At 46.1% G+C, this 144,179-nt stretch overlaps 1 protein-coding gene across 1 annotated transcript; it reads right to left on the reverse strand.

The window, feature by feature from the left end:
• Positions 1-8,619: 8,619 nt before the first annotated feature.
• On the reverse strand, positions 8,620-112,641 carry LOC146207947 (uncharacterized). Its single transcript, XM_084577848.1, has 22 exons — positions 112,577-112,641; positions 107,592-107,722; positions 103,698-103,745; positions 97,023-97,151; positions 94,588-94,662; positions 91,292-91,482; positions 87,180-87,332; positions 84,484-84,564; positions 83,361-83,500; positions 72,911-73,139; positions 53,871-53,981; positions 50,211-50,291; positions 47,026-47,147; positions 45,091-45,173; positions 36,751-36,840; positions 27,400-27,451; positions 22,040-22,107; positions 19,709-19,815; positions 16,233-16,292; positions 13,954-14,061; positions 13,170-13,201; positions 8,620-8,746 (listed from the first exon to the last, which is right to left on the reverse strand). The coding sequence occupies exons 1-22, from the start codon at positions 112,639-112,641 to the stop codon at positions 8,620-8,622; spliced, it is 2,283 nt and encodes a 760-aa protein (XP_084433974.1).
• Between the last annotated feature and the right edge of the window lie 31,538 nt (positions 112,642-144,179).

The raw sequence follows: 144,179 nt of genomic DNA on the forward strand, positions 1-144,179 counted from the left end.
CCCTCGCCAGTTTTTGCGCAGCATCGTGCTGGCGACCTAGTGGTGCTATCCATTTCACTCTCTTTCCTGGTTTCCGTACTTGCGCAATGAATCGTGCGCAGCGGCGTTATGTTTATGATGTGTTAAAAAAAGCCCTGTATATTTCTTGGCCATTTCTGTAAGCGGTATAATATAAATTATTCTTTATCTAATCTAATTCTTCCTGCGATATAATAGCGGTGGCAGTGGAGTGGTCTTTTCTCTTACCTCCAGTTTACTATCTGCTTAATATATTTGATGTTTCATTTGTTGAGCGCCAACCTACCACGTCATGGTATGTCGGTAGAGAATTGCAGTGATTCGCTTGACTACTAACACTGCATGAGTGAACCCCTAAAGTATAACCCTGTTAATCCATATTTCAGCCGCTGCAACTGATTCTGTGATTCTGCTTAAAATCATTAACAAAGGCGAATTCGTTAGCCATTTTAATTGGTCCCGTTAAAGCTCTGGTTCTTCAAAGAAGCAGGCGTCGGCGCTGTGAAATCATGGGCATTCCTATGAAACGTGGTAGATGGTATACGGCATAGGTGGGTAATAATCGGTGGGTGAATTATGTGTGACGTCAAGAGATACTCTGATATTGAAATGCGTGTCGCTACAAACTCGTGCAGCTGATGTGAGATGGGAGGATGAAATGAGAATCGAACTTTGCATCTGCGGATCCCGGGATAGGCGCTACCCCAAGCACCAGCGATGTTACGGGGCATTATGTTTATATCAAGTAGCTTTGCGTACAATGGGATGGCAGATTAGTGAGTATGTGTGACTGGGAAGGTACTGTGTACGACGATCCGCCCCAAGTGCCGCATGCGGAGGCCAATAACATTGCTCCGTAAAAGCTTTATTAGTGGAGAATAATTTTTTACTTATTCTTGATCTGTTTCATCCTCGAACGAAATTACTTCCTGCTGGCTATATCACATTTCTCTCGTCTACCCTGCCCGTCTGGTATTAAAAGGGTCCTTCGCCAGTTAATAACACTGAAATAAAAATTTTGCGTTAGCCAAAAAACTGTCTGCTGAAATGATGAGTCAGTTATGCATGGGAAAAAGAAATATGCTCCATCAGAGCCCGTAATGCAAAACCTTGATAACCTATGGTCATTAGGAGAACGTACTAGATTTCAAGAACAAGCGAACCTAACAGCGGTTGGCAGAAATCAAGATGGATAGGCCGCAAGAGATTAGGAAGTTGGCGGGGAGGTCGCATGAGTGGGAGAATTAGATATGAGGCAGTTCTTCGTCCACTAGTCAGCCTTGTCTGGCGGATGATGATTATGCACAGTCCAGTTAGCACTGAAGCGTACAAACTCTCCAGCTGGCGAATATCTTCGCTCACTCAAGGTCCCCGCCAAGAACGACGATTCTTGACGGTTCCGAATCCTCACTCGTTGATTTCTATCCACAACCGAAACTGCATGACTTCCCCTTGGAGACTTGTTCCGTTTTAATGAGAGATTATTAGCCTCATTACGAAAAAAAAAGCCTTTGTTGTATACGAACTTGGTCCACAAAATCACGAGTTATGCCCGTGGCAAGCGATATTCTGCCGCTGACAAGGATTTCACACTCGGAAATGAAATGTCTATGTGTCTGCATAGTCCTTCACCCAAGCGTGTCTTTGGCATGGCGTAGTTCGCAGGTAGAGTGGTATGACACTGGCTGGTCGGCTGTATGTGTGCGGCCGAAGGCCGCATGTCATGGCCAAATCAGCAATAGCTGTCATCTTAGGCTACGCATTTAAAATGTTAATTGAAGCAACCGGGACCCTTTGATCTCGAATCAGACACGCTGCTGCTAGGTCATTAAGCCACATCCGTTTGGCTTCACTAAATTCTCCAGTCCACAACGAAGGAAGAAGACACGCCCGAGTGAATTATCTTAAGCATGCAGTGGAACGCAGTCTGAGAACTGTCTATGTGGATGCCGCTCTATACGAGCATACATCGAACGCAGCAGCAGCCGTGATGGTAGGCTCATCATACACAGAAGTATACAGCATGTCCATCTCGCACTGTACTATCACAGAAGCGGAAGTGGCGGCGATCGTGCTGGCCATTACCAACGGAGACGCGACCAATCGAGAGCTTCACGTTATCACCAACTCACAAGCGGCGTGTCGGCTCCTTCTTGCAGGCAGAATACCTACAAAATTAGCTCGCTTCACAACTAACCCATTGGCTACAAACTCGCAGCTCAATCATCAGATCACTTGGGTTCGGGGGAACTCTGGATTGGAAGGTAATGAGGTCGCGGATAGGCTAGCTCGAGGTCACACAAACCGAGCGGCCACCAATCCCGATCTCACAACCAGCATTCCTGTCCCAGCGACTTACGGCGCGCGACTTAAGTACCTACGAGAACAACGTAGGCTTTATCCCCCTCCACACAAGGGTCTAAATGCACAAGAAATGCGGGAATGGAGACAGCTCCACACCAACACGTACCCCAACCTACATCAATACAACATAATGTTCCCAGAACACTACACAGACGTATGCCCTTGGTGCAACGACCAGCCCACCGCCTACCACGTTACACGGGGGTGCACAGGCCCCAAACCTCCACACATAAACATGCACCATTCGGAGGCGCAGTGGGAGGCCACTCTGCAATGCTCTGATCTAGAGACCCAGCGTAGGCTGGTAACTCAGGCAAGAGCGGCAGCCGAGGCCACTGTGGTCTTGAAATGAAGACTCCACTAACTGCCCCCCCCCCCTTTTTTTTTCTTTTTGCCTTTCTTTCCTTTTCTTTTCTTTTTGAAATAAAGTTTTCTCTCTCTCTCTCACTAAAGCAAGCTCTGTATCTATCTTGCTCCTGCCAACTTAACTGGACAGTACCTAGCTTCGTCGTCCTAAAGAGCATACGTACGGAAGGTGGCAGTTGCAAGATTATATGGACGGCCTGTTAATGGTACCCGGCAGCACTGACGTTCATGGCACGGAATTCGAAATACGTCAGCAGGCCGATGTATGGCTTCAGATCTTATGCAATAAAACAGGTGTATAATGCCTGTATTGTCATGAAAATGAAACGCAACCTTCTATATATTAGTCACTCATAAACAATGCGTAATTAAGCATTAGTGATCGCTGTGTTAGTAACGTACTGTAAGCGGTAGAGAATGCAAAAACCTTACACATAATCCTTGATCACAGTCCTCATATTGATTTACCATTTTCGAACGTAGCCTGCCTAAAGAATCTGTGCCGATGTTTTTGCAGCCGGTGGTTAAAGGTATGGCCCGCTACTAAAAAGCATCTCTTGAAAGAGCCCTAACCCCGGCCTTTCAAACAACCACACCTGTATACAGCCCAGGGGCCTCAAAGGGGCAAGCAACCAGACTGAGCCGTGCGGCAAGGTTTTTGTTAGAGGACTTACGGGTGTCGCGAGATCGCTGCTGCTTCCAGGTACGGATCGTGGAATGTAGACGGGTGGAGATGAGCTGGATCTTTTCAGAGCACTTCGAAGTTCGCCACTGGTTGTTGCAACCGTTAATTCCTCAGCTACTGGTGAGCTCATGATTCTTCTTCCTTCTTCGCTCGCGCACAGCGTCGAGCATAAAAAACATCCGCGGCTGGCCCTCGAGAATTATCATCGTAGTTATAATTTGCTGGGCTGTCGTATATTTTGACTACATCATGCAAGGAGTAAACACAAACACTTAGAAAGTTGTTCTCTAATGTATAGCTCGAAAAACGAGTTCATAAAGGAATATAGACCTAATTTTTGAGTTCGCGTTTTATTCTTCGTCATCATCATCATCATCATCAGCCTGATTATACCCACTGCAGGGCGAAGGCCTCTCCCATATTTCTCCACTTAACCCGGTTCTGTGCTAGCTGCATCCACTTGACCCCTGCGAACCTCTTAATCTCATCCGCCCACCTAACTTTCTGCCGGCCCCTGCTACGCTTTCCTTCCCTTGGAATCCAGTTTGTTACCCTCAGCGACCATCGGTTATCCTCTCTTCGCACTACATGTCCTCACCATGTCCATTTCTTCTTCTGAATTTCCACTAGAATGTCGGTAACTTGAGTTATTTCTCTGGCCCACTCTGCACGCTTTCTATCTCTTAATGTTACCCCTACCATTTTTCGTTCCATAGCCCTCTGGGTTGTCCTCAACTTATTCTTCGTAATGATGTCTGAGACATTATTGTACATCAATCACCCCGTCATATTCGCCTACGACAGTTGAATAATTTATCATCGAATTTCTTTTGTGACCTATTTCGGTTTTAACAGCCAAGTGATGGCTGTGACGTCATAGTCAATTCTAGGTCACGCAAAGGATGAAAATACAGTGATAGAATCATTGCTGTGTCGTTTGAATTCACTACAATGTTAAAGCCAGCCTGTCTCAAGCACAGGAATAACTACAGGGAAAGAATCAGAGATTACATTTGATTACTCATGCCGCGCATCAAGACTTGATTGTAACGTCACAGCCATCTCTCGACTGCTGAAACCGAAAGATTATTCAGTGGTCGTACAGGCAAAACTGCGTGCGAATGGATATACAGGAATAATTTACGCATCAATAACAAGAAGAAAGCAACAGCGCTAAATTTAAATGTGTATAGTCCTTTAAGGTGTCCTCAACCCTCGGCCCCTACTGGCCAACCGCCTAATTAGGCTCAGGGTCTGCATCGCATCATTCTCCAGCCTCTTGATGGTCTCGCCATTATGTCCGTGTGAGTGGAGAATCAAGCCCAAGGTTCTGATTTGCTCGACTATTGGTACCTCGATACCCGCCACTTTAATTTTGATCTCCGATGGTGCCTTGCACCTTAAGTGCTTCGGATTGTATATAAATAATCCTGACTTCTGCGGCGAGCACGCTAGGCCTCTCTCTGCCGCGTAATCGACTGTGATGTCGGTGGCGGCTTGGAGCAGGTTTTCGACGCACGAATCACTTCCCCCGTTGGCCCAAAGGGTGATATCATCCGCATATATACTAAATTTTAATCCTTCGAGCTTTGCCAATTGCTCGGGGAGTTCCCTCATAGCCACGTTGAAGAGTAGGGGAGACATCACTGATCCCTTGGGCGTGCCCTTACTCCCTAGCTCCATTGCGGAGGATTCCAGCGTTTGGAACTTCATGCAGGCCGTTCTACCCGTCAGAAAGTCCCTGATGTACCGATATGTCCTGGTACTTTCATTAATCTTGTTCATCCCTTCCGGGACCACCTCATGTTTTATGTTGTCGAAACGTTTTCAGGCTATTAGGCATTTCATAGTAGCGGGGGGGGGGGGGGGGGGGAGAGAGAAATCCTCGGTCCACAACGCTCGTTAAAAAAAATATTGTGGCCATTGAACACGATCAAGACACGAGAGAGACCGAGAACATGTTTGTTTTTAGAAGTTTTAACCGGAAAACAGAAAGACCCTAGTCTATTCATTCTAAATTTATACAGCTCACCCAGGTAAAGGAAGGTGAGGTTAGAACTCTACTTCGCAAGGCCCTCAAAATTTCAAACAACCAGCCACTGTTTATAGTGGGGGACTTTAATGCACATCACCAGGAAGGGGGGTACCCGCACCAGCGCCCAAAAGGCAGACAGCTGTGGGAGGATACACATGACCTATGGCTCACTCTGCACACGGACCCCGAAAGTTCAACGAGGGTGGGCAATAGCGTCAGTAAGGATACATCTCCAGACCTGACATTCCCGAAAAACGTAAAATGTCTAGAATGCCATACTTCGGATCAAAATTTTGGCAGCGACCACTACGTAATTGTCTCCACACTGAAAGAAGGCCTTTAAACACGCCGGGCTCGCACGCCGGCCGTCGTTGTGTGGAATGAATTTAGAGATATCAGGAGGGCTCAGGAACTAGAGCCCATCAGAAGCATCGAGGAATGGTCGAAGACGCTCAAATCGGACGTTAGAGAGGAAGGGGATAGCGCCCCAGAGATTGCGGACAGCCGTCTTCTGCATATGTGGGAAGCTAAGCAGGGCATGGAGCGTCGTCTCAAAAAACAGAAATGGAACCGGAATCTCAGAAGAAGGATTGCGCGACCTAATAAGGACGTCGAAGATTATACTTTCAAATTATGCAAACCAAATTTGGACAAGTGTGACGAAATGGAGGAGAGCATGAACCTCTCCAAGACGTGGCGCTTCCTCCGGCACTTGTTGGACCCAGACAACTCGAAGACGCAATCTGGTATAAGAAGCGAGGCACGTGTTCAAAGGGAACGATGGTGATTTCAGGACCAAATTAATTGAGACGTATTTGGGGGAAACTTCACGAACCCCACTTCCTGACTATGGTGGAGCGCCTAAAAATGCGCTGGACGCCCTCATCACAGAAGCGGAAGTGAGGGCGAAGACTGTAAGACTTAAGACGAAGTCGGCTCCAGGCCCTGACGGGGTAACGAACAAAATATTCAGGAACCTAGACGATGACTCCATTAGGTATCTAACAGAGTATATGCAGGAATATTAGGAAAAAGGCTAGCTCCCACAACAGTGGAAGACGGCAAGTATTATTTTAATACCGAAACCAGGAAGCCTCCTCAACTGGCAAGTTTACGACCAATTTCCTTAACTTCGTGCGTGGGGAAACTGATGGAGCACGTCATCCAGACCAGACTGATGAGTTTCATGGAGTAGGGTGACCTGTGGCCACATGAGATGGTCGGATTCAGACCTCACTTGTGTACGCAGGACTTCATGCTCCGAATCAAACATGACATAATACACTCAAAGTCTAAAGATGCGAAAGCAATCTTGGGGCTCGATCTCAGAAAGCATGAGATGAATTCTTCAGGTTTTGCTTCAAGTTCAGAATCTAAGTTCAGGCTCGGAGTTACATAGAATAGGAGCTAAAAGCATATGAACATTGATAGAATATTCTTAGTATTATCACAGACGGCAAAATCTACAGAACGATAAATTTCCGCCTTTGGTTCGGGAATATTTGAGGCGATTGTAAACAGGCTCAAAGCAACGTTGAACCGAGGATTTGTAGTTAAGATTGAAAACATATGAGGCGAAGACAAGTTATTCTGACCAAACGTTAGCTGACAGAAGGGATGTAAATTCGGATAATTTGAACGCTCAAAAAGAACACTTTTTATATATATACAATCGAGGTGAATGGTTGCATTGAAATATTGAAATAGCAAAAAAGGCTCTTTTCTTAGGTTTTATCTCCTCGCGCACATGCTGCGCTACATTTACTTGAATATAAAAGGACCAGGGATGCGCTAATATTAGAAATTGCGTATACGAATCAACTATGTTCTTTACGCAATTTGGAATCATATTTAAAAAAAACTAATATTTGTAATTTGCGAATACTCGAAAATTACCGAACACACTGAAAATTTTCCAATTCATCACACTGGTGTTCAGATCGAATTAATGTGATGCAAATGGTATTGGCAGTTTTGCAAGCCCATCCGATAATTCGAGCTTTCACTTAACTGGGACATTTTTCTGGTATCTTGAAGGCTTAATTCAAGAGCTTTCACTGTATTCAGTAGCGATATAGCACCTCCACGCAGCTACACGCAGGTACTTCCGGTACAAATAACTTTTATTTCAAATCCCGAATACCTTTTTAGTATAGTATACATTTCTTAGACATTCTGATTTAACTTTATTTGCAAATACCATGTGAATTCCTAAATTAACGAGGGAAAGAGTGTATGCCATTTCTTTAGCTTTTCAGTTTCCTTCACTGATCACACATTCGATATTCTAAGAATTTGTTTTGCCATATTCGCATTCTATACGTATTTCAATTTCGATATTCGCATGTGCAAAACTTTAATGGCTCTAACTATTAACGTTTGTTGGTTTAGCAATCGTGTTTGCCATCAGCAAAACGGAACAGTTGAGAAAAATTTACCACAGATCTCTCCATACATCGCGAGTAGCTCAAAATGCACTGTAATGAGAAGGGAAAAACAAGAATGCAACATTGTGGCAAGCCGAATGGTTTCAGTGTAGTAAGCATTTATTATAAAGCTTCAAAACAAAACGAAATTGTTGAATGCAAACTAAGGAACAGCAAATAAAATATAGCGTTCTGCAGTCTTTTCAGTGTTTTATTCCTGTTTACAAGCAGCCATTTATCAATTGTATTGATTAGAACAAAATTTCCAGTTTTTGAAGGGCACCATACGGCAAGATATTTTTTTTTTCCCTGTGCCTCGAGGAAAAAAAAAAAACAGAAAAGTTTTTTTTTTCCCCCGAAGCCTTCCTGTATCTAGTTAGCGGCCGTAGGCTCCCTTTTGTACGCCTGATCATTTGTTTATAGTGCGTGTGAGATTCGCAGAGTCGTTTTTTGTCTTATTTATTCTGGGATTGCCCATGAGTAGGACAGAAACCCAAGCCTTAATTGTCGCTATACGCTATATCGTGTACGGCAGTGTACAAAACTTGTAGATAAATGAAGTTGTTTTTTTTTTTCCTTTCACTGTGTTGCAGTAGGTATTGCAAGATTCTGATTGAGCGCAGGTGCAGGCCTTATTTCAAAGACAATGGTTCAGGATGAGGAAACAAAAACAAAGAAACAAGGTTTATTCTTCCTCAAGTTGGTCATGACTTCAAGCGGTGGGTTCAGTACTCTCGTCGGGTGGTTTCCCACAGGTCGCATGACGGCTTTTGTTTGTTGTATTCCGTCAACTCCGCTTCGCATTCAAAGCTCTCGAGGAAATACCGGTTGTTCTTTGTTGCCAAGTCAATCCTGTGTAAAGAACAAAAAATACGGAGTAATGTTTGTGAATTTACACACTAGTCCACCTGAGTGAATGTAGACCAGGCTGATATTAATGCAGCGGCCGTGGCAAGCATCTATTATAGTACGGCCACTAAATTCTACAAATCCTGCTGAACAGTCGGCCTGAATGGCATGAGAGCAGTTTCACAGACGCCCTGACCTATTCTAAGACCTGGAAAATCACTAACTGCTTTCATAAATTGGGCATACACGTTTGCTCTCACTCTGTCAGGGACATCCAACTCGCTTTCCGAATTACTCGTTCCCAGTGCTCCCGAGGTGTTGACAGAGGACGAATGGTGCGGTCAGTGAACTCAAATACCGTCTTCACCAGGCCAGGCTTAATTAAAAGTGGCGCAAACAGGCTAAATTAAGCGCCCTTCTGCGGGTGCTAGTATTTCTATCGTTGTATTTGCCAGTATTCTACTGTATACGGAGGGCGAGCCTGAAACCTAACTATGCAATAGTTACTTGCTGTGTACAATTTAATGTCTGTATTTTAAGTAATTATTAAACATTTGAAGAAACAAACGAGAGCACACGTAAACAACATTAATAAGGCAAAATAAACATCCTACTAATGTAAAGGTCCACAATGCTGCGATACCTTCGCTGAAACATTTTCTGTAGTGCATTGCAATGGAAACGAAAGATGAGTTTTAAATACCACAAAATTGCCGCTGTACACACTCAAGCACCTTATCTGACTTGAGCTTCGAGAGAATGTTAATGAAATGATTATTCAAAAAATGTTTTCTACGAAAATTCACACGATCTAATAGGTTTTCTGCAAAACATTCAGACTACTCACGTCAACGAAATTCAAGGGGACAGAGTAGACCTTATTCCTCTCTTTCATTTTAGCCTATGTTTGCAACCGTTTCTCTCGTGTTCTGCCGGAGTTCGAACATTTATCTTTGTACCCCTAATCAGGAATCTGAGCTAGTGATATTGAGCCAGGAGTACTGTTTTCTGAATATCGGACCCCGCCGGGGTGGCGCAGTGCTTACGGCGCTCGACTACTGTTCCCAAAGACGCGGGATCGAATCCCGGCCTCGGCGGCCGCTTTTCAGTGGAGGTGAAAAGCGAGGCGCCCGTGTGCTGTGCGATGTCAGTGCACGTTAAATAACCCCAGGTGGTCGAAATATTCAGAGCCCTCCACTACGGCGTCTCTCTCATAGCCTGAGACGCTTTGGGACGTTAAACCCCACACACCAAACCTGAATAATTGATTTTTATTCACTTTCTTCTACTAGGCCTACCAAATATTTAAGGCAAAACCTGAAGTACATATTTTTTAAATTGAAATTCTCCGCATTAATGTTCAAAATTCTAGTTCAGTAGACTCTCACTAGTGTCCATTCATTAGTGCTAAACTTTTATCCTCCTGCCTCCTGTAGTTCCTGAATAAAAGGTCAAATGCAGCAACATTTTGCGTTTTGTGTGGAAGAAAGAGCTTTGTTATAATACTTCACACAACTACTATATTGTAAACCGTCCTGCAGAAACTCCGAATGACCCCGACTATCAGCTCGAGCGATGTAGGTCGATGTTCTCAGTTTGGATGTCTGGAACCAGTGCGCTAAGAAACCCTCTACGCACTGCAGGGAGAAATGGCAAGCAACCACATGTCGTTCACCAGCGTCAGTTCCCCACCGCACGCTTTACACTCACAACTCTCGGCGACGGCACACGAGAGAAGTCAATGAGTCCCTAGCAACGGTCCCTAACACTTGCGCTTATGGTCTCCAAGCGTTCCGCTTAGCCTGAAAGCTTTGATGCAGACGGACACGGTGGCTGCAGCATCCGCCGCTGGATTGTGCTCCGGAGATTAGGCGCCATCGCTGGTCCAATTACGTCCGTGCCCATGGAAGCGTCATTTTTTAAACCACTTCATTGTCTTCGTCATTGGATGAGCGCTGAACTCCAGCGCAAAAATAAAAACTATATTGATTTCAGGCGTAAAAACGCCGAAGCACGATCAACCTACCGCGCGACGCGAGTATGCGGCTGCGTCTGAAGAGTTGTTTCACTAAATAAATGCGCTATCCAGCCTTTCTCGGTTGTCACAGCCATTCCGCTAAAAGTGGACAAAATAGGCGATAAAAAAAAAAAAGAAACAGGGTTTTCTCTTTTTTTTTTTTTTTAGATTAGGAAAGGCGCAGATCCCGAGTAGATGTCAACTTGGGAGCGTGGCTGGATGCCGCATAGGTTCCGAAAAAAGTCGATATCGGGGTAAATATTTCCCTTGCACTGTGTTAAGGATAGAACAGGGATTTTAAATTAGAGAAAAACAAAAGATCGATTTTGTTTTTCTGAACTTCTGCCTATCCTCTTCCCTTAACACCCTACATGCATTAAATACGCAAAGGTTTTAAACTTTTAATGTGGGATAGAATTTTTATGACGGTGAGCTCAGATGAACTTGGTATATCTTTCCTCCCTGTTCCAAACCCAAAGGCGCTCTTCGATTCAAAGGAAATTAAACACGTAACAAAGAAAAGCACAGCCTTTGTAAGGCGCTTTCAGCAGGCTAGGATGCTCACAAGGGATGACGACGCTCTACGCATCTCTCTCTTATTCGAAATTAGGGTGTCATCGCAGAAGTAACAAATCAGGTTGCCTAGTGTACCGCACAATCTCGGTAATAGACCACACAAGATCGATGTGCGAAAACCTTGTAACGATAAAATTTCGAAAAAGGGCGGCGACACATTTATTTTCTCGTTAAACAAAGGGTAGCAGACTAGATCGAAGAACCAGGAAAAGTTGCCGTTTTTAAAACCTCTATAAATTTGGAGAATAATACCGGATGTTGCAAGTGTCAGTTATCTAGCTATAGAAAGTCGAAAACTACTTTAAGTTTAAAGAAATAATATAGCTTAAAAGCATTTTTTTTTTTCAAGGCGCAGGAGGGTGATATGGGCTGCAGACATTTCCGCAGAAAATGCCTGCAGAAAATTTTCGCAGGAATTGTTCACATGAACCTACCGTTATGAAAAACGCTGTCTCCAATGGGAATCATTTCGATCCTCAGTCGAGTGCGCAAACTGTATAATCTTTTAATAAATTTGGTTTTCGGCCACGCCGGGCTCTTGAGAAACCGATCATCTAATTTGTTAGTATAATAGTCGCAATGACAACAAAGATGAAGTCAGTGCATGATAGTGATGGTGGTAGCGATGATTACGACAGTACATTCAGTTTATGATGATGATAGTAGTGATAGTAATGATAATGATAATGGTGATGATAGTATAGATGACAGTGACGATGCAGTTATCGAAATGAGTCATGTAAAGCAGTTTTCGCCATTTCCGCTCTGCAACAGACATCAACGCAGTCCTGTAATTTTTAACTGTATTTAACTAGGATGTAATTGCAATTGAAAGGTGTATTATGAATAGCGTTGAATCATCGGCTACTTGCTCTTGCTTAATCAGTAACAACAGGAGCCATGTCATGCGGAACGTGCTACCGAACAGCGCTTGCAATCCGTTAAGTCAGAGCCGTGCCTTTTTTCGCGACCTTGATGGCTTTCGGAGCCTTACAGAAAAGGATTCATTTTTTTTTTTAGGTAAAAGTTGCAAATGCATTCCGGGGAACTTACGTCCGAGAGCATAATGTGTCATTAATTCAAAATCGAAGAACACACGATGTGCCCGAACTGCAGTGAATATCACTGAGGCGTGCTAAGGCGTCACTTAATGGCAGTTCATCGCTATCTAGTGAAGGTTCAGGTCTCTGGGTACAGCTTTAAAGGTCTTCACGTAGACCGCTGCGCATGCTGAAAGGTAAGGTTAATGATGCGGCTGGCGCATGTTATTAGGCCGTTCACCGTAAATCCAAAGGCACAAGGAAATTCATTAACGCGTACAACGCAGTTGCCCTATCGGAACGGACACTTATCCTAGATTTTCGGCTTTTATAAAGTGTAGAAAGGAATGCCGAGCAAAGATAACCTAGTAATTATTGATCTTTTGCTATTTTGAAGCTCGCCGACATGAGAGACACCTTGAGACCTCCTGGCAGCGGCCTCCTTCTGCGCTTACCTGAAGCAGTATATATATATATATATATAAAAAAAAGGAAACTTTCGGCACTTATGCACTGTATTGCGTCGTTAAAAAAAAAAAAAAAACAATCTGGAAATAAGTTGCTACACGAATGCGGAATCAGTGCCATCTTCATTGAATTATAGTGTCCGAATGTTGCCACCTGATACGGTCGAGTTTCGAAAGAGTGGCAGACGGAACAGACTCCGATTTTCTTGCAAAGATTTCTGTCACATGTTTGCATAAAATTTCAAATTGCACTAACTCTGTATTTTCTTTCATATTATTCCACCCCATCCGTACCCAACAAATTTAACAAATGCAACTTTACTTACAGGTTTCTGCCTTGGGTTGTTCCGCAGTATAGCTGCAAAAAAGCGATTGCCGGGAAGAGCGGTTACATTCTCGCAGTAGTAAAATGCATAGGAAGAGAAGCAAGGTAAATTAAGAAAGGTGGGAGAGTCGTCCTGAATCTACCATCTATCCAATTGGCCTTCGCGCCTCCCAGTAATTATTACCGTTTCGTGATTATTGTGAAAGAGGAACTGTTTAAACGAGATCGGACTTTTCCTCTATTAAACGGGCCATGTAGGTTTGCTGATAATGACTCTGCGTTGATCAAACACTCTCAACCTAGTAACTGTAAATTAAGAGGATTTAAGTCCGCGTTGCAATTCCAGCACTAAAGAAATACCGCAAGATAGCTAGTAGCATGCGAGATTGCAGAAATAATCCACCCCCGCTCGCACTTTTTTCTTACATATTACATAGCCTTTCATTCTATAAATAGCACAGGTGGGTCTGCACAGAGCCGTACGATTTACCTTACGATCCTGTACGGTACGGTACCTGTACCAAGACGCGGTCGGGACGTAGTGAACATCATCTAACCTAATCTTGTCTCGAAGCGCTGGCTTGCCTCTCAAGCCGAGGCAAGGTTAGCTAACATGTTTCTCTTTATTATAACTGAAATGCACTCCAGCTCCTTCTTGCTCCTTCTATGAAATCTGCAAGTATTTTGCGGTCACGAATATGCCTTCTCTTTTGCCTGCGATGTTGGCCCACTAGGTGTCGTTAAGCTCCTGTAGTATTTTTTGCCAAGGAAGATCAAGGCCTCACCATGGACCAGGAGTAGAAGAAGATCTGAGTCGAGCTCAGGTCGCTGACCCAGTCGATTCGGAACTCAGGTCTCGGGTAGGCTTTCTCGAATATCTTCCGTCGGTAGTACTTGCGGAGAGAAGTGAGAAAAGAAAGGAATGCACAGAGGTAAATCATAGACTTAGGAAAGCCGGCGCGGCTTTGTAGTGTCCGGCGTCATTTTTCCTTGGGTTGGTCACCATCTACTCACGACTGATAAAGTCATATGCAACTCAAGTACACCCAACTCAACTCAAGAAAAACGTAGCCACCACTACTCGGAGAAAGCTTTTTCGTTTTTTATTTAGCAACAATTTCCGCTTTATATATTGAGTTGGGCCTACTGTACACTATGTCTGATTCGTATTTGGTTCACAGCTTACGTTTTGCATTGCTTTAAGCCCCTTTTTGTTAGTGGCACCTGACGATTCTTCCAAGAATTGCATCCTCCACACAACAAAAGAGTACGGTCGTGGTCACGGTGTAAGAATAACTTATTCTTACACCGTGGTCTCGGTAAACAAGCGAGTCCACTCATGGATGCTTAATTGCCGCATTTTGCACAGAAACATGCCTCTCGCTTCGCTCCGTCCGCAATATCTAATCATGAGGCAGACACGAGTGCATACCGTGGCACCACACTTTACCACCGCCCGCGAGATGCTAGAAGCGGGATCATGTCTCTCGACCTCCACCTTAGCAATGCCACTGTAGTTTCTAGCACTGGTTATTATAACGTTAAGCTCACCTTCATTGCTTTCGCGTTTATTGCCCTAAAATATTAAAGATGTTTCGGCAATAAAGCGTCTCCCTTGCAAGCATACTGGTGGTCAAAAAGTAACAGCGGGAGCGTTATTCGATGCTAAAAGGGTCCAGTGACCAAACGTCTTCTGCCGTGAATCCGGGAATTATTTTCCGCCATTTCGGAAAAAAATTTATTGCGCAGTGCGAATAGTTAGAAGCAGGCGGCCCCAGTTCAATATACCCTAGTAAAATATTATCTGCGAGGCTAGACAGTCAATGACGCAGAATGACTAGTCATATCAACGTATTACAAAATCTAATGCAGGTCAGTAGATTTCGACCGGTGGCGTTGGCTGCGCCTCCGGTTTGGAGTAGGATGGCAGGGCAGTCAAAAGCATTAAGTCTTTGGTGACGCTGAGAAATCTTTTAGTGCCTAATAAACTCTGCCAATGCGTTTCGTCCAGCCATTTCAGTTAGGCTGCAGGTTTATTATAATGTGTTCATATTACACGAAGCAATCTATTCACGATAGTGTGTCTTATTATTTTGCCTATCATTTACGTGATTCTCGAGGCGGCCCTTTTTCGTATTGGAATCCTAGCTTGCGTCAATCTGGGTAGCGTATGTCTGGATAACATGCCTATATGACAAAAGGATAAATAGCTTGCCGTTGCTACCACGGTGACAAATAATCAAATTGCAAAACTCACTGGGAAAATTATTGAGAACACTTATACAACGGCATCGCCGCGGTGGTGCAGCGGGTAGAGTGCTCGACCACTGTGGCTAAGGATGCGGGATCGAATCCCGGTCGCTGAGGGATGTCAGTGCACGTTAACGAATGCCAGGTGGTTGAAATATCCACGGTTCTCCACTAAGGCGTCTCTCTTATAGTTTGAGTCGCCTTGGGACGTTAACCGCCAATTCCGAAACAAACGTATACAATGCCAATAAAGGTATGACGTAAAAGCGTTAATGGCCCTCGTTTGCAGCTTCAAATGAGAATTTTTGTGCCTATAAACGCATTTTAGTGCTCGGTTAACCATACATTTCTTAATATGTGTCTCTAATTTCGCATAAATTCATTACCGCGCGCTGATAAACTACCACATTATGCGCGAGACAACGCCACTTAGCTATAAGAGCTAACCTTTAACTATGTCCTGCGATCGTGGTTGCATGGCTTAAGGATAGACATACTGCACTATAGAACCAAGGGTGCCAGTAAATTCGGTTCCTATCTCATCTGCCCATCCAAAAATAGCTACCTGCGTTCGCAGCTCCTGACAGCATGATGGCATGCGGTATCATGAATTAACGCAACCAGCTGACCAATCTGTCACCTACCTGCTAACTACCTGTTAACTACCACCTTTCAGAGAAGTGCTCGTATTTTCGGTCAACGCCAATGTAGAGAGCGGGGTCTTGACGGTACAGCGTTTGAAAAAGGAATTTTGTGTTTTTTTTGTGTGTGTGTTTTTTTAAGAGACAGAAATAGGGCGTCGTTCGTAACTCACCCTGAGAGCTGGCGTGACTGCTCCGATCATGTATGGGTACATGAAAATGTCCAAGGAGCTCTGAAAAAGAGCGTATTTGTAGAAAGCGAGCCTCGTTTTGGGCTAACCATGGCCACGTTCAGCGTGCTATGAACCAGTGACCTCGAAAATGCACCCTTCTGCTGCGACGCATTATTGATGTCACTGCATACACTCCTCGCACGAGCCGAACACGGATATGCCAGTCATGCACACAGAATTTCGTTTTTGAAAAATTAGCTCCACATACCACACCCCTACGTTTGCACATGCTATTGATATCATTCTCAGGCCATTTGAAATGGGGCGCTGGTAAACGCTCTCTTGCCGAGTCAAGCTTAATAATGAGTGCCTAATTTATTTTAGTTTTTAATATTTTGGTATTATTCTGGTTCTTTGTCATTATTAGCTGTTTTTATCCCATATTCCATGCACTAATGTTTGCATTTCTGGATACTTTGCGCTATATTTGAAGCGTTAACTTGGGAACACCCATTATCGCGAAGAGCATCCGCACTGGCGCATGAAGCGACGACATAAGAGGAGGCAATGTGAAGAGCAGGAAATCTTCCTCTTAACCATGCAGGGAGATGAATGAGAGAAGTTCCCGACCGAAGACAGTGAGAGCCACAGGGTTATCTGTGCACTCAATACCGTTGCATCGGATAGTCCCAACGCTTAAGCAGCAGCGCCTGATCCTTGCAAGGGGGAATAGTAATGCTAACGCATATTGTGCCAATCGCAGCGATCAGCTTTTGATTTTTTTTCCTCGATCTTACACCACCGGCACTGTAGCCCCGCCTCTTGCTTGTCTTCACTGATCTCGCGAACACTGGCACACCTTATGGGGCGGCAATGTTGCAGCAGCTTAGGGAAATTGTTCATATTGCGAAATAAAAGGTTCTGGCAGTGCAAGGGATATTTAAGAACCGAACTTCCCTCTTCTCCCGAATTCACACAGATTTCATGCTTTTCGATTTGGAACAGAGGATACTTCTGTTCAACCCGCAAAAATTTCGATAACGGTACGCAGGTTTAGGGACTTAGAGGTCAACACGTGCTACCGCATGTTAAGGGCCAAGTACCGAAAAGGAAAAATAACAGGGGCTATTCATGCTTTATCCGCCATGTGGAAGAAGCCGTTTTCCTTATATTGCAGAGCAATTGCTTCCGTTCTGAGTTGACATGTTCTGAAGTAAAACGAAGTTTCCTCGGCCTTTGTGCTCTTTGTTTGGCAAACATGGGCAAATACGTACAACACAATATACTCCTCACAAACACCATGCCATTAATGTCGCAGGGCTACCCGTTACTGAAGCATGTATTGCAGAAGTGATGCGGTTATTACGTATGTCCTGCCGAATTGTAGCGCGACAAAGAAGACAGGCAGAAGTAATGGGCGACACGGGCGCTGTAGGCAGCCAACTTGCCCAATACGAAGCATTGTTGAATCAGTAAATTTCTTGGGCTTCATATTTTGTCGCGAAAAACTTAGTATTCCGCGTGCCTGTGTCCCAGGGAGGAGAATCTGGGTAACTTCGGTGCAAACGGTCACGTCAGACGCAATTACTAGATAAGATTACCTCGTAAAAAAATAGAGCAGTCATGATATTACTGCTCAACAGAAAAGATACTTATTTTATTTTGGTAATAAACAGACAATATTCTACGTGAACTGTATATCCTGGGTGAAACTTGCCTGCTGACATTTGGCCTTTTATTGTTATGATTATTCCTGCTGTCGTTATTATTTTACAGTTTAAGCCTGTGTCTAAAATAACATCGCTAGCGACATCTCTTGTGAATGCCTGGACAGAAAAAAAATTTGTCTAAGAATAAAATTCCAACCAAAAAAATTCAGCGGTATCGATTGTGTGCGTGCGAAAATTAGGGACATACTTAAGCTCCACCTTAAGCGTAAGACGCAAACCCTACCGTCGATCCCTTTTTATTACACACGCAAAGAAAGCAATGGCCCAAGTTGGTCAAAAGTCCTTTAACAACGTCATAGTTAAAACCTTGAAGCTGTTGATACCTGCACACCCACATGGCAGCACAATCAGTTGAAAGGATGTCTCTCATGTCGTGATTATTGTTTTTTAAAAGACCTAGATGTATTTTACAAGTAAAAAAAATAAGAATAGAGCGTTTTTCAGAGGCTTATTATGAACATAGCAGGTAGCATTCACTGGCCTCTTCTAAACGGCGACACAGTCAATAAGCACACGAAAGGGACAGACTCATAGTCACTATTTGAGGTGGAGTTTCCCAACTGGTACGACACCAGAGAGCTCATTTGAGGTAACACGAGGCTGCCGTAGTTTTTAGGTTCCGCACTGGAATTCCAGAGCATACTCATGAGCTCGAATCCGCCCCATGCAGTTTTTAATCTGGGATTTCTTTTTCGTCTTTTTAATGCATGCGCCTAAAAAACTCATCTTTGGAATCACCCATCGCAGACTGTGATGATCGTGCATAGAATACAGTATATTACCACCGTCCATGTACTTTATTTTTCTCCTCGGTACCCTCGCTTATACCGGGCCCTCCTGTCCCGTGATAAACATGGCGAACTCATGCGCACGCAACTAAATTGAACTAATTATGCGGGCATGAAAGCATGTGCAAAGGAAGAAACTATCCTAGATGTCATTGACATGGCATGTTTTTTCAACTGCGCTTGCGTCCTCTAGATTTGTCACTTATATAGACTTGAACTGATATGCAGGCGTGAACAAAAGTAGCTCGAGATATAAAAATGCCGAGCACTGTGGAATCTACAGTGCAGAAATGCGAAAGCCGGAGCGTTGCTGGTGCATACGGTGCATCACGTTTGCTCTCATTATAATTATCAATTTAATGAACCGTCATTATCATTGCTAACGCTATCATTGTCTTTATCACTAATTGCAGCGTCATTATCATCGCTAATAGCATTCTCACGGTAGACAAGGAGAATATATAGGACGTGCGTTTCACGATCCCGGGCGTGGCACAGTCGATTAAAGCGCTCGGCTTGGGATCCGAGGGATGGAGCTTCGATTCCCAATAGAGAAAGGATATTTATTTTTTTGATGACGTTAGTCTCGGTTTTGGGTGATGACGTCATTTGATTGACGGCTATAGTGTAACCTGACAAACGAACGACGGCAGTTATGACCCATTAAAGGCTTTCGCCTTAGTACTCTAGACAAATTATTTATAAAAAAGTGTTACCACCTTCCTTTGCACATGCCTTCAACAACAATGCACTTCGCGAAAGAAACAAATAGTATCTGGTAAGCAGAAACAATAATAGAAATTCCCACTGATTATTGAATAGAGTGAAACACTAAAATGTTGATTTTCCTTTCTCTTTGGTTTGTTATCGGAGTGATACAACGCGGGTAGCTGCTGCAACCTGCTTTTTTTTTTTTTTTTTTAGGCTCTATACTAATATACTGAAAAGTGGAGCTCACGTTGTCAGCACCCTTAGCGAGGCATTCGGTGTACCTCTCCATCTTCCTCGTCCATGAGTAGCCGATCCAGTTCTCGGGCGACAGCTGACCGTTGACGACCACCGCACCTGCGAGCCAAGAGCGTTGTTCGCGATTCGCTGACGCATATGAAAACCTCGCGCCGATGGCGCCAAGTAGCCGCCTTGTAGCAAGCCGCTCAAAGGAGCCCGGCGCTCAAAGGCTCAGTTACGATGAAGGTTACAGCACTGATGATGACTGCTGAGTAATAGGTCTGGTTCGGTTAAACGTTGAGGTCACAAAAAACGTCAATAAAAGACCGGCGCCACTTCTTCCCTCTATACTCCACCAGTTTCACAAAGAGCTCGAGGGAATCATACAGTGAACAAGAAATCAAGCTTATTCTTCTGTCGCTATTGGATACTTCTTAACAAACCGCAACAGTGCAGTCGTGCCATGGCCAACTGCATATCTTGTAGCAAAACAACATATTACGATAAGTTATAAGCGGCGTTAGTCCGGGCCCGCTCTTGCCTCCTGGCCATGTATGACATAGAAGTGAGTGACGACCAACTCGGCGGCTTAGTGGCTACGGCATAAGGTGGTAAGCCTAAGGCTGTGGGTTTGGCTTTCGGCGGCGACTGGCGACTTTTGATGGAGGCGAGATACGAGCGCCCGTGTGCGCACAGCGCAACGTTAAGACCTCGCAAAGAACTCCATCTAGGCGAAATTACCCCGGAGGCCTCACCTGCGCCACCTATCATGAGCCACCTGCAGAATTAAGACTTTATGCCGCCTACATATCAATATATAAGGAGCGCGATGCGGATTTCCGCTCATGTATTTTGACATCAATGTTCATTAGCTTCAGCTTTATTGTAGTGCATTTTATGTTGCCAAAAGATCATCTCCCAAAGTGCTTAATGTTCGCCGCTCCTCCAGCCTTGGCTTTGCGCCCTTTGCAGGCACGAAGAATAAGCTTTATGGGACACTTTTTAAAACAAGGGTCCACACTCGTGGACACGACGCTGGTGGCACGCTGCAGACAGCCTCTTATTGGTTGTCGCATAAGTTGGTTTGGCATGTTTAATTTTGGATCGTCAGTAAGCATTCCTCAAACAGATGTGGGTAAGTTGTTTGCAACAAAAAGTAAAGCGCAAAGAATCCTATAGAAGAATAGATAGAAGAAGAAAACTAAAGAAGGTATTCACGTGCGTAATGAACTTCATCACGCTAGCACGCAAAAGCTAAGGTACAGCGCTCTGTGCCTCTGGCTTGGTTTTGACCATATGCAGATAAAGCCGTAAGCGCGTTAACGTGAGAATGACATTTTTCAGGTTGACAATATTCGAGAAGTGGTGACATTACACTTCTTCAACAGGACCACTGAGAGCAGCAATGACAGCTTACTCTCAATGAATAAAAAAATGACGGACTGTTAGTGTTACCTGGCTCGGCTCAGTTGCAACCACCCCCTCTCCCTCCCCCCACCCCACAAAAAAATACTTATTAGACAACTGTTACAAGTGCTACCTGCGCCAATCCGGCGAAGTATTTAGCGGCGCAGAGATGAAAGCGCCTTCAATTTTCCATGAGACGCATCCTTGATTGGTACCAGTGGCCGGTGTGATGAGCACACTGGTGGACATCTAGTGGCCAAACGCCTCAACGGAACGGTGAACACGGCTGCTGTAGCTTGTGGGATTCGAGCTTGCTGCGGCTGCCCTTTGCGCGGCAGCCTCCCGCTTCCCTGTTTTTCTCCTCTTTCCCTTTCTCCAGCCTGAGGCGATAAGCTGATAAGCTGCTTTTCTTAAACGCCATCTCTTGATACTGCACGTTTCTGGCCTTCAGGCTAGCTGTCCCGTATGTCATATTTCGCCTTCCTTGCGAATTCAGTGCAAAAACACATACTAGCGGTGGCTGGCTGCACACAACACTGCTTGCATGCACCATCGGATGATCAATTTAGCCACCTCTCTTGACGCAAAGAACACCGACTTCTACAATACTCCTCAGTCTGCATAGAGACCTGGTGTAGAATAATTACCTTTGGGACTGGTTTAACCGGATTAAACTTAGCTATCCAGTTCTTTCTTGAGACTGAAGCTTGACGATTGTTGAAAATAATTTAACTCCAGTGTCGTTAGTGTCGTTGCAGCATGAAGTTAATTTCTTGTCTAGCTCCCGCAGAGAAATTAGATTCCACTTGACTTTGAGGACAGCATTTGCGTCTGGCCTGTCGTCATTCTAAATGAACTCCTGCCAAGGTACCTGCCTTGGCTAAAAATGGCGAAACGGACACACAAGCCACTGCTGACGCAAGAGAGCACTTACCGGTGAATGTAAGGGCCCGCATCACTCCAGTCATCACTAGGTAGCCGGACGTGCCAGCGAATATGCGGCTGTAGGAAACGGAAGACGGTAGGTTTACACAACACTTTTGGCTCTCAAGCGCCGGTTTATTCGCTACTGGCATTTTAAAGCAGCATTACATGTTCTTTTTTTTTTATGAAAAAAAATCAGGGCACTTCTAAACGTTTTCTTCGTTGATGAACATAGCAGGACGCACAAATGTTGATCACGCGCATGGTACACGAACATGTTCAGTTCAGTTCAGTCGTTCAGTCGTGTCCGACTCTTCGTGACCCTATGGACCATGCCACGCCACGCTTTCTGGTCTCTCACTGTCTTTCTAACATCACATAACTTCATCTGCAGCAGTGCCCCAAGGATGCCATCTAACCATCGCGTTCGCTGCCTACCTCTTCTCCGGCGACCCTCAACCTTTCCCAACATCAAATCTTTCTCCAGCGACTCCTCTCTTCTCATCAGATGACCAAAGTAGCTGAGCTTTAACTTTAGAATTTGACCCTCCAATGAGCAGTCAGGGTTTATGGTCGACAATATCGACTGATTTGACCTTCGGGCAGTCCAAAGAACTCTCAAGAGTCTTCGCCAGCACCACAATTCAAACGTGTCAATTCTTCGGCGGTCAGCCTTTTTCACAGTCCAACTCTCGCATCCATACATCACAACATGTTAGCAGACGAAAAAACGAATTCACCTAATGATCTATTGTACTATATGTAGAGCTTCATTGATACGTTCCCGGTTCATACGATTTCCCTTTTCATGCGTTTAAAATCGCGGGCAGTAAAACTTCTCCCATAGCTTTCCACTATTTTTCTCCTGGGTAATAGGTTCCCAGACAACACTATTTCCCGGTTACTGCGTCCAAAATGTCGATAAGCTGTGGCTGTATAATGCGTTTTACGATCAACCGGACACATGCTAAACAGCGCTCGCGACGGAGTAAACTGATCAACGGTGCTCGCCCGCCACTGTTGCTTTCCTGCGATACCTAGGGGCAACGGGGCGAAACCTAAAATAACCCAACGAACCTACCATACGAAGTACCCGTTCCCACGGAAACATGACTTCATGAGGAGAAACGCGGTGGCTTTTCTTGCGGTGCCTTAGTGGCATGAAGATGACTCATTTGATAACCACAACTACAATGACAGCGTATTAATTCGAAATGGTGCCATGATCGGCGCGGCTGCCGGCGGCGCTTGAGGGCAAGGGTTTAGCGGGCGCGGCGGCGGTTGCCTGCTCTAATCTTCCACTCAACCTCCGAGACTTACAACTAATTACTCGTTAACTTGACCTACGTTAATTCAAGAATACAGACAACTATTTGTCGGTGTGGTCCCAGCCAACACCTATGAAAGTTTATGACGTCGGGCGGGCGCTACGGGATTTAAAAACAAAAAAACAAAAAAACAGATAATTACGGGGAAAATCTTTTTACCTTTTTGGAACAATCGTCCATCCTTCCACTGATATTTCTTCAATGAATGCACACGGTCAGTCGTGATTACGACACCGGCTTTTTGCACTGTTCCCTCCAAAAGGCGTTTGCACTATCACGCTTTCCAATGTTTGTGTGGCGGCGGACGCCAGCTCGGAACGCGACACGATAAAGTGAAAAAAAAAGCCTGCACAACGAGAAGAGCGCTGGCAGCCGTGAATTATAAGTTTAGTTGCAAGTGCAAAATACATGTCTACAATACAATACGATCTAAATAACAACTACGGGTTGTTGCTGTGTGCACTTGTCCAGAAAACGGCATCTGCATGCACAAAACCTTCCAAGGGGCATTTGCGCCTCCTTACGTGTGTCAATGTGAAAGCATTTCTCTGCCGTTGCTGGTCTGGATGTGCGCCTCTGTCCACACTTCTAATGCGTTGTGTTGTACACACATTCCGGTTCTCAAAGCCTGGCATATTCAGACACGTATGCGCATGCATGCCGCCATCTACAGTGAGCTGTTATGACTGCAGACACTAACCATGAGTAACTGTGACAATGACTAATAATCACTGGAGCTGGCTATGCCTGCGACTAATCATAAATAACTATAAATACTGACTATGACTAGTCATGACTACTTATGACTATGACTAATAAAATAATAACTATCACGAATTATCAGTAACTGATTTCATTATCGGTCTCGGGATTACTGACAGGTGCGAAGGACGTTTTCTGGCCGCACTTTCTAGTCACACGAAGCATTGGCAAGAAACCCTTTCTCCTTAATACTAACGAAAGCATGCATAAACCACAGTTCAGTTAAATACGTTATGACGATCACTAAGGGAAAAAGGTTTAAAATTATCACAAATAATACATTATTAACACAAGCTTAGCACAAGAAAGTGCACTGCCATAAACCCCGAAATAAGGTCGCTGAAATGCTTTCACTGTGTATTCGTCCCGCGTTCTTATACGCCAGGATGAGGACCCTCTTAGGATAACGAAATCGACGTGAACACACTCCTGCGCTTCAAGTATCACGTGAACGATGAGTTGCCTCCAGCTGTTTGTAAGTTGTTTACGAAAGGAATGATATTGAAACAAGTGTCAATCTTAGGTGTTCCCATAGCACAGCCCCAACCTATCAACAAATTGTTGAAAAAGAATCACATTTGCCAGACTGCGCATGAGGTATTTCCAATGTTGGGAGGAAGTGGTCGAATGTAGTAGTCCTGACACGCCTCGTCGGGTCGCTACCACTGTCAACTTTCTTGTGGGACACTGAATAAACGAAATATGGCGCCTTCCCAATTAACCGCCTGAACGACCAGAGCGCGCGGCAGTGCTCCCACTATACAATGGTGTTGACAGATAACAACCTTCCTGAAGCTCAGTAGGGCAGCCTAACCGCACTCATCACTGACAAATTGCTTTGAGAGGAACCTGAGCTCCATACATCGAAGATGTAAATTTGCGCAGATGGTAGGGGCTGTTTAACCTACAGTACGCCAGTGAGGCAGGAGTATAAATTGAAATCGCATACCGGGGGGTAGCGTTAATAAACTGCCCCTTATGATGTCCTTCAACTCGCGTAAATCTGAATACTACAATATTACGCATTTACCCACCAATTTTCTTCAAATAATGACTGCCATGTAGCAGTTCAAGGTTAGTGAAATAGTACATCCGTAACTGAAAATCAGTGTTGAGGCTAAAATAGTCAGGAAAGAAACATGCAGTGAATTGAATTGAGAACGACAAATTGCGTCTCAAATGGAGAATGCAATAATTACCGCAAGGTATAAGCTTTTATAACGACAGTACATACTAGGCAAAACCATTACGGCATATTTGGAGCATTAAAAGCAAAACTATTGTCACGGGCCCCGCAAAGAGTGATTTAGAAGAATAGAAGGTGATTGGGTTCAGAGAAGGTGAGGCTGAGAAACAGCGAATTACGTTCGTCTCGCTACTTACTCCATGTCTAGTTAATCCAGTACTTATCTCTTAATAACCTCGTCTCGCCCGTAAACTTGCCAATTGTTGGAAATGTTGGAGAACGCCCTTGGCCTACTGGCCGTTGGCCGCAGCCGACGCTTAGCTTAATTCTTTCCCACAGGACGATATCGACGGATCTGACTCTGATCTCAGAAATCGGTTACGCTGCAGCTGCCAAGTTCCCGGGGCTACCGACGCAAGTCCGCCAGCGTCTCCTTTGGGTCCTCTCTGCTCCTGGTTCCACGTGGCTTTTCGCAGAGAAATTCTGAACGCTGCATCGCCGGCACAACGCAGCTCACCCCACCACGTCTGACCTGGCTACAAGACATCTCTGCCTTTTTCTTAACTTTCCTTATCCGGTGAATGCTTAAAAATGTAGAGTTGTGCGAGTTTTATGTGTGTGTTTTGCTTTGTCATTTCGTATTGGCGTCCTATATATAAATTATAAAAACGTCTTCGTTGTGTTTTTTTTTTTTTTTTTCATTTGTTTGTGATCTTGTTCGAACCTGCTCGAGACACCGCTCTCCGTTTGCATTTGGGGACGCGTTCAATAATTTCGCAACATATTTAACGGGCACCGACATCACAGAACCCACAGGCGCATAGCATTTCGTCCCTATCGACAAGCGGCAGCCGCGGCCAGGATTCTATCCTTGCACAGCATCCTTGCATCCTTAGACACATGAGTCCTGCGCCGTAACCACCGCAACGCAACGGCACGTCAATCTGCTCAATCAAAATACTGAGCAAAGCCTTGCACAAAGAGCACGTCCCGCAGGTAACACCTATATTAAGCACATCGAGGAAGCGCTCAGACTCTTCCGGCTTGTCAGCAGAAATGTGTTTGATGATGGTAAGGTGGGCGACGTCTTCAAATGAATTGCCAAAGCCGTTTACTGCTTTTCCGTCACCAATGACAGCCTTGCCTCAGCGGCAGACGTGACTCAGCATCATCGTGCCTACCGGACCTTAGCGGGCGCAATGTTTCGATGCACAAGGCTTATAATACTTTCACAGAGGAAATAAATATGATGCATTTTTATATGACCATTACGAAAGCGAGGTCAGACACATGCTCTGCTGTAATTGCATTTGACAGGCTTCTTGTCACATACGGGCCGCCTCCTCCTATGCGACCTTTCTTGTCAGTGTCTTGTAGTTGTTGCATCTTGCCTTACGTTTCGCAACTGTGCACTGACTATTAGTACTCGGAAAGTCCCGAAAATAGACTGCGCAGAAACCTTTCCATCGACCGAGAGAGATGTGGAAACGTGTCCTGTCCGGACTGCTCCAAACCGGTTCTGTAGTGACTTCCCCTATGCTACCGCACACTGCACAAAGCAGTCCAGGAAACAATATGGCGACGCCCACGGGTTGTCAATAAGTTGTCACTGCAGTAACAACTTATTGGAAAAGCATATATATGTTTTCACGAGTTCAAAGACCACAACTGTCTGCTCTTGTTTCCGTTTTTTGCGAGGTTAAAACTGAAAAACACTGCCCTTCGCCTTTCTGATGCCGTCTCCGCGTTGAAAATTCAATTTATTTGGCAGTGACGACATTATAATACACGCCACCATCATCTGGTAAAAATTAATTTTTTTTCTTGCCAATTCGTTCATTACTATCTGACAAGGAGGTATTTTTCCATTTCATTATACAGGCTTCGTGCAGCTAATATGGAGATATTGCGCTTTTTTAAATATTTTTGTTTACCAGTGCACACACTTTAGAAAGGTGTAAAGGCGATAGAAACCAACAAAGATATATAGAGCGAACCATGCGCGGATGCAGCAATGGCGGCCAGCAAATCCTGTGTTAGCGACCATTTTTCGTTATCAACATCCAGCAGGGAAGCATCGTGCAGAGTACTCACTTTTTCTGGCTGTTCCGGTAGATGGGTGGTGTGAAAACGCCCATTGGCACGTCTGAAAAACAAACAATCAGGATAACTCGCTGATGACACGTGGCCACTGCCCATCTCATCTTCTCGTCTTATAGTAATGTTGCACTTAGGGCCGAGCATGTGCTTTTACCTAGGAGCGCACATACTAGCTCGTTTTGCTATCTATATCGTTCTCCGCAGAGTAAGACAGGGCGGAAAAATCCCCGAATAATTACCAAGTTCTATAAATATGCGTTGCTGCCTGATTTGCTACTTGGATTAGTCTAGCTGAGGCTGACTTCTGCCATATATATAAATATTTTATCAGTTTATTCAGTCATGTCATTCCTTACCACTTTCCCCAAACTACCATTTTCCTTCAGCTTGAAAGCTGAAAGAAAGGCTCACCTCACAAGTAGTTTTAATACTGAAAAGGATATTTCGGGCAAAATGACTTATGAGGATCTTTACCTAAAGGGATATTGAAGTGTTGTTTTCAGATCGGCACGAGATACAACGATAGTATCATCAGTGACGTTGATCTTGAGAAAAAACTGACACGTTTTTGCAAGCAGGTTATTCAACTAGTACAAATTCGAGTTACATATCAGTGCTAAGCTCCTAAAAAAAAGCATACTAACGCGCCTAAAATTGTACACATTAGTTTTTAGTTTTTTATTCAAAATTACTGTTTTAGTCTCAGCAAGAGTGCTAGCTATTTTCGACTCACTAAGCATGGCCAGGATTCTGGCCTAAACTCCAGTAGTTCACAAAACTAGCACCATGTGTCCCACGACGTTGAGCTCTTCCTTCTCTCACAACCCACCTCCCTGGTTGGGGAGAGAGACGCCAACAATCTTCGTGCTTTGTGCGTTCTCGCCACACGCCCAGCCTTTCGAGGCTCGTTTTCTATTTTCTGATTTTTTTTTTGTTTCCTTTTTCACTCATAGTGTCCCAGGCACGCCTATTGTGCGGCTCCTCTACTCACTTCCTTTTTGCTGGGGTACAAGGAAAGGAAAGAAGCTGGACCCGCGGCGTACACGCGTTCTCGCCGGACGTTACGGTGGCCTAGACATTTTTACGAATCTTTATGCTGCTCAATGAAAGGCTGAACAATCCAAAAGCCGTACAGCACAAATCCACGGCCGCTCGATGGAAGCGCACTTCCATCGAGTGGCCGTGACACAACCTTATTGCTATGATAGCCAGACAATAGAGCCCTTAAATTCTGGTAGTTGTCATTATTAATAATCGATTCTTTCCTTAAAATATGAAGAATGTCGTAAATAAAAATGCCCATAAGCAAGAGTAGAGAAGCTGCATCATGAACAATCAAGAGCCTGTACAGCTGTTAAGCTGAGAACGAATCGAAAGAAAAATGGAGCTTACGGGGATCCTGCAACATAATGTGACTGCATTGTTTTGCCTGTTTGTTGAAATTGTTCGGTTACGGTGATGCTGGTACCACCAGTCGAAACACAAATACTTCGGTATTTAATATTTTAATTTGCCCGAGAACCAACATTATGGTAGCGATTGTGCGGAACACAGTGGTGGTTCTTTGCGGATGATGTGACGCCAACTGGCTAGCGTTGGACGATTGAATAACAACAAATGCGCTGAAAATTGTGTCCATTAGAAACAATATGTTGTGTCGGATTGTCGCATTTTATATTATCCAATGTTTGCTTACCACAAAGGCACTGCAAAGCAAGTGGCCCAAAAAGCACTAACAGAGGCGCTGGTTGTTACTTTGCATCAATGATTTTCACGACTTATACACCTATGGCAATGAGCCAAAGTTAGGCAAGAGAATTGAACGACCTCTCCAGTCACCCCTCGCCATGTAGGATTCCTTTGGATAGGGTTTCTAGAAAGGGCCGGTCAAGGAGACAGCTCACGAGAAAAGCGCAATAGGTGAGGGTGCATGGTGACGAAGGAATGTTTCTTCCCCTCCCGGCTCCCGGTCTCTTTGTTCCTCATTCCATTTCTGAGAAGCACCCGCGCGGTCTTAGCCACAGAAGAGAGAGGTAGTCAACTTTAGCAAAAGCGTGTCACAGCGACAACCACGAGAAGCCATCTTCCGCGACGTTGTGGTAACGTGTTCATGTAGGCTGTTTCGATTGGTCCTGCATCCCGTCGTTAATGGGCGAGTGAAATGAGAAAGCGAAAGAGGAGAAAATTGAGTTGGCAGCAATTTCTGTTTTCTTGTATCTTGAAAATTCCTTCCGTAATAATTTTTGTTCTAGCACACCGATTCCTGTAATCTTGTTAAATTCGGTACCTGCGTGGCCTTAAAGAGATTGTCCAAAATGCAGCGGACAAGCATTGCGTGGCCCCTTTAAGAAGTTTGACATACACGCCAAATACATCATTATTTTCAGTCTTAGGACACCGATATAGCCGAACTGCCCATTAAAATTAAGGGTATTGTAAAGAAGACAAGGAACGGAAAACGCTGCGGCATCGCCATCACCATCGCTTGGCTCCGGCGCCCATCTCTCGTGCTTGAAGCTGTGCCCTGCGGCTGACAATTTGACCCTGCTGTGCCCGAATTACTGGCAGCGCTAGACGTTCAAACGTACTATTAAATCCACATTTCACTTGGTGGAGGTGCGGGGTATCGATCCCAGTACCTCTCGCACTTTGTACGTTTAGTACACGTTCTGCAGAGTAGGTAAGATTTTTTTTTTATTCCAAAAGGTATTCACGCCACCAAATTAGTTCAATCGGCAACTAACTTCTGCAAATCAGACAGTTTTCTAAGCAGCTGGGTCACTGTCGCTAATCAAAAACATGTGTCATAAATGTAAAGCCTGGTGACGGCATGAACACCGTAAGATAATGAGAAGAGACTGGCTATCTAGCAAAATAGATACACCAACATGTTATACCCATCATGCAGTGGATGGCATAACTACCGGCCTTATAAACATAATGTGAACCTAACATACCAGACTTGTTTACACTTTCTTCTTTCTCTCTTTGCTCAAAGAGACTCAGTGATATGTGTCCATGTAGCACTGGCTGCTGCCGTATAGGGAACTCTTTTCTTTTTTTTTCTTTCGTTCAAGCGGTTTCACAGGCCAGATAACCGCTCAGGAGCACTGAAAACAACCTCGACGCCTACCGTTTTTTACCAATTTCTTCTAAGTTATGGGCAATTTTATGCTTAAAGGCATAGCAAACGTTTATTTCTACTTTTTTTTTTTTTTACTTTCATTTCCCGGTCCAATTTAAACGTTTTACTGTATAGTATCTCGGCGCATGAGTCCAGTAGGAAGGCAAGATAAAATTCCTAAACTACAGAGCATCAAGCTAAATCTAAAACCATTTATGCCGCAGATTGTTTGCACAGATAATTTGTTCAAGAACTGTTTTCTGTGCTGCGTGATGGTATCGACGACATTATATCTCTTCCTTAAACAGTGGGACATAAAATAACGTTTTACAATCATCCTGAGTTCGTCACTATCAAGCCTTTTTCGTTCATCGCTGCCTAACAATGAGTAGACACTCGTTAAATCTGTCAGTGAGTGTATACTCTATGGTTGGCCCCATTTTAGCAGCCAGTTCAAATTCAGCCCTGCGCTACTGGCTTTTCTTGTCTCTCGGATGACGCGCGCAGTCTATGCCAATATTTACAATTCAAATAATCTGAGCAGGTCAGCTTGAGCACCTCGTGAAATCCACTCTCCCATTCTCCTACCAATTTCTCAAAAACATGGAAGAGTGCTTCGTGTCATCGTTCTATTTGAACTCATATCTAAAGCCATATTATTACGTGCCTACGGAACCGTATTCTTTCCAAAGGTCGCTCTGAAAAACCTTTTTTCTCAGTATACGTTGAATTGACGAATGAGCCCAACTAAATCAAAAAGGGGATCTAGGTCATGCCACAAAGTTCCCACCGCCATGGTTTAGGCTCGACACTATATAGCGAAACACTATAAAAGAACAAAACTGCTATTATTTTTCCACGCGATAATATCCTTATGCTATCAACAAAATTCCTAATTTTCATTCGCCACGTTACCACACCAGTCGTTCATTTCAGGGAAATGCCTTCGTGAATGTCTGCGACATAGAGCCAGAATTTTCTCAGTTCGAGCGAATAGTGTTTTTTTTTTTTGGACAACTTTGTCGATCTGGACGATTAAAGCACCAAACCACAGTATTTCTTACACCGTGCACCAAACCTTTTCTCATTTGTTATCCCTCCAAACTTGCAAAGCCACCAACGGCGTTGTTCTGATGCGGCCGCTGAGGATTACTATTTGGATAGTCGTTGTGACTACGGCCAGCTCACTGCTTAAAAAAATGCGCAGTGACCTATGCACACGCAAATCATCTCATTTAAAAGTGAAAACAAGTTAATAACAATTTAGAAGCGAACGATAATGAGCTCATTGCTAACAGCCAATGAAAAGAACAAATATCAAAGAAAAATCATAGAAACGAGGCAACTACGTTCATACCAACTCCTGGCTAATGAAACGGGCTATTTGGCACTAATATACACTCAGAAGTAGCATATTGTTAGTTTACCTGCATACTATTCAATTCTACACCAATATGATAGTATATATTTTTGCTCAACAATATAATTTTAATTTGACACCACCACGCTACATAGTCGTTATTCTGTGTGCCATTATTTTACATGTTCCCTGCCCTGTGCGTGTTTTCCATGAAGATGGTGGAAGTACTGCGGACCGAGAGCGTCAGAGAATGTATACTGATCCTATCCGAAAGCTCTTATGTAATTTTTTGGAGATGTTGGTCCTCGTGTGCATTGAATTAGTTATACAAGAGCACTACAATTATACTTTCGCCAGGACTGACACAAGAGCGGTTGTAGCAGTAACGGTTATTTATTTGATATCAAAAGCGGAAGGAAAAGATGTTTGCCAACACCAGTATCTGCTTTCTAATATCTGAAGCGCCTTAACTGGGGCAACGTAAATAAAGAGATAGTAAGGAAGCGGTAGAGGAGATCAAAAGGGTAAGCGGCAAGTGGAACGAACGGATAGGCTAAAATTGTATGAGATCCTGTCTACAAGGACGTTCACACAGAGCTCTCCCGACAAGTTTGGGAAAGGCACCAACTTCATGGTTCTCCTGCGCCGGAAGTTGGGTTCTTTTCTATTCCGGACAGTGAAAAAAGGGGGAGATAACTTTTTAGCAGGTTCATGGGATGCACACTGAGGGCGCTCGTCCGTCGCCAAGCTCCGTGCTTGTCGCTGGCAAACGTCATGCCACCGATGACGCATGATTGCGGTCAGGGCAGCTGAGCCCGAATCCAGCAGGACACCGAAAAAGCAACCACTGTCTGTTTTACTTCTCAAAAAGAAAAAGGGGCAACGAAGAAAGGCAGCAGGCAAATTTACACGCAGAAAACTCCATCGAAACCTTGCCCAGTATTCTCGGAAAGGAAGGGATGCGCACTAAACAGAAGTCAGCCATCATTTTCGAACGCTACTACCAAGCCAAAGAGCCGTCATTCTGAAGAAAGAGTGCAAGTTCGAACTCCAAGAACACGCGTCAAGTGCTGCTGTGCCGACGTCGTCCCGCGCGCACGCTCGTCAGCCAAAGCCGGTCAGCGCATGCGCATGGCGCCTCACATGAGCACCGCAAACGCTGATGCTTCAGTCTGTTCCTGCCAGATATTTGACGCTTGAGCGTATCTGCTACACGCGTCGGAAACTAGCGACTGGTTTACAACAATAGGAGGGAACAGTCTACTCCTTCTGCTCTTGAAGTCTGTTAAGCACCCCTTGCTCCTTTACTTCACAGCTTGCATGTCCTTTCAAATTTCCCCTGATCTTCCTTCACAGTTTGTAGTTTTCCCAATTGGGGCGCGAGAGGGTGAGTGAGCCAGTACCAGGAACATGGCATTCCCCTTTTCGACGCCTGAATCGAACTGGCGTTGGCGTCTTCGGCGCGTGGAAAGTGCTTTGAAGTCTGGGCTTTAGGAAGTGTCCATTGAGCGGGGTTTTTAAGACGAGACCAGAGAAGGAAGCGCCGTGGCCGAGCAGTTATAGGTGTGTGAGACTTCAGCGAGACCATTATGCTGAAGACAGCTTCAAGCCTACGTAGGAATTTCCTGTTGGAGTCATGGCACATATATCGAACAGAGGCAGAAGAATGACAATCGTTCCTTGGGAACCGCTCTCTCTTCTTGCACCCCCAGCCTGCATTTCGTGATCTGGCGATTAACTCTATATGCTGTTTTAAAAACCCTCTTCGCTGCAACGTTCTTTTTTTTTTTTGCCAATGAATCGCAAGTGCGCCACACGTACAAATAGCCAAGGTGGAGCACTCAGCCTCAAACTTGAAGTAATTGAGCAATATTCTTTGTGCGGTGCTATCGAACAAGAACGTATTTCTTGGTGATCATTTCTGTCTTAAACTGAGAACATAACTGGCGCCATTTAACTGTATTTCATTCTGTATTCCTAATACAACTGTGGGTAAAGTCCTAGCTTCTTGCCTACCATCTTTCTTTCCTCTTTTGATATTATATTTAATGGTTCTTATTGTAATTGTTGCTAATTGCATCGTGTTTTTTTACAATTGTATCCCCCCCCCCCCCTATGTAATACCCTCCTTTGGATGGCCTTTAGGGGTAACCTGAATAAATAAATAAAATACGGCGAACTTGTTAGAACAATTCACAACATGCCGTCCAGTGAAGTCTTCTTTATCGCTTCATATTCTATACATCTTTGACGTGAGTGCCGAAATTATTTGTGATTGCGGCAAAGGCCTTGTCGGGACTATTATTTCATCGGAGGCACTCTAACGGTTTAGAAGAAACACAGTGAATTACGAATTTTTACATTGCAGAAATTACCTATTGCACCCAATGAACTAGTGGACCAAGCAAAAAAGAAGGGAGCACCATGTTTGAATTGTAATCCTGTAAAAGTGTTCGCGCTGCATTTTCACAACATCATCGATATTGTTTGCACATTGAGGCTAATAACATCGGCGTTAAAATGCAGTTATTATCTGCAATACACTGTGCAAGAACCATAAGAATGGGTGCGGGATGAGCATCCGGGAATATGCATGTACTGCATGGGATCCACCCACAAATGTTGATGAGCTACAATTAGAAAGATTTCAGAACTTAGCTGTCCGCTATGTTTCAGAAAAGTATAGTAAACAAACTAGCATGACCAGCGTAAAACAAATTACGATGGGAACCACTTGTAGTGAGAAGGAGAAAACTGAGGCTAAATTTATTGCCCAATATATGTCGCCAAAAGACTGCAATTCCTAGCGACAAGTACGTTTTTGTCCACACTATAGAACCGAGATAATTGACACGATTATAAAGTGCGTGAATTCAGAGCGAGAACCGACTTGTTTAAATCGTCGTTTTCTCCACACACTGTTCGAGAGTGGAACGCCCTGCCCTGTCTTTATCCTGCGTTCATAGATCTGACAATCAAGTGTTTGCATCGTCTTTGTAACTGTACTCTTCTTATGCTTTGTAGAACTGTACACCCCACTGCAATGCCAAATTTGGCGCTGTGGGTAAAAGAATAAATAAATAAATGTGCAGTGCACGCTATCTCACTATCATTCATACCCTTGCGCTTACTACGTGTCAGCACTTGCAGTAATAAACGTCCTTGTCAAGAAAAACGTGCCTTCATATAGCACTGCGCGGTTGTACCCACGCTCTGATGGGGGCGCTTTTGATAAAAAGCGCATTCATACGGCCGACTCAATCTCTCCAAATGAACAAACCAAAGCGCTGACGTGCGCATGGTCAAACAGGTTGAAAGAGGGCCCCACACGGTTCTTGCGGATGCGGAGAGTGCATGTTCAAAAGCCAAATGTGAAATACACTCAAATGTAAAATACTTTATATTTTATTAAAGCTACAACATTACGCTACCTAAAAATTCTGAAAGCTTGCCGATATAATGTAAATTAGAGGAGCGATGAGTTATAAACCAAGGTCAAGCGGGCTATTTTTCATGACTTATTCACAGGCTTCATCATAGCATATTTTGCTGCACAGGGTAAGCAGAATATTTAAGCCACACTTATGAAACTGCTCAAAACTAAGTTTAAAAGGGGTTTTAACCTGTGTACCGGAAAACTTGTCTAGCTGTTATGCGTGACGAGATATTAGTGTTTGTTTTTTCATCGCCATTCAATTACGCGTCGTTGCGCCTCCGGCCGTCGCGGATGGCGCACCGGTTGTTCCGAAGCGTATGGTCGGGAATCCTGGGGACGGTCGACATTGAAACCAAGCTGCCGGAAAGCGCAATGCAGACACCAGACGTCGCACGCGTCACCCATTTTCCTCAAGCTCACGCCTTCAACTATGGTGAAGTAAATGGTTTGGTTATAGATTTTAACATCACAATGCGACTCCAGCTACCACAAAGGCCATGTGTGGGGCGGCGGAAATTTCGACCACTTGGTTTTATCACTGCCATCACTGCCATCGCACTGCCCATGGGGGCCTGGCTTTTTACTTCCGTGCTGCCGCGGCCCGCATTTAATCCCGCATTCTTGGGCACAGTAGTCGAGCGCTCTTAAGTCTGCACCACCGGTATAGTGCGGTAAAAGGAACAAATGACAGCCGCGCCGCTATGCAACAATGTGTGCGCCAGGAAGGGCGCATTTATTTTTTGTTCAGTTACATAATAAACGCTCAGTGTGACTTTCAATTGTGATGTCATTGCGCTTGCGCAGTTGTGGCGGTTCTAGGGTCATTTTTTTATGCTACACAACCTGCACCAGTGCAGCAATAATTCATTGTAGTATAGGAGATTTTCTACACTGGTGTAGCTGGTATAGGTTAAACAAATGGCCCTACTAGGAGTCGGTTAAGATTTGTGCACGCGGACACTGCGCGTGCACAGTCTATGCGTTTAAGATGTCTCAAACCTTACTAGTTAACTAATTATCACTAACTAATAATTATGAATAACTACTTATCACTGACTAACTAATTATCGTTAACTAGTGTTCATACAGCTGCTACTACATCACTGATTAACAATCAGTACTTTTTTTTTTCTTTATGTATCACTTCGCGCCGATATCTCCTGCCAACATTTCCTGCGGACGCTTCCGTCTACACAGCCCATGAGCCGAGAAAGGCTTTGACTTTTGAACTAAATCGATGATCAGCCATTAAAACCAATAATTTCTATAAAGCACTTTCCAGGAGATCGGTGTCAAGCAATGAAACTGGTTTTCACTACATTGCGCAACGAACCGGAAAACCGGATAAGCACAAATTCTGTGCAATTAGAAGATTATTTATGGCGAACTCTTCCCGTCTCAATTCACCCGGATAAAAGCACTTACACAGGTGGTTCTCCGTTGGTGTGTAGGTAGCGTGTAGAGAGTGGTACGGGTTCCTGGACAAGACAGTCAACAAGTTCATTACATAGTGTTCTACAAGAAATAAAGCACAATATACCTAGTGATAAATCTTTGCATCGCTCGCAGGGATCAATTTTATCTGGCATTTTGCAATCGAAGTAAACTTCCTTAGTTGAAGCAAAACGGACAAAAATTCGAAGAAATCTTCTGCTGTCAATGTTGTTAAAGGCAGTGCTGCATGTACATACATATACATGGTATCAGTCAATCTGCAGGCTTAAACAGCCGCAGTTTTTACTAAATACAGAAACGTAGAAGCGCTCTTGATGAGTTTCAGAATCAAAGGGGGGGGGGGGGGGGGAATCATGAGTCGGTTTTTTTTCCACGTTTTATCTTCCTAATGCAAGACAAGAGACACTGAGGGGTGGACGGGTAGCAATCCATTACTGCTTTGCGAGTCGAACTCGGCTTCAATTGAACTGTTTAATAACAAAAAAAAGCTTGTCAATTCCGGTTCTCGCGGTGTTTTTTTTTTTTTTTTCAGCAGAAATCTTATTCCAAGTATCTTTTTGACGCCATACCTAAAATGTTGCATTTAACTTATTTCATATCTTACCTATATACAAATTCCATAGCCCGAGGGTACCCGCGCATTCTAACTTCAGGAGCAACAAGGCGTGGTTACCGTGGAACAGGAGGAACGTGAAGCGATCAGATGAGCGGCAAAGGCAGAGTGGCATGCGTACGCAGGATCCCGCTCTACATTTAAGGTTTGGTTTGGTTTGCTTTGGTTTGTTTTGTACGGTTTAACGTCCCAAATTTACTCAGGCTGTTGAAAGACACCCTAGTGGAGGACTTAGGAAATTTCGACCTTCTTGATTTCTCTGAATTTCCTCGCCAAGCTTTAGCAGTGCTGTGCGGCTTTTAAGAATGTGTCTCATGTGACGCAGAATTTTCAACGAGTAGAACACAAAACGCCGAAGACATGCGGGGAGCACGGCCAACTAGTATCGCAACGCCTTCAAACAGCGCGTCAGCAACGGATGGCTGATCCTGCTCTAAGAAGAATAAGAAGTTGGAGCATGCATGGGCCGTAAAGGTGAAGAAGACGAAGTAAACGCATCAGCAACGGATGGCTGACCCTGCTCTAAGAAAAATAAGAAGTTGGTGCATGCATGGGACTTAAAGGTGAAGAAGACGAAGTAAACGCGTCAGCAACGGATGGCTGACCCTGCTCTAAGAAGAATAAGAAGTTGGAGCATGCATGGGATTTAAAGGTGAAGAAGACGAAGTAAACGCGTCAGCAACGGATGGCTGACCCTGCTCTAAGAAGAATAAGAAGTTGGTGCATGCATGGGACTTAAAGGTGAAGAAGACGAAGTAAACGCGTCAGCAACGGATGGCTGACCCTGCTCTAAGAAGAATAAGAAGTTGGAGCATGCATGGGATTTAAAGGTGAAGAAGACGAAGTAAACGCGTCAGCAACGGATGGCTGACCCTGCTCTAAGAAGAATAAGAAGTTGGAGCATGCGTGGGATGTAAAGGTGAAGAAGACGAAGTAAACGCATCAGCAACGGATGGCTGACCCTTCTCCAAGAAGAATAAGAAGTTGGAGCATGCATGGGATGTAAAGGTGAAGAAGACGAAGTAAACGCGTCAGCAACGGATGGCTGACCCTTCTCTAAGAAGAATAAGAAGTTGGAGCATACATAGGATGTAAAGGTGAAGAAGACGAAGTAAACGCGTCAGCAACGGATGGCTGACCCTGCTCTAAAAAGAATAAGAAGTTGGAGCATGCATGGGATGTAAAGGTGAAGAAGACGAAGTAAACGCGTCAGCAACGGATGGCTGGCCCTGCTCTAAGAAGAATAAGAAGTTGGAGCATGCGTGGGATGTAAAGGTGAAGAAGACGAAGTAAACGCGTCAGCAACGGATGGCTGACCCTGCTCTAAGAAGAATAAGAAGTTGGAGCATGCATGGGATGTAAAGGTGAAGAAGACGAAGTAAACGCGTCAGCAACGGATGGCTGACCCTTCTCTAAGAATAAGAAGTTGGAGCATGCGTGGGATGTAAAGGTGAAGAAGACGACGTAAACGCATCAGCAACGGATGGCTGACCCTGCTCTAAGAAGAATAAGAAGTTGGAGCATGCATGGGATGTAAAGGTGAAGAAGACGAAGTAAACGCGTCAGCAACGGATGGCTGACCCTGCTCTAAGAAGAATAAGAAGTTGGAGCATGCATGGGATGTAAAGGTGAAGAAGACGAAGTAAACGCGTCAGCAACGATGGTTGACCCTGCTCTAAGAAGAATAAGAAGTTGGAGCATGCATGGGATGTAAATGTGAAGAAGACGAAGTAAACGCGTCAGCAACGGATGGCTGACCCTGCTCTAAGAAGAATAAGAAGTTGGAGCATGCATGGGACGTAAAGGTGAAGAAGACGAAGTAAACGTGTCAGCAACGGATGGCTGACCCTGCTCTAAGAAGAATAAGAAGTTGGAGCATGCATGGGACGCAAAGGTGAAGAAGACGAAGTAAACGCATCAGCAACGGATGGCTGACCCTGCTCTAAGAAGAATAAGAAGTTGGTGCATGCATGGGACGTAAAGGTGAAGAAGACGAAGTAAACGCATCAGCAACGGATGGCTGACCCTGCTCTAAGAATAAGAAGTTGGAGCATGCGTGGGATGTAAAGGTGAAGAAGACGAAGTAAACGCGTCAGCAACGGATGGCTGACCCTGCTCTAAGATGAATAAGAAGTTGGAGCATGCATGGGATCTAAAGGTGAAGAAGACGAAGTAAACGCGTCAGCAACGGATGGTTGACCCTGCTCAAAGAAGAATAAGAAGTTGGAGCATGCATGGGACGTAAAGGTGAAGAAGACGAAGTAAACGCATCAGCAACGGATGGCTGACCCTGCTCTAAGAAGAATAAGAAATTGGTGCATGCATGGGACGTAAAGGTGAAGAAGACGAAGTAAACGCATCAGCAACGGATGGTTGACCCTGCTCTAAGAAGAATAAGAAGTTGGAGCATGCATGGGACGCAAAGGTGAAAAAGACGAAGTAAACGCATCAGCAACGGATGGCTGACCCTGCTCTAAGAAGAATAAGAAGTTGGTGCATGCATGGGACGTAAAGGTGAAGAAGACGAAGTAAACGCATCAGCAACGGATGGCTGACCCTGCTCTAAGAAGAATAAGAAGTTGGAGCATGCATGGGACGTAAAGGTGAAGAAGACGAAGTAAACGCATCAGCAACGAATGGCTGACCCTGCTCTAAGAAGAATAAGAAGTTGCAGCATGCATGGGCCGTAAAGGTGAAGAAGACTAAGTAAACGCGTCAGCAACGGATGGCTGACCCTGCTCTAAGAAGAATAAGAAGTTGGAGCATGCATGGGCCGTAAAGATGAAGAAGACGAAGTAAACGCGTCAGCAACGGATGGCTGACCCTGCTCTAAGAAGAATAAGAAGTTGGAGCATGCATGGGACGTAAATGTGAAGAAGACGAAGTAAACGCGAACGTAAATAAACATGTACGATATGTTAAATCATAGTGCGGGGAACAAAGGAGAGGTGCTACATATTTCTGTACAGACTACCGATTGATAACCTGTCGATTTCTTTTGTCCTTAAAGCACAAGAAACAAAGAGTTCATTAGTAGACCGCGTGCTTACAAGGAGAATATTAGTGTGTTTAATTTCGTTCCGCTCACTATTACTGGCATGTGCGAGAAGCATTCGCCTGTGCTATTAACCTACTAGACATTGCACACTACCCCAACATTTATTTGATACTTGCGGAGCGATTATTTTAGACCGGTCACAACATCAGAGCATGACGATTTTAGCATAGGTAATGTTTTGTTTTGCAACTGAATTTCATTACAGCAAGTGAAATGTGATGAACTAATGCCAATTTCATCTCCAGTGGATACCGTCGTCATCACTTCTCACAAAAAGTCATTTTGAACTTGTTTCAGCGGCCACTGAGAGCACCGCTCTATGTAGACTGTGCAATAAGGCACCAGTTTGTTTTTTTTATATTTGTGCGCTGAATGTCCTGGTAGAAATCAAGTTTGAGCGGACTTTGAATCGGGCGGGTAGAACCGGATAAAATCTGATTTCGCCCCAAACCAAGACGCTCTCTATATTTATAGGCGCTGCGCAGGACTAAGGCTGCTGGTTAGAAGACAAGAGCAAGGTGTTTACTGGTTGAATGCACAAACAGCCGAAAACTGTTTAAACACGTTCATACCCAAAGGCCGAGCGATAAGCAGCTAGCAATGCGATAAGTTAACGATCGTGTTATAGCTCCGTTTGCATGGACCATACAGGGGTGGCTTGGGTTCATGTAAGCGCTGTCGGACTGAGTCGACATATCGAAGGATGGAGTTCAGTCAGCTCCGCCGCAATTGATGTTCACTCACTCGACCCCGCTGACGGAAGCATGTAAACGTTTGGTTGCTCCTTAACTGCAATAAACTAAGCGAGGTGGGGTTGTATTTGCATTGTGGTGACATAGAGAACCGCTATAGACCTTTTCCTTTTTGCACCTCTACACCTCTTACACATTTTTTTTATTTTATACCCTTTTTACGCAATAAGGCAATTTGTTATATTTCGAACTATAGAAAGGTTGCTTCCACCCCTCATTTTGAAGTAAAGACAAAACTCGATTTAACGAAACCCGATTTAACGAAAGTCCCAATTTAACTAAGATATCGTAATTACCCCTCAGACGCCCATAGGATCGAATGCTTTGACTAACTCGAAATAGCGAAATTAATTCCATTATCTGATCCAACTTAACGAACCTTTTTCTTTTTCGAAAAATTAAGGCAGAAAGGGACTTTTTACGGTCTATTTTGTAGAGAGCATCCTAAATTTTATTTATTTATTTATTTATTTATTTATTTATTTATTTATTTATTTATTTATTTATTTATTTATTTATTGAACCTTACAGGCCCTGATGGGCATTGTGTAAGGGGGGTTACAATAAGAAAAGACTAACTAATTATGGGCGAAACAACAAGCAATACATGATGGAAAACCATAACACACATCCAAGAAATTGCTGCATAAAAGCATGGTTACAGAGAACAAAATACATGAAATGCATACAGAATATAACAACAAAGCTACAGATATTCCGAGGGGGGTATCTAACAATACAAGTCACAATAACAATACAATACAATTGATTACGAACCCACAGTAACAGCGCAGGGTACTTCGTCCCTGCGCTCGTGATTACGCTATATTGATCGTGATTACACTATAAACTGCTTACGGAGAGCAGTTCCACTCTACCCGATAGGTGACGCCACAAGACTGCCGTCATTTCTGGCCTTCGCAACGCATCGGTGCAGTGCGTAATGCTGCTGCGCAACTTGTGTAAAATGCCGACCGGCTTTTAAACACCGCTGCTTTGGTGCGGGTGTCAGCTGTCTTGTCGAAGCAGTCTGCGTGAAAATATGGAGCTAATTATCCTGGGGTTTACATGTGGGAAAATAGACGACGCTTTCTAAATCTAGTGATCATCATGGTCTAGGTCGCCGTTATTTTTGAGGTGTATCACGGAGTTCATATATCTACTCGGGAGAGGAGAGCGTCTGTTAGATACAGGGAAATGACTATTATAAACCGCATTAGCCAGCACATTTCAGCACCGGCAGTAGCTCCGGAAATGCGAGAACGACTCTAATGCATTCACAGGAGTCATTTTATCACGTCCTTGTGCTGCTGCCGCGTTATTTTCGTAGGGTATTATCTTGGGGTGGCTATTATGGCTACGTATTCATAATGAATTCATTTTGTGGACAGGGAATGTCAGTACGGGCCTGTCTGTGAACCTATTAGCTTTTGACAAACATTAAAGCAAAACGGAATTTCTGCTTTTCTCAGACTAGTGCATGGATCAGTGGTGAAAGTTACCATAAAAAGATTATTTTTATATTTCTGCTTGTTCGGTCTGGCTACATCTGCGAGCGCTGAACTCGATCCCGTCCAATTTCCACTCCCCGACGCCGCAATGCATGTGAACGCCGCCGAGCGCCTGGCACAGCATTTGAGCAGCGCAATAGTATTTTGAGGGTGGGGCGTTTCCGGGAACAAAACACTACCTGGCCAATTGTCGAAGGATTACCTGTGCATCCATATTATTTAAGTAAATATTGTGCACAATGCTGAATGGTGAACGTTCATAATACGTATCAGCCAGCATGGACTGAAATATCGCGATTTCATCCTGTAGCGAAAATACTGAAAATAAACTCTTGAGGCGATACTCACTTCGAAATGTATTCAGTTTGATATTAAACCATGTTCATGTTTTACATAAAGAGCGTTGGAAAGAGAATTTATATTTCAATAAATAACGCGCCAACTGCTGACGGGTTTAACGACCCGTTCTAGCCAATGCAGGGAGTCAGAAGGACACAGTAAATGATCTAGGTGGTTAAACTAAACATTTTGTGGCACCTGCACATACTACGTGCCACCACATGAAGTATCTACTACCTAGCAGCCGGTTGTACCCTACGTTTGAGGGTACGCAGCCAGCGGACCGTTACCCGTCGAAACCAGAAGGACTGAAGGCCGGCGATGGCGGAATGGTCGGAATGGCAGTGCCCATACTATCGCGCTGTAAAACATCTTACCACGTCTAGGGTTTTCCATGGTAGACTATCAGACTAAGTGATGATGCAGAGCGCAGCACAAACTATGCTGTTCAAAGTACTGTACCTTGGCCCACATCCCTAAAACGCTGCAGACTGCTCTTATAAATCTTGGTCGCTTACGCCAATCGGCGCCACCACATATTTAATGTATAATAAATAAAACTCTATGGGGACGTCGTTCCTGCCAGACCTCTCTACCTCTGACTCAATATCGCCGCAATCTTACTGGCGCCGCCATGTGGTCGAGCTCGGGAGACTAGCACGCGCTCGTCTTCTTCGCTCACGGAGCTCGCTCGCTAGTCGGTTAGCCAGCCGTGCGTTATTTTGCCGGTGCTTGCGTGTTGGTGCAAGTAAACCTGCCTACTTAGTTTTACCGGCTTTTATGACATTTTTGTGGAGCTTGCGGGTACATCCCATGCACGAAGAGCCTCTGGGTACCTCCAACGCCCAGCTACATACCGTGGACGTGACACCTGTGCACAAGGCGAGCTGCCGCCTGAGATGCTTAGCTCCCGAGTGTGGTCGCCTTGTTCCCCCACCGCAAACGATGATAACTACAGTGGCAAGCCATACCAATCAGCTTCCCCTGAGTGCCCGGCCGCTACTCTTCCGTGTTCCGCGTATGCCCATGCCGTTCCATGGCGACAAGTTTGGGGACGTAGAGGTCTGGTTGACTAGCTACAATCGGGTCGCTGTGTTTAATGCGTGGAACAAGGTGCGGAAGCTGCGGAATGTTTATTTCGCACTTGAAGGCACTGCCAAGATGTGGTTCGCCATCAACACTTGGCAAGATTTCTGGCGGCAGCTGCTCGGATCATTTGGCAACGATGCAAGAAAAGAGATGACTGAACTGGCTCTACAGTCCCGAGGACAGTGGCCTAATGAGAGCGTCGCGATGTTCTTAGAAGACATGACTCGTCTTTTAAACTGCACAGATCCGTCCATGTCGGAGGCAAATAAGGTGTGCCACCTTATGCGAGGCGTCAAGGAGCAGCTGTTCGTCGGCCTTGTACGTGACCCTCCACTACTGTGTCTGATTTTACGAAGGAAGCGACAAGCATTGAGGGTGCCCTACATCAGCGATTTGTGCATTTTGATAGCCCTGAGAATATCGCTGCTGTGGACTTTCGTTTGCCGATGGCCCGAGATGAGGGTGAAGCCCTGCGTGAACTTATCCGAAGTATCGTGCGCGAAGAGCTGAAAAGTTGATTTCTCTTGAGCAACGCCCGCGGGTTGGGGGCATCTCGGATGTCGTGCGCGAAGAGCTCCGCCAAGCAGTGCCATCAATTCCATCCCCCAGCCACCTGCGCCGTATGTCATGACGTACAGCAACGCATTGCCTACCCCTGCGCCAGAACCCCCGGCATCCTATACAACCCCGCGCCTCCCACTCGTCCTGCACCCCGATATCCAGTTTCTACTGGTGTGCCTGACGCAAGACCGCCCATTCGCAAAGCACACGCGTAGCGCATGCCGAACAATGTACCTTTGTGCTTTCACTGCGGCGAAGGCGGTCACGTACTGCGCCACTGCTCATACCGTCAGATGGGCTTGCGTAGATTTGCACCACATGCCCCTCGGCCGCGCTATGGTGAACGAGCTCGGGACATCGACCAATACCTGAGCGACAACGTCCCACCTGCGCCCCTCCAGCAACGCCAGTCCAGGTAACCGTCACCGCGACAGTTTTCCTTCAGCCACCGTTCTTCCTTCAGGCAGTCCCTAAGTCCGCACAGAGAAAACTGAGGACGGCGACCCTCAGGGGTAAGGCCGCCGTCGATGAGCACTACGACCAACATCCTCCGCTCGCCGATTCGATCACACAGGCCCTCTGATCCGACCAACAGCCCGACCACCTTCCGACGATTGCCGAAGCTTTCCTTCGAAGCCCCCAATCGACGTACCGCACGACCAACGAGTCCGACGACCTCCCGACGATCACAGACGCTCACCTTCGACGCCACAATTCGACGCAATGAGCTACCCGTCAGCCTGAAGATCCCTGATACGCCGCACGTTGTCGACGGTAAGCTCATTTCTTCGAGATACCGATCGTAGTCGATAGCCACCACACGACTGCCCTTGTTGATACCGGCGCTGATTGCTTTTGCTCGTGGCCTTGCCTACGAAAAATCCTGACTCCTTGGCATGGAGCGCCGATAAGGACAGTCGGAGGGCCTGCGGTGACGGTGGCCTTGCGATCGCTGTAACTGACAGAGGCACGGCATTTACTTCAGCTCTAACCTAGATGCGGCTCAGTGGCTGTTGTCATCGCTGAACAACAAATTACTATCCTCACACGAATGGACTAACTGAGCAACTCAATAAGAACATCGCCGATATGCTTTGTATGTACGTCGACGAAGGCCATAAGAAGTGTCGACCAGCTACTACCTTATGCAACGTTCGCTTATAACACCGCAGTCCAGGAAACGACCCACTTCACACCGTTTCGTTTGGTGTACGGTCGCGAAACCGTCACTATGCTGGATGCAACGCTACTGCAAGATGTTGCCAACCATCGATTGCCGGCGCTGACCAATTCGTGCAGCATGGTGAGGCCGCTCGCCAGCTGGCCAGACTGAGAGTCCGGACACAACAAGCTAAAGATGCCCAGCGTTATAAGCTTCGTCACAGGGAGGTAATTTACAACCCTGGCGATCAAGTTTGGGTGTGGACTCTTGTTCGCCAGCGGGGTCGCTCCGAGAAGCTTCTGCGCCGCTACTTCGGCGCGTATGAAGTTACGCGCAAACTCAACGACATAATCTACGAAGTGATCCCTCAAGGAACTGTGCGTTCCTCCTGACCGCAAGCACAATCAGAAGTCGTACACGTCGCCATGATGAAGCCCTTCCACTCTCGCTAGATCAAGCCACATGTGTGTTTTTTTCTCTTCCTATGTTATGACTGCTTCTGACTTCTTTATGTGAACGCAACCTTCGCACCGCCTACGTTTTGCTCGATCTCGCCACTCGGCATAGGAACGATGCCTTTTCCATCGGGAGGGGAAATGACGCAATGTTACTTACTGGCGCCGCAATGTGGTCGAGCTCGGGAGACTGCCACGCGCTCGTCTTCTTCGCTCACGGAGCTTGCTCGCAAGTCAGTTAGCCAGCCGTGTCTTCTTTTGCTGGTGCTTGTGCGTTGGTGCAGGTAAACCTGCCTGCTTAGTTCTACCAGCTTCTGTGACAATGTTTCCTCTTTAATTAACCAGCGAAGCTTGCAATATATTTTACATGCTGCCTACAGCTGGTGAATCCTTTCTTCAAACGAATAGTAATCCGCAACAAAATTTAGGGCGCATCACCATGAGGGAATGCATAATCTTTTTACTATAGGTAATGAAAATAACAGTCGGGAATGCGGCCAGGTAAATACTGACGCTTTATTTAAAGCATCTACGAGAACGGAAGCACCGCAACGCGAATTTGTGAAACTACGCTAGCTATCGATGCTAGTACAACTTTTATAGTATAATGCTTAGGCCACTGCAGCGTGGTATGCAGCGCCAACGTAGCCTTCCATAAACAGGTAAGCACAAAATTATTTGTAACCTTCAAATTCACTCACTCACCTGAACTTGAAATATGCCGTGTGCATGTCCTTGAGGCTACCCCAGTAGAGCTTCTTGTATTCGTCCAATACAATCCCAGTAAATTGAACGAAATCTACGGCTCCGTCGGAAACAGCAGCTGTCTGCGTGCAAAAATTAGCCATGGAAGACAACCATTTTAGTCAAAGAATTTGGCGCAACAGTTTTGCGTAAGAAATAATTCTGTATTATCTACTATTAGTGATTGCGACCATGTTTTCGTTAGCAAGAAAACCAAGGGAGACGAACGACTGGAGTGATTCTGATCCATGCTGCCATGAGAGAGGGCGTCGATACCTTGATCGATAGGACTATTAGCTTAGAGTGCCGTGACATCAATCGCGACAATTATACAGTCATCTGAAAGGTAGGGAGTGATGTTATTAAGCTCAAATATTCGAAGAAAGTGAGGTGTGTTCTGCACAAATGAAGGAAGCTGGATCAGGAGGTCTACTATACGTTGCGATTTCTGAGGGCATATTATCGTTAGAAACAATTAGACTTCCCGGCATGTCTGTGGTAAACAATGCTTCTGCGGAAAGCTTGCGAATCTTGAGCAGTACATAAAATCAACTTGCTTGTTTATTGGAGGCATCATATCACTTTCTTTAGCTATTTAAGCCACTCCAAGACTGGCGCCTGATCCTAATCACGATTTACGAACATGCATGGCCGCGACATTCGAAAATGAAAAGCAACAAATATTTCTACTCAAGAAACATGATGCAATAATATGATTTCATTTCTCGCGCTGTAGATGCAACCGAGACGATTTAATCACCAAAATTGACGATGCTAAATACCACCAGAATCGTTTTCTTGTATTGTTCTATTATACACCGCACTATTTCAAAGCTACCCATAGACCTACACCGCCATTACCGATACAGAAAAGTTAGAAATTTAAGTCAAATACAGCAATGCAGCGTGATGTAACTGCGAGCTGCACTTTTTATTTATTTGTGTTGCCTGGAACCGAAATTAATAGTGCCTTTGGTCGGCGTTTGCTACAGAAGATTCTTTGTGCATGTCTACTCGCCCCGAAAAGTGGCCACTGAGGAATAAAGATATAGCGAATGCCACTTTCTAGACTATTTAAACTCAGTTCCCAATAGTGAGTACCTAAGTGATTTTTTTTTCTGTGCACCACAAACATTCCTGTTTGACGAAAGTTGCATTATGATGCTTGACAGAAAAGCATTTAGTCAGAACGCTCCACAGTCGTATAGCTCTCGATATACGTCCGGTGCGTCACACGCGCTTAAACATCGAGTCGTTTCATATCCTCTGAATATTGTTATGCTCTGGATGCTGTGCTGGAATATATGTTTACTTCAAGAGCATGACATGGTCACCCAGTTTTAGTACATGGCACGAATGTGCCTTGCAGCCTTTCAGCAGCCCGGACAGAAGTGACGGCGGGAATCTTTAGTCTAGAGCATCTGCAAACCTGTCCCTATTTGACAGTACCGCATTCTGGAGCAGAGGATGCCCCTAGAATAAACTCTGGCGACTTCAGGTCCTTTTTGTCGGTAACGTACCTATAGACTGCCTTTAAAAACAAGTTACACGTGAAACGTGAAATTGATTTTGTTTGTAAACTACATGACGCCTGAGAATAAAATATGTTTCAATTTCATCTTGTCTATTTTCTTTCCTGTGCAGACAATATATATACTGTCTGAGGGGCAAACTCAAGGGCCATTTGTTTAACCTACAGCAGCTACACCAGTGGTGTAGTTGGTGAGATAAAAAAATGGCCCTTTTGTATAAAAATGGCGGTTCGCGTGGGCACAATATATATACTGCCTGAGGGGCAAACTCAAGGGCCATTTGTTTAACCTACAGCAGCTACACCAGTGGTGTAGCTGGTGCAGATAAAAAAATGGCCCTTTTGTATAAAAATGGCGGTTCGCGTGGGCACTCAACGTTAAGGGCGTACAACTGTTGATCAATAGGCGTGAGTGCACTCTTGCCGAGGCTGTCGCTTTCTCAGTTTAGCAACAATTTTTAAAGCGATAGCTTCACTACACGAGATAAACCCAAGGTCACCGTGTGCTTCTGATGACCTTCAAACAGCTTCGAGGTCAAGTTGGAACCTATGCCGCATCTACTTTGGGTTGCGGCTTACATTGCGGCTGCCATAGAATTCCATTCTAGGTCCGCTTTTGATTCTGTTATACTATAAAAATGATATTCCAGGTATCGTTGAATCGCTTGACAAAATGAAAGCTTTTCCCGATGATTATTCAACTTATTCTCATGTAGCTTGCTTGGCAGAACATAATAAATAAATAGCTGTCTTCAGTAGGTAAACGCATGGTGACTGAAATGGGGCATAGAAAAAAAACTACCAGAATCCTCTTACATGCATGTAACAAGAGAGCAGAATGTTATGCCGCTTCAATATAGTATGGCTGAAAATTCCACAGAGAAGACAAGTATTTCAGATACTTAGGAGTGACAATAACACATATATCTTGATTGGAACTCCCATATTAAAATATCATTAAAAGCCTATCGTAAGCTTTGTTTCTGCGGAGAAAGTTGTCGAATGCGATTAGAGAAATTTTATTGAATGTCTAAAGGACATTTGTTTGGCTAAATATAGAATATGCAAATGCAGTGCGGAGTTGAAATCAAAAGGTATTTGAAAAGTAACCTGGAAAGACTACAAAGTATTTAGAGCGTGTTTTAATATACATCGCCGCCCGATTCGGTCAGATAAATGCTAAAATAGTGTGAATTATAATTACTAGAATTAGGAAGAAAGCAGAAACTTAACCTTTTCTGATAGTGAATCACAAATTAAAATCGATGGACAGTGTCACACTACATCCTTTCCGAAACGTTGCCAACGAAAAAGTCAGAGTAAACTATTGCAACCTATCATCACATGTACGTGTTTATGGCTACTCATTTTTTTAGCGATGCAGTAGAAGTCTGGAATCAACTGCCAAGCGATGTTGTAGACCAAATAGGTGAACAAAAATTTGGAATAGGTTTACACGTTCTCGAAGGATTGCTATACAAATTTTAATTTTGTTTTATGGAGCTCATTTTATAGATGAGAAATGCTTTTATTTATATATATGTTCGACTCTGTAATGACCGTCACTTGATGGTTAACAGTATGAATGAATAACAATTAACAATGATCTACTTACCTCGCTCAAAGCTGCAATCTCTGCGCTGTTGAGCCCATCGGTGTTGTTGAAGAACCCTGGCGACACCGTCATGTTGTTTGTCTACAATAAGAGAGCAGCTGTGTGTAAATATTGGCCCAGATATTAACCTTGTCGCAGTGTTTTCAAACGCCTGTCAACCGGACGGAGCTCATTCTTGGACTGCTACTTACAGGCAGCATGCAAAAATTCTAGAGGGCACTTTCAGCTACTAAAGTGCGATGAGGCGAAAACCTTTGAAGCACCGCTGAGCCCGGCTTTACGGTCCCTGCTTCTGTATGCTGTGTGTTGCGGCGTTCGAGGAAGCGCCAAATTAAAGGCGCAGCACAGGCGTCTGGATCGGATGCCCGGTGAGGTCATTGCCTGTTGACGTCATAGGCCATGACTGAATGTGATGTCATGATGACGTCAGTTCCGGTTACTAGACGACCCTATATAACACCATGATGACGTTACATTGGTTAATGACGTCACGTCCCGTCGTCGCCGCTGACGTCACAATCTTGTGGTATCCATCGAAGTGTGACACTTCTCGCGGACGCCCGCACGCACGGACAGACACTAATGAGCCTTTAAAGGCTTTCGCCTTAGAAGAAGCAGAATTCTACGTTGCCTTCTGAGCAGTTGAATCTGTATTGATGTGGGCGCACTGGTGTTTTCTGAGGGCGCCAGGCATCGCCCAGTTCAAATTAACTCTTACAACATATATGTCGAGTCAAGGCCACACATGGCGTGAGCCAGGGTTTCAGGATATCTACAGCGGATACAGATACAGCCGTGAGAAAAGGTGGTATGCAGCAAGCACGCGGTGCGGAGCTCGCGAAATCACATTTAAACGCCATCTAGCGACAGCGAGAGCGACACATGCATGCCGAAAAAATGGGCCGCCGCCACTATTGTCTCAGTCCCAGATAGTTGTTGCTAGATGGCTTTGCAGTGCAGTTTTTCTGAGTTCCGCCCCTCAGCTGCGTGTTGTATGCCACTTTTTCTCACAACTGTAGTACATCATACTAAGATAGCACCTGTCTTTCATTAACTGGGATTCTTCGCATCAAAACTGCTATTTTCTATGGCATGTGGGATGCGCGCAAGTGGTCATGGGATGTGACACTTCAAACCGGAATTTTACTACGAGGCTATAACTGTGATGTCGAAAACAAATGTTCGCTTCGCGTAATGTGCCCGCATCGCGGAATAGCGACAGCTCATATCAGGAGGCAAGGAAATGAGCGTCCACGGACATGTACAGCCGCCCAAATCTTTAACTGGCGTGCGCGATGGCCGCCTGTCCTGTGCTCCTGCGTCTGAGGACCAGTAAAACTTGCTGGAAGGACAAGAGTAAGCAAGCGTGTGGTAAACCCTTGCTTATGCTTGGTCTTTTTGCAGGTTAGCTCCTCTGCAAAGCTCAGAATCACAGAAATAGCAGCCGTCACGAACGCCATTAAAAATTTGGGCGGCTATCTCAGCCACCGATAAAAAGCGCTCTTACCAGCGAACACATATCCTCCAACAAGCAATCCTTACCTCACTGCTTTTTCTATCATAGTCGTCATCAACTAGGTACCGCAGTAATAGAACCCAGCCAAGCGGGTTGAAGCTCTCGGGCGGTGCACAATAGGAAAACGGTAAGACGCCCTACCACATACGAAGAACTCCCACATCAAGATGCCATGAGACCGTCTCGATCACATCCCGATCACTAGGTGGTACACAAAAGATAAACTATCGCTATCCGCCATTCCACCTATTTTTGTTTTTTGCTCAGTCGAAGCATATTTTTTAATTCTGACAAAAACCTCAGCAACTACTGGCATGTGCTTCTGCATGCCCTAGAGCGTGCGTCACCACTGTAAATTTATTTGTATAGATTATCATATTACACTCACATAAGAATCCACGTGGGGCGACAATTGCTTTTTTTACAACACATAGGAGCAAATGTCATTCATATAAGGCGCACTACCAGCCGACATGGAGCACACGTGCCCCATTTGCACATATGATATGGAGAACATGTAGCATATGGACCAAACGCACATACGCTCCATATATCCATATCGTCCAGATAGCATGAGCATGGGTGGAATATCTGCCCAGTATGGTAATAGCCTAGATTAGGTTAACCTAACTTTGACACCCATAGGTCAACTCTCTAATGATAGAAGCCTATATCCCCTATAAAAACTTATATGTCAAGTAAACTGTTAACCGTGACGCATCCACCAACCGCAGATTCGTTCAAAGATGTTATGCCTCCAAATTGTTAGTTGCAAGTATATGATCAGCATCGCAGCTCTGCGGCCTTCATACGTGAAACTAAATGCGCATCATAGAAGGCATTCAACCAGGTAGCTCCGCGTGTCACTAAAATTTCGTGCTTATTCAATCACAAACGAGACGAACCTAGGCGACGACTACGGGTAGAACGAAATAAAATTTTGCGCATTTATGGACAGTCACTTAGCTGGGACCGAACAGTTCCCACTTGGAAAAAATATACAAAGTGCTGAAGTGCATGATAGCGATATTTATTGCACAAAATTATATATATATATATATATATATATATATATATATATATATATATATATATATATATATATATATATATATATATATATATATATATATATATATGTGTGTGTGTGTGTGTGTGTGTGTGTGTGTGTGTGTGTGTGTGTGTGTGTGTGTGTGTGTGTGTGTGTGTGTGTGTGTGTGTGTGTGTGTGTGTGTGTGTGTGTGTGTGTGTGTGTGTGTGTGTGTGTGTGTGTGTGTGTGTGTGTGTGTGTGTGTGTGTGTGTGTGTGTGTGTGTGTGTGTGTGTGTGTGTGTGTGTGTGTGTGTGTGTGTGTGTGTGCGTGCATGTGTGCGTGTGTACGTGTGTGTGCGCATGCGTGTGCGTGTGTGTGTGTGTTCTCGCTGATGAAGAGCATTATAGTATGTTTTTGTTCGAATAATTTGTACTATTTCGCAACATTTTCTGGCTCTTGTGAACTAAGTCATAAGTTTCTATTCCTTTGCGCCCACACCGAATACAGTGGATCAAACATGACCGCTATTTCCCAACGTTGCCATTGCAAGAAGAATTAGCTTCTCTGACTGACTCGCTTCGGTTTCTCATTAAATGCAAAAGCAGCACCTAAATTATGCTGCAAAAGTCATTTTTAATCTCTAAACGTCTAAACTGGACAGCCGCGAAGCGACTTTGTCAACTGCGCAGTTCTTAATCTTACTTAGCGTAGAGTACGACACGGAACTATTGCGGAAGCAGCCATCCCTCTAACAGGAACATGGGTGTAGATAGAAGGCATACGAGACTAGAATATTAACTGTCCCGTCCTGTGTGATATTGGTGCACGATAAAGAACCCCAGGTGGTCCCAATTATCCGAGGTTCTCGCTACAGCACTCCTCAAAGCTGACGTCGCGTTGGGACGTTAAGTCAAATTTACAACGTACATGCAACCAACCGCATAAACACAGTTTCCTGGCCCGTTCTTCATCTAGAACTGTCCGAGGGCTAGATTTCTCCCCTAGGGCTCGGGCCGTTCTGCTACCTATAGTCTACTTATTGCGATAATCATGGCATTCTAAATTGATGTCTCCTATAGGAAGGTACCGCATTACACCGAGTTGCAACTTACCCTGCGGTAGAAGGCGACCCTGTTCTCTTCGGTTGCACTGGTGGACAGTGAGTACGAGAAGGCCATCGAATCGAGCATCTCGCGCACTTCCTTATCGAGGAAGGTCACCATCTGGGAACCAGTAGAACGCCAAAGTCAGAAATCGCTGCACTGGGCGAGCCTATGGCTGCGGATGAAGTGCTTCTTAACAGGACGCCTGCAGGCTATGGTGTTCAATACACGCTCCTTTAGCGATGCTCTGTGTGGGAAATCTCATACGTATTTTTTCCCCTCAGCGTCGTTTTGTCCTTAGCTGGACTGAGCGAAAACTTGCCTTCCTACTAATACTATGAGGAAATATGGTACTACAGTGGCATAGGCTATGTTCCACCTAATACACAGCTCCTATGAGATGTTTCCAAGACAAGGTACATTTTGGACACAGTCAGGAGAAGGAACGCATGTAATCTAAGGGTGCCATTTTTAGTATCCAGTTAGATGCTGCTTTCACGGCTAATCCCACAGGGAGCTTATAAAGCTTATAAAGCCCAACCCATTGGCTATCGCCGCCTGCGTCGTACACTACACACCGGAGCTTCCTCGCGCTTGTTCAGAACGTAGACAATTTTAAGATGAATTCACCTTCTTTCAGGCCTCGCGACTGCTTTTTCGGCCCATAAGCATGCCGTCTCGCAAGGTCGGCTTTATGAGCACGAAATGAGGCCGCACTATACGTGACCTGGATTCTATGGAACGGGCAAAGAATCCTGGAAACCGATTCTTGAAGCGGCGGCTAGGCTCTTTGAATGCTGCGCGAATCTCGTAAAAGTCCTAGAACGAACATTACGCACGAACGAAGTTACATAGATACAGCCTCACTCGCTAAGGCATCGGCAGCTTCCTTTCCAGGACCCCACAAGCATACATGGAAAAGTTTATATTGAAAATAAATGTATTTGAGTACTCAACACATTGCTGAAAATTGAAGAAAGGCATTTGAATTACATTCCTATCTGCTCCCAAATGATAAAGACATTGCATTACAATATCTTCTGCAGAATAATGAAGTTGCTTTGTAATTGACGTCTATACTAAGGCTAGTAAACAAAACAACCTACCATCATACATGAAGGCCGTGTTATTTCGTTTCCCCTCCAATTTCCTCCATGGACTATTTTTTCCTACTCCTTTCTTACAGCACGCTCTATTACAATGATGACAAAACTCCAGCAAACAACAATAACAGACGCATGGTTGAACGCTCGTCGTTTTCATTGCACTTACGAAAAACTACCGCCAAAGACCGCACCTACTTGGGCTCCGACTGCTTCAACCGTTTGACGCCTCTGAAAAAGGTTATTATTGCTTATGCCACCAGAATTGGCCATGGCACCTTGAGCTCACTAATTTTCACGCCATGGACGTTTCAGGCCCCCTAACCCATCCTGCCCCTCTGTCGCAGTGTGGCTTAGAGTGCAACCACGCTGTGCCCTAACTGACAGAAAAGGAGTGCCACTATGCTCTCCCAACTAGTCGAACTCCGGCTGTCTTGAGCCATCTGTCCCTTCGGCTGCCCCTTGACGTCTTATGTCATTTTACCTGAGGAACAGTTGCAACTACCCGTAGGACACACGCAGTACGTGATCCGGTGACACAGGAGACAGCAGGTCTCAGGCGCACAGGTTTAATCCATTCTGGCCATTTGGCACTTTTATCAAATGCTAGTAATTGCTGATAGCAGCTGCTACTGATGAGAATTTGTGGCAGGTAAAAGTTGTGCTTTACCTTGCTATTATGGCAGCCATGCCTATGCGACCTCTTTTTCATGGTATATCAACAGCAGGAAGTACTCTTCGCCTTTTATGGTATGTGAATGATTAATTGCCTATTTTCGTGTCAGCCTTTGGCCCGTATGACGTTTATTGACTCACAATATCGCTGTTATCATAGAACTCGAGACATTTCCAAAATAATAGAACGCCGCAAGGAATCGCATGACTATTAGCAAGCACAACCCCTAGCATTAAAATGTTTCCAAAAACAGCGCAAACATTCTACAACACATCATTCAGTCCCGATTGTAAAATCTTCAAAATACTCACATTAGTTGTGCAAATCTTCAATAACAGTAATTTATGGCAATAGTATGCGTATGCAATGCGTATGCAATAGTATGTAGACACCCTGGCGTGGTCGGACCCGATTACGGCCAACGCAGGCCCAACAGAGCCATTGAATCGGCAGCCCCATTTGGACAACGCTGTAGTTTCGTGGAAAGATCCGGTATTTCGGTTGCGTGAGCCCTCATAACAATTCTGACGTATGCAGTTAACATGTGCATGCTAGAAGGTCCATCTCAGCCAAGGCTGATATGGAACCTGAAACTTTTTGTGGTAGCCACGACTAATCCGGGTGTTTTTGAACCTAAAGGCCACCTTACTGTAGCACGCAAATTCCCTGCAAGGGTCCAATTTCGGCATCGTGCCAGCATCCCCATCTTGCTGTCCCGTTACGGCTGATGAGTGACCGAAAGCGCATTGGCGTAGGCGGCCTTATTTGGGCTTCACGGGGCTTGCCCATATCGAGCTCTCTCTCGAGGTGAATCCCTCATTCCGCTTGCCCTCAACTAACATATAAGTGAGTGACTAGGGCAGCTACTGACCTCCCTAGATGGGCCCACTTGGGTCCACCATCCCGTGCTACCTGGGTCACCTTTCTACTTTTAATTCCAGAGTCAATCATTATTCCGTGAAATTCGTCTCGTGAGTTACTCAGCAAGGCAAGACTTTTAAGGTATATTGATAAATAAATAAGTAGCAATTGTACACTACTGAGATATTCTTTACCAGCCCTTATCTCTAACTGCTGCCATTCCAGGTCTCCGACTACTTCATTATCGATAATGGCTATTATTCAAGGTATCTGAATACTTCTTTTAAGCAATTGGTGGTGTATTTTCTTGCCCAAGCCTTTTCACATATCGTTCATTTACATTCTGATTTCTCAGTGAGTAGCTTTTGACTGATTTCCATTCTTTGCCGTGATCAATGAACACTATACATATAGACTAGTGTATTCCAATCATTTGTCCATCATCTTGTTCATAGCGTGAATATCATGAATGGCAGAGTACCGTTTCCGAAAACCCACTTGGCAATTTGCTTGGTTAAAGCCTCAGGTTAACCCAATTATATTAGCGATTACCTTAGTAAATAACCTTGGGCGTAAGAGATAGTAAGCTGATAAGTCTGCAATCTTTCAAGTCGTTATCGTTCAGTTTCTTAGGGATCAAGGTAATGTTAGCGTCCTCCAATATTCCGGTAGCGCCGATGGCGGTCCGGTGATTACAGGTGCCCAAATAATAATTCGGAGCGCCGCAAGGCGGCCACTCATCAGCGACGTGCACCGGAGGACGCATAAAGGCAGTCTGTGAATGTGCGGCATCCCTAATAAGCGAGGTGCATCCCTGATGCCGTCCTGAATCAACACTTGCGCTGCGCTGTCTCCGTTTTGCAACTCCAGTGACCATAAGGGCGCTGCGCAGTGATGTTAAGGGTGGCCACGGCCGGTCTCGAGGGAGAGCACGCGCTCTTTCTTACGGTCTTCTCAATTGCCGCGGAAGCAATGGGAACGTTTCTCCTTGAGTAACGATCTCCACCGCCGCCAGGGGCGCGACCTGCCCACTGTTCGCTCCGAGTCTGCTTCAGCGGTAGCGGGCGGCTTTTGCCTGGTTTCGCGCTGTCGCTCGGGGGTTCCGTGGTGAGTACAGTCCCGAAATTAATTAAAACAGAAAATAGATGCTGCAGCGGCATGTCGTCAACGTACCACACATGTGAACGAAGTCTTTCTACAAAGAATATTGTCGCTCAGCAAAAGTTAGACAAGCATATGACATGCATTGCGGCATGGTAGCTACTTTTGTCCATTTTAATACGAATTTTTCCCAAGCCTTTACAAGAATAGAAATAAAAAAACTGAATGAGCAGTGATCACATCGAAGCTTATTCAAGAATAACATGACATCTCGTCTGTAACAGCAAAACCCTCTTTCAGCGCTAGATGCGAAACCATACATGTAGCACCGATGAAAATAATTTCATAAAAATAATGTAAATTGCGAAATGCTTGCATGATATAAAGTATTAGTATAAAAGTCGAGGTAAACGTTGTAGGGTTGAGTTTTAAATGTTATTATAATTCATATATTAGCAAGTGTGTTGTATTATAAGCATTACTTTTATTTTGCAAATAAACGTCATAATGAAATTTTTACATGATATTAAGCTTATTATGAAAACAATCAAAAATGGTTTGATATTTATGACACCACTTGTGCTGAAGTGGTAAAATGAGGCCAATAAATGACGCAGGTGATACTCGATGCAGTGTCTTACAAATGAGTTCACCTGCTATATCGAAAGTATCTAAGAAACTTCTAAATTGCTAAAGAAGGACACTCACACTGACGACACATTTTAAGCCATATAGCGACCCCATTGAGGCTCTCTAATTAAGGCTAATGGGCGGAAGGGAACGACATGCTCTATGCGAGGGCCGTAATAGCTAGTGGCACTTTACTACATAGTCAAGACGGACGTTTCATCTGACCGCAAAATCAAGGCACCTTGCATCGATGCCAAAAAAAAATAAAAAATAATTTCTGCTGTGCCGCAATCGGTAACCGAGGAACTGAAGGAAGTGATGGCATCTCCTTCCATCCCATTTCCCACTGTCACATATTCCGGTTTACCTTACGTCGCTGGATATATCGTTTAGTTAATCAACTTCAAGTGTGACGCTTGCGCTATTCTTCTTAAAATTAGCGAAAGAAGCAGTCCCATGTACACTATTCTACGTGGACAATATTCTAGTCGACTGCATAATCCGAAACCAGAGCTTGTTGCCCTATTGGACAAGTTTTATTTATTTTTTTTTAAAGATGCCGTGCACCTACTACACACAAATGTGCTCGAAGTACTTAAGATCCTGATTCAATCATCACTTGAGAATTCGCCACTGAGTTGCCCGGAAGCAATTGATAACAGCCATGTTATAAAGTCCGCTTCTTTGATATTTGAAAAATTTCTCAGAATCCTTCTTGTCAATTAATTATGGCAAGAAAGTGAGAGACAGGAACGAGAGGCCAACTCCTTATGTGCACAAGCCGTGCAGGAAGATTTTGAGACTGAATTTTCTAGCCGCAGGTCGCACTTTGATGAATCGATGAATGTGCAGTACAATGTGTAACTTTGAAGGACCATTTTGTTTAGTGTTTGCCGCTCTTTTCAATTATGCATAACTGTTTATGCCCATTTCCTTGATTAAATGTTCTATTTTATCTATGTATTAAACAGACTACGTCTGGCATACATATACATCTTCGGTCTTTCAACCGACTGATATGTTTTGAACGAAGTTAAAACAGCCCACTAGTACTCCACTAGTCAACTGAAATATTTTAACTATATGAGCAAATTTTTGTTCCTTACTTTGAATTTGAGACGAGCCATGAATTTTCGCCGGTCCTCCTTTGCTCTGAACGAAAACGACAGCGGTTTACGAAATCTCCACCCATCAGTTTGCCATGCACTCGCGTCAGGTCGCCCTACACCTACTTACAGCTTTCAAAGGCTCACTGCATTGCCTGGTACATTTATTTTGGTACAAAATTTAGGGGCAAGAAGTGTTGAGGTAAGTGTACCCGGAGCTTCATTCGACCGTGCGCGGCCGCCCTGACGAAGGCGCGCGCGCGAGGATTATTGACTATTTTATTCCTCGTACAAGATAAATCTTAGACGCTGAATACAGCATCTTTGTATAAACCATAAGGGGTGAAATGTCAGGACCTGCGGGTTCCAGCTGATGTGGGCGGAGCGAAGAGCGAGCGCACGTTTCCCTTGCGCGTGAGCGGCGGTAGCCGAGGCGACCCCACCGAGGTGCGGCGGGAGGTGGAAACAGACCCCATTGGAGAGGCCGCAAGAGAAGAGTAGCGCGTTCTCCCTCGAGACCGGCCGTGGGAGAGCAGGGCATGTATTGTAAATACCGCATGGTGGTCTTTTGTGCTATTCATGCTTTGGCGCGTGAAGGGAATTGGCAAATTTGGCGCATTATCCTACTTTGTAGGGCGCAAAAAGCAATACCCAAATACACTGTGCACGTTCTACTGTCCTGGTAAAAATCACGCTCGCCGTCCCAGTTTTTTTTTTTTTTGCGGCGAAATGAAATACGCAGCGGTGCCTTCAACAAAAAGCAAAATGTCTAATAGCCTACGATTATTACATTGCAATCCAATAAGAAGGATCAAGGATTTGAATCATACACACATTTTCAAACAGCTCTTCACTTTCGTAGAGTAAGAAGAGTTATTATTATTATTATTATTATTATTATTATTATTATTATTATTATTATTATTATTATTATTATTATTATTATTATTATTATTATTATTATTATTATTATTATTATTATCTTTACCTTGCGCTGATATAGCATAGCACAGATATAATTGCGTTTCGCCTCTATCGCAACGCGGCCAATGCAGCAGCCTTAATGTCGACGCTAATCACAGTGGTTGCTACCGATTATGCGCTAACTACTCGAGTCACAATGTTTAACTACCCACTTCAAGACACACAGTTCAGCCTTGTTACATCTACGTGTCTTGTAAAGCTTTAACCAATAAAGAGCATTTTGTATTGGCTAAATCTTTGCAAGACATAGATGAAACTAGGTTGAACTGTGTGTCTTCAGTTACCACATGCCACTACTCGATGCCCTGGGCGATGTCTGGAGCGATCGGAGGGTGGCGGAGTAGGACAACGCCGCTTGCGGCGGGGGCTAGCCAGCCACCTGATTTTATCTGTTGCAGGCCGTATTTCACCCGCCACTGCTTTAGTGGTGCGCGCGTCTTTCTCTCCCTCTTATTTTACCTTTCTTTATTTTCTCTTCGGTCCGCACGAGGCAGCAGAGTTGGCTCAGCTACAGAGCCAGTAGCAGGCCCGTGCATTTTGATTTCCTTCTTCCTACAGCCACAACAACAAGAACTGGGTGACCGGATTGCCCCTCCTGGGTGGTACAGTGGTAAGACGCCCGACTACTGTCCGGAGTTCCCGGGTTCGAACCCGACCTCGGCGGCTGCGTTTCGTGGAGGTGAAACGAAGTGGCGTCCGTGTGCTGTGCGATGTCAGCGCACGTTAAAGATCCCCAGGTGGTCGAAATTACTCCGTAGGCCTCCACTACGGCTCCTCCTCTCATTCCACCCTCACTCCCACCTTCATCCCTTCCCTTACGGCGCGGTTCAGGTGTCCACGTAGCAAGTGTGACAGATACTGCACCTTTCCCTTCCTGTGAACCAATTATTGGGTGACCGGACGCCATACGTGTTATTAGAACTGTTTAATCACAATCTGCACTTTGTCCATTCCAACAGAACTGGTAGCCTCTTACTTTGAGCTGAGTTGACAACAATACATTGATTAATGAATATTTAGACACTGTGTCCCCCAATTAGCCCCGCCGGGGTGGCGCAGTGGTAAGACGCCCGACTACTGTGCCGGAGTTCCAGGGCTCGAACCCGACCTCGGCGGCTGCGTTTCGATGGAGGCGAAACGAAGTGGCGTCCGTGTGCTGTGCGAAGTCAGCGCACGTTAAAGATCCCCAGGTGGTCGAAATTACTCCGTAGCCCTCCACTACGGCTTCGCTTTCTCTCTTTCCACTTTAACTCCCACCTTCCTCCCTTCCCTTACGGCGCGGTTCAGGTGTCCACATAGCAAGTGTGACAGATACTGCGCCTTTCCCTTCCTGTGAACCAATTATTGGGTGACCGGACGCCATACGTATTATTAGAACTGTTTAATCCCAATCTGCACTTTGTCCATTCCAACAGAACTGGTAGCCTCTTACTTTGAGCTGAGTTGACAATACATTGATTAATGAATATTTAGACACTGTGTCCCCAATTAGCCCCGCCGGGGTGGCGCAGTGGTAAGACGCCCGACTACTGTGCCGGAGTTCCCGGGCTCGAACCCGACCTCGGCGGCTGCGTTTCAATGGAGGCGAAACGAAGTGGCGTCCGTGTGCTGTGCGATGTCAGCGCACGTTAAAGATCCCCAGGTGGTCGAAATTACTCCGTAGCCCTCCACTACGGCTCCGCTTTCTCTCTTTCCACTTTCACTCCCACCTTACTCCCTTCCCTTACGGCGCGGTTCAGGTGTCCACAGAGCAAGTGTGACAGACACTGCGTCTTTCCCTTCCTGTGAACCAACCAACCAACCCCCAATGATATGGCCACGAAACTTTCCATAGCTGGCTTAAGGTAGGTATAGACCCTATTCACTCTCAGGTTTAGCTGGCGGAAGCTGTTACAACCCTGGGGCCGAATCCATGAAAGAGTTCGCTTTGGAACGCGTTCGCTTTCTCTCTCGCCACCTCGCGCCATTGGTCGCGTGTCGCCACCGCTGTCGGTGACGCCATTTCACGAAGGCGGGACCACGGATTTCGTTGACGTCACGAGACATGTCAATCAAATGAAAGCGAACGCGTTCGGTCGCTGTGTGTGGAACTCGGTAAGTGGCGTTCGCTTCAGCGCGAGAATCATGCTGTACGTGCCCCCCGTCGCCGCGCTGTTGTTCGCAGTACTCAGCAAATGTGATCGGTGGCTTCGGCGGTCGCGCGCACATGACGATCTTTTCGACATGCCTGACGATGCCTTCCGAAGGCACTTCAGAGTGTCGAAGGGGCTTGTACGCCGGCTATGCGAAGAGCTAAAACCCCACCTTGGCCCAACGAGGAAAAGCGCGCTCACAACAGAGCGGAAAGTACTCGGCGCGCTGCGGTTCTTCGCTATCGGAGGCTTCCAGGCGTCAGTCGGCAGCGAGATAACTATACGGCTCCCGCAGCCATCGGTGAGCCGGACAAATTTGGCCGTCGCTCAGGCAATCGTGCGTGTCGGCACGGAATAAAACTGGGTGTCGTTTCCTCCGACTCCCGAGGAGAAGGCCCGCGCCAAGGCAGAGCAACCGAGATGGGACCGCCCAGCAAAACCGATTGGCTGCTCTCTGCCCCCAGCGTTCATCCCACCCTTCTCCCCCCGATGCCTACGTCAAATTGACGTCATGGCAAAGCGAACGCGTTCCAAAGCGAACTCTTTCGTGGATTCGGCCCCTGTATTGGGGAGACGCCATAACACTGGGCGGTTCGAAACTAAAAGCACACAAAAAAAATTTCTCCGAAGCGTCGGCGTCGGTCTGCCGGCGTACCTCCTACTGCGCACCGTTCATTTGTCGGACACTTGAGACGCCGTTTGGAACGCCATCCAACCAGAGCTCGGATTTCACCGACGCCGTTTCATGATCAGCCGTAGGCCCTCTTTCTCTCTTTCTTTGCCCCTCTCCAATGTTGCGTTGTGCGTTCCATGGTTGCCAGTAAAGCGCCCCGTCGGGGTGGTGCAGTGGTGAGACGCCCCACTATTGTGCCGTAGTACCCGGGTTCGAACCCGACCTCGGCGGCTGCGGTTCGATGGAGGCGAAACGAACAGGCGTCCGTGTGCTGTGCGATGTCAGCGCACGTTAAAGATCCCCACGTGGTCGAAATTACTCCGTAGCCCTCCACTACGGCTCCTCTTTCTCTCTTTCCACTTTCACTCCCACCTTCGTATTTCCCTTACGGCGCGGTTGAGGTGTCCACAGAAAACAAGTGAGACAGTTACCGTGCCTTTCCCTTCCTATAAATCAGTTTTGGCAGTAAAGCTGCAATGACGTTGAGTCCAAATGCAGCTGATGTTTGCGTGCTCTGATCGCGGTCCACAGACGCCGCTTTCGTTCCGGTGGGCGGTTTTTCCGAGTCGAGGCATTCATCATGCTGTTCAGAAAAGATCTACTTCGTGAAAGACATCGCAATGGGGGTTTCGTCATCATGCGGCATGTTCTGAGGAGAACCACTGTTTTAGACCTTTCTTGCAGGGCCTCTTAACTTGCTTTGTCAATCTCGATATGAAGGTGCGATTTGAAGCAAACAATCATTAATCTAGGCCGTCGCTGATGTTGGTGCGCGTGTAATTTTAAATAAACTTCACTTATTCAGCTAAGGAATCCCGAATGGTAGCGTCGAAAATTTTGTAGATTAAAGCCATATCTTGCACATGGTTACAAGAATAAAGCTGCATTTATAAGGGCTTACTGCTCAACAATACAAATAATGCCCCCCCCCCCCCCACCCCCTCCGTACCGCATAGTGATTATTTATCCAGCGGACAACTTTATTGCAATTGGTCTTAGAAGCCAAGGAGGATTTGCCTTTTTACTACATAAATTCATTGCTTGCTAGACGCTGGCGGTGAGGAAGAACAACGCTGACCATTTCTTGCATCTTGCTGCATCATTTGCAAGACTTGAAGAATTACGCGAGCAGTCATCATATGCCTTGACCCATACGACCTGAGGTGCACTGTAAGGCGGGACTGAGAATACTGGTAGCTGCCGGAAAATGAGCTGTGAAAGAGCTTTCGCAGCTCGTAATCATGCAGGAAGGCACATTTTCCGTCTGCATGCGCCTGTGCTGAAAGCTCAACTTCTTCGCTATAATCTTGCCCCATTAGCAAAGAAGGAGGCACCCTGGAGCTTCAAGACGGCAAACGGATATCTTAGTCATAATATGGCTTCAAATGGTCGACGTGGACGATCTAACGTCCACTGCGGCGATGGTACTGATGTGGGCCAACAGTTCAAAGAGGTACTTTTTTTAGCAGCTAGAGACAGAAAAACACGGGAGCGGCGGCTTCATCCATCCACATTTCTTGCGGGTCGCGAGTTCGAATGCTATCTTTACACTCCGAGGCTCCGCAGCCGCCAGCTCCTCACATCCATGACTGCCTCCGGCAGTACCAGCTCCAGCCTCGCGTTCCCTGCCCTTTCCGTTGCTTGGACTACAAAGCTTCGCCCCAGGTACTTTGCGGCATCCGCAAGCTTCACGGAATCAGCAATAAAGACGTTGAGAATCGGCTTTCATCCCTCGAGCCAAACAAGGTATTTTTTACCTAACGCAAGTAACCAAGCTCTGGTACTCCAATCATAAAGGCGAGCAACCTTGGGTCACCTTGAAAGCCCGCTTCGCGGATATCCTTGGTCGCCCTGTAGTCACCAAACTTTGCAGAGAGCACCATTTGCTCGGACGGGCGCAGCAGACCGGGCAGCCTTGCACAAGTTACATCGAAGACATTTTAGACTTCTGTCTTCGCGTCGGCTTCTTGATGACCGATAGCGACAAGAATCGGCACATCTGGGAAACCACGCATGAAGGCGCTTTCCAGGTGTCACTGGTCGAAGAGCCCGGCGCCATTGGTGATGCCATCACCCTGTGCCATAGTTACGACAATCTTCGACGGCAAGGCGCCGCCACTCGGCAACCCGAAAACATTCGCAGCTAGTCCAATGCCTCACTGCTCGGCGTTCCTCCAAGGAATCAAAGTCTCCGTGCAGAAAAAAGATGCCCGCATTTGTCACTGCATCTACACAAAGTGTAAGGGCGGGACGTAAGACACTGTTTTTTATCATAAACTGGGCTCTCGTTTACTAGCTAGGCAGTTTCTACTCTGCCGGCCAGCCACTCAACGTCTCCCTGCTGCTAAGTTAAACTTATTCGCTGCAGTATCTAAACATACAGCGGTGTCCTCAGGCCCAATATTTTAAAGCATGCCATCATTATTGAAGTCACGCCTCGAACTGGTTTTCAGAAGGCGCGAAGCGACAGGAAAGATATTTGTCCCATCGCGAACTCGGAGAAAAGGTAGGCGCACTGCTTTTTTAGAGCGCAGCTCTTTAGCGCCCGTTCCTGCGTTTCGCGCCGTAGTTGGCGTCGGCGTTGGCGGCGTTGTCCCTGTAACCAGCTCCGCTGCTGGGGCAGCGCGCGCTCCTTCCCCCACCCCCTCCCGCTTCTTCCTCCGTGGCGGCGACCGCGCGTGTTATCGGATTGGGCCCCGCCGGGGTGGTGCAGTGGTAAGACGCCCGACTACTGTGCCGGAGTAACCCGGTTCGAACCCGACCTCGGCGGCTACGTTTGGATGGAGGCGAAACAAATAGGCGTCCGTGTGCAGTGCAATGTCAGAGCACGTTAATGATCCACGGGTGGTCGAAATTACTCCGTAGCCCTCCACTACGGCTCCTCTTTCTCTCTTTCCACTTTCACTCCCACCTCCCTCCCTTTCCTTACGGCGTGATTGAGGTGTCCACAGAAAACAAGTGAGACAGTTACCGCGCCTTCCCCTTCCTATAACAATCAGTATCAGTGTGTGATCGGATTGCTACACGCTCTCTCTCTCTCTCTCTCTCTCCCTCCTCCTCTCTCTTTCTGTGTGGCGGCGAGGGGGCTCTCCGGTTGCCGAATCGGCGGCTGCGTTTCGATGGAGGCGAAACGAAGAGGCGTCCGTGTGCTGTGCGATGTCAGCGCACGTTAAAGATCCGCAGGTGGTCGAAATTACTCCGTAGCCCTCCACTACGACTCCTCTTTCTCTACTTCCACTTTAACTCCCACCTTCCCCCTTCCCTTACGGCGCGGTTCAGGTGTCCACAGAAACAAGTGTGACAAATACTGCGCCTTTCCTTTCCTGTGAACCAATTATCCGGTTGCCGAAACTGCGGCTCGCTATTAGCGGATCACGGTGCGTGAGTCACGTTCGCTATACACGCTAGCGGCGTCAACGGTATCAGTCAGTCGTTGCTATCTGTTTGTCGCGCAACGTTGCTATGTGTCCACGCGCCGTCTCCCGCAACTTCTCGATAACTTAATTGCTCGCTTCATTTCTCCGACCACAAAGCTTCTTTAATGACATAATGGAGCGCTTTTTGAAGGTATACGTGTGAAAATAAAAACAAAGTTGTTTGTAATTGTACATACGTGTCTTGCTCAAGATATTTTCCTCAATCTATCGAAAAAGTGAAAGAGCTGATGAGGTGCGCTCAAACTTCGCATTAGGAAGAAACGTAATCATCGGCAATTTTTTTATACGCATATACAGCTGATTTTTAAAATTCGTAGCAGACTTAAAGCGTCACGATGCTAGATCGCCAAATACACCTAAAGAACAGTCAAAAACACTCTGGCATGCCGAACTGTTGTGATGGGTTCCTGGAAGTTCGCCTCAAATAAAATATATTAATCAAAAGAAAAAATTACGGGCCAACATCAAGTGCGGAAAAAAAAAAGAAATCGCAAGTCTTAGCTGTAGCAATCTTGTTCCTAATTTCTGCATGAGTTTAATCTCTGCAGAATGCATCTTTTTCATCCGCATAACATGACAACCACCATGTGCAATAGTGGAAACTTTAGAATGTAATTTAAAAGGGAAAACCAAAGTACGCAGATGGAAATATTCTTCCAAGAGACGGCCTGTTCTACTTAGAGGGAGGAATTCCTCGACAGCGAGTTTTTTTAAACAAGCGCGGACGAATCCTTCTCGTCAGAATAAATAAGAATTGAAAGGGGTGGTTTTTTTTCTGCACTTCCACCTGAAGACACGACCACGTTTTACGCCATTTTAAAGATGTGAGTTTAGAGAAGCCGCCACCAGCAGACGTCCCAGCGAGCTGAGTGAAAGGACTGTTTCTGTCTTTGGAAATTTTCCGCACCATTAGTATCCTCGCGACGCTGCTCTACCCGGAACCTCTCTGTCAGATAGCGCCCTGCGGCTTCTTATAAACGCCTATGTACAGTAGAAATAATTGTCCTTGAATAGCTCTTCAGAAAGAACGATTTGGCAGCAGGGAAAATTTCAGCTTTTTGCCACAGTCAGAGAGAGAGAGAGAATAAACTTTATTTACACTAGGTAATTACGCGGGTGGTTCACACAGGTCCAAGAAACCACCCGCGTAATTACCTAGTGTAAATAAAGTCAGACCTGGCCAATCAGTTGGCGCTGAAAGGGAAGCTCTGTGTGAGCCAGCTTCGCCTCCCACTGCTCATGCCTAATTTTCTATGAACCGTGTGATTTACGTTGTTTGGGGCAGTTCCAAAGGATGTCGGATACCTCTCTGCAGGCCGGACATGCATTTGTGGTGTATTGCGCTGGCCAAATCTTATTGTGTCAAGTTGGGTTTGGTAGTGTGCGGGCCTGCATGTTTCGCCATATAGTGGCTTCCTGATGAGTGAGGTTTTTGTGGGGATCTACGTATGTTCTGCGATACAGTTGATGGTAGTTTATTATTTCGCTGTATGTTAGTGGAGACGATAGTTCGGAGGTGGACGTTGACGGGGTTCGGAATGTATGACATAGAGCTATCCTGTGAGCCGCCTCATTGCCCTATATGCCTTCTTGTGCCGGGATCTACAGAATACTGTGGCGGGTGTGTGCAAGGAGTGTGATTTCTCATGGTGTTAGCGGCCGCTTGGCAGAGTTCCTCAATCCCATTGAGGTTCAGATTCCAGAAGATATGGGATCGATGTAGTGCTGGTCCAGCGCCACCGCGGTAAAACGACATAATCGCTTGTGCTAGCCGCCTTCTCTTCAGCGCTGAACGCACTATATTGCTGAATGTGAAAGCCTCGCCCTCAGTGAATACCATGTCATAGATTGTGCCAACCGCCTTTTCTCCAACACTGAACGCAATTATTCCGTTACTGAACGCTAGTGCCTCGCCCTTGTATGAACTGTAGCTGTAACGGACCATCATGTACTTTGTTGGTTTCATCGCTGAGAGATTCCTCCGGGGGTCTTCGTCACTTGGTGCTAGGCCTTCAAGAATACGCGTACAATGTAGTGCACAAGTTGAGGTGTCTTCCTCAAGACGTCTACTGTGGGCTCGCAACCCTGTAGAGTCTCCTGATTTTGGCGACACCGAGGCCATTTCCTGCATCTTCGCCCTTTCCTATCGCATCAACATAGGCGCGCGGAATGACCCATCTTTGCGGCCCATCTTTGATAGTCTGACCTCTGGAAGATCGAGTTCTACTCTGCAGCTTTTTGTTACACAGGATGGTGTTTTCTGCCGCCATAACCTACATACTAACAGCCCACACTTTCTGTTATGATACCCGAGCAGCTATGCTGCTCTGTTATTGAAGAACTCCACGACCTCCGACAGCTGGCCACCTCGGGGTTGTCTCGAACTTACGACCGAATATGGCGTTGTTTTTTGGGGGGCATGGACTATATCCCAGCATACCGCGCTAAATCCCAGCTTGCGACACGTGTCTAGAAACCATCGAGGCCACCAGCTCGTCTTCAACCTATTGACGTGCCTTGAAACAGTCATATCGTTTTGGGCTCGACCTTGTTGGCCCGCTCCCGACGTCACGGGCAGAATAAAGATCATTGCGGTGGCAATCAATAATGCGACAAGCTATGGCATCCCACAAACTTTACCCACGAGCTGCGCTACGGATGTCGCTGATTTTCTTTTACACATAGTCATTCATCACGGAGCTTCCCGCCAATTAATCAAAGATAGCGGTCGCTGCTACTTGTCCCGAGTTATTGAAGACACACAGCATTTATACTCTACGAAGCATACGCTGAAACCGCGTACCAACCTCAAGCGAACGGGCTCACAGAGTTCTTCAACTGGACGCTGACAGATGTGTTATCCATGTATGTCTCACCTGATCACGAACCCTGGGACCTCGCGTTGCCATAAATGATATTTGCTAACAATTTTCGATGCATGACACGACTGGTTATAATCCTTCCTGCTCTTTCGTAGGCAACCCGCCTAAAATTGGATGTGCTAGTGCCGGCTTCTGGCCGCTCCATAACCACCTACGAACGTCACGCCATTGTTAAACCCACTCAAGCGCACCCTGTAGTAGCCCATAATCGGATCCTCGCCTCTCAAACTTCCCAGATGTCTGCCTTCGATATTCGCCGTGTCCGTATCTTTTTTGATCCAGAGCCCCCGGTTCTTGCATGGTCACTTGCACGCTGTTTCACCCTCTCGACTAAGCTTGTCCCCCTATAGGGGTCCTTCTCATGACGCGCGAAGTCATCGAATGCCCCGATTACAACATGTCATAATTGACTCAAAATCCAGAGACGCAAAGGTAATTATAGCACTACATCTAACAAAAGAATTTGACAACGTTAAAACACCAGGCAATTCTCGCGGGACGGCCGGAATTAGAAGTCGCCGAGAGGACATATAACTACGTAATAGATTTCCTGACAAACAGGACGCAGAAACTAAAGTTTCAGGAGATAGAATCCCCCACTGTCCACCTGGGAAGTAAAGGAACGCCGAAAGGCTCGGTGCTCTCCCCCTTCGTCTTTAACGTGGTGATGAGAGGCCTTCCCGCCGCTCTTAAAGTCATAAAAGAACTAAAGTTCAGCATTTACGCGGATGACGTTAATCTCTGGATGAACAATGGCAGTGACGGCAACATAGAGGAACGTCTACGGGCGGCGGCGGACACCATTGTGTCCGACGCGGCCGAAAGGGGTCTTGCGTGCTCTCCGCAAAAATCCGAAATTTTCATATGTAACCCAAAATCAATGAGGTGCAAGGACGACTATAACGTAAAAATAAATGTCGACGGGAAAACCAAAAACCGTACCAAAAGTCCAGCAAATCAGAATCCTCGGACTTTTTATTCAAGAGGAGGGGTATAACGACGGAACGATAAAAAACTCACTACCTACGCGACGCAAGTAACAAGGATATCTAGGAGGATTGCATTCAAAGGCAGAGACCTCAAAAAGAGAAGCCTCTTGAGACTGGTGCAGGCATACATAATAAGCCGAATATGCTATGCCACACGGTTCCTCAGCATCAGGACCAATGAAAAAGATAAGAGGGCACTGGGTCTACCCATCTCCTCTTCTACGGTACGCCTAATAGAAATGGGAGTGCATAATAGCTGGACGGAACTTTCTGAAGCGGTGAGAATCGCCCAACATGAGAGATTAAGTAGGTCGAGCACGGGTCGAACCATCTTAGAATGGGTGGGTCGAAAAAACAGATAGGGGCACAGCCTACAAGGTTGCCCTACCACCACAATGTCTCGAGAACATCATTGTTCGTCTTCTCCCCCGCAACATGTACCCAGAATACCACAAGAAGAGACGGGAGAAGAGAGCAGAAGCACTGGTTAAAAGAACAAAAGAATTCAGAGTAAAAGTGGTTGCATGCCTGCGTAGACGCTGCAAGCGGCCGATCAAGGGCAGCAGTCGCCGCGGTAGTCGATGGTAGCGGCGCACCAGTCGTCTCCGCCACCATCCGAAGTAGAAACATAGACACGGCTGAAGAGGTCGCAATAGCGCTCGCTTGCGTCGGAACGAAGGCTAGATTGATCTTTAGCGACAGTAAAACTGCCCTCTGGAATATCGGAAAAGGCAGGGTCTCACAAGAAGCCGCCCGAATTCTAAAAGCTGCAACTAAAATTGATCGCAAAATCACCCTAATTTGGGTCCCAGCACACACGTTCGTCCCCGGCAACGAGGCGGCCCATGATCTAGCCCGAGATCTCTACTTCCGGGCAAACGCGGAGCCGCCCCACTGACAGGCGATGGACGAACGTTTGCAAACCTATAAAGAAATAATCGAAAATGATAGATTAGGAAGACGTCTGATGCCGCCACCGGATTCTAGCTTGAATATAAAGAGGCCATAGCTTGGCGGCAATTACAAGCCGGAAATTTCTCAAACCCTGTCCGGTTGTTTCACACCCAGATATATGAGAGAGAAAATTATAAATGTAAAGCCTGCGAAGCGAGGGGCACCTTTGACCATATACTTTGGGAATGCCCTAAGACTCCGGGCGCTAGGGACAGCATTAAAAGTAGAGAAGCCTGGGTAACCCTGCTGCGAAGCGACGTCCCCGCTGACCAGCAAAAAGCCATCCGTCTGGCGGCTGAGGCCGCGAATAACCAATGTATATTCGCCAGTCCTTAGTCGCGGAGGTTCCAGCCCTCGTTCCTCAGGCCTGCGTGCCAGGAGCGGGGAGTAGGGGGCCTCCTAAATCGGTGGAAATTAAAGTTTTAATCAAGCAATCAATCAATGTGACAGGGGGAAGGAGGTAGTGAAGGGTGGCTGCTCTAGGCCCTATGGGGCTGGGACTGGTCGGTCGACACCGCTTGCGGCAGGGGCTATCCTGCCACCGAATTTGTATCTGTTGTAGGCCGTCACTGCACCCGCCACCGCTTCGGTAGTGGATGACGGCTGTTGCAGCGCGCGTCTTCCTCTCCCTCTTCTTTTTCTTTCTTCTCTACTTTCTCTCCTGTCCGCACGAGGGAGCGGAGGTGGCTCAGCTACAGAGCCAGTAGCAGGCCCCTGCATTTTCTTTTCCTTCTTCCTACAGCCACAACAACATCGATGTGACGTATGAACTTATCCCTATTCTGACCGCGTCCTCAACCTCTCGCCCCACCACTGACATTGCACATTCCCGTCTTTACAGCCACACTATGTGATTCCTTTTTTTACCAGTTTAACACCACCCAATTTAATTCCCCTCCGCGCGAGCTACTGATGGCTCTATTATCTTAGGTGCAACCGTATATTTGGAAGCGGCGGCTGCACAGAAAATTATCCGCCTTTTACAACGAATTCGACTGAACTCGGATGTGGAAAACATTCTCTTCAATGAAGTAACTTCGCCAAGCTGACAACTGCGGCCAGCTTACTACAGTATAGCCGGATTATTCGAAACTTTAGCACCTTTTACCATGAGTGCATTGCTCATTAAGAAACTTTCTTAGCAGTGGTGCAGTGATATGTGTCTCTCATAATATATGTCAATTAGTACCCACAGGCGAATAGCGATACCTCTAAGAATTTCAGCTTTTTATACGCGTTTCTAAATATTCATCTTATAAAAATTTGCCCGGTCCGTGCCTTGGTGCACGCCATCAGCTTTAGGTTTGTAAGCTAACATGTATTTCTTCAGTTTAGAACCGCATCACTTCTCTCCGTTTTCTGTTACAGCATATTCCTTCCAATCAGTCCTCACTCAAAGGATTTCGTCGCAACATAACTCGCTGAAGCTTATATTTGGTACTACATCATGATTCGCTATATCATGTGACAAACTGCCCTACGGTTTTGGGAACGCGGCAGCAACAAAAGCTCTATCCGTACCGCGCTGGCATTGGTTCCCCCTGGGTTGATGCCAGTCGGTGCACCGAACTGGAGGGCTCGGGCGTAGAAGGTATTGTGCCCGAGCACGCCAGGCAAGATGCGGTCAGTGTGCAGGACGCAAAGGGGTCCGGAGTTCTCAGTGAATCCCTTGATGGCGAGGCGGCCATAGGCGAAAATCAAAGCTTCGATCTGCATCAGTACGTTCAGCTTAGCGACGAAGAGGTTATCCCTGCAAAAGATGTGGACATATGATGTGACATGTGATATATAACATGGGAGCCCTAATGGCTGCCATGCCATTTCAAACTCCTCATCATGAGGCACGGACACAGGTAATGAGGGCCGCATGACATTGTGATCACTAAAGCCACTCGGCTACTCTTTAACCGTTTCCAACGGAGCTTTGAAACCACGTTTAAATGAAGGGAAAAAAGCAGCGTATGACAACTCAGACGGAGCGAGATCGAAGTGCTGCATGCTATGGCCCTAACCAAAGCACTGGTGGGAAGTCTGCTTCGCAAAACGAAGTTGTCCAGTCAGCAGCAAAAGACGCTAAGGATCGTGTCGCGCGGAGCTAGGCTGACGCTGCACCGAATGCGTAGTGACAGGGACAAAGGTCTCGAATGAATTCTGGCAGGCTGAACGGATTAACTGCAGCTTCTTTGTAAAATGATATTTTCAGCGGTAGTTGTGCGTCTGCCTCAGACGCTTCTCGAAGTGCGACAGAGGTAAGAAGGCACCTGTCCAAACGACTTCACTTAGGTACTCAGGTGGGTATCGTCAACGGCAAATGAGCTTGCGCTTCGTGAAACACCTCATTAATCTAACACGTTTAGCAGTTTTAGAATAGTTTGGCTTGTGGGGTTTAACCTCCCAAAGTGACTCAGGCTATGAGAGTCGCACAGCACACGGGTGCCATGCTTCTCACCTCCTGCGCCAACGCTCCTCTCGCTTTAAAGCGTAAGCCTTTACAGGCACATGACTGTTCGTCCATCAGCACGTGCGTGCGCCCGAGAGAAGGTTCCCACTACCTTGCGAGATTCGGCAGGGTTCTGTTAACCATTAAAGCTATCAGTGAGATCTTCCGAGCAGCATCCATGGCGGTGCCTCCTGTTTCCCCAGCCTAGTGACGAGAGGGCGAGGTTTCATTTCTGTCGGGTAATAAAAGTTATCTCCTCCTCCCCTTAATGATAGATAGCGGCCGGTAATAATAGTGGTAGTTAGTGATAGTTTCAGCTAGTGCAGACGCTATCTTCCATGAACGGACGTGACGTCATTACCAGCTGGGACGCCATCACGTCACATTCAGTTATGCCCGAAAATTCTGAGAGCGCTATGGAATCTACATTGCAGAAAAACGAAAGCCGGAGCGTTGCTGCTGCACGGAGCATCACTTTTCCTCTCATTATCAACAAAATCCAATCAGTGCTACTATCATCCTCACGGTAGACAAGAAGAATTATGTGCATTTCACGATCCCGAGCGCGGCGCAGTTGGTCGAAGGGGTGGAGGTTGTTCGATTCCCAGTTGAGGCCGCATTGTTATTATTCAAATGACGTCCACAGGATGACTTACAAGCAACGTTCTGCTTACAAGTGACACATCTAGGCCATTTTTTTAACCTACACCACCTACACCAGTGCAGAAAAAATTCATTGTAGGTATATAAAATTTCCTACACTGGTGTAGCTGGTGTAGGTTAAACAAATGGCCCTATCAGCGAGCAGATCCGATGCACAGATCTCGTGCACAACTCTCGCGCGCGGGATTTCGTTCCATGACTCTACAAAGGCTTTCGCCTTAATCAGCAGAACTCATCATGACGTTACATTCGGTCATGACAAATAACTTCACCAAGCAATTCATGCAGTAGGAAGCTGACCCCGCCAGGTGTCCGACCTAGGGATCCGTGCTGCACCTTCCATTTGGCGCTTCCTTGAACGTCGCACCACACAGACAGTAAAGCAGGATCAGCGGCGTTCCAAATTTGTTTACCGGAAAGGGTAGGTGTTTTATATTTCACAATTGTTCTGTGGGCACCTAGAACACACCATAATGGAATGGGGGAAGGTGGAAGTCAAAGATGAAAGTGAGGACGAAATCCAGTAGTGCAGGCTACGGAGTGTTGGTGGCGGCAAAATTTTAATTGAGCAACTTAGGCGAATGGACGAGGGTGGAGAATGGGGAATGGGAGGGACAAAACGGCGACAGGCCCTCGAATCTGTCTAGATGACCGAGCACATTTGGGTCGCGGTGACCTTCAAAGCCTAGCCCATGATGCGGAGCTGTAGCTCCGGTTGTGAGCTATGACGAGCGGCCTCCTATCGCTCCTCTGATTCTCTTTTTTAACGGAGGTTTAAGGTTTACCACTCTGGTACCCGGGAATAATATACAGTTAGGGGATTTTTTCCCCTATATTTATGAGGGAGCGAAGAAAGTAGAAGGCATTGTGGCGGTTTGAAGTCGGCGCCAAGCGGAGTAATTTCGACCACCTTGGGACCTTTAAAGTGCGCTGACATCGCACCACACACTGACGCCTCTGCGTTTCGCCTTGATTTGGTTTGGAAGGTGCAAATATACCCATGACAGCTCAGCAAACATAACGCTAAAGACTCAGCACCCGCAGCATGAAAGAGCACTGAACGAAGGTAGAATGGGAGCCTCAGTTCGTAAGCCGAGCCAACGTTTCAACAAGTGGACTTGTCTTCATTTGGTCCCTGTAGACTATAAGGCGAAAGCCTTTCTATGCTCACGGAACGAAATGCCGTGTACGAGAGTTGTGTGCGAGATCTCTCAGCGCTTCCTAATAAGAGGTGTTGAATCTGCGCGCGAGATTCCGCGAGATGTGTTCTCCTTGTCTAACGTTCCTGCCATCTGCAATCCCACACTTTAATTGCCGTCAAGGAACGGCATGCGTCATTACCGAAGGAAGTGTCACAGATACTGCGCCTTTCGTTCCCTGTACACCAATTATTATTATATGTAGGACTGCAACGAACGCCGATAAGAGGCAAACACTGATACGCAAAGGATAGGAAATAAAGGGTAGGCTTTCGCCATTCTGCTCTTAAGAAACATCTAAGAGACCCTCAAGTTTTTGTCGACCGTATAGCTGCCTCTACGAAGTGTATAACTAGAAAATGCGCTCTGGAGCTAGCGCTGACAGTAGGTTTCGAGTTTTTGAGCGCTTATTTCTGTCTTTGTCTTTTCGAGTTGTTTTCTAACTGGTTACGCTATATCAATAAAAAATGTGCAAAGGGCATGGAGCTCCCTTTATTAGTTGGCAGGTACTGCACCATATCTAACGCGCGACGTCGAGGTATACGTTTATCGCCCATCTTCACCTCTTGTGTAAGTCTGACATCGGCCACCGGCCAAAGTGCGCAAGAGGACTCAAAGCTTACAGCTAGGGTACTTAACGAATGATCCACCAGCAGTTTGTACGTAGATGTCTTAGAGGTGCGACTGAGTTGTGAGCTACCGATAAAGCTGCACAAGCGGACAGTCGATATAGACGGCCTAGTCAAGAGCTCCGCTGAGCAGACTTAACTCGATCGCCTGATGCATGTCAGAGCACCCTTTTCTGTCAACTTGAAAAGAATGGCAGAGACGTTTCCAGGTGTGTGCAAGACTTCTACAAGAGATCGCATCTGTGCTTGCATGTGTGGCGTACGGGAGCACATAATAGCACGCTTGGTGCTCTATACCTTACGAAAAACAGAGCAGAAGCTACCACTACCAGCTTTATACTGGCCACTGAGAGAGCCAGTCAGAGGTAATTTATATCGGAATAAGCGAACTTCAATGTGTATGGAGACAACAAGTAAAGCGTGATTCTCGCCTTTTCTTTTCACCTTTACAAAATTTGCAGCAAACGAGCAGCCACTTTAATGATCCACCCCTCCGCGATGGCACAGTGGTTAGAGCACTCGACTACCGAGCCAGGTAACCCTCCTTCGATTCCGCCCGCGGCTCAAAGAGGAGGCAAAAGGTGAAGCGCCGCTATCTTATGCTTGGCAGGAGACTTCATTGGCTTCGGCTACTTTCGATGAACAAAGAGCGTTCGAATAGCATTGAGTTTCACTTTCCTCGGCACGCAGCTTTGAGGGATCAGCTGCTCAAATTTATTGTTCGTGAACCTGTCTGTTCAAAGCGGAAATTTAAAAAAGCAATGGCACAGAAATCTGCGTTCCACAAAATGTAAAGCATATAGGTGTGTCCCAGCTAACTTTAACCAAGGGTTAAAAAATGAAACCTTTAAGGTAGACCATGGAAACCACTTTTATACAGCTGCCAGCCGTATTGCGCATCAAAGGCCATTTTTACTTTGCGATTAATTATTCATTAATGCTATTACGAATGCCTCGCATGTACCTTTTTCCGATCTCCAAAGGAAGCCTGCGAAATACAAGAAATAACCCCGTGACTAGCGCATTCATGGGCCAATATTGTGGTGCTCTCAATCAGGGTTTTAGTGAACCAAATCAGCTGCAGCGGTGACTCGACGGCCTAGTTACAGCCGCAAACTGATATGTTGATGATGGTTGCAGCGACCTCGCCGCGCCCGCTGCTATTTCCGTAGTCGCGTGCGCCGACTGGCTAAACGGTATGAAGAAACCATCCCGGATATATGAACCTGCCGCTGCAGCTGGGCTGCGGAGCCAAGTCCACGACGGAATTCGTTCCCTCAAAACCCGATTGATAGGAGCACAATCGTAGCGCGTTATTGCGTCAGTCACGTGATATTTTTGCATCTCGCAGGCTTTCTTTGGAGTTGAAAAGGAGACATGCGAGCTTTCTGTAATCGAAAATGATTTAAACTGAGGTTTCGTGAAATAATCTCCAAATTTGCAATACACATTTCCTATAGTTCAGAAAAAATATCTTAATAACTGAATATATAATTGCAAAACAAAACATTGAGTGTGTTGAGCAAGACGGCTGACAGCGCTATGCAACGATTGGTTCCACTGGTCTGCCTCAAAAGTTACATTTCGTAACATTTGGGGCTAAAGTTACCTGAGGCACCCTGTTATAATCTTGAGCACTATAACTGGCGCAACGTAATATTGCCGTGAAGTCTTGCTCATCTGTTTTCCCTTCGCCGTTCGTCATCGGCTTACGGCCTTATTTGTGTGCCTCCACGCGCCTATCATGATCTGAACGATTTGCCACGCGAGCCACATTCTACCATTTTATAGTTATAGGTAGTTATAGTTCATTCATAAGCATTTTAGTGCTCCTTTAGTGTCATAGACAGCGGCGGCAACAGCAATCTCCATGCAACAAAAAGTTGTTTTTTGTTAGTCTTTTTTTTTTGTGTGTGTGAGATGGGCGTGGCGGTTCCCACTTAAGTTGCCTAATGGCGTTAGTCGTTCGATTAGCAAGCGCCGCTTTTGACCAAAATACCGGCATAGCTTCGTTAAATGCAGCGTTATACTCAAAACATACAGTTAGCTTAAATATAGTTAGTGCACACGGTGGAACTGAATGCTTCGCGGACATGCTGCACATTGCAGCTGCAAAAATCTAACAAATCCGTACACATTACCTGATGCTACAATAAATATTAGTGATGAGCACGCAGCGAAGAAGTTTAGGAAAAGCTTGCTTCTCTCCCGTAACCGGAAAATGTCACGGGCGCTGACTACTTGCTATAGGCACACTACAACTAGCGGGAAAACGCGAAATGGAGGAGGTCTTCCGCACGCCGCTTGCCGCCGAAGTACTCTTTTTTTTTTTTTTCAGGCTGGTTTCTTCTATGTTCAGCTCAACGATGGAGTCGGTAGCTATCTTTCTCGTTCCGCAGAACGGAGTAGCCAATCGAAGCCAACAGCGGACCGTGACGTCATTCCAAATTATGTGACCCTCCGGCGAAGGCAGCTGCTTCGTGAGCGACACGTGACTACAAGAAGATGGCGACACTGATAAGCGCGCGCTTTTCCGCCTATGCTAATGTAACTAGATTACTCCTTCCTCCCTCTGCTTGTTAACGTCCTCTCTCGGCGCATCCTTTATTTTATTCTAGGTCAAACGCCGCGGAAGATGCGCGTATTGTAAGCGTCATTCCGAAGAGCTGCTGCGAGGCGCCGTCACCGCTACGCCGCTGCGGAAAAATTCCCACTAGTGTGAACGGGGCCTACGACTGCTGCCAGATGCCGCCCTCGTCGCTTTCTCACGGAAGGCGCGCACTCGGGGAGAATATTTTTGCAGGTCCAGGGAGCACAGTGATAGACACGTGGGTGACGCAGCGTAACGTATATGTATCTTATGGAATTGGTTTTTTTTTTTTTTTGCTTGAGAAAGGAGTGCTGTTCAGTCGAAGAGGAGCAATTGTCGCTGCGTTCGCAATATTTCGCTTTCGTTTTTTTCTTCCAGTAGTTAGGCGGGAAAACTGGCATACAAAGCGACGCAGAGAGTGAATCTTCGCAGTGCGCAAGGATTGTGAGCTTACTTTCCTCATTGTAATGAAGACTTGCAAGAGTGATGACCGTCTGCGGTTGAAAGAGCTACGCATTAGTTATTTGCTCACACGCGCTCGCGCATACGCCCATACACATGTAGTTTCGTAGTGGAGGAGAATAACGGTCAATACTCAAAGTTTGGAAGCACTCTGCTCGAAGCATCTTCTAAAGGGCGCGTAAACATTGACGTTGGCATTAAGCGTAAAATTGTACAAGCTGTTCCTTAGCTTATGGACGAACAGATTTCCGTCCCTTTATCTGTTTCACATAACGGGCGTAGCTTCAGGTGGAAAAGCTGCCGATTGAGCCCAGAGAAATCTTTTGCGCCGCCTTTGGTACCGCTCAGGCCACTGCAGCAGTGGGGTGACATTGACCGCGCACACAGTTACACAACCAATTAAGCGAGCGGCAGCTCCAGCCTCAAGCCGTCTCTTTTGAAAACGCCGTTGCATTAGACAGTTCGCCCGCCCCTCCATTCCGCACCGCTAAAAGCGTGCGTGCTGCTTGCTGTATGCTTTCATCGCAAGACGACAGATCAAAGCCGTCACTCGTTTGAACGCGCTCCGACGGTCGTCCCTTCAAGCCTCTCCTTTCATCCTTCCCATGCATTGGACTATCGATAGATATACTCAAGCCCGCTCTCCCTCCCTCCAAGTATAATTTAAAAAAAAAGCACCAGAAAGACACGCAGGAAAGACGTAGACAACACGTCACTTTTATGTCACGTGTATGCGTGCCCAGGACATGCAAAATATCCTCCAGCGCGCTTGAGTCAGTGCGCAGTTTCATTGTTGCCTGGAAGAGTTCGGGCTGTCGCGACAGAACGCGTTGCAATTGTTCATATCCTTTGAAAAAATGTCCTGTGCAGCAATCAGAAAGTTAGGTTGTTTAGCCAATGTTCAGGCCATCAGTGTTCTGCTCTTCTTGCACTGTTTAAAGGACGCTTATTACATTGTTGGCTCTGTCACAGAAAAGGGACTCTGCGCATTTTCAGCAGGGAAACCGTTTCCTTAGTTTCCTGGTCACTAAGCCTGCAGCATAATATAAAACTCCGCTCACGATTTTCGTGTCGTTGCTGCCACTACGCAGAACATCCACTCTCCGGATTCAATTGCACCGTCCCAATCATCGTTTACGAGGGTTCATTCTTCAAAACCGTCACAGAAAACAGAAATTTTCTGTGGCGGTCCTTCCCCTCGTGTTTAACTCTTACCGAACTTAGGATGTTTATGCCAACTTTTGAAGCTTGGCATTCAACACAGTTTCAAAAAACATCGCCACGTCAGGATGTTGTTTCTTCCTTCGTGGCCGGCAGCCGAAGGAGCTGGATCTAGCGACTCAAGACAGATGCGTGCGAACCGTGCAAACCCAGTGGTTTAACGAATTATATTTTTCTCATTTTTGTATCCTTCAATCCTTAGACTTGCGAAGAATTTATTTTAAAATGTGCTTTGAGCTGTGGTCTAATAAAGAGAGCAAATCATTTTCTACAGTGCGTTAGAAATGCGTGTTGTTTAAGGGAGCCGAGAACAGTGTTTTCAAATCGTGAATGTGAGTGCGGTATACAATTTTCGCGGCGTTTCTGCCCTCGTTTGAAAAGTTGTTATCTAGTCTTTCAAATGCACATATTACCAACGGCGCTGCAAAATGTTCCTGGATTAAAAAAAAACAAAAATTTTAAATATATCATGGTTTCCCTGCAATGTTCTCGAGGCATTGATTAAAATTAATATTTGCCGATATAAGGGGCCAGCTGGGTCTGTCCTTCGATGTGAGTCAACCCACCTGTGTGGATAATACAGCGTTTTAAAGACTAGTCTGGTCGCAGGGAAGCTTTATTGTAGTTTTGGAGAGAACTAAAATAGCATTCAGCACTGTGGAACAGAGCGCTACAGCAATTGCAATACCGACGTCTACACCCGCTCAGTAGCGAAACGTAAGGAGGCTAGAACGGTGGCGTTCTTGTTGCCTTATCCACGGTAAACACTCCGAACTCAGAATTTCCCTGTAGTGTCACAAGGGTGTACCTTGCCTCACGGCGCTCAACGCGTGCAGTGCAAGATTGGCGTGGTGTAGGGAATTCCGTTCTCGTTCGCCCATTTTTTACGTTAGCTAAGCTGGCCTCAGCGAAACCTTGTCGGGACACGAAAATTCCTTGGGAGGCTCCAGTTCGTCGAAATTGTTAGCACACACTGCAAAAGCTGGTAGTGCACTCCATATTTCGACGAAACATTAATGCTGTACCGCCACAAAGTGAAATAAACGAGCCATATCATAGATAAGAACCGTTAAGAGAGAAACTACCTCACGATTGTCAATCGCTGTTGCTCATTAAAGGGAATTTCAAAAAAATTTTCTATCCTCGGCGTTTCTTCCAGGGCGGTCAGTCAGTGAGATATCGGTTCGGGCAGTTGACTGGAGCTCAAGTGTCCTTGACTGCTGCAGAATAGAGCTATTGTTTGGACATGCCTTTGTCTTGCTTTCGCCACTACCCGTATTGTGCCTTGACGCGGAGACACAGTGACTTAGGCGTTCGACTCTTCAATAAAAGGACGCGGGTTCAATCCCGGTCGCGATGCCCGCTTTTCAATAGAACAGAGAAGCAGGTGTCCAAGTAGTGTGCGCAATCAGTGTACGCTGAAGAAGCTCCAATGGTTTAAATTTTCGCAGCCCTTCGCTACGGTGTCTCTATAGTGTGACTCTTTTTGGGTAGGTAAACACTGCAAGCCAAACCAAAACAGCAACCGATAGTACGGATGCGCTTTCTATAAACAACTTGGAGTTATTGTAGTTGTTACTTTATTATATACACAAAAGGAAGGAAAAGATGCTTGTCAGCCCCGGTATCTGCTGTCTTATATCTCAAGAATCTGAACTGGGGCGGCGGAAATAAAGGGATAGCGAGGAAAGGGTAGAGGAAATAAAAAAAGTGAGCGATAGGGAGGATTTCTCTCAAGCAACAAGAGCAGTGACCACAATGTAACGTAATTGGCGACACGATCCGTAGAAATGAGCACAAACACGAGTTAAAGTGAAATTTGGGCGCCACAACATGGTGAGAAGCTCGTTCGAATTTAAGGGAACACCAGCATTCCAGGCACGAGATAAAAAGAGGTTTGATTTGGTTTATAGGTTTTAACTCCTGAAGATGACTGACTAGGAGCGACACTATAATGGAGAGTGGCAGAATATTTGACCACCTGGGGTTCTTTAGCGTGCACTGACATCGCCTTTCTTTTCTAATTTCTCCTGTCCGCACCAGCCAGCTGAGGTGGCTCCGCTACAGAGCCAGTAGAAGGCCCGTGCAGTTTCTTTTCCTTCTTACTACAGTCGCAACAACAACAACTGATATCGCATTTACCGGGCATCTTTTTTTCCTCCACCAAAAAAGCTCCCACCGCAGCGGCTATTTGTTTCCCAATGAGCGCCCTAACTACTGAGGCACCGCGGTGGGCGTCATAAGGAAGGAAAATAACTTAAACACGCGCGCACATGCTCATAGCCACTCAGTATCATTTGCTTGTAAACCGACAGAAGTGTAAATTATTTTAATATCTTTTTCGCAAGAAAATGGCAAGAAAGGACAAAAAGTGAGCTCCGAGAAAAGGTAATGGGTCCACTGCATGAACTTCTGTCTCATGTCTAAGTTGCCGATTCATATTATGTGTATGTAACAATACTGAAAGAGACAGGTGAATCTACAGCACCTGGAGTCTAGGTGATGGTTATAAGATTATGCCGCATCTTTTGCCCTTCGCCTTGACCTTCCTTTTATGGCAACGCTTCCCGAGCCGGCAGCTATCTCCGCAACAGCGCGGATGGACCTGCACTTCCATAACATATGCCACCGATAAGGATGGAGGCTGCACGGCCTCTCATTGCACTTGTAAAGTTGATATACCAAGTGCGACTCTACTTCATTAGCCTATGCACGAGACCATGGAAATCTGGAAGCGTAGTGAGCCAAGGGAACGTGCCATTATTACCTTGCAAAGTTGTCGTCGATGAACTTGTCGAGGCCGAGGAGGTATTTCGGGTGCGCCAAGCGGATCTGCGTGTCACCTTGGAGTACGCCTCCTGCTGCGTCATTGATTGGTTTTAGGTAATCACTCCATTTCCAATGGGTCTAAAAAGGAAAAATTGATAGGTGGTTTAGTTCAGCCAAGCGCACAAAATATCCTACGAAAGCGCTTATTACAGACAGTTTTAACGCCTGTTTTGAAGTTACCAACGCAAGCCACCAACGCAAGCCCAGACTGAAAGATTCTACTCGACCTCATCGTCCCTCCTGCCATCCCCACCCCGCCCACATGACACGACAAGCGGTTGACCAGCTACACTACAGGAACCCATCGACCTGACACGTAACCCACACGCGACACGAACACATGACACAACGAGCGTGAGAGTGAGCAGAAGACCCCACAGACCCGAGACGCCGATCACACGCCGCATCTGACACGAGCAGCCGCCTCGTGTGAGCACATCGCCCCTGCCCATGCCGCGTGGTGGCCTTCGACCCGAAACATTCTTGGATCAGGCTTCATCCCATCATGACCATGGCGGCAAGCCTTTAACTTCCGTCTCGTCTGTCCAAATTCAACTTGTCAAGTCAATCGTCGTGTGATGCATCAGATCCACTACGAGATTCTTCCTTGGCCTCGATCTGGGCGATTTCTTGGTGGCCTCGGGTAGTGTTTCTGACGAGGAAGAAGCTGGAAATGGCGTGGGCAGGATGGCTCCCACTAGGAACGGCGATTCTCTCAACGCCATAGGTCACATTTTGTTTTCTTATGCTGATAGGCTTGGTTATGAAAGAAGCCATTTCCCCTTCAATTCTCCGCTTTATATATATATACACACGAACCTCGAAGACAACTTTTTCACAAGGCAAGTCGCTATACTTGAGAGGCTTGAATGATGAACGAGAGAGAAAATGAGCCCATGATGACGCAATATCCGCCACGTTTCATAAAAATGCAAGCCTAAAGACCATGTGTGCGAACCTTCTGCTCTGCATATCTAGGCTTTTGCCAATGCACGTACTGAAATAGGATTTGTGTGAAACGTTTCATCCAGTGGCCAAAGCATAAACAAAACGGAACTTACATTCTGCGAGCCTATAAGGTGCCCATACGTGACAAGCCTCGGCCTATTGTCCTTAAAGGCCTTGGTGGTGGTGATGATGTACTGTGGGAAAAATGAACGAACGTTAGAGGTAGGACCATAAAACATTCTCGCCTTATGTTTGCATGCTCTTTTCGGTGTGTGAGCAAGCGCAGGTCCCTTTATTACGCGTAAGGCGCCAACTATCCCCCGATGGCGTATCATTTGTGAGCTATAGCGCACTACCTATTCCGTTGATATCGCCCGTTGGTGATGGCCCGCCTGTTACTATTAGCATTTAGTGGTGACATTTTCATAGCCGCACTAATCGAAGGATAAAATTGGAGACTGAACGTCGCGTTTTTTTTTGTTTTGTTTTTATAGATAAAAACACCTCAGCGCATGGGACCATGCACTAGCATTTCCGACTCAACTTTTACGCGAAGCCTATACGGCCCGTTCCGTGGGAAAGCCATCGCCGTAAACCAGAACCGAGGAAAAGATGGTGTCCGAAAAAATTCGCACGTGGTTTTGTATTAAAACTCTGAAGCTACTGTTTCTCACGCATAGGTGGTGCCGTGACATTTCGCTGTCTATTTAGCATGTACAGGGTGATTCACGTGACTTGAACTAAGGTTAAAAAACAATTGTTGCTTGTAGCTGGCTGAGGCCAACGAATATTGTTTGTCTTTATTTAGGGCTCTTCGGAGTATTCTTTATTTCACTAAGTTGGCTAATTAAGTAAGATAAGTTATGCAAAAACCTTGTTCAATTTAGGGTCAAGTCCACTTGGTCGAGTTGTAGAAGGCGCTACGATACAACCGACCTCGTTTTTTTTTTATAAACTGCCTCCTACGTGATCGTTTTTGTTGTATTTTTTCAGCCTTACAGAAAGCCCGCGAAATTTGAAAAACAAAAAAAATACCACGCTAATACGCTCTTGCGATAGCGTATTGCAGATCTACTCAACGCGTTTCAGAATTCGCGAAGCGTGCACTTTCCCCGCCTTGAAAAGAGTGGCTGACGGACATCACTATCAGCGTAGTCTCAAAACTATGTGAGCACATTCCGCCGGAGCACAGGAAGCACGAACCACTATTAGCGATAAGCGATTGACAGGCACCGAAAGCAATTTGGGACGGAGATTTTATCGGGCTACCACACAAATGAAACAAGAAGCAAGAAAAATCGCTCAAGTTGCTCAATTCAAGGCAGGCCCTGTTATTTTTTTTTTTTTTTTTTTGCCATGGTGGTGCCCGTTAAATAAGCGGCGGCTGCTCAATTGGGCACGGTCACCGCGTACGTTTCAAAGTTGGTGCTAACGTTGTTTTGAGTGCTGCAATATTATAATGCATGGGCACAGTGACGTGACATTTTTTGTATTTCGCGGGCTTTCTTCAAAGGCTGGAAAAAAATGGCCGTGTCGTAGGTACTAGGGCCTTTTTTTTTTTTTTTAATCTACTCCAGCTACACCAGTACAGCAAAAATCCATTGTAAGTATAGGTAAAGCCCACTTGGTCACAAAAAGAACAATAAAGATTTCGCAAAATTTATGAACTAATTAAGCGGGATGTAAAAATGCTTTAAGGAGCACTGCAGGACGGAAAATTATATGTCGTTGATTTCACTAAGCTTCGCTGCACCGTTTTTTTTATTCGTTGGTTCAAATTATGTGAGACATCCTGTATATACCAGTGATGTTGAAGGCTACTTTATGATAGCGATTCGACCCGACGGCGTGTGTAACAATGAGCAGTGTAGGTTTCCGCTTAGAAATTAGGCAGCTATTCCTCCTTCCTTTACCCCCAAAACAAATTTATAAATATTTAAAGTGCTCGCGATATGAAAGGCCAGTTTTAAAAGCGCTATAGAATCTGCCTAAATTTTTCAGCGATTATCACCGTCAGTGAACATGCGCGGCAGTTTAAACCATCGTTTAACGCCTTAAAACATATTGCAAGGTAGGAGCGCAATCGGAAATATTTCTCCTCTCCATTACGAGGAAAGTTATCAGCCACATTTGAGGAGTATGGTCCTTACTGCTTTGTAAATGTGACTGGCTCGTCTTCGCAGCTTACATGATTGCACATATTCAAGGCTATCTTAAATGTAAATTCTTGTCTATGCTCATAAGCTCGTATTATAATTAAAACTTCATTGGAGGATAACAAATTGGTATTTCTGTGGTAATTCAGATTGCCATATTGTAGTAAAAAAAAAAAAATTCAAAACGCCCGAGTCGCCATCTTTGAGCTCCATTTATCCGCGTCTATAATAATAACTGCAGAACATTTTCTCGCGAATACCACGCACTGGCTTAAGTAGCATGGGTTATCGCAGTCCCAAGAAATAGTTCACATTACGCTTGCGTCTTGGCGCGCGTCAACGTCTATAAATCTGGAGATTTTGAAGATATCGTTGCAGAGGAGGATTGTATATGGAGGCAAAGTTCTATCATACAAACGGAGCAGGGGTTAGTGTGGGAAGACTCGAATTCTAAAACATCCGAATTCTAAAACATCAGCATGCCTAGAGTACCTGCACAACAGTTTCCAAGCCACACGCCTTCTACTGGAAGAAAGCGCGACAGCCAATCATTTTACCTTCCGCCTTACATATGCTTTCAAGAGAATAAGTATGTATTAAACCACGAACGCTCTCGTTTCTAGGGCTACAAGTGGAACATCAACCACACTTACCGTGTCGAGAGCCTTCCGGACAACCTTCAATACAGCATCATTGATCAAATCTTCATCCACATCGTTCCTTACGACCGCAATCACGTCTTTGTAGGTCTTTCCTGACATCGTGTAAAGCATCCTGGGGTAGGTGTCTTGGATAGGAGCACTTAGCTGAAAAAAAAAAAAAGGACGGTCGCGTGCTCTCATCTGCAACTGGAAGTAACAGAGTGCCTCTGAAAATTAGCAAACACTGCTTAAAATATGTGAAATGATGTAAGCAAACTTTAGCACATACTGGCACACCTGATAATGTTATGACTGTAAAGAAATCGAGGCACCAAGCTGATTTTTTATTGAATCACGTGCAAGACATGAGTAAGTGCAAATTGCAGTCCACGGTTTTCACCTGAGCAAGATGATTTATAATTTACCTCTACACACACAGTTGGCAAGAAAAGAAGAACCTCAAGCGTGCATTTGGAGTACACGTCTTAGCTGTAAATACATGACACCGATGGGTAATATGAATTAACAGGTCGTAAAGCGAAAGAAAGCGCTGATCGGGGGGCGAGGGAGAGGTACCTCCAGTTACAATAAGAAGGAATGCGTAGCCGCTATTCTACGCATGAAGGTTCGCATCTGGCACGCACCGGATAGCAATAAATAACCCATGGTATACATTACAAAATATTGCTTACCCCACCATAACACCAGCAGGGAACTGAGCCAGTATCTATGCACGCATTGCAATCTTGACCTATGAAACATCGAAATAAAGTACGACGGAAAGCAAGTTTCAGCAAAGCTTAACCGCACATTTAAGAACGTAGGCATCGGCCGTGATATAGAAGCCCACGTAAGCCACAAAGTGTTGTTCATTATACTTGCACATTAAAGGGCTTAGTATTGAGTTCAAATAGGAATTTGAGACTGAGGCAGACACCATCTCATGGAAAGTCAGTAAGGAGACCGAGTCATCAACATACAAAGGAAAATAAATCTTTAATGGTTTACTGCAGGAAATAATGTCAGGAAGTGTAGTAGTCCGAATACGAAACCAGACCTTAAAAAGTTACATCAATTGTGACCCCTCGGCAATGCTAAAATATGAAAATGAGTGCGTTGAGCAACAAATCTTAAAGGTTTGTTGATTACCCGAGTGGATATATAATGAACTGCAAATTATTCCTTCAATATCAAGGTAAGATATTATATCGCTCTATTTATCTCTTCAGATCAACCGACATCTATCACATCAGTCTGAACTGCGCAAAACGCATTCAGAGGTTTGCGATATCCAGAAACTGTACTGCACTAAACCCTCGAGTGAAACTGGTTGAAAATTGGGTAATTAGGTTTTAGATTCTAGGAATTCCAATAAGCGCACAGTACTGATGTTCCAAATAAGAGTACAACTTTGGTAAAATATGCTTGTAATTAGCGGTTACAATAGAAACTATACAGGGTTCGTACAGTAGTCGATGTCCGAAATGATAGGGCGGTAGAAGCCAAGGGTTGTTAATGCCATTTTCTGGCCCAAAAAGCATGAGGGAAATGAGTGCGAGGAGCCGATCCTGGGCTAGATATGTGTTGTAAAGAAGATTATGACCAGTAAATGGTTAAGCATGACTTAAGTCAAGGTTACGTTAAGCACGAGTGACCTTCCCGAACATGAAGGAGCACTGAACAAGAGTTGAGGGGCTGCCTCAGTTCGCAAGCCGCGCTAGCGTTTACGAGGACAAGTCCCCTTCTCGAAACGTTGGCTCGGCTTGCAAACTGAGGTTGTCCATGCTCTTTCATTCTGTGTTGTTGTTGTCGTAGTGGTTATTGTATTATATATACAAAAGGAAGGAAAAGATGTTTGCCAGCCCCGATCATCTTCTTTTTCCCATCTTACCCTGGATCTGGGCAATCATGGCATTTTAAATATAGATTAGAATGACGCTTAAGCTTTGCCTTAAAGTAGCTGCGATAGCGTGTGCGCTCATGGCCTCGCTTCTAATGCCTGCACCTCAGTACCGCGCCTTCGCTTCAACCTTCTAGCTGCCTCACACAAAACGTTCTTCACTGTCTTCTGGCACACGAAGTCTCGCTGATAGATGAGAACCCCCTCACAAAAAGACACATCCTCAACAGAAGACGCCACAATATCACACGCATCTGGTATAATTTCAGACAACGTTGTCGCACTAGTAGGACCCGTATGAGCCGTCACACGAGTTCAAACTCAGCTAAAAGCGCACGAGATTATTATCCAACACCACACTGGTTTCATTCTCTAATCGCAAGTAAAAGCTGCCCTACACTCGCGAAACGAGCGGCATATCAAGAGTGCGAATGTGATTAGAGGGCATCGAGCGTCTTTTCAAGCGTGCAGACTCAAGCATGACAGGAAACGAATGTTTCACCACGTAATACGAAATGTAAAGCAATATCTTTTTGTGGGATTGGCGCGCAGCCCACCACTGACTGTGGTCGAGTTTTTCAGTGAGGCGGTAACTGTGGAGAACACGCTGCGACATCCAGCCTACCGGTATAATAGTAACGTTAACACAGCTCGGTCCCACCTTACAGCGGCGTAGCCAGAAATATTTTCGGCGCGTCTTATACGCCGGCGGGGGAAAAAACTAGGCTGAAATAAAAGGCCTAAAGGAGCGGGGACGGGGGTATAGAGCGCTCAGAAAATTTGGGGAGGGAAGGGGGGGGGGGGGGGGGTGTTATGACATCGAAACACTCTCCCTGGTTACGACCCTATGACGTTGTCTCTATGCATGTCAGAAGCGACCTGGCGTCTTATGCAGTCTGGTTCATGCTGTGGTAAGGAAAAAGTGCAAGCTTTCTGGCTGCATTCCAACATGCCATATTTGCGACGCTGAAAGAAGTCGTCCAGGATGAGGTGCCAATGGTGTCTAAAACACTGCTTGCAGTTGATCTCTAGCTTGACACGAGACATCAGTAAGGGCCTGCCCATGAGGATACGACATCGGGCTGCGACAGTAAAGTCGCGACTGCAGCAGTGCAGCCGCCGTGTCCTCCTCAAGACACCGCTTTGCCTGCCTATAAGCGACCAATCTAGGAGGCAAGTATGCTGAGACCCGGGCCTTCGGCCCTGTTGTAATGAGGGCGGTCACCTCTACAGCGCGTATCTGTACAGCCATGTGGGTTGGTAGGGTTCCTCACAGGACGACTCCTGCCCTCGAAACAGCGAGCAGCCAGATAAAATAGCCTCTCACCTTTAGGCACGATACAATCCGACACGTTCGGCTATCGCGAGTCGCTATGACTGTCCGGGATGCGCTACCGTTCTCGAAGTCCAAGCTATGCCAGACACTGTAATACAAGCCAAGGCCTAGAAACCGAATGCCAGCAGCCTCCGTATTCATTGCCGCTACTGTCTGGAGATTTGTAAATCCTACGCGATACTCACGCCGATATGGCATTCCGAAGGACAGGTAGCGACTGCATCCGACGCTCATCCTCCGATTATTTTCTAATTGGAGCTGAAGTCACTGCCTTAATCGATACAGTAGCCGATTATTCCGTAATGAACAGTGCCCTCGCCAAAGGATTGTAGAATGTTTTGACGCAATGGCCTGGCCTAAGCTGAGAGTCACGTGAATTCCCCTTCTGGCATATGCATATTAAGAGCATCCGTCGTTTTGTGTACGTCGGTGAATTCGGGATTGCCCCTGTGTTCGAGCGACTTAATTGTGGGCCTCTATTTGATGCATACGAACGGCACTGTTATTGACCAGAGAAGCACAAGTCATGGCATCGATACAAAGCGCCATGGTGTACATTGACAAAGAAGATCCGGGATATCTGCATACCGTCAACGATGCCGTGAGGGTGTCACCAAGAGGCAGCACCATGGCGCACACTTTACACCGTCAAAATCTACCCGGGTTCAACACCTGATACGAAGATCCTTCTCTCGGCTCTTCTAACACATTTTTGAAATTGCTTCGCCGCTAGCTCAAAGGTAGGTCATACTCCTGTCACTAAGTATCGCGTCATCACTGACGAGGCCACGGTGCCTGTAGGTTAGCATCCACACACTACCACGATAAAAACGCCTCCCGCAATGTCGTACCCAATACTTAGTACAGAAATGGCATATGCTGTGTTACCTCAATCGATGCCTTCATCTCTTGATTGCCACTGTTGTTGCCCACGAAGGCGACGGCTCGCACCAGGCCGTCGACTCCGTAAGTAGACAGCACGCCGCTCACTCTGCCTGGCTCCAGTTGCCCGGACCCGTCGATATTGATGTTGTCAAGGCTGGCAGAGTAGAATGCATCGAGGTCCTCCAACCCATCTCCTGTTTATCGGAGCCCACAAAGGCAAAGAAATGTTATATTTGAAATCGTCATACTTTATCTTTCCTTCGAACGCCATTTCTTCAAATGCCACACATGGAGTAGCCCACAAGTTTACCTTAACTTTGATGTCCTGAAGGGCTGCGGCTTAGACTAACAAAAATCTGCCACTATACCCCCGGAGAACATTTTGGGGCTAAGCAGTCAAGGATACTGCGGCGGAGCTTTCGTTACAGTGTTACTACATCAAGTAGGTGTGGCATGCCTGCAATCGTTACAGCTTCGGTTTCCCATCCGTCTTTACTTGAAATAATAGTTTCAGAGCCGCCAACGACTCAGAAAAACGTTTCGTCCCACCACTGAAGGCCTACGTCAACATGTTCGTGGTTAACAAATATCGCGCGCGAAAGAGGCGAACCTCGAAAGCATACAAAAGCCGGTTGGTAGACGCGGTAAAGAAGCAGCCAACGTAAGCTTCGCGAATTTCTCAACACGTGGCGCCCATTGTACCCATTTTAATATGCCCTACAACATCGCTGTACTGACTTGTATTGTTCTATAATCTTGGTGTAACACTAGCCTGAATATTTCCAAACTTGTATAATATTCAGAGTACCATCCGCGAAATTGCGCTAAAGAGACTACACTCTGCTGCGCATTGAGCAGATCTGCTTCGGCTCTGTAGCTTTGTCTGCGTAACCACAAAACGTTGCCCAGTACGGCACGAAATGAGCGTTGCAAATGCTAGGCGTCGTGGTTGACGGTGCTTGCTGACTGCAAGGAACGCTTAAGTCTAAGAGAGTTCCTTTCCTCTCGATGCGGGCTATACAATCGCATCACTGACATACCTGCAGTGGGTTTTAAATACCTGTAAAACAGGCCGGTAAATATAGAACAAGGGCGGTATACGCATGCGCATTTGTCGCCACCACAGAAACAAAATGCGGAGCATCTCACACGTGACATTTGTGGCGCACCGAGGCCAAGGCTTTGTAGGTTTTAACGGCAGAGCTTCAAAAGGCCGCGTTCTGCAAACAATTGTGGTCTATGCATTGTCGCCGTTGATATCACAGGCATGTCTCCTGCAGGTGACATTACCGGGCGCCGACTAGTCGGTTGGTTGTGTGGCGTTACGATAAAACTTGATAGTTCAGAGTTCGAAAAAGCGGCAACCTTGGGTAGTTCAGTTTGCGATGGGCAAGGAATCAAATCACAGAGTTCCGCGGATCCCGTGAGAGGAATACTTCCTAGGCCACGCAGGTACACCTTTGAGGCTCAATAAAAGCGGGAATTTATGTCTAGATCGGAGGCCTTTATAGTTAGGTGGTAACCTTCGGCTGTATGGTAAGAAGTATGTTTTTGATAATAGAGGCACAAAAATGATTTAGTGGTAAAGTGAGTGACAAAGTGCTACTGAGCGAAAGTGAATCCGCAACGTAATACAGAAACGACTCATAACCCTTTTTTCTTCATGCTCTTATAGGCGGAGCTTACGTGCCCCATATTCTGACAGTCAGCTAAAAATCTCGTCCCACAATAATATCTTGGGAGCATATATTTACCAGTTGAAACGGGACAGAGCAGAAAATTATGAAGCAGTTCTTGATTACAAGCATTTGAATATTCTGAGGCTTCCTATATATAAACGAAATTAGCCCGCGTAGGTGTTGGAATGTCTATTTTTCGTGTTTTCTATAGTATTGAGATTCTGTAACAATGTCTCGATACCAGTTACCAATGAGTAGCCTTAAAGCCCTGGCTACGCACTGAATACAAGGTAGCGTTTTTCAGACAGTGTTGCTTCAGACCTTTCAATTTTTTTTTACTCCGACGAAAAAGATGCTGAAAATTTCATCGTTGTTAGGCGAGCAGCACCTGGTAAACATGTCCTCCTCCGGGTTTCATATGTAGAGGGTCGCTCACTTTTAGAGGGAACACGTGAGCACGTGACCGCTCTCTTCAGTACAACACTGTGGCTGACCCGGCGGCGTATTTGGGTTTGCTCGGTACGGTGGCTCCGCAAGGGACAAAACGACAAAAGAGACGAAGAAAGCGGGCTATTCCGACTAGCGTCTACCGCCCCCAGGAGCCGAGCAGCCTAGCGATTAGCGGCGCATGCTTTTTCTATGGGCGTCACGTTGGACGCGGCACTAGCTTGAGAGAGCCTATAATACTATACTACTACTACTACTGCTACTAAATAATAATAATAATAATAATAATAATAATAATAATAATAATAATAATAATAATAATAATAATACACACATTAATATTTCTTTACCAAATTACGACTGTGAAGATAATATTTAGCCAGTTAATTCGGTCATTACCTACAGACAATTCAGTGCCAACTTCGTGTAACGAGTCTTCCTCTATACTACTACTACTTCTACTACTACTAAATATAATCATAATAATTGTAGTAGTAGCAGTAGTAGTAGTAGTCGTAGTAGTAGTAGTCGTAGTAGTAGTAGTAGTTGTAGTAGTAGTAGTATAGGCTTTCTCAAGTTAGGGCCGCGTCCAACATGGCGCCCATTAAAAAAGCATGCGCCGTTAATCGCTAGGCTGCTCGGCTCCTGGGGGCGGTAGACGCTAGTCGGAACAGCCCCCTTTCTTCGTCTCTTCTGTCGTTTTGTTCCTTGCGGAGCCACCGTACCAAGCAAACCCAAATACGCGACCCGGCGATGCAGCGCAGCAAAGGGAGGCCGTGTGAAGTACCCCCTTCGGATCCTTCAATGTGTGCTCCACTTTGTTCTGATATGCGGCAGTATTAGACGCAACGACTCTTTGAAGAGCGCGACCAACTCTTCGAGTGTTTATCCTGGAAATTAGGTGACCCTGTAGGTCTCAAATAAGCTGGCGTTTTTTCTAGGTAGTTCGTTAGGGATAGAGAGCCCCTCCTCTTGATGTTCGAAATGTAGCGCCAAGTTTCTCGGAACTTCGGTGATAGCGTTTGTTCTCGTCACTGCATTCATTAATCAGGGAAAGCAAGTTTCACATCTCGCCACTGTCAGTAACGTATAGTTGATCCTAGCAGTGTGCGATGCTATGTTTTAAAACGTCTGGCTGAAAATAAAGGGACCATATAAAGACCTTGTACTTACCTTTGCAAGCCTGGAGGTAAGCTCTACCCTTAGGGAACACCTCGTTACCTTTGGGGGGCTCCTGGCCTTCACCCGCTGCAACGAAGACGAGTGTTCAGTAAAGGTTACTGATTGACAGAGATTAATAGCCGCCTCCCAGGGTCACCTCCAACTTCAAACTCATGGCGGCTATCTATGATTGATAATGTGCTTGTACACCCTACACGAATGCTTCCACAGATTCCACGTAGGAGAGTGCAATGCTACGGGATTAAGCCCGAGGCTTATGCTTCATGGAGCGAGGCTTCGTGAAGCATCGAGCTCTTAGCGTCTCGATTTCATACATGTCATGTATGTAGCTTTTTTATCGCTGCTATTTGCAGATCGTTCTTACTGTATTCATCGGTTTTGAAGCAGTGACCGCACGTGGCGCTTGGTCTTGCTAACTATTGCATATCACTTTTTTTCTACATTCAAATTTCCCTTCTTTCCACTCGCTATACACGCCGCGCAGTCTTTCTACACAGTATCTCACAGTCGGAAATATTCCTTCATGGTTCCTTTTTGTACAGGACTACGGGTTGCCCTTCTGTTTACATCTGTAAAATGTCGGGAGTAATAAAGGGGAATACAGGTCAAACAATGTTAAAAAAAAAGCGTTAAAGAGATTACTCCCAACTTTTATAAAGGTAATTGGTAGAAAACTGAGAATATCATGAAGCTCTGAGTGGTTGAAGCCAGAAGCCTGCATTACTGTCCATATTTTAAAAACGCGACATGCGATGTTTTGGCGACGCTAAATAAGTGGCAAGCCATCAAAAGAGACAAGTGCGCCAAACTGATAATGAATGGATGCTGGTAAACCTTCGTCCGGCAGGCTGCAACATCCACTGCTGTCAACTGCTTGTGCATAGATATCTTGGCATGGAAATCTCTCACCGCGCGAAAGGCGCGCGAACATTTTGGGAAATTTCTTCGGCAGAGAGGTCAATGCACTGGGGTACACAGAGAGCGAGTACTAGTACTCATCCGATTCTTGTTAGAATGACTCCGAGTGGGTCATTTCCTATAGCACTTGCGCAAATCACGCCTTTGGTCCTTCTAATATGTATGTATATAAAATCAGCACTTAGGATGAAATAGAAATAAATTAGTGTCATCGTCATACGTCACAAGTTCTACCACAATTATTTCAACCTAAGGGCGCTCTTCAGTACTTCAGTTCAGTTCAGTCGTTCAGTCGTGTCCGACTCTTCGTGACCCTATGGACCATGTCACGCCACGCTTTCCAGTCTTTCACCATCTTCCTAACATCACATAACTTCATCTGCAGTGCCTCGAGGATGCCATCTAACCATCGTGTTCGCTGCCTACCCCTTCTCCGGCGACCCTCAACCTTTCCCAACATCAAATCTTTCTCTAGCGACTCCTCTCTTCTTACAGTACTTCACAGTGCGGTAATTTTTAAACTTTAGGTGCGATAAGTTTGAGCGGCATTGACCTACAATCAATTCCAATCTATATTCCGCTATTTACGGTAGTCATGCCGACAGAGGTCAAGCTCAAGCTCACCTTGTCGCTTTGATCTCGCTGCGCTACAGGCGGCTGCGCTCGGCACGTTTTTCATCCTGAATGTTATTCCTATAGCTGACTACAATTCCAATCCGACATAAACGTAATTACTCATACGCCCGTGTTTTTCATAACTTCGCTTACTTCAACATGACTGTTATTCATCTGAGTTTGCGTCTGATGCGAAACTGCGGCGAATGAATCATCGAGCAGAAATTTCCCATTTAAACATGGCGGCAGCTCTGGAGACTGACTGGTCCGACTAACGGCGTAGAAAGTGAAAGGTGCCGCGGAGGCTGAGAAGGAAATCCAACCCAAAGTAAATTCTGCTCAACTGATGGTGCAGAAGAGCGACAGTAAATATAAATGCACAATACACAAATTTCGGTGTAGCAAGAAAATAACCGCTATCATGCGATGTGTGGCATAAAACTGCGGAACAGAACAGCATGGAGCTAAGGGAGTAAAATGTGCACCGCATACGCGTTGGTACTGCGGCGGCCATTTTGTGGGAGCTTATTTGTGTTGTGCCTCTCCTAAATAGTGAAGAATTCACTCTAGGGTCCTCAGACATGTTTCCTCAGTAACCAAGTGTCTCCTGCAATCGTCTCTTGCATGTATTGTTGCTAACGAGACATATATAAAAAAAACCATCCAAACCATTTTCAAATGTGTTGTAACAGAGTTTCTCTTGCAACCATCTCTTGTAACGAGATTTTACTGCATCATTCGGAAGAATCAAAGAAAATTACATTAGAGACCAAGCTAAGCGTTAAAACTTAATTGAGCGTTACACGCCGAATAGAGACAACCTTTCGCAAATCTAGCCTCGAGGAAAGTTAGCTCAGAACGGATATGTCTGCGAGACACATGAGGGTACGTACGTTCCCTTGAGTTCAACGTTTCGAGATTTTTAAGGGCAGCAGTCATGAAGTCCGCCTTTGACGTGCAGACGTGCTTGCTGAAGCTCTTGCAAGGTGGTGGTCCGCCTAATGCCTTGAGAATCACATCAGCTGAAAAGAATGAAAAGCAGCGTGGTTTGAGTGCTTCGCGATTAAGCTCCATTAAGAACTTTGTCTGTGCATCGGTGTTCCTTAGGACTACCTCCGGAAGCATGACTATACCCACTGCAAAGGAAACGCCTCTGGCAGATTCTTACGATTAACCAGGTCCTGTTATAGCCGTAGTTCCCTCACCCCGGCGAAATTCCGATTCTCATCCACCCACTTTGTCTTTACTTGCCTCTCTTTGTAGCCTAGTATTTTACTCTTAATGATCATTAGTTGCAGTACCTTCACTTTATTTGTCCTGTCTAAGCTCAATTCTTTTTACTGCTTTCAACCAAAATCATAAGTTGTAATGATTAAAGCATTTAGGACTCGAATAGCTGGTGTCCGGCATCCTTACTTCAGAAAGCCGGCAACTGCTACTTCCACCTGGACCCAGTAGTTTCTTCTCTGAACCACACAACTCTACTTTCGTATTTTCACGTTACTCCTATCGTTTGTAGTTGCCATAGCTCAGCGCGTTTCTTCTACTGAATTTTAAACCACATCAACCACATCGCTTTGGCCCCGAAGGTGAGTACCTGTAAGATGCCGCAGCCATCTTGTTTGCTCCTGATGAATTCAGGAACCTGCCATTCATGGCATAACACGCCTACCATATTCGTTCTCCATAGTTCTCATTCGTGTACTGGTTATGCTCTTTCGTCACTACCTGCCCTAAGCAGACTATTTCTGCTACTATTTCCAGCCGCTCACTAAACTGTAGTCTACCTCCTATAATGTTGATATTACTTAAGTTTTCTCATATTACATCAGGCCCACATTTGCGGCTTCCCTGTCTAGATCATTGATCGTGCTTTTCAAGTTCATCCCTTCAGTTATTTAACAAGACAACGCCATTAGCAAGCTGAGGGTCACTAACGCGTTTTTTATTAGTTCTCATCTCGAACACTTCCCTGTGGAGGTCTCGTAATACCTAATATATAAACGCTCTGAAGGCACCGGAGAGATTGTTTTACCCTAGCGGAGCGGGCACCTTTTGATATTTAAATTCATTGTTTTGTTATTATTTTATTTATTTTTTTTACACTCAGGCTGTACAACACGTGTACAAATTCTGAGCGTTTACCTGAGCAAAACGTGTTTCAAAATCTGTAAATCTGTGTGCAAGGGTTGTTTAAATTATACGCGTGTCCTTACCACCTTACTGACGGTGTAAATATGGCCTATTGTCAAGTATGCTGGTTCTACGGTAGACTGAGTCAAAGCTGTTTCCTGATTTTACTACCAGTTACCTTAAGCATTCAATTAATTGTAGCCAAACGCATATTTTTAAACGGGAAGTTGTTTAGGAGCATAATATGGTCGTCTATGATAAGAGTAATCTATAACAACAAATTAACATATCAATCTTCAGGTGAGTAGATTTACTTTTTGCTATTCATTGCCAAGCACCCAAGCCACTGTTTTATTATGGCGCCATCGACTACTTGCTGTGACTACCGGACAAACCTATAATGGGTCATATTTACTGGGAAAAAATTTAACATTTACGTACAGGTTCACAACAGTACCTTGCAATATTACACAGTGTTCTCAAAAACCACCACCCTTTCGATTTTTGTGAGCGTCTAATGCGCTTATTGGGGATGAACAGAAAACGAAAAAAATACGAGGGATGCTTAAGAAACGACTCGCTTAACGGTATGACGTTGTTTTGTGAATGGTCTTCATGTGCTGCTCCTCTTGCGGTTCTTGCAAGCGATTCCTTGATTTCTGCCTTTGATATCCTAAGATGTCACGTTATTCAGCTACCGGTCCCAATCGATCAGCCGACAGGCATAAAAGCTCCGCATTAACAGAGCCGCACGAAAGCGCCAACATGGTCTTGAGTTACGACTTGAATCGTCATTCAAAGGCAATGAAAGGTTGATTCTGATGCCGCCCTCTAACCTCTAATGAGCAACCAGAGTTGGCAGCTCTTCCTTTGTGACGACATGTGGTCAGGTTACGTCACATATAACCCATCGATGAATCAGTGATCGGCCATGCCACCTGGTAACTTCTACCCGATAGAGCATTGCCCGTATATTTTTTTTTTTTTTTTGTCCACAAAGCTCAAGCAGCAGATTTTCTCCAGAACAGAAACGTTAAATGTACAGCGTTGTAAACCTAAAAAGCAGGTTTTTGCTGAGCATCACGAGGTTAGACCATATCAATTAATATGTTTGTAATAGTATGTTAGAACACTACACAACTGTCTTCAGATTAACATTACCTAGAAATATCTCAGAGCAACGAACAGTAAGCTCATTGGCCTATTCTCCGATATTCTTAACGTCCGATTTCTGAAGTTCGAAGTAATATCGAATTTCTTAATGTATTTGCATAACATTGCGTAAGAGTGTTAAGATTTTATAAAACGCTCTCACCACTCGACCTCTCCTCCTTCAACCGATCTACTGTTACATGGAATCCACCCGATGCTTTACCTCTGTCGTTACTTCTAATGCTTCCTATGCTTCCTCTTTCTTACGACTAGTAAACATTTCCTCTGTTGTGCTGCCCTCTAATTGTCCGGTGTACTATAGCTGTTATGTAAATCTCTCTAAACGCCTTGACTACTTTAACTGCCCTATTCAGTTTATTAATGTTAGTGCCCTTCTCTCTGAGCGTATATATCTGATTTTTGCCCATGCCAACATGCCACTTTTTGTCTAGTTCAGCTAACCTACTTTCTTGAGTGCCTGCTTGATTCTCTGCTTATTTTATTTTCTTATATCGGTTGTGGATATTAATCACTCCCCCCCCCCCCCCCCCCTCCTTCGCCCAAAGCAGCACACATTCGCCTGCACAGTCTGTTCTAAGCTGGGGCACGGATCGGACGTTCTTTGACTCTTCGGAGGCCCCTCCAATCCCAACCTTAACCGTAGTGCACCTAAACAAACCTCCCGGCGCTCCTCTGTGGCTGAAAAGGATCCCTGCTTCTCCAACTGCTGTTGCGCCGAGCGAGTTGCGACGGTTCAAGCCAAGCTCATCATAACTTCTGCATTTCACGCTAATGAATTATTCTCAGTAATTCCGCCTCAAATGGCCCGTGTACAACTTATCCAGCTTAAACGCCGGACGCTCCTAAGACACTGGGGACACAAGAACCCACTCCCAAACCTATAACTCCTACCGCGCTCAACTTCCCTCTCGACAAAACAATCGACATCGAATGTGACGTCATGTTAGATCCAGCTGATGGCTGCATTACACCATCCGAAGGGAAGAAGCCACGCCGCACACGGCTACCAAGGGAATAGTGCGCACGACTTTGAAAGCCCTATGCACTACTTTCCGCATTATTACCGCTTCCCTGCTCCCCGATTGTACAAATGTTTAAGTGTTTTTATATCGCCTCCCTAGACAGAGCCTCAACCTCCTGAAAACGATCTGGGAACTCATAGCTTCGCGACTCAGGCATATATTCATTTTCGGCAAGGAGAAGCTTGGTGCTCAGTCCTACTCTGCCACTTCCCGCTGCGCATGTAAATGGTTATCCACGGCATTGCAGCCAGCCTCTTCTAAAGCGTCGTCACGCCGGACCTAGAGTCGCACTAAGACTGCATTACTACCGCGCGCTTGATGGGTGCTTTCAAAACTACTCTAATCACTACTGTCTCAGTCAACCCCAACACCGCGTATTGTAGACGTGCAGCATACAGCGGCTCACACACCACCCCAAGCACAGCGATACGATACATTCCTGAATTTCGATCACCGAACGATTTCCAGTCTCCGGAGTCATACACCTGTTGCAACTACTGCTCGTCCAAACATATCTCCTGCCGACCGAATGTCATGTCCTTCCTCGTACCTGAACTGCAACGGGAAGTAATCACCGTTCGATCCCTCCCTTACCATCCTGTGACAACGTGACCATACCCGCGCAAGATGGTATATGAGCATCACCTGCAGCAACGACAAGGAACTACACGGAATTCAGGAACATCACTCTGACGTCCACACCCGTTCCACCCCTCTTCGTTGTCCGCCTATTTTGCCGCGCGACCGTAAACGACAACAGAAGGCCAGCCGCGCGGACCTTCGCCACCCTTCGACCATACAATCCTTTCCGCTTCCATCGTCCCAGGGCCCTCGGGAACCGAAGCCGCCATCAAGACATGCGGTTCTCACACGGCCACAGGCAGGGCCTAATCCCAGGAACCGACCTCTTGGCTCGTCGACTCCACAGCCCGGAGAGCAAAAGACATCGTAACTCTTAAAGTTCGTTTACAACTCCAGTACCCCAATATAATCATCATCACCAACAATTGATTGCTTCCACACTCGCGCTATCCTCAGCCTTCAAGTATTATTATATTATAAACAACGTCTGGCCACACCAATGTTACCTGTCTCTAGCCTGCTGGCCATTAACCCCACCCTCACTTTTTGTATGAAGAGCTCGCAAACACTGTAAATCTTCAGGAGATACAACTAGTTTCTCTACAGGTTCCCACGGCGCGCATGGGCGCCACTCCACAGTCCCTCTAAAGCATCCATGCCTTCCTCATTCATTACGACCAACAGCCAAAGTTATCACAAGCGACTACCCCCTATAGCCACCAGTCACCCCAACCAAACTATCGGAATAGTATGTGTTCTATACTTGCACTCAGCTAAAGTACCTCACTTGCCGAATCCCCTGACTCCGCATTTGACCACGTCCACTGGCACTGGTGTAGTCTTTGGACCAAAAAATGCCTTCTCACTTAATTCCACACTCCTTGTATCCAACGGCTTCAGGGAACTCGCCTCGTTGACAACATCCTGAGACATCGCGGTATTCATCAGCAAACCCTCACAAATCTCTTGTCTTCTTTCGTGACCAGCGGCGCGCATTTTAAAGACGTTCAGACGTTTGTGAAACCTTACCGTCTCTCACTTTCGCCTTCTACCAGTCCCCTAATAGGCAATCCTAGTGGCTTTTTAATTTGGTCAATCTTCCTATTGAACTCCGTCTCTTCAAGCACAACGCTAGCTTTCGCTGTGCAGCAGGCGCTCATATACAAGGTCATCCTAGCAAGAAATTTTAACACTAACACTGCGGCGTGGCCTTGCCGTCGGACATTTTTCTATCAAAGTCCAAAATTTCCTACACGAGCCGTTGCATCCACACGACAGCTCTCTATCTTTGACTCTTTTAATTGATTGCACTTAAATCACTCCGAACCGATACTTTTTCGAGGACTCCAATCACCTTATCGACAAACCATACTTTATAAATATGGTTGGAAATAGAATGTTCGAATGAACAGTAATGCTGTGTTTTAAAAATGATGAGTTTGATTATGTTCCAGTGATTACATAACTTCACTCAGAATGTTTATTTGTATTTTACCTTCGTATGTATCTCTCATGAAGAGGCACGAACCGTAACAGCAACCTTGACTCTGAGTGGGGGCTGATATCACAGGTGGACAGCGAGAAGGCATCCAGTGTAGCTTTTGTAATTTCCTGTATATCATTTGCCTTTTACTGCCTTCATCCTTTCTAAAAATCTCACTGGCAACATGAATCAGCGTTCGTATAAGATACAAAAATTGATTTCGAAGTATCAGACTTCGAACGCGGTACATTGCTTGCGTATGTACCCACTCCTGTAATGTCTCGCTCTGCGAGACAACAGAAAGTGGCAAAAACAAAAACATTTTTCCTCTCTTAAAACCAACGCCTGCGTCCTCATCCCGCACTTCTCGACATAAAACATAACGCATATAATGTTTGCCTCCTTTAGGACGCGAGGAGTGTCGTAAGACTATGGGTTAAGCGTTAAGGCCATATTATGTTGTATAAAATGCGCACCGAATTTTTTTGGATTAGAGGCGTAACAAGCATCCCGTGTAAGCTCCCTCCACCACACCATCGGGAACCATGGCCTCAAGTATAATCCACGTTTAGTGTAGCACATCGTTCATATGCGTGACGTTAGCAAAGTAGGCAGATGACAACTGTTAGGCCTGTTGTTCAGTTGACGCCGAATACCTCATAAGATTTGGTGTTTCGGTGATCAGCTTACTTTAGTTTAGCATTTTGCATCTTTTCGCGTTCGGCACATTTATTATAAATAGTGTACACCATATGCCTACTGTAACTTAGTAAGTACACCCCCTCCCCTGGGCGTATAGGCACTGTAACTGTTGCGCATAAATAAATATATATAATTGACGCATCAAGTAATAAATATTTTCCCAGACGACGCTACGTGCACCTGACCCATTCGCTTCATTATCGGGCACACAACTGCGACAAGTGAAGGATTTATTGGGATAGCAAGCCAAGAGTTCCGGTCGCAAGTCTTACACCAAGAGCTGCGACTAATGTCTTATGTCCGTAAACAGTAGAGCAGTAAGCAACAATGAGGCGATCAATGTATTTGAGGCTGTCGCCAAGAAGCATGAAATCGAAGCCGATGCAGGGATCCGCAAATTAAAGCCGGTAGAAGTAAACCCTTGCCTGCTCAGCTGTCGCGCATGAAGTGTACAGTGCAACTGCGGTACTCACAGAGGTCTTTGCAGGATTTGCTGTCGCAGTACTCGGCGTTCACGTACTCTGAAATAAAAGCAAGACAACTTAATGCTGAGCTTTATGTAACGTTTGACAAACGGTCGGACACGTGGTGCGTCGCGGCGCTCCCCGAAGGGAAACATAACGCAAAAGCTAGAACTTGAAAACAGAACATACCACCCGTGTTGCCTTTGCGCGCCCGTGTTAATAGCGCTTTTCCATTAATGTGAGCCTCGTGCGCCATCTAGCGCGCCAAAATACCCTTTTGCATATTGGTAGAACGAGAGAAGATAGTTTACACGGTATGAAGGAGCACTGAACAAGGGTAAATGGGGTGCGCCTCAGTTGGCAGGTCGAGGCATATAGACAGCTTAACAGCTCTTGCCACTATGAAAAGTTAAATACCGATCCGACAAAACAGTTAAGTGAAGTCATCCTGAATAAATTAAGAGGTCTATTGGCCGGCAAACTAATTACCGAGATGGACTATAAATTTCTTCAGCCGTCAAACAAACAAGCAGGTCGATTTTACCTACTGCCCAAGATCCACAAGATTTCCGCAGAAGCATTGCTTACCACAGACATACCAGGAAGACCAATTGTTTCTAACAATAATATGCCCACAGAAAATCTCTCAATATTCCTAAATCACCACCTAGCAAACCTCCCAACCCAGCTTCCTTTGTTTGTGCAGGACACAGCTCACTTTTTCCGAATTATTGAGCGTATTAATAACACCACCAATCTTGCAGATGATTGTATACTTGTCACACTTGACGTCGCGGCACTGTGCACTAATATTCCTATCGATGAAGGTATCGACGCCCTCTCCAAAGTAATAATCGACAATCACCATCTGCATGCATCTGAAGTTTATCTCTCGCTCCTTAAATTAGTCCTAACTTTGAATTATTTCGAGTTTGATTCATCCTATTATTTGCAGATATTTGGAACCAGCATGGGTACTCTATTCGCGGCGACTTGCGCGAATATATTCATGGGAGTTCTAGAATCCAATATACTAAATTCATTTCCGGAAAAGTCATATATATACCTTCGCTATATTGACAATATTTTCATGATGTGGCAGCATGGATCAGAATTACTCCAGTCGTTCGTCTCGCATCTTAATAATCATCACACTAGCATTAAATTCAATTGTTGATCGTCGCAAATAAAAGTCGACTTTCTCGACACCACGGTGTCAGTGGAAAATGGAAAACTTAAAACTTCTTTGTACAGAAAGTTAGCGGATAAGCAACAATACCTATTTATTTTATTTATTATTTATTACAAGTTCCTACAGCGCCCGAAGGCATTATTGCAGGGGGGGAGATGACAAGTAATCTTGCTGGGAACGCCAGTGATAAAATACATAAAAATGAAGAAAATAACACGACACAACTGATAATGCGGAATGAAAAACATGCATCTAAAGGGGGCAACTGCGCGACGAACAAAGTGATGAAAACACTCAAAAAACAAAGTAATGAAGGAAACACACGCACCTATATTTTACGAGTCATCATCCGAGACATTGTAAGCAAGGAATATTTGTAGGACAGGCGACACGGCTTAGAAGAATATGTAGCGATGATAATGACTACCTAAACGAACTACATTAATTGAAAGCAACACTAATCCAGAGGAACTATCCCGGCAACTCCCTTAGTATGGCCCTCGAAAATGCAAGCACGTTAAACCGCAAAGATGTGCTCACGAAAAGACCAAAGGCCAACACTGAACGCCAGCCTTCTTTTGTAACTAAATACTCCAATGTCCTTCCAAACATAAACAATATTCTGCGGAAATACCATTCCATGCTAACGTGTAATGAACGCCTGAAGAAAATATTTCCGGAGGCACCAAGGGTAACATACACACGTAACGCAAACCTCAAAGATATTCTAGTACATTCTAAACTCGACAACAAGCATCCAACACAACCACACCCTTGCTCTCGACCTAGATGCAAGACGTGCAGTCATATACAAAAAGACACCACGGTTAAAAGTAATGCAGCGATTTCACTTTTCACATAAAATCAGGCTTTAACTGCACATCTTCAAAAGTTATCTACCTTCTAGAATGCTCCTTCTGTCATAAACAGTACATCGGAGAGACAGGTCAACCAAAGAACATAACGCTTAATGGACATCTGTCAGACGCAGGCAAAAACCTCCCGAAAACAGTTTCCCAGCATTACAATTAGATAGACCATAAGTTCGAAGAAATTAAATTAAGAAAGAAATTAATTATATTCTCCAGTCAGGCTTTAAATCTGCAAGGGACAGAAAATACTGAGGCATATCTAATTCACAAGTTTAGAACTTTGGAACCAGCAGGAAAAAATATGTCTAAGCGAAAGTTAGAATCCCTTAGGTATTGCCTCTGCATCATAACTATTCGGGAAAACAATCCCACATAGCGTTAACTGTATAGCTTATTCACAACGCATGTACACTCTATTCCCTTCCGCAATAGCATAACGTGGACATGCTCCTCTAAACACATTTCCTCATTATCACTTATTGCTTGAGCTTGTCCTCGAACGTTCTTTTTTTTTTTGTCAGTTGTGGTTCACTGTACAGTTATTATCCTGTGACTTTGTACTTCACTCCCCCCCCCCCCCTCCCACCTTTGCAGAAAGTTTTAACAATTTTCCCCCTTAGATATATGCCTTATCAGGGCCCTTTGCAAAGCCTGTCCCTTTGTAAGGTGTATCTGCACCAAACCCGCTTAAGTGGTGACTAATCATCTACCCTGTATTGTAGTTTTTCCTGGTACGGCCGCTTTTACTTTTTTTGCAGGCCACAGGATCCCTGGTTCCATGCTGAGAAATGCATACTGAAGAAATTTTTTTTTCATGTCAGTTGTGGTTCACTGTGCGGTTATTATCCTGTGACTTTGCACCCCCCCCCCCCTTTTAAGAATTGTCCCCCTTAGATATATGCCTTATCTGGGCCCTTTGCAAAGCATGTCCCTTTGTAAGGTGTACCTGCACCAAACCCGCTTAAGTGGTGACTAATCATCTAACCAGTATTGTAGTTTTTCCTGTTACTACCGCTTTTACTTCTTTTGCAGGCCACAGGATCCCTGGTTCTAGGCTGAGAAATACATACTGAAGAATTTTTTTTGTTCACTCCATGACCTACTTTCTCCTCACCCATCCTCTCATCCGCACTTCTTTACGCCTACTTCCTTATCACCCACTTTCCCCTCCCCAGCTTTTCTTCTTCGGAAGCAAAAGCGTATTGAAACCCCTGCCAATGATGATCACTTTGCCGAGACGGAGACAAGTCCACTTGTCGAAACGTTGGCTCGACCTGCGAACTGAGGCGTACCCCATTTACCCTTGTTCAGTGTTCCTTCATATCTTTTGTATATTGTAACACACGTATCACGAGGGGCTCAGCACCATGAACCAGAGATCGCTAGCTGAAGGAAGCTACACTTCGACTGGCTGCGTTTCTTTCCACTTCATTAGCTTTATTAACGGGGCGCGTATGTGCGGCATCGCAAATGGAAAACGCATATGGTCAGTACTATTAATAGTCGAAAACCATGCGTAATTAACTAAGTCATATCAGAAATGATTGAGATTTTGTTTTCTTTGTATTGTAAATAGCGAGTAGCAACTCATGGTTCAGCCTCGAGACGAGTTCTGAAGCTAATTTCGGACATGCCGTCGCTCATAAGAGTTAATATAGCGGTTCAAGAAAATGTTTTCACTCCGCTATTTTATATGCGGAGAATAGGTGCTGAGCTGAACAGCCAATCGGGCCGGTCGTAGGTCGGTCATATTCTAGAGCTACTACCGTGCGCACGAGGCAGGTGGTCGCTACTGCGCGGCGCCATGGAACGGAAGCAACGATGTACGAGTCCGCTTACCGGAGAACTTCTTCACGTAGAAGATGGTGGGGATGGCCACCAAAAGGAACATGACAAACGGTATGGACCCAATTATACACCAATAATTGGCCAGTTTTTTTGTGATCATTTCCGCCTGTGCTCCGGCGCCCCTGCGAAGGCGAGGAAAGAAAGCGAAAGAGAAGGCATTCAACATCGCAAAAGACGCAAAGCCGTGACCACGTGCCGTCCTCGGGGCAGCATTGCTCGCTGGCAGAATACGCTTCGCTTGTGCCTATGGGTGCATGCGTGCATAGGTATAGGATGTATCTGTGTACTGTTACTCAAATAGAACAGTTGAATCCGAGACAAGGATAAGCGCATTAGCGCTATACGTGCACTCTCAAGCAGAATGAGCTCGCGACGAACTATAATGCGGTTGTGGTTGTGGTTTGTGGAGTTTAACGTCCCAAAGCAACTCATGCTACGACAGACGCCGTAGTGGAGGACTAATGCCTTCCACATCTCCTCGACACAGGACCGACTAATGCGCAAAGCAGTGAAGAGTGTGCAAATTGATTAAGGAGACCCCGCCCTAAAAAAGACACGTTGTAGATTTATATCCGCAATGTTGGATCAACTATAGTAACGAATTATGTGACGGCAGCCTTGAAACAGGAATTTGACATCTGCGAAATTCGTGCCATGATGATATGCCATCGTGCTAAATGGTACTGCGCGAGCCCGCGAAATCAAATATTCCCACTAGAAATTAGGGCACGCGCAAGTGCTTCATATACCTCATCGTAATATTACTGGAGACGAAGACCTTGTAAGAATTGATACTGCACTAAATGTACTCGAAACGTATGCGCTTTCATAAAAAAACAATCATTATTAACCTATCTACCACTGAAATTTGTCTCGAATAGCGCCATTAGAATTCAGGTCAATAGAGAAATGTTTCTGAGCATTATTTTGTTCATTCCTTCAATATCAGCTGACTGAGAAGTGATTTTTAATAGCAGATTGGCAGGAATATATGAGCTGTTAGCCGGCTTCTGTAGACGTCAAAGAGACCGTGATAAATTGGAGTAGCGGGACAAATAAAGAAAGCCTGAAACACATGCCAAGCAGGTCGCTTAAACCACCGGTTATTGAAGTGTGTACACAGGCAGAGAAGAAAATACGAAGGGAAAATGTTCTCGTCCTAAACTACCAGCCCCTGGCAAATCGCGCCTCCAGCCTATTAAGACCCCCCCCCCCCCCCCCCCCAAAAAAAAAAAATTATTTTTGAGGAATGCCCTCTTGCTCGCAGAGGGCTCATCCAGTAGCTAACTTAACTTCCGGTCTCAACAAGGGTATTTTCATGTATGGGAAGCAATACTAGTATACAAAAAGGTATGGTCCTTACTGCTAGGAGGAAGCATAACAGAACAACTATTTTAAAGAAATTTAAAGACATTCTTCTCTAAGCTCTGTTCTTGCGATGCTTCCCTTATTCGATACAACTGGCTACTGTTGCCTTAAAGGCAACTCCGGTGGTTTTTTTGTCATTTTGTGTTTTTAGTTGAATTACATTCCTCGGCATGTCCTGACTCCAACACAAAAGACCGTGTTTCGAAATTCTAATTAGAAGTGTTTTTAAAAAGGAAAAACAGCAAATCGAAACCGAAACTGCTTTCACGGCCAGAAACACGACGTCCCAGTTGACGAAATGGTGACGTCACGCTCAGTATTAGAAAAACACTCGTACGTGCGTTGGATGGAGAAAATAAAGTATGGAAATCATGACGCACTGCATAAAATGTCAGAGGTAGTTCAATATAAGCCTCACAATTTCGTAATCACCCAGGAAGTGGACAGTAACGCCGGTATACTGTTTATGATATCAGAACCTCAGTGTTGCCCGCAGAAATACTCTCAACTTAAGCCTTGAAAACGGCATATTTTAAAGTCGTGTTGCGCGCGTACGATATATCGTACGGCGCTCAAATTTTGTAGAATGCGTCAGGACGAAGAGGACGACCTACAGTAACAATTTTACTTGAATATTCGAATGTCAAAAATCCTCCGGAGTTGACCTTAATGGCCCACTAAATTGTAGGCACTACAAAGGCTAACCATCAAAACTGCACCTACCTCGCTATAAATACAGAAATAAAATGCAAACTACCCATGCTAAAAAAATAGTTTCCAGTATTTGACACCCTCATTGCCCATTAATATGACTACGCTCCTGATAAACTACAAAACAGTCTCTTGCGCCTTCCAACTTAAATAATAACGCTGCCGTATCCTTTTTGTGGTGCCAAACTGCAGAGAATGAGAATCAACAGCGAGTCTCTCAGGCGATCAGAGGAGAACTAATAAGAATAAAAATAATTTCGCCTTCATCAAAGGTCTTTGTTGCCGTTTATACAGAGTGTTCAAAATTATTTTCGCATTTTTACATACTAAAATAAATTTACAGCCGTTTAGACACAAACTGTTAGAAAAACTGTGTTCCGAAATTTTCTTAATTTTTTTACAATGCATAATGTAACTTTCATCCACTGAATTTACGCACATGCTCGTATTTCAAACTCAGACGCGGTACAGTTTTGCACTATTTCGAAAATGCACCTGTGTCTCTAGACATGCACGTCTAAAGTTTCAATCAAAGCCAACTAATTACGTCGGTGAGACCGCGGCATAGGATGAAGTTTCCGCCTAGTGTGGCGCAATTGTTGCGAATGGAGCGTCGCGCAAAAAGAGTGATTTACAGGGGGCGATTAGAAATTTCTCTCTTGGCCAGCGAAAACAAGGAATACTGCGCGACCGAAGCAGTTCGAGCATTACTTTCTTTCGACAATGTTTGAAGACAGGGCGATAAGGCAAAATACGTGGGATGGCTTTCGACTTCGCATGCGGTCATACGCATCGATACAACAGTGATAAACAAATGCGGAAAATTGTCACCGTCACCTGTAACAGTACATTCTTCTTAGGCAAAGCGCCACTTCCAACGGCAGCGTCACACAAGGAAAGAGCTCCATGCTGAGTGTCACCATTGTGCATTACTATTTAAACGCAGTGTATTGAAAACTTAGGTGTGGATGTCTCGGATACAGGCGCGTCACGAAAAACGACGTAATAAGTATTTGTAAGCCACTGTGACTTGCTTTGCAACGCAAGCATGGGCAGGAACTGCAGTGAGCAAGTTCTTTAATAGATTTTATTTATTTATGAACTTCACGAGGACAATTATTCTCACCGTTTGTGTCTGCCAAACCACATAACCCATTTCCAAAAAATGTTCGTGTGCTGCTCTTCTTATTTTCGATAAACATGCGAAGTCTAATTGCGAACGTATTACACATCCGATTATTGATGCGCCATACTATTTGCTATGCAATTTTGTTATCTATTTTTGACGCCTCTGGTAGCTCAATCGTACGTACAAGCAGGGGTAGAGCCTCGTTGTAGCTGTTGGCCCGTGTGTATAAGTTAAGGCGCACAGCAGCTTCTTGCAACCAGACAATCAACTCATCTTATTGCTTCCATGTTTCGGTGGTAGGCCCTTAGAATGCAAGAGTCGTACAAGTCCAGCGAAGGGTTCACTTCGCTGGGAACCAGTTGCCGAAATTCTACACGCGACTCTAAGGCCTTGCGATTTCTTTAATTTCTACTCTTATCGCACAACTCTTCTGGGTCAATAGACGTAATTGAAAGATGTAACACTAGTCTATCTGCTGGAACTCCCTTTTAGTGCTCTTCCAGAAACTACCTGTTTATTTATTCAGTTATGGGTTGGGTTGGGTTGGGTTGGGTTGGGGTGGGTTGGGTTGGGTTGGGTTGTGGGGTTTAACGTCCCAAAGCGACTCGGGCTGTGAGAGACGCCGTAGTGGAGAACTCCGGAAATTACAACCACCAGGGGTTCTTTGCATTGCCGTTGCGGATATGCTTTCTTACTGCACCTAAAAACCAAATGGAACGCCAAACGTTAGGCACTGCCACAAAATCTGACTCTACTATCAAATCACATTCGCTCTAGTGCCACCAATCCATTTAGGCTTTTTTCCAGTTGAACATCTGAATGTTTTTTCCAGCCTTGTCGTTTGCTTTTTTTTTTGTATCGCGCAAAATATATGTGTAAAACTTCCTTATTTTTGCATGCCCAGTACACGGGCGCCCTGCGTTTCGCTTTCTTTGAATCGCGGCCAGTACGGTACGCCTAACTTTCCTTTCCATAGCTCGCAGCATATTCCCCAGCTTAATCTAATCCCTATTTCTTAGACTCCATACTTCTCCCTATTAGTAGAGTACCGGCAAGATACAGCTGTTTTGAACTCTTCTATGAAAGGGTTTCGACCATCGCGTTGATAGGCATTCGTTAAGAATGGATGCAAGTTGCGGCTAAGCATAGATTCAGCGTGAAAGGCCGGACATCATGCTCACTATACTATGCGCCACTGATTAAATTAGAAGCTTGCGGGATCAGGGTATTGCACTATTCGAGCCACATGACTTGTGATGAACTTGTTCAGCGAATATTTGCTAGCTACCTCCATGAAATTGCGCGTATTAAACAAGATGGTAATTGCGACACTTCGAGATTTATCCCAACGATTTAGACAGTGATTATCTTCTTACATTATTGAGAGCTTGGCGTAGTCAACTGACCCTAGCTGCTCACAAACTGGGCCTGTGTCACCTGAGCTAAGATCACTGCACCAACAGCTACACTGGATTGTGACCCAAGTAACGATCGACGTGTTGTGTCGTCATGAAGCGCTTCGAGAATGACCGATTCTGGCTTGACGCAAGTAGGTGACTCGACATGCAAATGAAACTCAGTGCATCCAACTACGCATGTTTCAACAAATTAGAGTTCTGGCCCTGTATAGGTGGGGTAAATATTATTCCAATCACTACCGCACACTTTTTGAGCCCCACGATTGAACCTAGATCACACTATATCACGTTTATCGTGACATGCGTGTGGGTGTATGTGTTCGCGCGTCAAGGAGCAAATATCAACTCACGCGGGAGCACCGGGCGGCGGCTCGAGCCCGCTTTCCGCCGTGGACAACATTGACTCCTCAGCCATTGTCTGCAAAAGAGATGGTTATGAGCAGCCTCATACACATTACAGAACTTGTACTCCGTCTTTCTGTGCCCAATGCGCTAAGAGCGATCCCTACTGTCAGTGCAGCAAGCCATAATACCGCTTTAGTGTAATTATTGCTTTATTCCTTCGGTAGAGCTGTCGTTATTAAAACTTTCTGCAGCCTCATTAGGCAAATATCTCGAATATTAAGCACATACAGTTTATTATATTGGCCGCATCAAGGTACTGCACGCCATCCGTCGCGGTCACCTATCTGTCATTGATTAAAGCAGTTTTCTCAATTAGACACATCAAACGATATGCATCAAAACATGTAAATCAGGTAGTTTTAAATTATTTTAAAACTCAGTAATCTTTCTTCCTTATCTAACGTACCATAAGAAAAACATACCGTGGTTCGAGAAGTATATGTTCCATTACTGCCCCTTAGCACTGCACGAATATCCGAAATTTTCCCATTGCTTATCAGATATCCAAGTATTCTATCCTTTACACGGGTCAAATGTTGCTGACTCCAAATTATGTTTCTGTTGTAGAAATGAATTTATTACCCGACCAGATGAGATTTCGTCGAACCTTACATTTCATTTACCCTAAATTAATCTGATACATTCGCAAGGTTTAAAATATTTGTCGTGTAAGTGGCGCGTGGTCCGAATAAGACCGGTGATTGCCTTCTTCAACGAACGTTGTAAGATCAAGGTCCACATCGTTGCATCACAGCGCACAGGCACCCACACATTGCATACATGTGCAGGTCTTCATAAAGCTTTGCATGGCAGTGAGGTTCAGCCAACATTTCCCTTAAGGCTAGTTTTCGTATCACAACTCAACGCAGTACCCGAGCCTCTTATCGACCTAGGTATGGCACTAGTTAGTTCTGCGCTGTCATCAGTAGCGAAGGGTAGCTTTCTGGTACGTGCAGCATTGCGTTCACGAAGGTAACTAATCGGTTCCTAGTTTAGGCCGGCCGTAATGGAAATCGGTGTTCTCTGTGCACAGCACTTCAGATTCGTACTCTGCAATAACTTATAGTAATGTCACTGCTCGAGATTGTTTCACACGTGTATTCGCTTCCTGTAGTTGTGCAATTAATAAATTTTCATAGTTAACATTCGATCCTTATTCGCTATGCTTTTTACCCTAGTATTACTATGCTATTCGGTATCTATGTTAAAGTATTTGTGTTCGATTTCACCTCATAGAAAACATGCTGTTTGTATTTTCTCATTCATTTTGCTTATTTTGCTGACCGGGATGCGAACCCATGTCCTCGGGCACAGTAGTCGAGTGCCGTAACCACTTCGCCACCCAGGCGGGTCTAAATTCACGTACTTTGCACAATTCTAAGAGAATAAAATAGAGAGACGTTGCTTGCGTACGACATTGTATGGGACCATAAATATATTGTTCGGTCTAATTGTCCCTCTCTGTCTTTCATCTTTGCTCGGCGCTTTGAACAATACAGCTGAGAAATTGAAAAGCGCGCATTTGTTTATTTTAAACGCGCAGAGATATACGACGCGAGCGCACCGTAGGCAGAAATTCAAGGTTAATGTCAGCAGTAATAATGTTATGCTGCAGGTGTGTCTAAAAAAACCCTTAAACCACGCTCTCCATCGCTCTCTGTGTACGCGTCATTTACGCAAACGCCAACAGTTCAATTCTTAATATTCTGGTACTGTTCAAAATATTCATACCATTGTTACCAAAAGTAACCGAGCCACCGCATCGGCTTGCGAAGCCAGCTCGACGCAGAGCGACGCCGTTGCGATCTTAGGCGCTGCCCATGGCTCCTTGGCTACATGAGTGAAGTTTCCTACGGAAGCATCCTTTCGCACTCTCATTTACTTGCCGTAAGGAATCGGCAAGCGAGAGTGCAACGAGCGATTTCGTGTGTTAGAAGCTGAGCGGGGGTGCAGGCTCAAGTCAGCGGTTCACACTCTTAACCGGGAAGCAGGTACCATTTATAGAGAACGCAGCTGCGCTGCCTGGCCTCGAGCTTTCTACGTCAGCAGAGGCAGCTGCTCGGTTACTGTTGGCAAGGAAGCTATGTGCGAACAGATAGTGCACACTGCCCATGCAGGAAATAACTGCGCTAGGAAGACGTTAGTCTGCTAGTGCCGTATACGTAACCGTACGCGGCTGCACTCCCAAAAGTGGCAATTGCAAGAAAATGAAGCTACACACTTAAAATTGATCTTAATTATTACACATGCACACTGAGGCAGCCTTCATGGCACCTGCGTTCCATATCAAGGCACGCTAGTTCATTTCCCTAGTGTACACGGTGGAATATTCTACAGTAATCCTTGCGGTAGAGCATTCGTCTGGCATTCAGGAGGTACCGGCTTCGATCCCTGTGTCGCAAGGTATCAACCGGAGTTTCAGTGGGTACAATTTTCTGCCCGGACTCGTTACCGGCTCTTCTGTGGTGAAATGTTTAGGAAATGAGTCATGGACTAAAAAGATAAAACAAGGGCCACGTGTGCCATATATGGGCTTCTTCCCGCACAAGACGGACTTATGGTTGTCCGATGGCAGGGCGAATCCCTGACCCATCGGCGCGAAATGCAAGCAGAGGCCTACACCGGCGCCAAGAAACCCGTACGTGTGCGTCGATATGTCTGCATCGACAAATAGGATGACAGGCAGAACCGAGGAACGTTGGCGTTATCGATGTGGCCACCGGCGCACAGTGCAAGTCCGCGAAGATTTGCTTCGATGCGGGCACATCCGCAATGGAGTCCTTGTCGTTACGTATCGAGCTAAGTTGTGTTATCTATCTCCTTGACGTGGATTGGAGTAGCTGTTTTGTACACAGGTTAAGGACGTTAAGCAAGAACTTAATAAATCCGAACAAAAAAGAAAATACCGGAACATCTCTTTGTCACACTGAGCTTACAAGAACAGCGCGCACACGTTCTATCCCACACACGCACACGAGCAGTTCTCCAACCCTTTGACGCGCACGAAGTCTCTCGAGCAGCCACCACAGACAACCGGTGCCCTTCTGTCGGAGAGGGCAGACAGTCACTCATTGGAAGAAAGTTTCATAACACAATCACTAACTCTTGCTTCTAGTCATTCAGAGTAAAATGAAAAAGTTGCAGGTCGTTCGTTGTAATGTGGAAAAAAGCCAGAAAAAGAAAGATATGGGAGCAAAAGAGGAAAACGACGGCTGTTGAATAAGCACTGTTTTACTGCCACGTATACGTTAAAATACAACGGGCATGAAATAACCTCGTCTACATTGTCTGCGCCTGAAAAGATCACTTACTGCCAGCCGTTACCGATAATCTTCATGTACCGATTTCCTAAGTCTCACTGTATGCGACGTCTCGACGGCAACAATTCTCCGACTCTAAATTCTCACAAACCTAAACCTATTCAGCTTACAGTGACGTAGATTCGGAGATATAATACATGATGCAGCATTGTTAGAAACTTTACAATTGACTGGTTCTCTAGACATACTGTCAGCGTCAAATCCTGTAGGGAAGGCCAGTTTCGAAGCATTTGATACACCATAAATTTGTGTGCTTTGTCTCTATACTCCAAAACACCATCTACCGAATCACGGCCGAAATTAACGGTAGCGCGGTTCCCTATTACCGCTTCAAAAAAAGCTGGTCGCAACTGAAATCTCCATCGTAAAGGGCAGCACTTTCATCAAGGGATCGTAATCAGCGGCACGCTGTGGGCTCTCACTGGGCGCTCTACACTTTGCGCCCCACCATAGTTACACCCCCCTTCTCTTCAAAGCGATGCAGCGTGCTGCCAAGCCTGGTCCCTGCTGATAAGGGCGCACGAGCCGAGCCTGCTCTGTATTTGCTGTCAGGCGCATACCGTAGTCGAGCAGTAAGAAAAATATAGGGTACCTGTCAGGCACGCGCCGCCAAAAAGTATCCAGACACAACGTCGAAATAGAAAAATATGCCCGGGAACTCGAGTCGCAACGTTGGGATAACAAATGCGACGAGATGGAGGGCACCATGAATGGGGCCAAGACCTGGCAACTGCTCAGGTTCCTGATAGAGCCCAGCAAGTCCAAAACGGCCGCCAACATAGAACAGGTCAAGGCGAGGTATAACTTTAAGGGTACGGACAAACAGCTCATTGACAAGCTCAAGTCCACGTACGTAGCTCCCCCCCCCCCCCCCCCCGCCACAGTGCATTACAGAGATTACAACGGACCGGCGAACAGCGAGCTTGACGCGTCCATAACAGTGGCAGAAGTCAGAGCGGAGCTGCACGGCCTAAAAAGACGCATGGCCCCCGGGCCGGGCCTCGCTAATAACAAGATGCTCGCAAATCTGGACGACGATTCAATCAATGCCCTAACCAGATATTTAAATCAGGTGTGGGAAAGTGGTCAAGTACCCCAAGAGTGGAAGAGGGCTAAGATCACCCTAATTCACAAGCAGGGAAAACCACCGGGCTTGGAGAATCTCCACCCAATATCACTAACATCCTGCGTAGGCAAACTACTTGAGAAAGTCATTCAGAGGAGGCTAACCAAATATACCGAAGAGAATCATGCGTGGCCGGTTGAATTGGTAGGATTCAGTCCCGGCCTCTGTACACAAGATACCATGCTCACCCTACATAACGATGTAGTCAGAGAATTCAGGAAAAAAAATACGAAAGCTATTCTAGGCTTAGATCTTAAGAAAGCTTTCGACAACGTCAGCCACGACGCCATTCTCGACGGGCTCGCTGAGCTAAGAGTAGGCGGAAGAACCTACAACTACATTAGATCATTCCTGCGAGACAGGACGGCAATCACCAGCTTTCAGGGCTTAAATTCGGAAGAGTTCCCGCTGGGTAACAGAGGCACTCCGCAGGGGGCTGTGCTCTCATCTTTCCTTTTTAACATCGTAATGAGGAAGCTCCCCCGTAAGCTTGGCCATATCGATGACTTAAAACTAAGCATCTACGCGGACGATGTGACCGTCAGGATGTGCGAAGGGAACGACTCGTACATCACATCCAGGCTCCAAGAGGCAGCAGATATAATCAGCAAACACGCAGAGGACGTAGGTCTATGCTGTTCGCCAGAAAAATCAGAGCTCCTGGTAATGACCAGCAGTAGTGGGAAGATAACTCCAGATATCAAAATTAAAGTCAACGGGAACGAAGTCCCGAAAGTACATGAAATTAAAATATTAGGTATGATTATCAACCGCAGAGGTAGTAACAAAAGCCTGATTAAGAAATTAAAAAATCAGGCGGAGCTCGTGGTCAGAGTATTTAAGAAGACGTCGAACAGAAGGAGTGGTCTCGCGGAGGCTAGTAGACTCAGACTCGTACAAGATTTTGTCACGAGCAGAATCTGCTACGCGACTCCATTCCTAAATATCAACAAGACCGAAGAACGCGAATTAAACACCATAATTAAGAGATGCACGAAGTGCACTCTAGGACTCCCCATAACTACTTCTAACGACATTCTAGAGAAAATGGGGTTGCATAATGAGTGGAAAGAGCTAGCTGCGGCGGTCAGGCTGTCCCAGAGAGAGCGACTCGCAGGAACGGCGGCGGGTAGGCAAATCCTCGGCTGGGTAAACCTGCTAGCGCCCGGGGAAGGCTAAAGTGTCAGAGAAATCATAGATCGAGAAATCAAAAAGCATCTATACGTCTCGCCCATACCGAAGAACATGCACCCCGTACACGACTAGGAGAGGAGGTAAAGCAGAGCTAAGCACCTCGCTAACAAATTGGACAAACTCCCGCCGGGATCGGTCGCCTACACCAATGCAGTGATCGAGAAAGAAGGCGACGTAACCTCGGTCGGCCTATTAGACACCGGGATCGTGATAGGAATGGAAAGAAACCGAGATCTACAGACGGTAGAGGCGGAGGAGATTGCAATAGCCATCGTCATTGCACTACCAGGCGTGAAACACGTCATCAGCGATAGCAAAGCGGCGGTTAGGAATTTTAGCAAGGTTAGAGTCAGCAATCGTGCTGCGAAAATTCTGAATGAGTCGTCTCTCGCCGAAAGCGTGACCATAATCTGGACCCCAGCACACGCCGGTCTCGCCGGCAACGAGACTGCCCACATGCTCGCCCGCTCCTCGCTACCTCGGGGTGCTGCGGACACCTGCACAACAACATCTAAAAGCAAAGAATGTATTGGTACGTTTAGGGATGTAACCGACAACCTAAAGAAAGACCGGAGGATATATCCGCCACCGGATCCCTGAGTAAAAAGGAATCATACGACTGGAGAAGACTCCAAGCTCGAAATTTCTTTTCGCCCCTGTGGAGGAGTTAAACGGGTGCCAGAGGGCGGAAGAGGGACGGTGCAGAAACCGAAATTTGTCAATTTTGCGACCACGTGGCAACATTAGATCACATAATATGGAGGTGCGTTGGTGCCCCAGGGCGCAACGCGATTAAAACCAGCGATGAATGGGAGACCACGCTAAGAAGCTCCGACGAAAAAACTCAGCGATTCGCCGTCCGCCTGGCGGCCATGGCTGAAGACCTCTTCTCCTAGACGGGGCCGGGTGTCCTCTGGCCGCGGTGCAACAGACTGCCTTCCCGGACGCCTGCGTGCAGACCCGGAGGTGGCTGCCGCGTCATATTCGGCGGAAATAAATGTTCTTCCTCCTCCTCATCCGCAAGCATACAGTGCTGCTGTGTTTTCGGCTAAATCTCTTCTCGGAGCTCGCGGACTGGCTCAGCGCAAAGGGGAGATTCGAGGCACCACAGAGACAAACTCAACGCTTGCTCGAAAGACACCCGAGCCCGAGACAGAGGACAAGGAGGCTCTACTCACGGTTTTTCGGGGCCGGCGTTCTTAGTGCGGCGGTCGAATGCTGACTGGTGCGCGGGGCCTCGCGTATGGTGCTCGCGGCCTTTCCTCTTTTTCACTGCACTGTGCGTCGTGACACGCGGAGCTCCCCGTTTCTTTTGTAAAGCGTCATTTAGTCACTGTCAGTTATCAAGTGCAACTACGCTTCATGCTGTACTCAATCGTTATGAAGGAGCACGCACAGGTCTTAAAAATATAACATTTTAGCTTAAACCGCAAAAGGTTTCCTTATATGTACGGATGCCAATTGTGGTGTTTAATGTCTCGAATGCACGTCTGATATATGTGGCACTCTGCAGTAGAGAGCACCGGTAGTGTCGATAATCTAGAGTTCTTTAACATGCACTGGCCCCGCAGTGTACATAAGAACCTTTCCCCTCAACCGATATCCATGCCTGTCTCCCGCCTGCGGCCTTAGTATAAATAAACTTCACGTTGGAGGATTCTCTCAAAGGGAAACTTTTCAAACTGTTTGAGTGAATGTCTGTTCTGCGTTCTAGACAACCTCAATTGTAATGTGCAATTTAACAGTTCTAATTGTATCTACTAATTTTATAACAGCAAACAACTCAAATCCAAAACCGAAACAGGGAATCTAAAATTGCGGACACTCCTTGGTGTGATCTAATGTCATGCGGTGGTTCGCCAAGCTGCACACTTTCCTCGAATGGCATAACTACGGACGCCGCGCTATGCTCTAGTTTCAGCATCTCTCAAAGAGCACACGCGAGCTTTCTATCGACTAGTGAGCCTCCAGGAAGGGATTCGCTGAACGGTTTGCGACTAGATGAGTCACCCTCAATGTGCGACCTATCGAGCAAATACCACCGGAGTCACTCGACCGGCCGCATGGTGTGAAGGGTGGAGCCTAAAGGGACCTGTTATCACTCATTCAGGTGATATGACATCAAGCAGCGCTGCGGTTCACAACCCCTAACATAATGACAGCGAACTGTTTTATTAATATCTCAGGGCGGTTCATCAGGTGCAAAGCCGTTCGACACTTGAGGCAGCACAGCGGTCGTCAGATGGTTGGGAAGCGGACGCATTTCAAAATAATCGTAGCATACTTCGGCTTCACACTTGATGTTTCATAGCGCTGCAAGAAGACGAGGGACAGACACAAGTGTTTAATCCTGCTAACGCTTTGTCTGACGCTCACGTAATTTATACTTGGACGAAAAGATGAATGATTACGACGATGAAGTGCGAAGTTAGACAACATTCTTTGTAAACAAAAGAAAAGCATAAACCAAAAATAAAACGTAAGAAGTTGAGAACACGTTTCGTGGGTTCGCACACTTCCTGTATTTAAGAATCCTATGCCTTTTTTTACTTTTTTTATAGCTGCGGCGTCAATTACCTTTACGATTAATCTATCTGCATTTTTACCTATCGCCTGTCACTCTTTAAAATTAGGTTTGCATTTCTGAACTAGGCAGTGCCGCGCCGATAGGTAGATGTGTTTACTGATAGGAAAGGCAGTGAGGTTGGCCAGAATGATTAAAATCTGGCCTGCTACTCTGCACTGGAAAGGGGAAGAGAAGAAAGATGATGATGATGAGTGATGACGTGGGAGAAAACGTAAAAATATATACAGGCACAGGTACTTGCGCTGGTCTCGTGTCGCATGAAAAACGGCGAAGAGCCCGCACTTGTCCTGCCAAGCGCCCTGGAGTAACTCCTCCGACAGAGGTCTCTTGTCCAAACGCTTCAAGGATGCGGCTAACACTTTTCGTTCACGCGCATAACTGGGCACACCAATGATATATGGTCCACAGTCTCTGTGATGCCAGAAGTTGAAGATTCCGGTGAATCCGCCTGTCCAAATAAGTGCAAGTACCTGCGCGTGAAAGCCATATGAAACGAAGTTTATGTAGCATGCATCCATGATGGCGCGGAATTTCACGCGGAACATAAAATAACTGTGTTCGATCGAGTCTTCTTAGACGGATATTTTGGCGTCTGGCTGGCCCCTGTATGCTGCCGTAGCATGCGTTATACAGTTCGTAAGAAGACACGTGGTATCCGCTCTTGAAAAGGGCACAGCTGTTTGGAGTCCACTGCTGAGGGCGCTCTTTGCTTCAGCATCGGCCGCGCTGAATTACTGGATGTTCACTCCCTGAATTTCCTCTCGTTATCACCTAAACGCTCATTAGGACGGCCAGCATGCCCTAAGGGCGCCTTGCCCCACGAAAGCGGTATCCTGTAGAGATTTTTTTCACAGATGAGCTAGACCAACCAATCACCATAAGAGAGGTCCAAGATTCCTTAAACAAGCTCTACTGAAAAACCGCGACTGGCCCAGATGGGGTTAGCAATAAGATGCCAAAAAACCTTGATGACAACACCCTCCAGCAACTAACAGCATTCATTCAAAAGTGTTGGGAAAGGGAGGAGATACCCAGGGAGTGGAAGAAAGCAAATCTAGTCCTCATCCCCAAAGCAGGAAAAGAACTCAAACTAGACAACCATAGGCCAATATCGTTAACTGCCTGTGTTGGCAAGCTTATGGAGCACGTCATACAGAATAGGCTCAGTGGACTATTGGAAAGTAAACTCTACCCAGACAGCATGCTTGGATTCAGACAACAACTATTACAAATCACGTCATGCTACAAATCAAAGAACAAGTGCTGGAAAGGAAGGCTAGAGACTCGAGGGTCATAGTGGGATTGCACGTCAGCAAAGCGTTTGACAGCGTCAAACATCAAGCGATCCTGGTACACCTCAATCGTCTAAATGTAGGAAGCAAGCTATACAACTATATCAAAAGTTCTCTCACGGACCGAACCGTGAATATAAAAATAGGGGGCACAACAATAGATAACGTTAAGCTAGGCAACAAACGGACATCGCATGGATCGGTGCTGTCCCCTACCCTTTTTAATATTGCAATGATCGGTCTTCCAGAACGACTCAGAAAGATAGAGGGCCTCTGCCACACTCTCTAAGCTGACGACTTCACCCTTTGGGTCGACAGAAGGGGGAGCAATCGCCAGATATAAGACACCCTACAAAGGGCAATCTGGGAAACTGAAAGCTATCTCAGACTCAGAGGGCTAAAATGCCCGCCGGAAAAATCGAAGATGATAATCATGAGCAAGCAGCAGGTTAATATCCAGCTCCTGGTCAACAACATCCCGGTCCCAAGGGTGGACAAGATCAAGATACTAGGTATGTGGATACAACAAAATGGAAGAAACACGGGAACAATAAACAGGCTAGAAGCCACGACCAACCAAACTTGCAGGCTTCTCAAAAGGATAGCAAACAAAAACACAGGGATGAAGGAGGCGAACCTACTTAGGCTTGTCCACTCTTTCATCATTAGCCGAATCACCTACGCTATCCCGTACTTAAAGGCAACTGAAGCAGAGAGAGACAAGCTAGACATCCTCATCAGGAAAGGTGTCAAAACAGCCCTAAGTTTACCAGGGTGCACATCAACAGACACGATCGTCAACCTAGAAGTGTTAAACACCCTAGAGGAAATGTGCGAGGAGAAACTCACAGCCCAATATGTCGGACTAACTGGCATCAAAACGGAAGCTGGGCTACCAAAACCCGGAATCGCGAGGGGGGATAACCGCCATTTCCAAAAAAAAAATGTCATCAGTATAAGAATACTCCCCACTCCAAGAAACATGCACCACATACACAACGAGGAATGCAAGAGAATCAGGGTCCAAAGATTCCGAAGCTCCCTCCTCCAAAAACAAGGGGTATAGTACAGAGATGCGGCAGAGTACACAGAAGGGCACTACGCTGCAGTAGTATTCAGCGACAAAGGCGAGCTAATCTCGAGCTACAGCTTGATACACTCTCCACCAGAGAAGGCAGAGATCGCGGCGATCGCCCTGGCAATCACAAATCCATCAAGTATAATAATCATCACCGGTTCTAAAAGTGCAATTAAAGCCTATGACAACGGTAAAGTGTCCAAAGAGGCTGGTAAAATTCTACAAGCAGGCAAGGAGAACGCACTCAACAACCTAATTAAAATAATATGGGTACCCGCCCATAGTGGACTCACAGGGAACAAGATCGCCAATGAGGTCGCCCAAGGACTCACACACCGGGCCCCATCGCGGGCAGACTACTCCCTGTCCAAAAAGCGTGACTTAACCACATACAGAGAAATTCTAGAACACTACAGAATGGCCAGGAGAACCCTCCCTCCCCCCCCCCTCCTATAGATCTCTCACAAAGAAGGGAGAAGTAATCTGGCGAAAACTGCAGACGGGCACCTTCCCAAACCCGTATATCCTACACACATGGTATCCTGAGGTGCACTCTTCCAAAAGCAAGAACTGTGTCACAGCGCTGGGCAAGCCCAAAGCATGTGATTTAGGGTCGCTATGACCCTAAAGCACATGCTCTGGGCTTGCCCAGCGCTAAATGGGATATGGAAATACAGAGTCATGTGAATCCTCCCTTCACAGCCAGGAAAAAAAAAGTCATCCGTCAAGCCCAGGCCGCCGCCGGAAGCCAACTGATTATGGCCAACGTCTAGGGGGAGATAGATGATGAAAGAGGGAGCTGCATCTCACCCGATCATCCATACTCTCTGACGGGTGCAAATAAAGTGCTTTCTCTCCCTCTCACTCTCTCTCTCTCTCTCTCAGAGCGGCAAACAGGTTATCCTATGCCTAATTGTGCAGTTATTAGTGCGCAAACATTCTATGACAATGTAGGTTGGTTTCGCATGGGCGTGACCTTCTCAGCTCTGTGAAAGAGGAACTGTTAGTACATTGGAAAAATAATAGTACCATAAGAGAGAGTGTCAAGGAAAGGTGTGCAAGTGACAAAATGATGTTGGTTAATTAGCGAATTAATTATACCAATTAAGGCAGCCAAGATGGCCGTCAGCCAATTTCCGGTTTCGATTCTCAGCTTCCGATCAGGTGTCTCAGTGTGAAAATGCCAAAGCCGGAGCGTTGCTGTTGCACATGGTACATCGTGCGCCCCTAGCCGAACACAACTAGTGTTCCGCTGAACGCATCAGAGTTCACTGCTGTTCTAATAATAATAATTGCGTTCTATAATTGGCTTAAAGGAAAGGAAAGGCGCAGAATCTGTCACTCGCAGAATACCACTGACACATCTCGCGTACAACATAGGAACGCTTATGCTTACGCATTTTTTCAGTGCAGATTCTGCAGTTATCTCGGAAACGTTTTTTTTGTTGTTAACCCAGCGGTCAGAATAGGTGGCCTTGCATATGCAGGATAGATTGATTGAGTGTCCTTTATTGAATGGGAAGGCTCATGATCATGGATGGGGATAAAGGGAAGTAGACAGAATCTTCATTGTTTAGGTCGTCACTCAAATCATATTGCTCGAACCAGGCCACTAAGCGGGCCATCCTTAGCAAATATAACCTGTGTGTTAGCATCAGTTTCTAGAAGGGAACGGTAGTTCAGGGGGTAGGGTTTGATCTCGGAGCTTCCAGTAGAAAAAGCAGGGCAATCCCAGAGTACATGAGGTATGCCGCCGCGAGTTAGAGTCGTACAGTGGGGGCACGTAATCATTTCCTCGGTATACTGAGGCCAGTGGGCCATAATACGTGGCGTGTAAGCCGCATGGGCGATGAGCTTATTCAGACTTCTTAACTTCGGGTGGGGTGGGTTTTTCTCGTAAAAGGTGTGTCTGGTGTGGCCACCTACAATGTCGTAGACTACGCTGCCAGTAGCAGTCTCTAGGCCTCAGGTCATCCTCATGAATAAAGGTTTATGAATGAATGAATGAATGAATGAATGAATGAATGAATGAATGAATGAATGAATGAATGAATGAATGAATGAATGAATGAATGAATGAATGAATGAATGGGTCTATCATGCTCGCCACAAAAATCGGAATTAATCATCTATAACCCAAAGTCACTCCGATGCAAGCTCAGCTGGGAATTTGACATTAAAGTAGAAGGAAAACCAGTTTCAACGGTAGATCAAATCAGAATCTTAGGACTATTCATTCAAGAGAATGGATATAATGATGGAAAAATCAGAAAGCTCGAGGGATTCGCCACGCAAGCCATTGGCATATTTAGAAGGATCGCGTGGAAAGGACGAGGCCTGAAGGAAAGAAGCTTGCTTAAACTAACCCAAGATTACGTAATAAGTCGCATGAGCTATGCCATTCCGCTCTTAAATATCAGGTCGGCAGAAAGGAGGAGATTAGACTCTATCATTCGACAGTGCATAAAGAGGGCCCTGGGCTTACAAATTACCACATCTATATAGAAGCTTCTTCCTATGGGAGTGCACAATAGTTGGGACAAAATAGCGGAGGCTATCAAAGTTTCGCAGCTGGAAAGACTAAGTCGAATGATCACGGGCAGAACTATGCTCTAAATGGTAGGCCTGCAGACAGATAGGGGACTACGAGAAAAATCAAGCATCCCACAGGACTGCCGAGAAAATCTAATCATACCCCTTCCCCCCTCCATCGTAACATGCATCCCATATTCAACAGAGAGGATGGAGAAGAGAGCAGAAGCACTAATCAGACACTTCGATTCGATGGACAGCAAGTCGGTTGCGTGCGTGGACGCGGCAAGTGGTAAAACGGGGGTGGCGGTCGTCTCAGTGGTCGGCGGCCAAGGCGCCCCGGTATCAGCCGCCACCATTAGAGGTCGCAAACGGAAACGGCTGAAGAAGTTGCAATAGCGCTCGCTTGCGTCGGAACGCGAGCCAATTTCATAATCAGCGATAGAAAACCGGCTATTTGGAATTTTGGAAAGGGTAGGGCTTCTCTGTAAGCGGCAAGGATTCTGGCCAGTAGACGACTAAACAGGAAAATTCGCCTAATTTGGACCCCTGCACACAGGTCCGTTCCTGGCAACGAAGCGGCCCACGAGTTAGCCCGAGCTCTCTACTTCCGGGTTACTGTGGAGCCGCCCGACTGCCGGAACGAGCGTCTGCCAAATTATCCGGAGATTCTTCAAAACTACATGTTAAGCAGGAGACTGGTGCCACCACCGGATAAAAGTCTAAACAATAGGGAGGCAGTCGCATGGCGGCGCCTGCAAGCTGGGAACTTTGTAAACCCAGTCTGGGCATATTATGTCCAGATGGATGAGAGAAAAAACGATAAATGCAAGCACTGTGGGGAGAGAGGGACCCTCGACCATATAATCTGGGAATGTGCTAGCTCCCCAGGGACTAAAACAAATATAAATTGTAGAGAAGCCTGGGAAGCCCTGCAGCGGAGTGAGGTTCCTGCTCCACAGCAACAAGCCATCCGCCTGGAGGAAGAAGCCGCGAAGAGCCACGACCTCTTTGCCTGCTTCTGATCGCGGAGGTCTCGGTTCCCGTCCCTTAGGTCTGCGTGCCAGGGGCGGGGATTGGCGGCCTCCTTACCTAGTGGAAACATAAAGTTATCACATCACACATCACATCAATAGGCGTGCGCTAGACTTGCTAGCTGCATTTGAAAGGCATGCCTTCGCCACTCCTCTCATGACCCGCTTCGTATGTGCCAACAAAACGTGGAGAGATGTTTCTCGGCATTAGCTTCATGCATCCACCGAACGCGCTTCTCCGAAACCACCATATGTCAAGAGCCCGAACCTTCACTCTTTTCAGCTTCACATTAAGGCTAAAGGCACCATAGCATGAATGGATTTCTTCACTGGGCTTGGGTGCCCTTGGTATATCAGTTAGGAAACGCGGATGGTTCTATATCTATTCTAGCTTATTATTTTTGTTTACCCCCCCCCCCCCCCCAAGACACACAAAGTCTCCCCTTATTCAGCACAAGTGCAGTTGCCTCCATGGCCTATGAGTACGTTGCCCTTGTGATCATCCTTATTTCCTTTCATGCGCAATTGGTTTATCCTACATTCCTACATGACATAATGGCAGTTGTGCCTTCGATACTACAATAATAATTTACTTGCTCATTTATCCAATTTCAGTATCATATGACGTCACGTATCTCTCGACCAATTACCACAAGGTTTCCGCTGAACCGAGTGTTTAATTCTATGAAGTTAAAATTCGTACCCTTTCAATTTTTCCAGTGGATCACAAAAGGCAGTGGAGGGGGCAAAAGAAAAAGCAATATGAACAATTCTATGCTTGCAACAGCAGCGTTGCGCTCAGCTATTCTGTTCCGGTGGTGAATCCCACGTGCTTATCTCTTTCAGTCGCCTGAGCGCGCAGGTGGAATCGTTTGCTATGTAAATTATCTTCGTTCACATAAAGCAGCTGGCGAGCTCCACATGCTTCACAGATTTTGCCATTCGTACAGCTAGTGAATTGTCATCTTGGGCCGTCCCTTATCACGTGCCTCTATGTGAAAAGCAAAAGACTATCTGGCTCAGGGGCAGAGCACGAGTCGGATGATGAAATTGTCTCGCACGCTGAAAACGGCCAATTGCAATAGCTGCTCTAGGTACGTTGGACAGATGGCTCTCAAATTATGCTTTATTACCTAAGCACGTGTAAGAAGTGACACTGCCTTCGTCTGACAAAGAGCAGGGCGACGATTTAGTTGTGAACAACAGCCCAAGGCATTGCATGTCGCCATCACTTTGGCGGCGCGCATGCACTAGCTCGTGGCAGTGAAATTGGCGCTGCATCCTTACAGCATATTTAGTTTCTTCAGCAGGTTGTCCTCTGTGCAGTGGGTCTATTTACAAACAAGAGTTCGCAAGCACATCAGCTGGTGCATCAGGTAACGAGCATGCTTTTAGAACCCCAATATTGCTTGATTAGTATAACATTAACTAGATCTTTAGTAGCGTCAGGAGAAAGCGACATCATAATATAACGCGATATTGCATAAAATAACCACGCAACAGTGTTTTCTTTAGCGTTCAGGGTAGTATCATACCATTTATCTTTCCGTATTGCATTCATCTACTTTCTAAATTACAGGCTAGTTTCTGACAGGGATTCAAACCGACTACATATGTACTTCCAATTATACGCCTTTAATTATAAGACGGGCCTATCGAGAAGTGAGGCAGACAGTAAGACTTTCTTTTCGTAGAATAATAATTAGTTCTTAGGAAAGGAATTCACACGGAATGCACATGGCTATGCTAGTCTAAACGTAAAATGTAAATAGGCTTATAGGACAGGAAAGTTGCAGTATCTGGCACAATTTTGGGTGGACACCTGCAGCACGCCGTAAAGGGTGGGATGAAGGTAGGATTGTTTGAAGAAAGAAGTGCTGCATGGGGGAGGAGGATAACCTTTTATTACCTGGGGAAGTCTTAGGCAGAGGTTTCAGCGCTAGGGGGCCCGGAGCCCTTGTTCTCTGGCGACATGGGTTTCATGCTCGATGGCCCACAGTTGGACAAGCGGGCCAGAGCTGAGCATAGCGGCCTTCCACTGCTCGCAATTGGAGGTGGTGGTGGGGAAAACGTTTATTACGAAGGCCAAAGGAAAGCTACAGATCCCGCGGAGGGATCTCGGGGGCATGCCCATAGTATGTGGATTAGTTGGCCCAATGGTGGAATAAGTTACAGTAAGGGGTGTATAATGCAGAGTATGCATGAGCGTAGGTGACTGGATTTGAAAAGCAATACATCTGTAATTTCTGTCATTTGACCTCCAGTGCCTTTTTGAGAGATGTGTGTCCCGGAGAGCATGGTGTTTGACGGAGTGAGGAGAGTGTTTGACGGAAGTGTGGTGTGATTTCTTGAAAGCAAACCATACGGTCTCTCGCCGACCTCATGAGCTGCCGAAGGGGAGGAAATTGGAGTACTATCGTACAGTCAAGTGGCTCGTCGGATCATGAGTATTATTTAAGAGCCTAGACCTAGAGAATGAGTTTCGATATGTGTGACGTAGTAACATTTGCATGAATATTGCAGTGGCGTAGAGTAAAATAGGAAGTTTTAAAAGATGAAAAATGCGCTACCTATCTTATGACACTTTTTATTTTTCCTTCATAAATGACAATCTTCTCATTTTTGTCACTATTTAGAATCCTTGTTAATTCGAGCAACGGCTTGCTATCACCGTGTCTATATGCTGCCAGGTGGCCGGGGGGATGAGTCCAGTGCTATCAAATGGCCAGAGGCAAAAGTAGCTAGATGGCAATGCGAAAGTAACTAAAAAATCCAGCAGGGACCTAAAATAAGTAGCTAAATTTTTCAAGCGCTTTTTGAACATATTCTAGATATTTAAAACATTTATTGGCAATTGCATTATATGAAACGAGCAAACATAGATGGCAAGCTCTGCACTCTCAATTCTCTTTTTTTTTTTCAGGCAGTCAACACAGAATATGTATGAACGAATTAAATGAACTCCCGTTTTGATTCCCATATTCTAGGGCAGGCGTAGTTTTCGCCCAAATTTCAAACCTTCTAGGATCGCGCGCTCAAAAGACGAGCTGCGAATGCATCACTGCTATGAAATCGAAACCGAAATTCTAAGCAAATTATAAACGAGCATTATACTACATTACTTTAACCCATAATATATGACCACGCCGAGTGATAAACATCTATTCCCAAACATTGGAACAGTAAAATAATTACACCTGATGCATACAATGTACACAGCCAATAAACGCACAGAAGGCACTATTATATGCCGACAAATGCGTACACACATGCACGATATTGTACCGCGAGCATGAATTCGATGTTTATCGGAGCCCCCAGGCATAGAAGGCACTATTATATGCCGACAAATGCGTACACACATGCACGGTATTGTACCGCGAGCATGAATTCGATGTTTATCGGAGCCCCCGCGCATCGCGTTAGGAGGAGGGAAGGCAGGGAGGTTAGCCCGTAAAAGTAACCGGTTCGCTACCCCGCACTGGGGGAAGGGGGTGAGTGGATATAAAAGTTGTGAGAGAGGGATGGTTGAAGTTAGTACAGTCACTTCACAGACAGGCCACATCACATCAACGTCACAGCCATATCACTTAACATTACAGCAAACGCATTGTCATTTGATTAGGTCTGTGCTTTTCATAAAGCGGAGCAGTGCTTGGGAGGCCTTCACCGCAGACGATATATGGGGCACTCTGTATATGGGGCACTCACAAAGAATGTGGCTTATAGACTCGTCACACCCAAAGTTTGTACATGCAGGACTGTTTGCCATGCCTATCATAAAATAATACGAGTTTGTGAATGCTACACCAACCCACAGGCGGCACAGCAAAGTTTTTTCGCGTCGGGGTAGGCCAGGTGAAAGCCGGAGCTTCCGGTCAAAGTCCAGGGATTTTAAGCGGCAATTCGCAAACTGGCCAGAATTTCACAAGGAGAGTGTGTATTCCCGCGCAAGTGCGCGAAACCTGCCCGCTGCGACAACTCCCTTCAAAAGTAGCGCCGCGTAATAGCTTATCGTTTGTTGCGCTCTGTTCTTTACTCTGCTGAGGAGAGGCACCCTTCCAGTATGGTGACTGGGGTTTTTCCAGGAGCCATACTTTGTCTTCTTAGTATTTCGTCTTTCGCTCTCTTTCCAATGGCTTCCTTCTCTCTTAATAGAACTTGGTCTGCTTTGCATATTCTTGCACAGCTACTAGATGGCGCTATATGCCTAATGTCAGAACGTCACTCGGGTAGGTGTGCGGCAAAATTTTTATATGTTTATTATTAACTTTACGGTGATTCCGAAGTGTTGCTAGAATAACATGGCTTAGCTAAATTAGCTAGATTAGGAGCTAGATTTTGAAGGAAAGTGCGAACACTGGCACTCGCAGCAAAATTAAATTTTTGGTAGCTATTACATTCGAAAAGTAGCTCTAACTAGGTACATAGTAGCTAAATTGGCGACACTGCATCAGTCTGGTCGTAGTGGTCTGCACAACCTCCAAAACTTGGTCTAATGCACCTTTGTGAATGATCGATTGAGCGAACGGCACCGGTATGCTGTAGGTTACCTGCAGCTGTTGCAATGAACGAAGCGCTTGTCATGTTTTATGTCATAAAGGGGAATTCTGTGCGGCTGATCTGTATTTTGACTCATTTTTAAACTTTATTTCTCTGTAGGAGATTGCAGCAAGAGAGCTACAGATGTTTAATATCGGAATGAACAGAATAAATCAAAACATGAAAAATAGAGCCGCATTTTATGCGATATTTACAAGGCTCGACATCAAACTGCTTCAGTCTCGGACAGTGTGAGGTCAAAGATAAAAACGAAACACATCACATTTGCAACCAATTTTTTGTCCTTAAAAGAGCGGTCGTGTCACTTTGATGTGCACTTTGGCCCCTTAACATATTTTCTGCAGTTTATATGTATTTTAGAATAAAGTGAAGCTGTTGCTTTAACTGTTTAGCGGTCACTAATACAAAAAATGGCGGGTAGGTTAGCGTGGCCTGTGCCGATGAGTTTTGCAGAAAAGCGGGAAGTATATACGCGTGACAGGGCTCACCACCTAGACGATTAATTAACAAACACGTAATCAAATTTTTCATTTTGATTTTAGGGGAACGCTATACTGCGAAATTGAAGGCGGTAAACAGAGAAGTGGGCTCAGATCTTACATTCTCTTACTTGGCACTATTGCATATCTTTTTCGAAATCATGTTTATTGCTTGTATGCCATAAATATGCGAGCGTTTGTATTTTCTGCGTTAATAAAATGGGAGCCGATGCGAAATCTCGGCAAGGGCAATTAGATACGAAAGTATAGTTATTACTTCCTTAACCAAAAAATTATGTTTTAATTACTCAAGTTTTTAAATATTGGCTGCAGTCCTTAAGGGTGATATACAAACTTGCAGTGTACCTTCAGAAATATCAAATAAATTTTTATATTTCATATATCTTACGTGGTTCCTTTTTCCACGCTCCAGAAAAAGACCTCGAAATGTGAAAAGAAAAGCACGTGACAGGCCATTATTGCACCGCCATAGATGTATCTAGACGACGGACCACGGACCTGGTTCGGCCCGCGGACCAAGCGTCGCGTGACGTTCCACTTCCGGTTGATGAGGTCCGCGCCAGGTCCGCGGACCGCAGCAGGCGATAAATGGCTGGCCATTTTTCTCGGGCCGCAGACCTGGCAGCATCTGTGAACGGAGGAGGCCAGTTTGCGCCCGATTAAAGCGCATGAGCTAGTCCACATCACCAAATTGCACTTTGAGCACGTCTTTAAGAGCACGAGGTAACATCGGCAGTGTCTAGAGCGGCGTCCGACGGCGTTGTTATGCAGGCTTCGAGCACCACCCGACGGTACAACCGTGCAGCACTGCTGCCTTCTCACGTCCCGCAAGAGTCTTTTCAGCGCAGTATTTAAGGAAAAATGCCGAAAAAGCTCGGCTACAGCTGCATTATGAAAGTAGAGAAGTTCGGAAACGAATACGTATGTGTCACACAGAATACCGTAAGCTTGCAAGATAGTGGTCTCTAGGCCTATATTGCGTCATTTCGAAGTCACAGCGAATGGTGCTTGTATTTCACGAGTGGTACACTAAATGGTCTACCCATTAAAAAAAATATGTCTACCCACTGGATAGTAAAAAAAAAAAAAGAAAGATATGATCATTTCGGTCAGGTATTAGCAGCGAAGCTAGCGTACAAAAAGTCCAGCCTGTGAGCCGGCGCTGCACAGGCAGCAGCTCCTGCACAAACTTGCTGGTTTTTACACTATACCTGCCGCTTGCTATGAGTCAACGATCCTCACGAAGCGATCAGATCGGATAAGCCTTTATGTCAGGCTTAATTATATTCGAAAAAAAAAACTAATTCATTAAGCATGCTAGAGAAGGGATATCCGTCGCTGACGTACAGTTGGTGACAGCTGGTGGGAGTTGTGCATCGGACGCGTGCATCGGACGATGCTTGAGCGCGTATTGAAACTCAAGCCGCAAGCCACGCACGGTTTTGTAAACACCGCAGATATTTATTTGTAAATAAAGCTTCGTTATGCACCGATCGCCCAATGGGCAATGGTTGCAAGTATAACCGTGAACTGCTATTCGCGTAACGGTGGTTACGTTCGGGAGCATAGTTAAGCGTAACCACGGTTAACCCGACCCCTTATGTTGATGTGGTCCTTAACGGGAGCCCTGTCAAACGTAGGTACGTTGTTTGTGATCTAGGTGCACCCATGTGACGAAGCCAGTACCGTATCTGAATACTACCCAAATGTACACCCAGCTCACCATTGTGAAATAATGTTTTAAAAATGGAAGGCAGTGTGCTAAGAGCATATCACAAAATTAGGAGGTCGATACTGTATCCCTTCGGTCTGCCGCGTGGTCCTGTTTGTCGGCTGCTATTTTGTCCCGCCGTGTGGATGGTGTCGCGGTGGTGGTGGTGGAAAACATTTATATAGGATACAAATACAGGAGGTTACGCATTAGCTGACCCTGAAGGGGCCAACCCTCGCAAACACTAGGTGGAGGTCTCTAGTTCGGGACCCCAGTGGCGTCTGCCGCCGCTCGGGCTCACCCGACTAAGGCCCGTTGGGCCTGCAGGTCGGAGCAGCCGAGCAGGGTCACCTCCCAGTCCTCCCGGGTTGGGTTGGGATAAGGGGGGGGTATAGCCGGATTTGAGGGGCAGGCCCACACCATATGGTAGATATCCGAAGACACCACCCCAAAGTGCGGGCAGCTGCCAGAGAAAGCAGGGTCGAAGTGTTTTAGAGCTGCCGGGCACAGCAGTATGTTGGTATAGAGGCGGAGTAAGAGCCGCTCATCCGCCTTTGAAAGGCCTTTACATGGGCGGGGGTAAAGGCTGTGGCTAGATTGGAAGTAATTTACGATATTTTTGAATGTATAAGCCGGGTTAGGATCAGCGTCCTGGTCGGAGGGGGAGGAGGAGGAAACTTCCCGGGGAGAGAGTGCGCGGGCGGCGGCGTCAGGCCGGGACGAGCGCGGCCGACACCTCGCGACCGGTCCGCAGCTCAGCCCGTGGTTCGTTGTCTGGACACAGCTTATTGTGCCACTTTCAAAAATGAAATTCATGAACAAGTCGGCAGAGTGGTTTGATACGTGGGGTTTTAACATCCCAAAGCGACTCAGGCTATGAGATAGGCCGTAATGGAGGGCTCCAAAAATTTCGACCACCTGATGTTCTCTAACGCGCACTCACATCGCACAGCGCACGGGCGCCTTGCTTTTCGCCTCCATCGAAAAGTGGCCGCCGCTGCATAGATTCAATCCCGGATCCTTGAGCATAGGAGTCCGGGAGTACACCTTGTATATCTTCTAACACACAAATTTAGCCATCTATTTTAGAGCGGACGCTGTACTACTTCACGTACAAAGCAGAGATTCGCCAGGCTCCAGTGATCTTGAAATCAAACTAAGGTTAAACCGAGCACCTTCTAAAACTAGGTGGTGGTAAAAACTTTATTTAGTGAAGGCCAAAAAAAATAAATAAAATTATGTTGTCGCCGTTTCGTGGGTGGCCTTCCGGCTGCTGGTCGTGGCCTCCAGGTCAAGCCTGGCGGCGACTTCCGCTGCCCAGGTCATAAGCCACTTTTGAATATGCGGCTCCGAGCTGGCCAAAGCAGCCTCCCACAGCTGCGGGCTGTTTATTTGACAGGAGACGGGGGGAAAGTGTGCCGGACAAGAGTAAAGAATGTGAGCATAATATGCTAGGGGTTGGTAGGTTGGTTGGTTAGAAGGAAGGGAAAGGCACAGTATCTGTCACACTTGCTCTGTGTACACCTGAACCGCGCCGTAAGGGAAGGGGGGAAGGTGGGAGTGAAAGTGGAAAAAGAGAAGGGGGAGCCGTAGTGTAGGGCTACGGAGTAATTTCGATCATCTGGGGATCTTTAACGTGCGCTGACATCGCACAGCACACGGACGCCACTTCGTTTCGCCTCCATCGAAACGCAGCCGCCGTGGATGGGTTCGAACCCGGGAACTCCGGCACAGTAGTCGGGCGTCTTACCACTGCACCACCCCGGCGGGGCGAGCTGCAAAGCGTGCATCTGGGCGAGCAGGCACCGGGGTGAATAAGGGCAAGGCGTGCAGGGGAGAGGAAAGTGTGGGCCTGTAAATGGCGCCAATAGTGACTTGTGAGGGGGAGGGAGGGATAAGCGGGAGGTGTGGTACTGGAGGATGATGTCATGGAAGGTGAGGAGGGAGTCACGGGTGTCCATCTCGGAGTGGAGGGGGCCAGCTCGGTCAGTCATCTCGCAAGCGATGGAATTTGCCGCCTCATTTCGAGGGTGCCCTGCGTGAGCCGGAACCCAGAAAACTACGCCTCCGCCTTTCCCGCCCAGCTATAGAAATTGAGGAGCACTGCTCATATCTCACCAGGCAGCAGTGGAGCCAGACCTGTGACTGCATGGGCGGTAACCTCTGGTTGAGGAATACGTGGACGCTCCTACGTATCCTCATTGACCCGTCGCATGCCAAGGCCACGAAACTCAGGGATGTGACGCGCCTCCTAAAATCCTCACCACTATCCGATTCCGATTTCCTTCTTACACTCCGAGATCGCTATCTCTGCACTTCCCCTCCGTCCCCCTTCCTTCCTACATCGGCACCCTTAATTCGGCGCTTGACGCAGATATCACACGGGAAGGTTTGTGCGGCGCTACATAACCTTCGCACCACTTTCGCACCAGGAGCAGATCAAATTTCTAACAAGGCCCTCCATAACCTGTACACATCATCCCTAGAGGCCATTACATAGCTCTTTAACAAGCATTGGCACGAAGGCACTCTGCCTTCTGAGTGGACCCACGCTAAGGTAACCTTCATTCCCAAGCCCCACAAACCCATAGACATTCAAAATCTCCGTCCTATTTCTCTTACCTCTTGTCTCGGTAAGCTCTTTGAGCACGTCGTTTTAGACCGCTTGTATAGCTTCCTCGAGGACAACCATCTTTCCACCATTCGATGTTCGGCTTTTGTCCATACCTCTCTACTCAGGACGTCATGCTCCAGCTCTCCGAAGAGGTCCTTCACCCTCTTCACGCCAAGCGCACTCGCGCGATCATGGCACTGGACTTCACGAAATCATGTTAGAATGTCCTCCATACCGCCATCCAAGACGCCCTTTCCACCCTTAACGTGGGTTTGCGGATCCATGGTTACATCAAGGCTTTTCTTGCCCATCACACGGCTGAGATATCATTCGGCCCAGTCTCCTCTACCGCTTTTCCTCTTGGAAATCGAGGTACCCCCCCCCCCAGGGTTCTGTTTTCTCTCTCCTCCTCTTCAACATCACCCTTTTCCCTATGGCACGTGCTCTAGCTACCATCCCTGACCTCTCCCATGCTTTCTATGCTGTTGATATCACCCTCTGGGTGAGTACCGGCGATCTGGGAGAGATGAAAGCCGCTCGCCAGGCAGGGGTGGTGGTGACAAACGTTTATCCCGAGTGGGGTTGGGGTGGTGCGGAGGAATAGCTGAGTTGGATTGACAAGCCCACACCATGTGGTTGATTTCCGAAGACTTCTCCGTGCAGTGCAGACAACTACCAGTGAAGGAAAGATTAAAGTGTTTTAGTGCTGCCGGGCACAGCAGAGTGTTGGTATACAGACGGAGTAGAAGCCGCTCCTCCGTCTTAGATAGACCTTTACTCGGGCGAGGGTAAAGGCTATGGCAAGATTGATAATAAAGTACAATGTCTTTAAAAGAATACGCGGGTTCGAATTCGAGATCCTGATCTACGGGGTGTAGATAGGAAGCCCGGAAAAAAAGCGCACGTGTGGTGGCGTCGGCAGCCTCATTCCACTTGAGACCCATATGAGCAGGAGCCCATACTATTTTCCGGTAAGCGGGGTCCCCGGTATAGGTGCAATTTTGAAGTAGTCGGTAGGCCAAATATGGCGCCCAGCCTTGCTCGACGTTCCTACAGGCCCCTCGCGAGTCGGAAACGGACGCGGACACGGTCGCCGATTATGCTCGCATGGTCGGATTAGCTTGTTCCCCTTCCAAGTCGGAGCTCCTGCTCCTCCTGGCTATAGGCATAGTTCCAACCTCATCTCCCAAACTTAACGCCACTATCGGCAGACATCCCATCCCTTCTGTCTCTTGCATCCGTATTCTCGGTCTCTATCTCCAATCCAATGGCAAACACTCTACTGTGATTTCCCGCCTTACTACCACCGTCCAGCAGACGGTACGGCTGATCCGGCGGGTCGCTAACCGACACTACGGCATGCGCGAGCACGATCTCCGTCGTCTTGTGCAGGCCTTTGTGCTAAGCCGCCTTGTCTACTCTCTTTCCTACCTCTTTCTGTCTCGTGCCGAGGAAGACAAGGTCAACCGTCTCATCCACCAAACCTATAATTCGGCTCTTGGGCTTCCCACTTCCACTCCCACTTCTCGCCGTGCCCGGCAGCACTGAAACATTTTAATCCTTTTCGGAGAAGTCGTCTGACATCTACCACATGGACACTGTGGGCTTGCTCATCCAACCTACCTATTCATCCTCACCCCAACCCCGCTCGGTAGGGCTGGGCGGCGACTCTTCTCGGCTGCTATATATACCCTGCAGGCCCAAAAGGCCTTGGTCGAGCGTTCCCGGGCAGCGGCCGCCCAGTGCGTCGGCCTGTCTCCAACATGCTGTCCTGTCTCCTCTCGTCTGTTTGTCTTTTTTTTGCGCTTACTTTTCCCCAGTACGATCAGCCGAAAACACCACTAATTTATAAGAAAGGCGCAGTAACTTCCAAGTTCACCTAAAGTTTAAAACTACCTGCCGTAGTGGAGCTTTCGCTTCTAAACACGTCAACGCCTCTCGAAACCATATTGCGCGGAACGCTGTGAAGCGTTCTCTGCGCAGTTCAGACAATTTTAAAGCAACGCTGATCGTAAATACGTCAAAGCACGACGTGCGAAATAAACACCACCGAACCGCCACGTTAGATCGAAGCACTCGGTGCTCGCTATTCCGCACGTGACTATGCGATTGCTTTTGGGAAAATAGGTGACGCTTGCGATGGAAAAAGTTCCGAGAAAAATCTGCAGCGGAGAAATGCGAAAACCTCAGAGTTGCTGCTGCGCACGGCACATCGCGCATCCCTTGTCGAACACAACCAGCATTCTGCTGAACACATAAACGTGCGCCTGCATTCTAGGCAGAATCCACTTTCATGTTCCGCTCATGCGATGCCGGCAGAAGCCTGCACCAATGGGTCAGCTCACAGTGTGGAAACCATTTCTCTCCGCGCAAGCGCGCGCATCTGCAGGTAGCTGAAATGTCGCTACCCTAGTTTTCCTCTCCATAGCTAGCGCAGCGGCGGAACACCTGCGAGACGGCGCAACTGGTTGCCACGGTAGCAGAGCATGCGCAGTAGTAGCCTCTGCCCGGCTCGGCGATTTCGCTACAATACTCAAGGAAGCGAAACGAAGTGGCGTCCGTTTGCTGTGTGATTGTTGTTGTTGCGGGAAGAAGGAAAAGAAAATGCATGGGCCTGTTACTGGCTCCGTAGCGGAGCCACCTCCGCTGCCTCTGATTTATTTTTTATAGGAAAGGAAAGGCGCGGTAACTGTCTCACTTGTTTTCTGTGGACACCTCAACCGCGCCGTAAGGGAGGGAGGAAGGTGGAAGTGAAAGTGGAAAGGGAGAAAGAGGAGCCGTAGTGGAGGGCTACGGAGTAATTTCGACCACCAGGGGATCTTTAACGTGCGCTGACATCGCACAGCACACGGACGCCTCTTCGTTTCGCCTCTATCGAAACGCACCTGCCGAGGTCGGGTTCGAACCCGGGTACTCCGGCACAGTGGTCGGGCGTCTTACCACTGCACCACCCAGGCGGGGCCGTTGAACATACTCATGTGGTCGAAATTACTCCGGAGCCTTCCACTACGGCACCCCATTCTCTCTTTCTGCTTTCACTCCCACCTTTCTCTCTCCCCTTATGGCGCGGTACAACTGTCCGCAGAAAAAAAGTGTGACAGATACTGTGCCTTTACTTTCTTGTGAACCAAATAATATTAACGCACTCGTGTCGCCGTGGTTGATTACAAGACTTAGAGTGAATCATCTTTCGTGTCAATGGCAGAAGAAAGGTTTGAAAGGAAAGACGACAATCCAATCGGCCACTAGTTTAGACTTGGGTCTCTAACGCAAGATCATCAACTCGACAATGCTGATAAACATTAGAGAAACGAAGTGTCATTACTTCATAAACCATCGCAGCGTATTTATTGTCATAAATAAAGACGAAACTATTATTTGAACAAGTGCTTAACAGTGTGTTTAATCACAAGCTTGTCCACAGGCGTAGCCATGCAAATGAAGCTTCCACTTCCTTGCAAGTTTAACCAGAGCTAAACCACAGCAATATTTTATGGGGTGGTAACAAAGTGCGCCTCAGCTCACCTTTTAAGAGCATACGCTCTCCACACGTTTGCCGAACTCCGTCGATTTTCCTGGGCTCCAAATTTCTCTATGTCCGAAGCAGTGTTGATCAGGGTGGCGAGCTACCTTAGCAATCGAAGATGGCGTCCACCCTAAGGTCTGAGGTTTAAACAGCGCTAAGCGGTTCGATGGGTTAATGCACACAAAACTGAAAGTCGAGTTGAGCTTTAAAATGTGTGGCGCACTCGTACCGACGTTCTCTGTCTACTGCAAATGTAATGGGGGAGTTAACTACCGGCAGCCGGTGCGACAAATTGTTAAATTGGTTTAGAGGAACGGAAAGGTGCATGTATCTGTCACACTTCTCGGTGGACACCTGAACAGTGCCGTACGGGAAGGTAGGGAGGTGGAAGTCAAAGGAGAAAGAGCGAAGAGGTGGCCAAGTGGAGGGCTCCGGAATAAGTTCGACCACCTTGGGATCTTTAACGTGCACTGACACTACACAGCACACGATCGCCTCTGCGTTTTCGCCTCCATCAAAATGCGACCACCGCGGCCGCGATCAAACCCAGGTACTCCGGTTCAGTAGCCGACCGTCTTAACCACTCAGCCACCGTGGCTGGTATGGCGGGCGAACCAGTAGCAGCAGGAAGACGCGGGCGGTACAAAACGAATAGTCGTTACATGCTTAACATGTGGATGCCCAAATATGGATCCTAGGAGTGAAATTCAATCGAGTCTACCACACAAGCCGCTTTTGACAGCGAATTCTTTTCAATGGAACACCGATCGGTTGTTCGCTCAAATTTATATGTGAATATAAATATGCCATTATACTAAAATTGCCACCTGATGATAGAGAGATAGGAGTGGTGTCTAACAATTAGTTGGGTTCAAAGGCGTTAAACTGCAATTGTAAATCTGCACCCATTTTGATGAAAGATTCGCCCACTCGACCTTTAGGGGTCCAAAATGGTCAGAAATCGCGTTTGCAGGAGGTATATCTGGCGAACCATTGGTCATAGACACATATGGGCGATATCAAGCTATTCGTCTCAGCGAAGTCTGTGCGAAATGAGATTGCGATTGATAACAGTTCCCTCTCTTGCATTTCAACATCTATCGGCTTTTTAAAGAGATGAAATAAAACCGATCATTCGCCTAGATGAACAGCACTGCGTTCAGTAAACAGGTCAACAGGCAGTGGCCGCACGAGCCAAGCTTGTTTCTCGAATCAGCCTTCGCGCAGACTTTGTATGCACTGGGCGTTCTCCAGAACGCGCGATATGTTGCGGGTAATTTACGCCACTGTGCATTTTAAACGCGAAGATGGCCTCTCTGCAGATATGCTTCTGTGATATAATAATAAACAAGGTTGCTTTCACGGATAATTGAGCTTTTATATACTGGGAATGATGAAAGCGACGAAACTGGCTTGTCTCCCACTTTCTAGTGATATTTTCGAGTTGTAGAATCACATTATTCACGCCGTTATGAGATCGCGCGATTATATTGTATAAAGAGGTTACATTGCCTTTGCCTCTCCAGTGATGAATCAGGCATCGAGCACGTCGGATTGTGAAGAGTAGTGTGAAGTGGTAATTGGCAGGTAAGATGGTCGAGCCTCCATTCGTCTATGGGTTGTGTGACGTAGCGGTGTCATTAACTGCCACAAAGGTGGGAGTAGCTGCCAAACTGAGGTTCTAGGTGGAAGGATTGGATAGGATTAACGTTCACTATATTTTGAATGCCGACTTAGACAAGCTACTCACAGGCCATTTTCGTATTTATTGCGCCTCTCGAACAAACACACACACAAAAGTGGCTATGGTTTGACCAATGCCCATCCCGAGTAAATCTGCGGAAGCAACATATGCAGCGAACGCGGCGGTGGTGGTGATGACAAACATTTATTTGTACAAGAAGGTGTTTGGACCGAGGCCCTATTGGCCCAGGTCCTCAAAAATCTAGGTGGAGATCCTATTCCGGAGCCCCAACGGCGTCTAACGCCGCTCGCGCCCTGGCGACCGAGGTCCGCTGGGACTGTAGGTCATGACAGCTGAGCAGCGCCGCTTCCCTGGCCTCCCTAGAAGGGTGGGTAATGAAGGATTGGGGACGGTGGGGATTGAATGGACAGGCCCAGATCATGTGAAACACGTCCGAGAAGGTCGCTCCACACAGGCTGCAGCTCCCATCAAAGTCTGCATTGAAGTACTTCAGGAATACCGGGCACAGCATTGTGTTTCTAAACATTTTGAGAAGGAGTCTCATCTGCTCTCCGGAGACCTTTACAAGGCGACACCTCTGAGTCACTGCGCCGCGGAATAGCCAGCCGTGGCCCCGGCGCATCAGCTGTGTACCATGTGACGTCACGCCCTCCTGCAGCATGCACAGCTGGCACGGCGGCGGCGGCACCCCTGAGTCACCCCCGCAGCGGAGGAGTCGGCGGCGGCTCCGACGCGGCTCTCCAGCTCGGCTCCGTGTGATGTCACTCGATCCTCGCGCATGCGCAGCTTGGCTCATCGGGAGCACCGCGAAATGGCTCCCCGACTAGCGTAATGTTGCTTTCGCAACAAAAAAAAAAACGAAAATAGGAGAGGGAGCCCGGATAAGCAAAAGCTTTTCCAGCTTGAAGCAAAATAAAAATAAAAAGCAGCAAAAGCTCAAGATAAAATACAATAAAAGCAATGAAGTGAATAATAATAATAATAATATTTCTCATGCGGCTTAGTTAAAGCTAGGCTTTATGATGTCGGTTGGGACTTGTTGGCTCCCGAGCATCTAGGTCTTAAACAACAGAAAACGTATAATGTACCCAGGAAGGGCTATCGCACGACCTTCGGTTTAAGAAAGTTTAATCACTATTAGTCTTGCTTGCTTTCTTCCTCCCTATTAACTTGTTAACTGGCCTTACCGGTTCTCCGAAGAAAGGGGTAAGGGTTTATTGGTTAAAGCAGAATAGTTACAGAAAAAAATTTGACCTCACTGCTTCCATTGAGTTACTTGGAAGACCACGCAGCAAATGATGTGCTTTTATATTCCGCTCTATCTCGGTTACAGATGAAATGGCAATGGTTAACATCCCAGGAGCTCTTAAGCTGACTGCTTTAGGATGCGCTTTCCTCACTGGAGCGCATCTATTCAAAGCGAGGCTGACATCGACAAAACGACCCGCATTGTACACCCTTATGGACATTGCATACTTGGTAAGTGAGCGGGAACCTGCGCAGACGAGTCTAAGAATACTGAAGTACACGAGCTGGAAGACAAAGGCGTCGATTGGGAAAGCATATTAGGCATCAAACGGGCCTCATATTTTCCTTTTTTATGACCACAAATTTATTTATAACGGTAAATAACGTTATGTTTTGAAGGTCTGCATCAGGGGTCCTGACCGTGGCTGCGACGCATCAGCTCTGCCATGTATATTGAGAAAAAGTGCCTCTGGGCTGCAAAAATTTGTACCCAACATGTAGAAAACTTGAAACTAGCACACAATAAATGTAAAGAGGGGCCATCGAGGTTCAGCTAGGAATCAGTCCGATGGAAGAGCAAAACCATAGTGCGTGCTACGGTGCGAGGAAGCATACCCGCAGAATAAACGTCTTCGTGTGAGGCTTTTTCCGCAAGTTGCTGTGCATTACCTTTTCCACGACAGTATAGGCAGCTACTCAGGGCCTGCAGGGTCGACAAACTAGAGGCCGATCGTATCTGAAGCCTTCAGCCTCGTTGGATTCGCGAGGTGGTGTGCCTGGTTCAAAATGAAAGACGACCGTCTCTCTAGGTTAGATGTCGGCGCGTTTCCACCAGAGTGAATTCTCTAATGCAACGCGATGTAATGAATGCAATTAAACGAATGCAACATGGCATTGGCACAACCGGTCGAAGCCTTTTGCCAATGTCGGCTCCCCGAATGCTCCCAGCGATCGACACCACAGGAACTTATATCAGCGTCTTTGCTCGTATCTTTTGAGTAATGAGGCTGACGGAATACGTTTGCCGTGGCATGGCTTACATAAAATATATAAAAAAGCACCAAATGAAACTTCCATTTTGTACAACAAGATCAACCTCTGGTGATGATATTTGAACGAATTCATTTGCCACAGATGAGGCTAAGTATCATATAAGATGCTGACAGAGCTCATGATTTTTACGCACTTCATCAATATTGGTGCCATTTTCGGCCATATAATTGGCGTTCCTGTGTTATTTAATAAGGTTGTTTTTTGAAATCACGTCAGCCTTACGTGCAGAATACAGCTGCACTTATTTTACAATAACTTGATGAAGAACGTCGACTTTAGTTCAGAAATAGTAGGTTTTTGTACGAGACTCCGCTCTGCCCCCCTCCTGCTCACACACACACACACACACACACGCACACACGCACACACACACACGCACACACACACACACACACACACACACACACACACACACACACACACACACACACACACACACACACACACACACACACACACACACAC

This window comes from Amblyomma maculatum, chromosome 1 (genome assembly GCF_055883805.1).
Source record: "Amblyomma maculatum isolate TAMU_Amacu chromosome 1, ASM5588380v1, whole genome shotgun sequence".
NCBI lineage: Eukaryota > Metazoa > Arthropoda > Arachnida > Ixodida > Ixodidae > Amblyomma > Amblyomma maculatum.

Coding starts and splice junctions, on each gene's coding strand:
- LOC146207947 (XM_084577848.1), bottom strand. CDS start 112,641: ATGGCTGAGGAGTCAATGTTGTCCACGGCGGAAAGCGGGCTCGAGCCG. Junction 73,140..83,360: donor ATCGACGACAACTTTGCAAG/GTAATAATGGCA, acceptor CATCTTTTGCAG/GGATAACCTCTTCGTCGCTA. Junction 27,452..36,750: donor ACCAACGGAGAACCACCTGT/GTAAGTGCTTTT, acceptor TTTGTTTTTCAG/ACGTGCCAATGGGCGTTTTC.